At 38.8% G+C, this 126,535-nt stretch overlaps 1 protein-coding gene and 1 long non-coding RNA gene across 2 annotated transcripts; one reads left to right on the forward strand and one right to left on the reverse strand.

The window, feature by feature from the left end:
* Positions 1-58,116: 58,116 nt before the first annotated feature.
* LOC149921090 (zinc finger BED domain-containing protein 4-like) lies at positions 58,117-59,810 on the reverse strand. The gene is made up of 2 exons (XM_090163885.1): positions 58,905-59,810; positions 58,117-58,800 (listed from the first exon to the last, which is right to left on the reverse strand). The coding sequence occupies exons 1-2, from the start codon at positions 59,808-59,810 to the stop codon at positions 58,117-58,119; spliced, it is 1,590 nt and encodes a 529-aa protein (XP_090020011.1).
* Positions 59,811-104,730: 44,920 nt separating this feature from the next.
* LOC149921091 (uncharacterized) lies at positions 104,731-108,864 on the forward strand. The gene is made up of 3 exons (XR_016477422.1): positions 104,731-104,867; positions 106,513-106,755; positions 108,759-108,864. It is a non-coding gene; the product is annotated as an uncharacterized LOC149921091 (long non-coding RNA).
* Positions 108,865-126,535: the final 17,671 nt, after the last annotated feature.

The raw sequence follows: 126,535 nt of genomic DNA on the forward strand, positions 1-126,535 counted from the left end.
AGTACAGTAGAAACGAGTACGGTAAAACAAAAGTACGTGGTACGTGCGAGTCATAACACAAAATTTAAATTAAGAAAAGGGGCGATGTTCCATTTTAGGAACATCCCAACGCGACAAGAAATTCACACCGTCGTTGGCCAGAGCGGCCGACGCTTTAGCCGAACGGTACCTAGCGAGTACCCGGGACTTAATCCTGTTTAAGAACCAGGCACGGAAAAAATTTAAATTTTGAGCGTTGAAATTGATCGATGATAGATTAAAATAGCGATCCTGAAGGGCGCACTTAAAAAGCATAAAGACAAGGTTACAGAAACAGTGGTTGCCAGGGGTACCCGCTAGGTAAAAGCAGTCTAGTGGGCTATGAGAATGGCCAGTATGATAACGGATCCAGACCAAAATGCCCTCGATAAACAGAGACACAACTGGACAGTCGTAATAGATGTGGGAGAAACTGCCGATAGCAGGACAAAAGGGACAGTGGGCTGTAGAGACGTCCGCGACAAAGTGCACCAGGCGCTGAGGACTGGCTAGGGCACCGTGCAGAGCCCGCCACTGAACCCCATTTTCAAGCCGTGTTGTAAACGGGGACAGCCGAGAAATGCGCCAGGAAGCAGTCGCTTCCGCGACAGAGATCGGAGCAACCTTGAAAGGTTGAACGGCGGGTTGTTCTCTGCGTACGAGGGCATGGTAGACTGAACGCGTTGACTGGTCGTCGCTTAAACAGAGACGCGTAATAGCGGTACCGGTGCGGGACTCAATCACGAAAGCGTGAGAGGTCAAAGTTCCAAAATTAAAAGTTCGAGAGATTCCGGTAGAGTTAAACACCCCTGGAAAGGACCGGATGATAGCCGCGCGTAGTTCGCGAAGGGCAATTATTTGAGTACGTGATGGTCGCGAGTCTCCGAACATATCGCGATCGGAAATCCAGGAATGGCTGGGTCCGTGAAGAAAGTCACCGATACAAACGTGGCCCGAAAGTACGAAAGCGCCGTGCGCAGCGTTGGCGAGTGGAGTACCATCGACCGTCTTTATAAATGGAGAGTCGAAGAGTGGCAAGGTTCGTATTGTCGCGAGCGTAACTTCGGAGGTCGAGTAGATGACTCCCGAGGAAAACCCGCTGGCTAGAAGAGAGGCGTAGTAAGAGTCGGCGATTTGTAGTGGCGGATTATGAAGGAGAGAGTCTTCGAGCGACGTGAAAGTAGGGTTGCACGCACGAAGAACGGCGGAGGCGGTGAGCACCCGCGGCATCGTCGCGCCGAGTCCGGTTGAGAGGGATAGCGCTTCGACGACGCGAAAAGCCTTGATCTTCGAAAGTACGTTGACGAGGCCGACGCCACCGGAACGTTTGTCGAGATATAACGAGGAGGATGGCACCCAGTGAATACCATCCCACATAAAGTCGTTGAGAGCTTTCTGAGCGGACGTCACGAACGTGGCAGGAGGATGGAGTACCTTGAGTCGGTGCCACAAAACACTAGCGGCGAGCGCGTTCGCGATTAAAGCTCTCCCTTCGAGAGAACTTAAGTGACGGTATTTCGACCAACGTCCTAAGACGTTACGAAGGCGTGTAAGAAGCTCAGGCCAATTCTGAGCTTCGTAAAGCTTGGAGTTACCGAGATAGGTGCCGAGGAAAAGCCCGCCGTCGGAGCGCGAGGGAATACCGAGAGGTGAGTCACCGCGACCTTTCCAGGAGCCACACCACAGCGTGAAAGACTTGCGATAGTTGACGATCGCGCCGGAGGCGTCGCAATATTTGTCCAAAGAGTCTTTGAGAATGTCGAATTCTTGATCTTCTCGGAGGAAGGAATTTGAGTCATCAGCGAAAGGGCCTGTGACGATCGAGTGATGAATAGGCCCAAGTCGAGCCGAGATACGATATCGGAGTAGGCACAGGAGAGGTTCCAGCGCCAGGGAGAAAAGCATCCCTGATAATGGGCACCCCTGACGAATGCCTCGCCGGAAGGGAATGAGGTCCGTGACGATGTTGTTATACCGGACGCGGAAAGTCGAATTCGTATAGATAACCCGTAAAGATGCGACGAAAGGTTCGGGAAAACCGAAACGGTGAAGCAGGCGAAAGAGATAGTCATGGCTTACGCGATCGAAAGCCTTTTCAAAGTCAATGTTCACGACGGCAAGGGGTTCATTAAGTCGGTTCGCGAGAGAGACGAGGTCCCTGATGACGGATAGCGTGTCGTAAATAGTACGACCAGGAATCGCGTACGGTTGAGAGGCGTGGACGACCGAGCAAATTACCGGCTTCAAACGGTTGACGAGAACCTTGCCGTAGAGCTTATAATCGGCGTTGGAGACCGAAATTGGCCGCCAGTTGGAGAGAGAGTGTAAATCACCCTTCTTTGGGATAAGAGAAATGACCGATTCGGCGAAGGTTGAAGCGAAACGCGGGTTTATTTGGAGGTCGCGATAGACTTGTAACAGGAGCGGCACTAGGAGATCTTGGTACAAAAAGTAAAATTCTACCGGTAAACCGTCGATGCCGGACGCCTTACCGCGAGGTAGAGTCGAAAGGGCCTCGATGATATCGGTGGCGGTGATAGTCTGAGTGAGCCTATTGGCGGCGTCATCGGTCAAAGTGGGAAGTTGGGCGAATAAGTCCACCTCCGAGGTCTCCGCGGAAGGGGAGGGGTAGGGAGGGGAATAAAGGGACGAATAGAAATTGACGACACAGTCGCGTAGGGACTCGGCGTCACGAACTAGGACGCCTGAGGTATCGTACAATGCGTGGACCACCGACGAAGCGCGGACCTTTTTGTCAAGCCCGTAAAACTGCTTGGACGGAGTATCAACCGCGCGCGAGAAATCGGTTCGAGAACGGACAAGACTTGCCCTCGCCTGACTGAGTTGGAAAGAGTGAAGCTCTTCGCGACACTGGATATACTCTGGGGAGTCGGGAGAAAACGAGCCCAGGGCAATCTCGAGAGACCTGCAATGAACCGATTCGTTAACGCGCGACTCGTGAACGAGGCTTATCAGGAAAGACTTTATCGAGGGCTTAAACAACCTAAACCACCAAAAGCTCCAGGTGACACGCTCAGGACGAGCGCGGATGAGAGATACGACTTTCGCGCGTACCTTAGTGGCAAACGCGGTATTTAAAAGCAATTCCGGGGAGAGGCGCCAGAAGGGAGCCTTTCGAGAGATGGTCGCGTCCTCCGTGAAGGCGCAGAAGACTGCGTCGTGGTCGGAGAAGAACGTCGGTAAATGGGAAACCGAGGTGAGAGAGGCAGTAGTACAATAATACAATCGATCAAGGCGTGCTGACATGAGACCATGGGTGGTTCGAGTGCGCCAAGTAAAAGAGTGGCGATCAGGATAGAGACGTCGAAAGGCGTCGACGAGATCGAAATCCCCGACCAAGCTGGCTAAAGCTGTCACTACGCCCGTGCGTGACTCAACGCAACCGGCACGGTCAATCTCGGGATCTAGCGTGCAGTTGAAGTCGCCGAAAAAATAAACATTATCGGCGTCACCAACCGCCACCAGCCGCGATCGAACGTAAGCCAGCGTTTGAAGAGCGAGGGAGTGGGCAGAAGAAGGGACGTAGATCCCGAAGAGATGATCGAAAAAGGGAGCGTCCGGGGTACCGCGGGATAAACGAACATACACGCAGTGACCCGGAAACGAGTCATTGAATACTACCGACTGCGCGAGAGCGGGAGAGAGCCCTAAAGACACTCCGGCACCACGGGGAGAAGCCGCGTAACTGTGGAAAAAAACATAGGGCCAGGTGGTCCATAGGTACGATTGCGAGGAAGAAAGAGACAGATTAGTCTCTTGTAAGCAGCAAATAGCCGGCGTATGCCGCGCTATAAAATCCCGGGCACGGACATTCGTGACACCGGTCCCTACGCCCCGAACATTTAACGAAAGAAAAGAGAACATGACAAACAGAAGGAAATTAAGGAGGAGCGGGAGACGGGAAGGAGATGAGGACACTGTCATGAAGACAATTAGGAGGAGGGAGCCGCGTCCGGAGGCGTAAAGTCCGGAAAAGCGCGCATGAGTGATTTCGAAAGATTAAAATAACGGCGTTTCACGGCCTGCTTATCAGCGCTTGGTGTAATGGCGTTAATGGCAGGGTCGGTACCGGCGAAAATACGTATTTGGCGAGTAAAAATAAAAGCTAGGTCGGCAGTGGGTGCGTAGGTGAGGAGTAGCGCGCGCGCATCGTCCATCCCAAGACTATCCACTTTAGCGAGAAAATCTTTTATAGTGTCTAAATCGAAAGCAGGCGAAAAAGTGCCGAGACGATCACCCCATTCGTTGGTATCGGCGTTAAAGCTGTATTGAGAGGCCATCTTCAAACCACCACGCGGTGGTGGCATCAGCTGGTCAGAACTAACCCTCTTGCGGGAACGGCGCGGCCTCTGAATACGAAAACCATCAGCGGTGGAGTCAGTTTGCATGGCTTCATCGGCGTCGGTATCGAGATCGGACCCACTAAGTGGGTCTTGAGGGTCTGGGGTAGAAGGCGTCGCGGGCGGCCTCTGAGAGTGGAGAGGAGCCGGTGGCGTAGGCAGTACTGAAAGAGAAACCGCGCGAGTTAATGACGGCGCTGGCATAGAAGACTTGGCAGCGGTGGGAACTGGCTTCTTCATCTTCCGAGTCGGGTTCGGAGCGCGTTTGGTAGTGGGGCAGACCTGAACGCTGTGCCCAGCAGCACCACACTTGAAACACGAGAGCGGAGCATTTACATAGATGGGGTGCGAAGTTCCGTTCAATTGAATTTCAACTGTAGCCGGCAACTCGTCGTAATCAGTGGGAGTCGCGAACGAAACGTAAGCTACGCGACGGAAACTTCGAATGTTACCATACGGGGCGATGTTAGAAACGGTGGCCGGTAGAGATCGAATCTTTCCGTGGTTTGATGATCATGGTGCATAACCAGTAGCTCACTTTAGAGAGAGAGAGAGAGAGAGAGAGAGAGAGAGAGAGAGAGAGAGAGAGAGAGAGAGAGAGAGAGAGAGAGAGAGAGAGAGAGAGAGAGAGAGAGAGAGAGAGAGAGAGAGAGAGAGAGAGAGAGAGAGAGAGAGAGAGAGAGAGAGAGAGAGAGAGAGAGAGAGAAGAGAGAGAGAGAGAGAGAGAGAGAGAGAGAGAGAGAGAGAGAGAGAGAGAGAGAGAGAGAGAGAGAGAGAGAGAGAGAGAGAGAGAGAGAGAGAGAGAGAGAGAGAGAGAGAGAGAGAGAGAGAGAGAGAGAGAGAGAGAGAGAGAGAGAGAGAGAGAGAGAGAGAGAGAGAGAGAGAGAGAGAGAGAGAGAGAGAGAGAGAGAGAGAGAGAGAGAGAGAGAGAGAGAGAGAGAGAGAGAGAGAGAGAGAGAGAGAGAGAGAGAGAGAGTTGTTTCTAATATGGCCTTTATTGGCGTCAAAATACAATACAATACATGTCACAGGTCAGTTAAGCGGGAAAAACAAAGGGTACAACACTAATGATAAAAAGGGCGGCAATATAACATTTCATACGAAATAACATTGGTACAACAAAGAGGACGTGGTAACCTTGGGGACCGCCAAGGATAAATTAGAGAAAAAACATTAACATGTTTTCAACGAGTTATAACGAGTTATAGTCAATAAACAAAAAAAGGATTAGGTGAATGTTGGTATATTCCAAAGAGTGTTAAAATTAGCCAGATCATTTGTCTGGGTGGCGTAAGCCAGTGAAGAACGGTATCTGGCAAGCACCCGCGTTTTACACCGATTAAGCATCCAACGCGTAAAAAATTTATAATTGTCACCATTAAAGTTAATTTGAGAAATATTATAGAAACGATCCTGAAGAATGGATTTCAAAACAACGAAAACGAGGTTGCAAAAGCAGTGATTTCCAGGGGTGCTCACCAGGTAAAAAACTTCGGCAGGGTGATGCACGTGGCCGGTATGAAAGTGCACCCACTCCAAAATACCGGCGACGAGCATAGAGATAATTGGACAATTAAAATAGATGTGAATGAAATCGCCAAAGGCAGGGCAGAAGGGACAGTGAGGAGAACAAATCTCAGGAACGAAATGTACCAATCGCGAGGGGGTTGCGAGGGCACCATGGAGGGCCCGCCATTGAACACCGTTCTCAAGGCGGGTAGTAAAAGGAGATAGTTTCGAAATACGCCAAGTCGCAAGACCCTCGCGAGAGGTCAAAGGGGCGATCGGGATGGGTTGGCGAAACGGAAAAATTCTTGAAATGAGGGCGCGATAGATCGACCTCGTTGAAAAGTCTTCGTTAATGAGAGTTCGGGAAACACCAGTAGCGGACGGAGCTTCGAGGTAGTAGGCGTGAGAATTGGACTCACCGAATACAAAAGTACTGATGGATCCGGAGGAGTCAAAAACACCCGGGAAGGACCGGGACACGGCCGCGTGGATCCCTCGTAGGGCTAAAAGCAAGCCGCGAGAAGGGCGAGAGTCGCGGAAGATGTCGTGAGGCGTCATCCACGATCCGGTTCGAGGGTTGAGGTAATCGGCGATTCGTACGCGACCCGCGCGGACGAAGAAGCCGTGTGAGGCACTAGAGAGAGATACGTCGTGCACCGAAGTCACAAAAGGAGAGTCGAAAATCGGAAGCGTCGTGATAGTGTCGAACGATACGGATGAAGGCATGTAACGGATGCCGGAGGAGTGCCAGTTGACATACACCGAGAGGTAAAAGGAGTTAGCGATTGGACGTTCAGGACGCTGAAGAAGAAGGTCGCCGAGCGAAACAAAGGTCGGTTCACATTCACGCAAGATTGCGGCGGCTGTCACGGCTCGCGGCATCGCGGCGGCGGGGCCGGCGGAGAGTGAGAAGGCTTCCGCGACCCGAAAAGCCTTCACCTTAGTGGCGATATTTGTTAGAGCGAGACCACCAACGCGCTTGTTAGGGTAGAGCGAGGAGGCAGGCGTCCAGTGGATGCCGTCCCAAAGAAAATTAACCAGTAAATTCTGAGCAGCAGCCACGAATACGGTGGGCGGGGTGAGAATCTTGAGGCGGTGCCATAAGACGCTAGCGGCAAGCGAGTTGGCTATGAGGGTACGTCCTTCGAGCGAACATAAATGTCGATGCTTAATCCAGCGTCCGAGAATATTCTTAAGTCGCGTGAGTAGTTCCGGCCAGTTTTGAGCCTCGTAACTCTTAGCGTTGCCGATAAAAGCGACGAGGAAAAGACCTCCGTCCGAACGGGAAGGGATGCCGAGTGGCGTGTCGGCGCGGCCTTTCCACGAGCCAGACCAAAGAGTGAAAGACTTCGTGGGGTTAACGACGGCTCCCGAAGCGTCACTGTGTTGGTCAAGGCACTGTTGGAGAATGTCGAATTCGGAGTTATTTCGCAGAAAAGAGTTGAAATCGTCGGCGAAGGTACCGTTAACGATGCGAAAGTGCGCGGGTCCGATGCGTTGCCCGATTCGGTGACGAAGGAGGCACATGAGTGGTTCGAGTGCTAGAGCGAAAAGCACTCCCGAGAGCGGACAGCCCTGGCGAATGCCTCGACGAAAAGGGATTAAATCTGTGAGAGAGAGAGAGAGAGAGAGAGAGAGAGAGAGAGAGAGAGAGAGAGAGAGAGAGAGAGAGAGAGAGAGAGAGAGAGAGAGAGAGAGAGAGAGAGAGAGAGAGAGAGAGAGAGAGAGAGAGAGAGAGAGAGAGAGAGAGAGAGAGAGAGAGAGAGAGAGAGAGAGAGAGAGAGAGAGAGAGAGAGAGAGTTAGTGGTTCCCGGTGTGCACAGACACGCGCAGTTACAATTTGTTTCACTTGTTTAAAAATTTTGGCACTTTGGTCGTTAAGGTTAAAATTCATAAAATTTACATTTTCTTCTCTTAGCGAGTAGTAATATTCCAATAAGCTTCTTTTCATTACGGTAAAAATAAAATTACAAAAATCATGTTGCCGGTTTTGGACGAGGAACCAATAGTCGCATTTTGAATGCTTATGACTGCAAAGTTCCTCGATCCACGAAAGCGCTAGATCAATGACTCCCTCGACAAGGGGGCAGGTCAGGTACACGTGACTTAAGTCACCGACGGCCGGGCAGAAGTGACACGACGGGGTGTCGCTACTGTCCGGAAAGTGAAAAAGTCGAGAAGGCGAAGGCAGCGCCCGGTGAAGAAGACGCCATTGAACAGAGTTTTCCATACGCGTACTTAAGGTACAAATTCGAGAGGTCATCCACATGAGTGAGACTCTCCGTCCGTGGAAGCCATTTGAAATCGAGGTCGGTGCGAAGGGGGAGGGCGGGATGAAATCATGATGGGTCAAGAGTTGATAAATTGTTCTAGTTAAAGTGAAATCGGTTAATTTTAGTGACTTAATTCCGAAATATGTGGAGGCTCGTAAGTTAAAGGTAAGAGGCGAAGGAGGATGGTGTGGAACGCGAGTGCGACCGTTCTCATTGAAAAACTGCGGAAAGGCCTTAACGATCGAGTCGACGATGACCTTATACGCGCGGATAATGAAGCGGGATTTGTTGGGGGTCTTTATAAGCTCTTCCAAGGGAAGCCACTCGGTGGAACGGGGGCCAATGAAATCGCGTATACGACAGCGATTTGCGGAAACGAAACGACTATGAAGTACGCCGCAGAAGGGGTCACCGTCAGGGTCTAGAAAGAAGCGATTGTCGAAAACACGGAGATTTTCGACAGTGGCGCGGGAGAGGTCGTCGGAGTGCAGGACGATCGGAGCTTCGGCCCAAAACCGAAGAGCCGAGGCGTAGATCGTGTCCGAGCGACTGTTACCGCCCAGCGGAGTGGTGGAGAGGAAAGTCTCGGAGATATTGCCATGATTGGGGCTTAGACCCCTCAAGACGGTCTCGGCGGTAATGACGTGCGGGGGCTTGTCACCAGTGGCGTTGACTAGGTCAGCGGAGAGTGCTAAACGAAAGGCTTTGATCTTAGTCTCGACGTGAACGAGACCAAGACCGCCGCACCTTTTGTCGAAAAACAGCTTTCTCTCCGAGATCCAGTGATATCCGTCCCAAAAGAATCGGGACAGAGACTTCTGGCCGTCGGTGACGAAATCCCTTGGCGGATCAAGAACCTTGAGCCTATGCCAAAGGACAGAGGAAGCTAGTTGATTAATTAGAAGAACGCGGCCGTAAGCCGAGCAAAGGTGACGAAGCCTATACCACCGGCCTAAGACGCCATTTAGGCGAATCGCGAGATCCGGCCAATTCCGCTTTTCGAAGTCGGGAGTATTTCCCAAGAAAACACCGAGAAACTTTCCACCGACCGAGTTCCACGGCATACCGAGGGGCTGGTCAGTTCGGTGACGCCAGGCGCCACACCACAGACCGAAAGATTTGTCAAAGTTTACCAGCGCACCCGAGACCCGACAGTAGAGATCCAGGGTGGACTTAAGAATCGGGAAATCCGCTTCAGACCTCAAAAAAGCGTTAAGGTCATCCGCGAAAGACCCGTTTACCAAGCGGGTATGAGGCGAGCATCCACGAAAGTCGAGTCGCCTCCGCAAAAGGCAAAGTAGCGGTTCTAAGGCTAGGACGAAAAGGAGACCCGACAAAGGGCAACCTTGACGGATTCCGCGTCCAAAAGAGATAGGGGATGTTAAAGTATTATTAATTCGAACGTGGAAAAAAAAGTGGGTGTAGAGGGCCCTAATTTTTGAGACGAAGCCTTTGGGTAACCCGAAGCGATCAAGAACTCGAAAAAGGAAATCGTGATCGACTCGGTCAAAGGCCTTCTCCAAATCGATATTAGCAATGGCGAGGGTTTCCTTGTTTTTATTGCCGAGAAAAATTAAGTCTCTTAATACGGCGAGGGTTTGAAAAATAGACCTGCCCTTGAGGGAGTAGGTTTGACTAGGGTGTACGATTGACCCGGCTACGGCGCCTAAACGAACAGCCAGTAGCTTGGCAAATAATTTATAATCGCAGTTTGTAAGTGAGATAGGCCGCCAGTTTTTAATGTCGAGGCGGTCACCGGACTTGGGAATCAGGCTTATGATGGATTCGGAGAATCGGCTCATTAAGGATGACTCTCGTAGAATATCGCGAAAAACGCGTACAATAATCGGCAAAAATAAGTCCCAAAAAGTTAAATAAAATTCAATAGGGAGTCCGTCCCTTCCCGGCGACTTCCCCCGAGAAAGAGACTTGGCCGCGGAGGTGGTCTCCTCGTTGGTAAAGTCAGAATCAAGGTCTGCAGCTAAGGTGGGGTCAATGGTTGGCAGGTCGGCGAGCAGAGTAGTCTCGTCAGCCTCGGAAGGCGCGAGAGAGGCGTCTGGGGAGTAGAGTGAACTATAAAAATCCGAAGCGATTCCGCGGATTTCTGTAGGTTCGGTAAATAGTTGACAAGCCGGGCCGTATAGGCCGTGTATGACGTTGTCAGAGAAAGCTTTTTTCTCGAGATTGAAAAAGGATTTCGAGGGCGTATCAACCGCCGCAAAATGCCGAAGCGGAGTCACTGTCTGTAACAATGTTCTCGATTAGACGACGTTTGTCAGGTGCCGAACTCTTTAAAGCCGCCTCAGTAAAGGCCACAAGGGCTGCGTGGTCGATGGTGGGTGTAAAACAGCCATCAGCGTCTCCCCAAGTATTCGTCGCCGAGACGAAAGAGTACTTGTGGGCAGGAACTGGCGAGGCCCTAACGGTTATAGACTTCTTCGAAGGTTCGACAACGGTGCCATTCGAAGGTTGTTGGTAAGGGCGCTTCCTTCTGGTGCGGCTTTTCGGTTTCCTAAAACCAACGGTCGAGTCGTTGTCAATCGACGCGTCCATTGGTTCAACGGTGTTTATTGAGGTAGTATCTGAGGGCGCGTCGACTTGTTTCGGGGTGGTTTCGGAGTTCTCAGCTTGTACGAATGGGGTTGGCTCGTTAGTTGACTGCCGGGATGGCAAATTCGGGCAACTCTGCTGTTGGTGGCCCATTTCCTTACAGATATGACAGCGGAGAGGGTTATTGAGGTAGAAAGTGAGCCGTTTTGAGCCCAGGTAGCAGTCGACTGAAGAAGGTAGGCTAATAAAGTCATTTTCCGTTGCGAAACGAATGTGTACTACGCGGCGGAAACTGTTAACCGAGCCAAAAACTGACTGGTCAACTGATGCCGGCAGTTTTTCAATTCGTCCTTGCACTTCGCCGAAGTCAGACATCAGCGCGCGAAGGTCTGAATCAAGGAAATAGGGCGGAATGTTAGAAACAATGATGCGCTTGGGAGCAACGATCACTGGAAGAATGTCAATATGTTCATTGCGGAAATCAAGCCCAGTGGCAATAAGCTGCTGGGCCCAACTGGCGTTTTGGAAATATACTTGCACCGAACCAGAAATACGGGCAGAGTCCGTGATTTGGTCAGCCGGAATAACGTGGGAGATAGCTTGTAAATATTCGTTTAGCGAAGTGTTTGGATGTGGAGCTTTGAAAGTTACGGCTCGTGACATCCAGGATTTTAAGTGAGTGTTATTTGCTTGAAAGTGGCGTACCTTCGGTTTTGTGTTCGTCACATCACCGGTTGAAGAAGCGATGTTAGCGTACGAAGTGGAGGGAGTAGTGCCTGTGGCGAAAACAGCAGCGCTACCGGTAGAGAGCGTTGCGGCAGTGGCGGTGACGCTCGTTGTTGGAACGGCGGCGTGACCAGCTGATGAGAGAGACGAGGAGGTGGGAGGAGCGCCCGTTAGGTGAACGGCGGTGATGTGATTGACAGGTGAAGGGGTGACGCTCGTATGTGTAACGGCAGCGTTGCCCGAATTGGAGACGGAGATGAGAGATTTGTTTGGCCTTGAGCCCAGGGAAAAATGGCGCGTGCCGGTTCCGAGGACAGCATCATCCGCGGACTGGTACGCGTCACCGTCCGACTTTGCGTCAGCCATGGGCTAACCAAGGCTTAACGCAAAGGCGCGTTAACTAAAAAAAAACGCGTTTCGCGACTAATATATAATTGCAATTAAAGCGGATAGTCTTGAAAAAGACTGTGTCCGTGATAATAATGACGAAAATAAGCAATTATGAAAAGAAAGAGGCGAATTACCTGCGAGAAAAATAATAAAAAACGGAGCGTTGTGGAAGCGAGAAGACTTCGCGCCTCTCAGAGAGAGAGAGAGAGAGAGAGAGAGAGAGAGAGAGAGAGACCGAAAGATTTGTCAAAGTTTACCAGCGCACCCGAGACCCGACAGTAGAGATCCAGGGTGGACTTAAGAATCGGGAAATCCGCTTCAGACCTCAAAAAAGCGTTAAGGTCATCCGCGAAAGACCCGTTTACCAAGCGGGTATGAGGCGAGCATCCACGAAAGTCGAGTCGCCTCCGCAAAAGGCAAAGTAGCGGTTCTAAGGCTAGGACGAAAAGGAGACCCGACAAAGGGCAACCTTGACGGATTCCGCGTCCAAAAGAGATAGGGGATGTTAAAGTATTATTAATTCGAACGTGGAAAAAAGCGTGGGTGTAGAGGGCCCTAATTTTTGAGACGAAGCCTTTGGGTAACCCGAAGCGATCAAGAACTCGAAAAAGGAAATCGTGATCGACTCGGTCAAAGGCCTTCTCCAAATCGATATTAGCAATGGCGAGGGTTTCCTTGTTTTTATTGCCGAGAAAAATTAAGTCTCTTAATACGGCGAGGGTTTGAAAAATAGACCTGCCCTTGAGGGAGTAGGTTTGACTAGGGTGTACGATTGACCCGGCTACGGCGCCTAAACGAACAGCCAGTAGCTTGGCAAATAATTTATAATCGCAGTTTGTAAGTGAGATAGGCCGCCAGTTTTTAATGTCGAGGCGGTCACCGGACTTGGGAATCAGGCTTATGATGGATTCGGAGAATCGGCTCATTAAGGATGACTCTCGTAGAATATCGCGAAAAACGCGTACAATAATCGGCAAAAATAAGTCCCAAAAAGTTAAATAAAATTCAATAGGGAGTCCGTCCCTTCCCGGCGACTTCCCCCGAGAAAGAGACTTGGCCGCGGAGGTGGTCTCCTCGTTGGTAAAGTCAGAATCAAGGTCTGCAGCTAAGGTGGGGTCAATGGTTGGCAGGTCGGCGAGCAGAGTAGTCTCGTCAGCCTCGGAAGGCGCGAGAGAGGCGTCTGGGGAGTAGAGTGAACTATAAAAATCCGAAGCGATTCCGCGGATTTCTGTAGGTTCGGTAAATAGTTGACAAGCCGGGCCGTATAGGCCGTGTATGACGTTGTCAGAGAAAGCTTTTTTCTCGAGATTGAAAAAGGATTTCGAGGGCGTATCAACCGCCGCAAAATGCTCGGACCGAGCCCTCATAAGGGTGGCGCGCGCTTTGCTTAGCTGCAGATCTCTCAATTCGGTAAGGTACGTTTCACGTGACTGCGACGCAGCAGGAGCCGCGGCGATAAGGTTCTCGAGGAGCGCGATTCTCGAGTTATCTCTAGTAATTTTTGCGTGCCAGTAAGACACGCAAAAAGACTTAATCTGCGGTTTTAGAAAGTCAAACCACCAGATACCGAACGAGACGTCTTCGGGCTTTTCTTCCAGGAGAGTTGTTAGTTTATCCCGCATTTCCGCGACGAAGGTATCGTCGGTTAGGAGACTAGATTGGAAACGCCAATAGGGCGCGCGACGTGGCACGGGAGAAGACCCGAAAAAGTCGCAGAAAACTCCGTCGTGATCGGAAAAGTAGGTGGGAACGTGACGAGCACTTCGCAGATGAGTGTTGGACGAAACGTAAACGCGATCGAGACGCGCGCACATTTGATCGTTATCGCGAGTAGAAGAGCGCCAGGTGAAAGCCCGGAGCGTAGGGTTTATAGCTCTAAATGCATCGGAGAGGTCGAGACGCGTGATGAGATCGCGGAGCGCGGTCATGACACGCGGACGACGGTCAGCGCAATTTTCACGGTCGACGGGTGGATCAAGGGTACAATTAAAATCTCCGCAGATGAAAATTTCGTCCTCATCATTCGCCTGATGGCAATGGCGGGAGATGAAGTCGAAAAGAGCGAGCGCTTTAACGTCGTCTTTAGGAGGAACGTGAACGTTGAAAACGTGCTTGAAATGGTCGATGTTAGAAGTTGGTGTAGATTCGCGTAGACGAACGTATACCGCGTGGCTCTCGAAGGTCTCGCTGTGGTCCAGCTTTGACATAAGTCTGGGCGAGAGACCGATAGCTACGCCAGAGCCGTGAGATTGGTTCGGAAACGCGTGGAAAAGCCGGTAGGACCATTGGCTCCAAATAAATGTACGGGAGAACGCGAGGGACACATTTGTCTCTTGAAGACAAACAACTTCCGGGAGAAAACGATTGACGTAGTCAAAAGCGCGGACGCAATTGACGGCGGTCCCCATGCCACGTATATTAACTGTTAATACACTAAACATAATAGACATTACGATTAAAATTATGTAAAAATTTACAGTTGAGAAAATAGATAGATAAATATATAAATTATTGCTGCGAAAGGGAAGATGCATCGGAGTCATTATCTGTCGTTGTTGATGAAGAGTACAACCGGCGGATTTCCTTCGCGATGTACATGTATCGTCTACGCAAGCGATGACGGGCAGCAGAGTCGGTATCCGCAGCGATGGTGGGATCAGTGTATGCCAAAATGGTCACCTGACGGGCGAGAGCCGAAGCGGAGTCACTGTCTGTAACAATGTTCTCGATTAGACGACGTTTGTCAGGTGCCGAACTCTTTAAAGCCGCCTCAGTAAAGGCCACAAGGGCTGCGTGGTCGATGGTGGGTGTAAAACAGCCATCAGCGTCTCCCCAAGTATTCGTCGCCGAGACGAAAGAGTACTTGTGGGCAGGAACTGGCGAGGCCCTAACGGTTATAGACTTCTTCGAAGGTTCGACAACGGTGCCATTCGAAGGTTGTTGGTAAGGGCGCTTCCTTCTGGTGCGGCTTTTCGGTTTCCTAAAACCAACGGTCGAGTCGTTGTCAATCGACGCGTCCATTGGTTCAACGGTGTTTATTGAGGTAGTATCTGAGGGCGCGTCGACTTGTTTCGGGGTGGTTTCGGAGTTCTCAGCTTGTACGAATGGGGTTGGCTCGTTAGTTGACTGCCGGGATGGCAAATTCGGGCAACTCTGCTGTTGGTGGCCCATTTCCTTACAGATATGACAGCGGAGAGGGTTATTGAGGTAGAAAGTGAGCCGTTTTGAGCCCAGGTAGCAGTCGACTGAAGAAGGTAGGCTAATAAAGTCATTTTCCGTTGCGAAACGAATGTGTACTACGCGGCGGAAACTGTTAACCGAGCCAAAAACTGACTGGTCAACTGATGCCGGCAGTTTTTCAATTCGTCCTTGCACTTCGCCGAAGTCAGACATCAGCGCGCGAAGGTCTGAATCAAGGAAATAGGGCGGAATGTTAGAAACAATGATGCGCTTGGGAGCAACGATCACTGGAAGAATGTCAATATGTTCATTGCGGAAATCAAGCCCAGTGGCAATAAGCTGCTGGGCCCAACTGGCGTTTTGGAAATATACTTGCACCGAACCAGAAATACGGGCAGAGTCCGTGATTTGGTCAGCCGGAATAACGTGGGAGATAGCTTGTAAATATTCGTTTAGCGAAGTGTTTGGATGTGGAGCTTTGAAAGTTACGGCTCGTGACATCCAGGATTTTAAGTGAGTGTTATTTGCTTGAAAGTGGCGTACCTTCGGTTTTGTGTTCGTCACATCACCGGTTGAAGAAGCGATGTTAGCGTACGAAGTGGAGGGAGTAGTGCCTGTGGCGAAAACAGCAGCGCTACCGGTAGAGAGCGTTGCGGCAGTGGCGGTGACGCTCGTTGTTGGAACGGCGGCGTGACCAGCTGATGAGAGAGACGAGGAGGTGGGAGGAGCGCCCGTTAGGTGAACGGCGGTGATGTGATTGACAGGTGAAGGGGTGACGCTCGTATGTGTAACGGCAGCGTTGCCCGAATTGGAGACGGAGATGAGAGATTTGTTTGGCCTTGAGCCCGGGGAAAAATGGCGCGTGCCGGTTCCGAGGACAGCATCATCCGCGGACTGGTACGCGTCACCGTCCGACTTTGCGTCAGCCATGGGCTAACCAAGGCTTAACGCAAAGGCGCGTTAACTAAAAAAAACGCGTTTTGCGACTAATATATAATTGCAATTAAAGCGGATAGTCTTGAAAAAGACTGTGTCCGTGATAATAATGACGAAAATAAGCAATTATGAAAAGAAAGAGGCGAATTACCTGCGAGAAAAATAATAAAAAACGGAGCGTTGTGGAAGCGAGAAGACTTCGCGCCTCTCAGAGAGAGAGAGAGAGAGAGAGAGAGAGAGAGACCGAAAGATTTGTCAAAGTTTACCAGCGCACCCGAGACCCGACAGTAGAGATCCAGGGTGGACTTAAGAATCGGGAAATCCGCTTCAGACCTCAAAAAAGCGTTAAGGTCATCCGCGAAAGACCCGTTTACCAAGCGGGTATGAGGCGAGCATCCACGAAAGTCGAGTCGCCTCCGCAAAAGGCAAAGTAGCGGTTCTAAGGCTAGGACGAAAAGGAGACCCGACAAAGGGCAACCTTGACGGATTCCGCGTCCAAAAGAGATAGGGGATGTTAAAGTATTATTAATTCGAACGTGGAAAAAAGCGTGGGTGTAGAGGGCCCTAATTTTTGAGACGAAGCCTTTGGGTAACCCGAAGCGATCAAGAACTCGAAAAAGGAAATCGTGATCGACTCGGTCAAAGGCCTTCTCCAAATCGATATTAGCAATGGCGAGGGTTTCCTTGTTTTTATTGCCGAGAAAAATTAAGTCTCTTAATACGGCGAGGGTTTGAAAAATAGACCTGCCCTTGAGGGAGTAGGTTTGACTAGGGTGTACGATTGACCCGGCTACGGCGCCTAAACGAACAGCCAGTAGCTTGGCAAATAATTTATAATCGCAGTTTGTAAGTGAGATAGGCCGCCAGTTTTTAATGTCGAGGCGGTCACCGGACTTGGGAATCAGGCTTATGATGGATTCGGAGAATCGGCTCATTAAGGATGACTCTCGTAGAATATCGCGAAAAACGCGTACAATAATCGGCAAAAATAAGTCCCAAAAAGTTAAATAAAATTCAATAGGGAGTCCGTCCCTTCCCGGCGACTTCCCCCGAGAAAGAGACTTGGCCGCGGAGGTGGTCTCCTCGTTGGTAAAGTCAGAATCAAGGTCTGCAGCTAAGGTGGGGTCAATGGTTGGCAGGTCGGCGAGCAGAGTAGTCTCGTCAGCCTCGGAAGGCGCGAGAGAGGCGTCTGGGGAGTAGAGTGAACTATAAAAATCCGAAGCGATTCCGCGGATTTCTGTAGGTTCGGTAAATAGTTGACAAGCCGGGCCGTATAGGCCGTGTATGACGTTGTCAGAGAAAGCTTTTTTCTCGAGATTGAAAAAGGATTTCGAGGGCGTATCAACCGCCGCAAAATGCTCGGACCGAGCCCTCATAAGGGTGGCGCGCGCTTTGCTTAGCTGCAGATCTCTCAATTCGGTAAGGTACGTTTCACGTGACTGCGACGCAGCAGGAGCCGCGGCGATAAGGTTCTCGAGGAGCGCGATTCTCGAGTTATCTCTAGTAATTTTTGCGTGCCAGTAAGACACGCAAAAAGACTTAATCTGCGGTTTTAGAAAGTCAAACCACCAGATACCGAACGAGACGTCTTCGGGCTTTTCTTCCAGGAGAGTTGTTAGTTTATCCCGCATTTCCGCGACGAAGGTATCGTCGGTTAGGAGACTAGATTGGAAACGCCAATAGGGCGCGCGACGTGGCACGGGAGAAGACCCGAAAAAGTCGCAGAAAACTCCGTCGTGATCGGAAAAGTAGGTGGGAACGTGACGAGCACTTCGCAGATGAGTGTTGGACGAAACGTAAACGCGATCGAGACGCGCGCACATTTGATCGTTATCGCGAGTAGAAGAGCGCCAGGTGAAAGCCCGGAGCGTAGGGTTTATAGCTCTAAATGCATCGGAGAGGTCGAGACGCGTGATGAGATCGCGGAGCGCGGTCACGACACGCGGACGACGGTCAGCGCAATTTTCACGGTCGACGGGTGGATCAAGGGTACAATTAAAATCTCCGCAGATGAAAATTTCGTCCTCATCATTCGCCTGATGGCAATGGCGGGAGATGAAGTCGAAAAGAGCGAGCGCTTTAACGTCGTCTTTAGGAGGAACGTGAACGTTGAAAACGTGCTTGAAATGGTCGATGTTAGAAGTTGGTGTAGATTCGCGTAGACGAACGTATACCGCGTGGCTCTCGAAGGTCTCGCTGTGGTCCAGCTTTGACATAAGTCTGGGCGAGAGACCGATAGCTACGCCAGAGCCGTGAGATTGGTTCGGAAACGCGTGGAAAAGCCGGTAGGACCATTGGCTCCAAATAAATGTACGGGAGAACGCGAGGGACACATTTGTCTCTTGAAGACAAACAACTTCCGGGAGAAAACGATTGACGTAGTCAAAAGCGCGGACGCAATTGACGGCGGTCCCCATGCCACGTATATTAACTGTTAATACACTAAACATAATAGACATTACGATTAAAATTATGTAAAAATTTACAGTTGAGAAAATAGATAGATAAATATATAAATTATTGCTGCGAAAGGGAAGATGCATCGGAGTCATTATCTGTCGTTGTTGATGAAGAGTACAACCGGCGGATTTCCTTCGCGATGTACATGTATCGTCTACGCAAGCGATGACGGGCAGCAGAGTCGGTATCCGCAGCGATGGTGGGATCAGTGTATGCCAAAATGGTCACCTGACGGGCGAGAGCCGAAGCGGAGTCACTGTCTGTAACAATGTTCTCGATTAGACGACGTTTGTCAGGTGCCGAACTCTTTAAAGCCGCCTCAGTAAAGGCCACAAGGGCTGCGTGGTCGATGGTGGGTGTAAAACAGCCATCAGCGTCTCCCCAAGTATTCGTCGCCGAGACGAAAGAGTACTTGTGGGCAGGAACTGGCGAGGCCCTAACGGTTATAGACTTCTTCGAAGGTTCGACAACGGTGCCATTCGAAGGTTGTTGGTAAGGGCGCTTCCTTCTGGTGCGGCTTTTCGGTTTCCTAAAACCAACGGTCGAGTCGTTGTCAATCGACGCGTCCATTGGTTCAACGGTGTTTATTGAGGTAGTATCTGAGGGCGCGTCGACTTGTTTCGGGGTGGTTTCGGAGTTCTCAGCTTGTACGAATGGGGTTGGCTCGTTAGTTGACTGCCGGGATGGCAAATTCGGGCAACTCTGCTGTTGGTGGCCCATTTCCTTACAGATATGACAGCGGAGAGGGTTATTGAGGTAGAAAGTGAGCCGTTTTGAGCCCAGGTAGCAGTCGACTGAAGAAGGTAGGCTAATAAAGTCATTTTCCGTTGCGAAACGAATGTGTACTACGCGGCGGAAACTGTTAACCGAGCCAAAAACTGACTGGTCAACTGATGCCGGCAGTTTTTCAATTCGTCCTTGCACTTCGCCGAAGTCAGACATCAGCGCGCGAAGGTCTGAATCAAGGAAATAGGGCGGAATGTTAGAAACAATGATGCGCTTGGGAGCAACGATCACTGGAAGAATGTCAATATGTTCATTGCGGAAATCAAGCCCAGTGGCAATAAGCTGCTGGGCCCAACTGGCGTTTTGGAAATATACTTGCACCGAACCAGAAATACGGGCAGAGTCCGTGATTTGGTCAGCCGGAATAACGTGGGAGATAGCTTGTAAATATTCGTTTAGCGAAGTGTTTGGATGTGGAGCTTTGAAAGTTACGGCTCGTGACATCCAGGATTTTAAGTGAGTGTTATTTGCTTGAAAGTGGCGTACCTTCGGTTTTGTGTTCGTCACATCACCGGTTGAAGAAGCGATGTTAGCGTACGAAGTGGAGGGAGTAGTGCCTGTGGCGAAAACAGCAGCGCTACCGGTAGAGAGCGTTGCGGCAGTGGCGGTGACGCTCGTTGTTGGAACGGCGGCGTGACCAGCTGATGAGAGAGACGAGGAGGTGGGAGGAGCGCCCGTTAGGTGAACGGCGGTGATGTGATTGACAGGTGAAGGGGTGACGCTCGTATGTGTAACGGCAGCGTTGCCCGAATTGGAGACGGAGATGAGAGATTTGTTTGGCCTTGAGCCCGGGGAAAAATGGCGCGTGCCGGTTCCGAGGACAGCATCATCCGCGGACTGGTACGCGTCACCGTCCGACTTTGCGTCAGCCATGGGCTAACCAAGGCTTAACGCAAAGGCGCGTTAACTAAAAAAAAACGCGTTTCGCGACTAATATATAATTGCAATTAAAGCGGATAGTCTTGAAAAAGACTGTGACCGTGATAATAATAACGAAAATAAGGAATTATGAAAAGAAAGAGGCGAATTACCTGCAGTCATAATAGCAATGTTTCACTGTCCCCTTACCAGGACAAAACGGACAGAAACCATGATCCAGGCTCTCCACAATATGAGAGAGCCTCGCTGGAGCGGGGAGAGCAAGATGTAAAGCTCTCCAGTGAATACATAACTCTGACCGCGAGCTAATAGGGGACAGTTTTCGACCGAGCCACGAGGTGGTGGTAACGATGGTTGGGTCAACAATTGGAACTGCTGGTGGCTTCCCAGGGAAAGTGAGGTTGACGAAACACTGGTATATGTCTCGAGTAAGAGGGTTGTCGGTTAGTAGGAAACGACGGACGGTAGGGCCACTATGCGATTCCACCGAAATAGAAAGAATTTCAGCGTGATTGAAATTCGCAGTAGCTTTAATACCGGAAGCGTCAAAGGTTTCAGGATAGGTGCGGATGTAGGCTGCTACCAATCGTCGGTGCTGCTGGATGAACAGTCTAGTTGGAGATCTAGTAAAGCATAAACGTTGTTCCCCGAGCCATCGACCCCCCGGATCTAAGAGATCAGAGAGGCGATGAAGCCCTTGGTTTTTAAGAGTGCAGATGTCATCGCTGATTAAACTTGCACCATCAACGGACTTAAGAAATGGTGAAGATGTGAAAGGTATATTCAAAAATAATTCTCTAGATGTGAGCGAGGGCTGAATGCGCAGGGGTAGGCCGAACCAGGAGGAGAGCGCCGTAGAATAAAAAGGAATTTTTGCAAATTGGTTCGTACTATCCGATAAGATCTCTTCCGAAGACGGGAGATGAGGGAGAAAAGACTCTAAAATGGCGCTGGTACATTTGTAAGTAGGGAAATCTCGGTCTTGGGTAGTTAAAAAATACGAAAGCGTCTGAACCCTGAAAGCTCGAACTTTCAGTTCAACGTTAACGAGTCCCAAACCACCCGCTTGAGCCTGAGGGTATAAGTAATTCGACGGAACCCAATGGACTCCCGCCCAAAGGAAGTTGACTAACTTGGACTGCCATTCACGGATGAAGGAGATGGGAGGGGTAAGTATTTTTAGTCGGTGCCATAAGATGGAAGAAGCTAGTTGGTTAATAAGTAACACTCGTCCGGTAAGCGAACAAAGATGTCGGAAGTGTAGCCAGCGCCCAAGAACGCGACTAAGTCTCGTCGAGAGCTCTGGCCAATTTTGCAGCTCATAGGCCGGAGAGTTTCCCAGATAAACTCCGAGAAACTTGCCACCCTCAATACTAGACGGAAAAAGTACGTTGACGTTTGGCGGGTTAAAACGCCACTCGCCGCACCAAAGCACGAAAGACTTGTCGTAATTTACGACAGCGCCTGAAGCGGAGGAATACGCATCGAGACATTTGCCGATAGCGGCGAATTCTGAGGGATTTCGAATGAGACCATTTAGGTCGTCAGCGAAAGTTGCGTCAGTTATGTCGAAATGAGCGGGACCTAATGGTCGGTGCAAGGCTCGGCGCATCGAGCATAAAAGAGGCTCAAGGGCCAAGACAAAAAGCAGGCCCGAAAGCGGACAACCCTGGCGAATCCCGCTGGTAAAGGGGATCTCGCCAGTGACGGTGTTATTTACCCGTACGCGAAGAATCGGGTTCGAATAGATAATTTTGAGAAAGTCTAAGAAATCCCTCGGAATTCCGTAACGAGCGAGAGTCTTAAAAAGATAGACATGATCGACGCGGTCGAAAGCTTTCCGAAAGTCAATGTTTAGGATGGCAAGACTCTCTCGCCGGGAATTGGCGAGGTTGATGAGGTCCCGTAATATAGAGAGCGAGTGATAAATACACCTACCAGGGATAGAGTACGTTTGGGAAGGGTGAATAAGTTTCGCAACTACGGTGTTCAACCGGTTAGCCAAAACCCTAGCGTAAAGCTTGTAGTCAGAGTTCGTGAGCGAAATAGGGCGCCAATTGGCTAGATTTACGAGGTCTCCCGTCTTCGGAAGGAGGGAAATGATCGAACAGCAGAATTTTTTCCAGTACATGGGAGAGGTTAGTAGACCGTTAAAAGCGTCTACTAAGACGGGACCTAGAATGTTCCAAAACGCGAGGTAATATTCGACGGGAATGCCATCCAGGCCGCAGGCTTTGCCGCGCGATAGGCCTTTTAAAGCGTTGGTAGTTTCAGGGAGCGTGAAAGACCCGGATATACCAGCAGCATCTTCCGGGTCGAGGGCAGGAAGATTATCCGACAGATACTCGTCGATGGTACACTGGTCGATTTCGGGAGACTTCGAGTACAGGCCACGGTAGTAGTCAGCCACCACCTCGCGGATGGTATCGGGATCGGATACGGTAACGCCTTGGGAGTCATAGACCGCCGGGATGATATTGGAGGCCACTGCTTTTTTCTCCAGTTTGTAGAAATCGCGCGAAGGGGTGTCGATACACTGATAAAAAGATTCTCTCGCCCGAACGAGAGAGTCGGTAGAGCGCTCGAGTAAGAAACGCTTCAGATTCTCACTATGTTGTTGATGTTCGGGGGAGTCGGGCGGGAAAGCGGCTACCATAGCCTCGTGATGGGAGATGGCTGAGGCTTCACGAACCTGACGGCGCTGCCAAAAAATCATGGAAAACGATTTAATTTCGGGTTTCATGACGTCAAACCACCACGAAGTCCAAGACCTCATAGGTGGTTTAGCGTCAATGAGGGCTACTAGCGTATCGCGAGACTCGGATAAAAAACTTTGATCCTGGAGACAGCGTATATTCATCCGCCAAAAAGGAGGGGAGCGCGGAATCGAGAACGTGTCAAAGAATTGACATAAAACCGCATCGTGGTCGGAAAAACCCGACGGGATATGTCGAACGGATTTAAGTCGGAGATGAGAGCGGATATACAATCGATCTAATCGGGCGGATAATAGTTTGTTGTTATTCTTAGCTCGCCAAGTGAAACTTTGGGTGGTCGGGTTGAGAGACCTGTACGCGTCAGTGAGGTCAAAATCGGTGACGAGATCATTCAAGTTAGCGACTAAATCATTACGATATTCGGCGCAATTTTTTCGATCAAGAGGATTTAAACAACAGTTAAAATCGCCCATAATCATGACGGTGTCATTTGGGTCGACATTATTTAAGATATTCGCGATGTAATTTAGCGTGCCGATGGCAATAACGTCACTCGAAGCGGAAATATACGCGCAAAAGAGATGCGTAGGCGACTGCGAACGAGAGATACCGGCGTTAAAGCGAATATATACGCAACGATCTTGAAAAACGTCAACCGTGTGGACGTGTTCCCGTATAGAGGGACGTATCGCTATCGACACACCGGCACTGCGCGGTTTGAGCGAGGGCGCGTGATAAAAAATATATGGCCATTGCGACCATATATACGACTTGGCAAAAGCGTTATTTACGAAAGTCTCTTGAAAACAGACTATGTCTGGTTTAAGACGGGCGACGTAGTCGCGAGCGCGGATGGATGTGACACCCTGGCTCATACCTCGAACATTTAACGATAAGATACTAAAAACCATAAATATATATGTATAAATAATGATTAGCAAGAGATAAAAAGGAAAAACGATAAAAATATATATATATATAGAGTTATATATCTTGAGAGCTGTCGATGTCTGAAAATTCAGGAAACATGGCCCGTATTGCACTGGATAAACGATAAAATTTGTTTCGTTCATTACGACGCAAAGTGTCACTCGCGATAGCGATTATGGCGGGGTCAGTGTAACCGATGACCAGCACCTGTCGTGAGAGGGCGTACACTGGTGATCTCGCGACATAAAGTTCTAGCGGCTGCGGCCGGAGATCCGAGAGCGCGTTTGACAAAACTGGTGGTTTCGTCGTGGGAGAAAGCGGGCTTGAAGACGCCCTTTCGGTCAGCCCATTCGTCAGTCTGGGGGTTGTAGCGGTATTTGGTGTTGTTGGTGCGCTTCTTCTTGGGTTTACCTTCAGGTGGACCCAAGGTAGGTTTCCTTTTGACGCTGTTGTCGAGTGGGGATACAAGGCGACGAGAACGGCGCTTGTTTCGGACAACCTTTACGTTGGGGTCTTTGTCGAAATCCATGGTACAGTCTTCGAACTCAAGATCCGAGTCCGAGACGCGAGTGGTATTTGCGGAGCGTTCGAGGGAGGAGTTACGGGATTTAGAGCCTCCCGTGTTCACTGTAGCCGGGATATTTTCGGGAGTCGCTGGCGTTGTTACTACGACTGACGCCGAAGTAGTGGAGGTTGACGAGGATAAAGAGACTGTCTCCGAAGAAGTCGCCAGGGACTTGACAGAGGTGGTCTCGGATGGGGTAGGTGGTACGATGGTCGTCGCGGTCGTGGTTGTTGGTTTGGCTGGTCTAGTGGCAGAGCGTTTACAGTCGCGAATGATATGACCGATTTCTCCGCAAGAAATGCAACGAACGCTATAACTTCTCAACCGTTGGTTGTAGAGGGATAATTTTTCCACTTTCTAAATATGAATCGACCATTGTGAATTCAAAAACGCACGAGTCAGTGCCGTAGAACCAATATTTAAAAAGTTGTCAAAAATGAGTTTTGACGGTTCCCGCCAAACTATTAATTTTTGGCGGACGAAACCGATAAATAACGAAAGATATTGGAAAATAAATAAAAGTTGCAATTGGTTTCATCGAACTATCTATTATAGTTTTTTAGCAGAATTAAAAAGAGGGCAAAAATTTCAGCTGTCGAAGACTTTTCAAACAGAGTGTACAACAAAGAGGACGTGGTAACGAGTTATAGTCAATAAACAAAAAAAGGATTAGGTTAATGTTGGTATATTCCAAAGAGTGTTAAAATTAGCCAGATCATTTGTCTGGGTGGCGTAAGCCAGTGAAGAACGGTATCTGGCAAGCACCCGCGTTTTACACCGATTAAGCATCCAACGCGTAAAAAATTTATAATTGTCACCATTAAAGTTAATTTCAGAAATATTATAGAAACGATCCTGAAGAATGGATTTCAAAACAACGAAAACGAGGTTGCAAAAGCAGTGATTTCCAGGGGTGCTCACCAGGTAAAAAACTTCGGCAGGGTGATGCACGTGGCCGGTATGAAAGTGCACCCACTCCAAAATACCGGCGACGAGCATAGAGATAATTGGACAATTAAAATAGATGTGAATGAAATCGCCAAAGGCAGGGCAGAAGGGACAGTGAGGAGAACAAATCTCCGGAACGAAATGTACCAATCGCGAGGGGGTTGCGAGGGCACCATGGAGGGCCCGCCATTGAACACCGTTCTCAAGGCGGGTAGTAAAAGGAGATAGTTTCGAAATACGCCAAGTCGCAAGACCCTCGCGAGAGGTCAAAGGGGCGATCGGGATGGGTTGGCGAAACGGAAAAATTCTTGAAATGAGGGCGCGATAGATCGACCTCGTTGAAAAGTCTACGTTAATGGGAGTTCGGGAAACACCAGTAGCGGACGGAGCTTCGAGGTAGTAGGCGTGAGAATTGGACTCACCGAATACAAAAGTACTGATGGATCCGGAGGAGTCAAAAACACCCGGGAAGGACCGGGACACGGCCGCGTGGATCCCTCGTAGGGCTAAAAGCAAGCCGCGAGAAGGGCGAGAGTCGCGGAAGATGTCGTGAGGCGTCATCCACGATCCGGTTCGAGGGTTGAGGTAATCGGCGATTCGTACGCGACCCGCGCGGACGAAGAAGCCGTGTGAGGCACTAGAGAGAGATACGTCGTGCACCGAAGTCACAAAAGGAGAGTCGAAAATCGGAAGCGTCGTGATAGTGTCGAACGATACGGATGAAGGCATGTAACGGATGCCGGAGGAGTGCCAGTTGACATACACCGAGAGGTAAAAGGAGTTAGCGATTGGACGTTCAGGACGCTGAAGAAGAAGGTCGCCGAGCGAAACAAAGGTCGGTTCACATTCACGCAAGATTGCGGCGGCTGTCACGGCTCGCGGCATCGCGGCGGCGGGGCCGGCGGAGAGTGAGAAGGCTTCCGCGACCCGAAAAGCCTTCACCTTAGTGGCGATATTTGTTAGAGCGAGACCACCAACGCGCTTGTTAGGGTAGAGCGAGGAGGCAGGCGTCCAGTGGATGCCGTCCCAAAGAAAATTAACCAGTAATTTCTGAGCAGCAGCCACGAATACGGTGGGCGGGGTGAGAATCTTGAGGCGGTGCCATAAGACGCTAGCGGCAAGCGAGTTGGCTATAAGGGTACGTCCTTCGAGCGAACATAAATGTCGATGCTTAATCCAGCGTCCGAGAATATTCTTTAGTCGCGTGAGTAGTTCCGGCCAGTTTTGAGCCTCGTAACTCTTAGCGTTGCCGATAAAAGCGCCGAGGAAAAGACCTCCGTCCGAACGGGAAGGGATGCCGAGTGGCGTGTCGGCGCGGCCTTTCCACGAGCCAGACCAAAGAGTGAAAGACTTCGTGGGGTTAACGACGGCTCCCGAAGCGTCACTGTGTTGGTCAAGGCACTGTTGGAGAATGTCGAATTCGGAGTTATTTCGCAGAAAAGAGTTGAAATCGTCGGCGAAGGTACCGTTAACGATGCGAAAGTGCGCGGGTCCGATGCGTTGCCCGATTCGGTGACGAAGGAGGCACATGAGTGGTTCGAGTGCTAGACGTAGCGGCTGGCTTCAAACGAACAGTTAAAACTTTGGTATAAATCTTGTAGTCGGCGTTCGATATGGAGATGGGACGCCAGTTGAGGAGACTGTAAAGGTCGCCCTTTTTTGGGAGAAGCGACATAACAGATTCCGCGAAAGCGGGGCCAAAATGCGGATTGTCTTGTAAGTCACTGTAAACGTGCAGTAGTATCGGTGCAAGAATGTCTTGATAGAGATTGTAAAATTCGACAGGGAGGCCATCGATGCCAGCAGCTTTGCGTCGGCGATCTCAGAGGCCGTAGTTTGAAAGTTAAGACGGGCGATGTCAGTGGCGTCGAGAGTGGGAAGATCGCGGAAAAGATCAGTCTCCGAGCTCTCGGCAGTGGGTGAGGAATTGGGTGGGGTGTATAAAGTCGAGTAAACATCCACGACAATGTCGCGCATAGAACCGGCGTCACGAATAAGGACACCCGAGGGATCGTATAGTCCGTGAACCACGGAAGAAGCGCGTACCTTCTTTTCCAACCCGTAGAACTGCTTGGAAGGCGTATCAATCGCATGATAGAATTCTGCGCGGGAGCGAACTAAACTGTCTCGCGCATTCCTGAGAAGAAGAGATTTTAGCCTCTCTTCACATTGAACGTAAAGCAGCGAGTCTGGTGGGTGGGCGGATAACTCGGATGCGAGCGAAGTTCGGAGAACGTTCTCTCGGACCTTAGATTCGTGAGCGAGCGTGATGATGAAGGACTTAATGGAGGGCTTAAAAATGCGAAACCACCAGTAACTCCAGGTGACGCGCTTGGGACGCGTTCGAATGAGAGACAGAATTTCGGTTCGCACCGCAGACGCGAAAGAAGTAATGAGTAGCAGTTCCGGTGGTAAGCGCCAGAACGGGGGACGGCGAGGAACCGCGGCATTTTCCTTAAAAACGCAAAAAACCGCGTCATGGTCGGAGAAGATGGAAGGCACATGAGTGCAGGAGGTAAGGACCGCCGCGGAATTAAAATAGAGACGATCCAGTCGAGCGGAGCGGAGAACGCCAGCAGCCCGGGAACGCCACGTGTAGGAGCGTAGTGTGGGATGTAAATGCCTGAAAGCATCGGTTAGACCGAATTCAAGAACCAGGTCCCCCAGAGTCTGAGCGACGCGAGTTCGGCTTTCATTACAACGCGACCGGTCGATAGCCGGCTCAAGAGTGCAGTTGAAATCACCGACAAAGTAAACGTTGTCGGCGTCTTCAACCGCATCGAGGTGAGCGCGGACGAACGACAGAGTTTCGACAGCGAATGAGTCGTCGGACGATGGCACGTAAATGCCAAAGAGGTGATCGTGACGCGGGTTGTCAAGGGCACCCATAGACAGACGGACGTACACGCAATGGCCGGGTAAGATATCACTAAAAACTACATGTTGGGCTAGGGACGGAGATAGTCCCATAGAGACGTCAGCGCCGCGATGGGAATCCGCGCAACTGTGAAAGAATTTAAACGGCCAGGTAGTCCACAAAAAAGACTTCGCGAAAGAGTGCGAAAGATTCGATTCTTGCAGACATAGTAAGGCAGGATTAAAACGGGTGACAAAATCCCGAGCACGTGCGTTCGTGACGCCGGTACCAATTCCACGTACGTTAAGGGACAAAACAGAAAACATTATAAAAAAAAGTTAAATTAAAGGGAAAAAAAGTGACCATAAATACCTAAGATTGGGAGTTTGAGAGAAACGGAGACTGAAAATCCGGGTGGGCTCTCATTAAAGATTTAATTAAGTTAAAATAACGACGTCTGACAGCCTCTTTCGCGTCGCCAGAGGGCGTGTCTTCAAAAGAGGGATCCGTATAAACGAAAACCATGATCTGACGAGTCAGTGTAAAAGCGAGATCAGCGGTGGGCGCGTAGTCAGCGAGCACTAGACGAGCTTGTGCCGCGTCGACACAAGAGAGAGAGAGAGAGAGAGAGAGAAAGCTGTCAGTTGGCTCTTTTGGGTGGCAACATCTTCCAGCAAATTGAAACGAAAACTAACAACCATCTAGTGGTCGGCATTATCCATCCGTTAACCGCATTATCCACGGACAAGATGTCGCGATAAATCTGTATTCGTTAAACGTTTTGAACGTGTTTGGCGGCTGAAGGTCCTCTGTAAAATATTTTAGCAGTTCCGAACCGCGTGCTAATTGGGCCTCTCGCTTTGGAAAAAATGCGTATATTCCTCTAGCATTTTCAGGAGTGGTGGTTGAAGTAGAATTAACTGGACTATGTTCGTAAAAAGTGAAACACATTAAGAACCCGAGATTTAACTTTTTTGCTGTAGTTGGCTTGAATGAAATCCTATTCAACATTGGGTCCAAAACTACGGAAACATATTTGTGCGAATGACGTTAACCAAGGCCTTTATCATGACCACCATGGGCCAATTCTCAGCCAACTACGATGACATTTCACGCTAGTAAAAAATATAGAACTAGTCCTGCCTCTACGCCACCCAACATCACAGTATGGTAAAATGCGGACGTTCTATATTCATGGTAAAACTCGTCAAAAAATAAAGAACTCGGGGTAATATTTATTAACTCGAGTCAACTTCGAGTAATCTTTAAGCATTGGCAATGGACTCGGGTACTCGTACGCGAGGCCTGTGAGAGTACTCGGACTCACGAAGAGTATTTGCCCAGGCCTAATTTGAATCTACTGACTGTCACTGACAAGAACATTTCAGGTATTTAAAATTGTTCGTACCAACATCAATCCAAAATGCATCGATATTAGAAGCCTCCTGGTGTGACTTTAGCTTGGTTTTAGCAATAGCGCAAGCATCCGCAAAGTCTGCACCAACGGTAGCATTGCTCAGCTTATCAATTAGCCAATGATATTAGATAAGCCGGCATTACCATTGAGATTGTCGGATAAGAGGATGAAGACAATAAATTTGTAGCTTCGTCAAAAATCTGCAATCGTGTTTAAACAAAATTAACTCAGAGGAAGATGCAGAAGTTGTTTAATGATATTTCTTTCTTTAGGACCATCTTGGTCAAGTCAAATGAGGTAAAATACCTCGGTGTCATTCTCGACAGTAAGTTAACATGGAAGCCTCATCTTGAACTTAGTATCAGGAAGGCTAAAATGTTATTCTGGTGAGTAAGGGGTAATAGTGAGTGTAGGGAGCTGTTAGCTCGCGTGGCAACCACCCGCCAACGCATTGTGACCCGGCCCCCTGAATTAATTACTTTCAAAGTCGCCTAGCTGATTAGCCTAGCTGACCAAAAGCAAGTCTTGGAGTCTTAGCCCAACGGTCGTTTATTGAATCTATACTATGATAATCCGGCCTATGCTGATATTTGGTGGCCAAGGGTAGTGCTTAAGTCAGTTCAGGCTGAATAACGCACTGAGCAAAGGCTGGCCTGTGTCAGCATTAAAGAACAGCCCCATGCGCTTCTCTGGAGGTACTCGTGAATATTCTACCGCTCCAGCTTTATATAGAGGAGGTTGCCATTATGAGTGCCAATCGGTTTCTACATAATGGTTGGTGAAAGTCTGCTAATTGGGAAAGTAGCCACACCAAATTGTTTCGGCATTATTCTGATCATCAACCGATCTTATTGATGGGTGCTGACAACATGGCTGCAAAGTTACACTTTGAAAAGCCGTTCAGTGTTTACTTTCCCAGTCGCCTAGATTGCACTGGCAACACAGTTTTTGGAACCAAGGGTGAAATTGTTTGGTTCACAGATGGCTCGAAGACTCACCCAGGGGTGGAAGTTGGAGTTTACTGTCAGACTAAGAATTTTGACTTTTTGGAAGCCTCGGCGTTTTAGCCACGGTTTTTCATTTTTTGCCATTTGCTTTTGTGTAGACTACGGTCTTAAGAAGTATCGAGGCAAGACTGTTCAGATATTCTCGGACAGCCAGGCTGCCCATAAGGCTCTTAAAAAGTTTAGTATTACTTCACAGCTGGTTCTTAGCTGTTTGGATCTCCTTTCAGAACTGGGCACCCATAATAGGGTCATAGGGAGCCAGGGCCGGCTCAAGAAATTTTTTTCACCCGGGCAAGGGGGATTTTTGGCGCCCCTCTCATTTTGAGGCTAAATTAAACTACCCCCCCCGTAAAAACATTACCGTGTCCATGTTATAAATTTACCTTTTTCATAACAATAAATAATCTTTTTCTAAATACTTTGTGTAAACATATTTAATACCTTCTTTATGGTACATGGTCATTTTACATGGAGTTTGAAACACTAGGTAAGGTGGCAAGACTAGTATACCTTAAGTACTTTACTTATAATGTCCATGCTGAATAGGATTATCGTTAATATATAGGTGGTCCTAATTTGATCGGCCCAGGCGTTTATAAGAAAGGACCCTTTTCTTTTGGAATTTTCAGAAAAATCGTTAAATTTTTCACCGTTTTGAAATTTTTATTTTTTGAACGATAATTATAATTATTATTGAGAGGGGGCGGGGAGGCATGAATGCCCAACCATGCACTTCGACCCTAGGTCCATTGTTCTCCCCTGACCTATGACTTAGAAAAGTCCAATCTCCGACACAAACCTTAAGATACTTTTGGCTGGCATATTAAAGAAGTCGTTAGTTTCCAATTGATGCATCCCAAGATGCTCTAGCCTTTGAGCCGCATAAAAATCGCAGCTACAGAGAACGTGAGAAGCACTCTCCTCCTCGGCCTTGCAGGCCCTACATAGTGGGTCATCGCTGATACCAATAACATTTAAATGTCTGTTGAGCTGGCATTGACCTGTAAGCAGGCCAGTAACCCACCTTATACTAGATTTTGAGAGCGAAAGCAGTTCTTTTGCCCTTTGCCTAGAGGGGCCAGGAATAAACTCCTTAGCCTGTCTTTGGCCATCCATCTCGAGCCAGAGCTCAAGTTGATAGTTAGTCATGTACTTGGAAACCAGGCTGCGTATCAAGCCACGGGGGATAGGGACAGCAGGTTCTGGCCCACAGAACCCAGCCGTCGCACCCTCCCTGGCCAAGATGTCAGCCTTTTCATTCCCATGATACACCTTATGTCCTGGGACCCAATAAAGTGGAACCTTATTAAGCGTACCGAGATTGAAAAGGAGATCCAAGCAGCTAAGAACCAGTCTGGAAGAAACACTAGACTGGTTTAGAGCTTTTAAAGCAGCCTGGCTATCCGAACAAATTTGTATAACTTTCCCGCGATAGTTCTTCTTAAGACAGAAGTCAACACAGAAGCAGATAGCAGAAATCTCTGCCTTAAAGACACTTGCATAAATCCCAAGGCTCTCGTAGAAGCCGTATTTGGTCGTTAGGCAGTTCATCCCTGCGCCCGCACCTAAATGGGTTTTAGACCCATCGGTGAAATAGACAACTTCCCCTCTGGTACCGAGGGTAACATTTGACCATTCTGTGCGGCTAGGGAAGTTCACGCCGAAAGGCTTACTAAAACGAAGTTTAGCAGCCATGTTGTCAGAACCCATTGAAAGAACAGGTAACCGACTGGAAATATCCCTAAAAAGCGTAGTGTGGCTCTTTTCCCAACTATTGGCCATCCACCACCCGTTTTGGTTTAGCCTATAGGCACCAAAAGTAGCAGCTTCCTCTATAAACAAATGTAGAGGAAGAATATTCAGTAGAATTTCTAGAGAAGCAGTTGAGGCTGTTCTCATAGCTCCTGTTTTGCCAACGCAAGCTAGCCTTTGAAGAGTGCGCAGTTCTGACTGCACCGTTTTAAGAGTAACCCTTGGCCACCAGACTACAGCTGCATAGGACAGTATAGTATTGAACGATAGGTGGTAGACGAAAATTTTCAATCAACAAGTTGTAGAGCGTACTCGAACACCATTAATGAAATTGGTTTGGTCAAAAACGGACAATTTTTCATTGAAATAATACGTCATGAAAAAAACCAAGTTGGTACTACCCAAAAAGGTTTACGACTCATGAAAATGATAGAGAAACCTATCTAATTTGAAATGATCGTATGTTGGTAAAGATAAAAATAGGGACTGCTTTTTAAGCCAAATCATTTTAAATCTTTTTTTAGAGAAAATACAATTTACATAGTAGATCAATTCCAGAATTCACGCGTCTTATTTGGGGCAAGAATGTTGCAAGAAGTCCACGAAACCGTCTAATTTATGCCAACTGAATTTCCCACGTGTTTTTTATTTTAAAGAGACAGCTTCGTTTTAAAATTTTTCTCTGAACGTACTCCAGTAAAATAAAAAGATGCCTCGTTATACCTGTGAACAGCGGTCCAGGATGGTCGAATTATACTACGGAGATGGTCAACGAAATGTACTTGAATTGAGTCGATTATTTCAAATGTTGTATCCTGACAGTGTGTCAGAATTTATAGCCCGGTGTACCTACACCTCCGACTTCGGTCAGGTTTGGATTGGGTAGCCTGCTGTGGGGTGGCGGGCCTCCATATGAGGGCACGGTGGTCCTGTTTCCTGGCCTTTTGGAGCACACCGGGATCTACGGTGCCAGCTGTGCCGGGTTATGTGGACTGCTGTGTTCCCATCGTTCCCCTTTAGGAGCTCTCTCCAAAGGGTATGACCTACGTAGGTAGGTTGTCAGCTGGAGTTGTTGCTATAGCATCCACTCTTAATCCCACCACTGTGTGCGAAGTGAGAATTGGTCAACCCATTGCCGCACCTATAGCTGGGTTGAGTGGTTTGCATCAAAGGTGCGACCATCATTAGTAGGGTACTACTACCCATGCTGGATTTGTCACCTGTCCGGGCTTTGGGACGCTGGCGTAGGGCACTATGATGATAGGCCTCTGGAGGTATGGCCCCTGTTACTAGGTACACCGGGCTAAAAATTCTGGCACACTTCTATTCTTGTAGTATCGCCCAACCACTTTTTCTTCTTATTATTATTATATACCCTGGTTTATAATGTTAATACCAGAAAAATGCTTCATCCGTCAGAATTGCAAAATAAATTAGTAGCAAAAAAACGTTCATCGACGATGTTGGACATTTTGGTTGGGAAAACGATTTGTATTTCTAATTAGCTAAAGATTTTTCAAATTATGTTACGCTTTCATTAAAAAATTTATAAACAAATCCAATTCTTGGTAAACCAAAAAGGCGCACAACTCAATTTCGGCGCCCCTCTCGAACCGGCGCCCCGGGCAATTGCCCGGGTTGCCCGGCCCTTGAGCCGCCCCTGTAGGGAGCATCATCGTAATGAAAAGGCCAACCCTCTGGCTAAGGTGGGTGCGGAGGCTGGGTTCTTAGGTGCTGAACCAGCTTTTCCAATACCCAATAGCCTGGTTTGCAGTCATGTGCTTGGCGCTATGTCTGAGAGACAGGTCAAGGTTGGGCTTGAGACGGATGGTCAGAGGCAGGCCAAGGAGTTTATCCCTGGGCCTTCTAAGAAAAGAGCAACTGAGTGGCTCTCACTCTATAAGAGTAGTATCAAGATGGTAACGTTCCTACTTTTAGGTCAGTGCCAGCTTCATAGACATCTGCATCTGATTGGCATCAGTGAGAGTCCTATGCGCAGGGCATGCCTTCCAGAGGAAGAAACTTCCTCTTATGTTCTTTGTGTCTGTGAATTTATGCAGCTCAAAGGTTTTAACATCTTCGTATGCACAGGCTGGAAACGAGCGATATTTCCAATATCTCGGCGAAGCCAATATTGATCTTAGTTTCAGAGACTAGGCTTCTCCATGTCTAAAAGGCTGGGGCTGCACAATGGACCTCTGGGCGAAGTGCTAGGTTGGGCTTCACCCAACCACCCAACCCACTAATAATAATATAATAATAATTCCTTGATGGGAATGTTGAACCGTTATTGGTCTATTATTGTAATAGAATAGTTTTTGTGTAACCTCATCCTAAGCGTTCGGGCCACGTTTCCCTAGCGTCCGAATTAAGGTGAGTTACAGAGTAACAGATGCTTTACCTTCCCTGTTAGCATTATAATCCCTTTGAAAGCGGTAGAAGACATTTGAGCAAAGCCAATTAGGTGTGGCCTTAGGCGCCAAGACCTTTAGGCCCGGTATCTATAGGCACGATAATTTAGCAGCTGGGTTCTTTAGTTGCTGCGTTTAAGATAAGGAGGCTCCAGGGAAATCATAATAAATAAGGGAAAACTAAATTCCAAAATTTCAAGTTTTAAAATATTTGATCTTAATAAAACTATGAACGGGTGATTTTAAACATTACAATAATACACTCTTTGACCATAGATTCATTTAAATTATTTTTTAGCGATTTTCCATGAGATCAGTCCCAGTATTTGTAACTTCGGGCATCTTGGGCTCGGAGGAGCTATTGCAATACAATTGACTAAACATTAAATAAGAAACACAACAATTAAAGACACTACAATTAAATTGGCGACAATTAAGCCTGAACACGAAAAAGCACTCCTAAAGATAATGCGATGGTATATATGAACGGAAAAGATGACCCTTATAGCATAAACATACGAAGCCGAATGAACTCTCAACATCTGTTTTTCAATATTATCTTTTTTCTCTTTTATTCTTCTTTATTGGCCGTCAACGGTTTGGTCGTCGGATTGTTGGATTCTCCTTATAACTCTTTATTCTTTTATCTAACTATCGTCTTTCAAGCGGGCGAGGGGCGTATGTACCATAGGTTTTGGCCTTAATTTAGTAAGAAAAGTTATAAAAATCCCTAGTTCAGACTAGCAGGTGATACGGCAAGATCTACATTTTTAAATATCACCAATATCGTAGTTTAAATTACTGCGACAAAAGACAGGATATTTTTCCATTTAGAAATAACATCTAATTTAAAATTGAAATTTAAAATGTGACGTTACGATCTCGACCACTATAATTCTTAATAACATCCGCTTCTACGTAAAAAAGAACAGGGCAATCTTGTTTTAAAAGAATCGGCAAGCACAGACTAGAGCTCGTTATAGCTGTGGGCGCTCTTATTCCGAAATAAGCCACTGAAACCACCACAGACTACCAGCTCCATATATTAGTCAATTTATGAGATTTTAAAATATTTATTAATGCTAACATGGTTTTTGAGTTGTGTTATTTGTAATTGAACATTACGAAAAGGTGTTACACATTTTATGCAATATAGATACTTTCCCAAATGGGTTTATTATGAACTTCTGTTATATTAATTTAGGCTGAGTTATTTGTTTATGATGAAATTATGATAAAGATGAAATTATAATTATGATGAAATTATAATTATAATGCAATTAAAATTTAACAACTTTAAGGCGTATCCTTGAGCTTGGAAAAGGTTACTAACATTAGATTGCACCGAAAACCGTATTTTTCGATAAATACTTAATTTTTTTCGAAAGCTATTACAGTAAATAATAATATATTCATAAAAAATGTGTATTTGTATAAATACACCAAAAAGCAAATAAGAAAAACATTTATATTGCTTCGATGGATTTTAAGATTTTTTATGCTAAAAGTGTATTAATTTAGTCAACTACATGGTTTTTAGTAGTAGTTTTAAATAAATAATGCTGAGCTCGAAGCCAATGCTCAGAAATTGTAATTTCCTTTAAAATTAACCCAAAGTCGACGTATTACTTTCAAATCACAATTGTGTTTTTCGATATTCTATTGTAGAATGGCCGCCATATTGGATTTTAGAAATTTGGCGGGAAAAGTGTTTTGCTATTCGTTCGTGAAAGATCTATATTAATCACTATTAAGAGTACTTTACTGAATCATAAGGCTAATGCTTGGAAATTCAGCGATATAGAATACACTTTCATCGACCATCTTGGATTCAAGATGGCGGTGGAAATATTTTGAGTCATATATTATGCCGTATTAATTTAAAGAATATTGAAAAAATTTTCAGTAATTTATCTCAAAGTATAAGACCATGGCACAATTTTTAGATTGTCACCTCCAAAGTTTCCCTAATTAATTCAATTTGGACCAATTTTAAGCAACTTCCCACTAAAGTTAGGAATACATTGTCAAAAAGTAAAATTATATTATAATTCTAGGTACAACTTTAAACCGAATGCACTAAAAGTAATATTAGACTCTTAGAAACCTGCAGTGCATTAAACTTTCAACTATGAGGAACTTGGCCAACTATAGTAGATGACCAACAATATTTAACCGCTTATCACTCCCAAAACTACCAAACCAAAATCAACGAATTGTGTGTTTTCTTATCGTCTGAAACTTAACCAACGCTGTTTTTCTATAAAAGTAAAAGTTCATTTTAAAAAGAAGTGAATAACACCAAGAACATTGGCTTAATTTCGCCATTTTCAAACATGTTTGATGATATTTAATTTTTAGAAACAATATAGGAATTTAACCCTATTTTTGTGTGAATATTTCACAAGTTAAGGATTTTCAATTAGTTGAGTATTTATTTGAGGCTTCTTGTACAATTGAACCAATGACAATTTTACTTATATTAAACGTCAAATATCTATAAGTAGTTAACTAATAAGTTAAGTACATATCGACAAGAAGTTTTCTGTCCAACTACAAACAATGATGCATCACCGTGAGTTATGATTTTTTTAATTCTGTATTGTCCTCTCCAGAGTTAAATAAAATTATCATACATAAATGAAAATACAACATACGGATGTAATTTGTCTGTCAAAAGACTTCACAATATCAACAATTATACAGAACTTAAATTATAATGAACAAATTATCAACGAAATTGAAATAAAAAACTCTGCATAAAGAAATGCAAGAAACTGGTATCAAAGTTAAATAACCGGTAGATAGTTAGAGGTGGTTTCCAGATAAGCGTTGACGGTTTCCAGAAAATCATAAAAGGAATACGAATCCCATAAACAGACTTTTTGGAAACTGAGACGGGCTTTCTGTTAACATTGACGTCCATTACACCACCATCTAACCAACTTCCAATCCACAGTAACTCATTTTACGAAAGCCATTAACAAAACTGACACTGGCTTTCTGTTAACCTTCTCGTCCATTATACCACCATATAACCGTCTTCCAATCCACAGTAAATAATTGTTATCGAATTTAAAAGAACGTTCCAGGACACGTAAAGGGAATTTATCAATTTTATTTAACGTAATTTTGAAAAAATTAGCTTTAAAGCACACCACTTTATTGTTTTAACTTTTTATTACATTTCAAAATGTTAAGAATATCTTCTCATTTATCAAGGTTTTTGTAGGCCATATAAAATCATATCAATCTTGTAGTTTTAAGTGTTTTTTTTATTTTCATTGCGGGAGAAAATTTTAATTCACATAATTTGACAACGATGGATAAATGCAATTGCTAAAATATTTTAATTGGCAAAATCTAACCACTTTTAAGATATTTCGCTTCATTCAAGAAAAATATATAAAAAATGGCGGCCGGTAATAGACCAGTCATACATTTTGATATGTTGCGCCGGGCCCCAATGCGAGTGCCATTCTGTTGAGTTTCGCTTGGTGCGAATTTGTTCCATTTTTAAAAAACCAAATTTATACCTAATTCAGGGTAAACCCGTAAACGGGCAGAAATTACTAAAATATGTTTAAGGAAATGAAAATGAATCGTTTTAATCATTAATAAATTAATAATTAAAACGATTGGAAAATTTCAGAACTAAATTATAAGAGCGATAAATCTCAAATTGAAATTGGTCTCGGTCAATTTCCTTGTTTCTCGTCGATTTTAAATAAAAGTAAAAAAGGCTCAGATCAAAAGTGTTCTTGTTGTTGATTTAAAGTTCAAGAAGAATTTCTTGTTTCATTTTATGTTTTATTAATTTAATCTAATGGTAAAAACCTCATGGAACATTTCGTGATGGAACGTCTTCTTAGGGCAAGAATGTCTTTTCCATCGGCGTGTTACAATTTAATGAAGATGACGTCAATTCAACCAGTCTGAATCAGAATAACGGTGTACGTCAAAATTACTCCGGTTATCTAGGAAAATGAATAATGCAAAGATAAGAAATATACTATCCAAAAAAACCCGTTTCGGAGTTGTGAAACAATTCCGGTATGAATGGCCCCTATTTAAGCAACGCAATTGAAAAATAACTCCTCAATGAGATTTTATTTCATTCTGACGATAGGAACGCGGGAATAAACAAAAAACTCGACGTTATTTTACCATCTAATTTGTTTTGCGAAGAACTCTTCGCTCTGGTTAATCAGTAATGTTATTCTCTTGAAACATATGCACATTGGAAGGAAGCGCTTTTAAAAATCCCTTTTAACTTTTATTTTAAAAATAAATAGTGCAAGGAGAGGAAAATGTTAATTTGTAAAAATTTAGCAGTTGAATTATGGTTTATACCAATAGTACCATAATAGTAAAAGTTTTGGATTTTTCATCGGCAGGCGGATGAATACAAAAGTTGTATTTTCAGCCGTCATTCGCGGGAAATAACCATTCATTGGTACCTGCATAGTTCCTGCGAAGGCCCTTTTCCCACTTTTATGGGGCAGATGGAGAAAAATATTTTATACTTTTGATATAATTTACAGGAAAGAGATATAAAACTCATGTGAAAAAATGGGCCAACTTGTAATCTGTGCAAAATAACGCAACGTCACACTCTTACAGGTTGTTTTTGGTCGTTTTGAAGCGCTCGCTTAAATTCTTTATTTAATCCCTTCCAAAAACCTTGTAGAGATAACGCGCAATCTTAAAAACGTGGCCTTTTCACTGTGCACGTTCTCCTCAGACGTTTTTAGAAGAAAATTTAAATGCTTTATGTCCTCGATCTGTTCATACGGAACGAAAATGAAACTTACAGTTGGCAAAAGTGATTTCTTCAATTCGAAGAACCCGTCAGCGGTGAATAAGAACGAGCCTGATTTCTCCATCGCTAACAGCAGATTCATCTACAAAGAAACGTTAATTCAACTACAAAGAAAAATTAATTAATCTACATAGAAACGTTAATTCAACTACAAAGAAAAGTTAATTCATCTACAAAGAAGAGTAAAATTATTCACCAAGAAAAGTAAAATTATCTACAAAAAGTTAATATACCTACAAATAAAAAGTAAAATAATCAACAAAAAATTATATTATATACAAAATGTAAAATTATAAACGAAAAGTAAAATTAACTACAAAAGTAAAATAATCTACCAAAAGTAAACTTATATTAAACAGTAAAATTATCTACATAAATTAAAATTATCTACATAAAAAAAATAATCTACATAAAGTAAAAATATCTACCAAAAATAAAATTATCTACCAAAAGTAAAATTATCTACCAAAAGTAAAATTGTATTAAACAGTAAAATTATCTAACAAAAATAAAATTATCTACCAAAAATAAAATTATCTACCAAAAATAAAATTATCTACCAAAAGTAAAATTGTATTAAACAGTAAAATTATCTACCAAAAATAAAATTATCTACCAAAAGTAAAATTATCTACCAAAAGTAAAATTGTATTAAACAGTAAAATTATCTAACAAAAATGAAAATTATCTACCAAAAATAAAATTATCTACCAAAAATAAAATTATCTACCAAAAGTAAAATTGTATTAAACAGTAAAATTATCTACCAAAAATAAAATTATCTACCAAAAGTAAAATTATCTACCAAAAGTAAAATTGTATTAAACAGTAAAATTATCTAACAAAAATAAAATTATTTACCAAAAATAAAATTATCTACCAAAAATAAAATTATCTACCAAAAATAAAATTATCTACCAAAAGTAAAATTATATTAAACAGTAAAAATATCTACATAAAGTAAAATTATCTACATAAAGTAAAATTAACTACATAAAGTAAAATTATCTACATAAAGTAAAATTATCTACATAAAGTAAAATTCTCTACATAAAGTAAAATTTTCTACATAAAGTAAAATTATCTACCAAAAATAAAATTATCTACGAAAAGTAAAATTATATTAAACAGTAAAATTATCTACCAAAAGTAAAATTATATTAAACAGTAAAATTATCTAGCAAAAATAAAATTATCTACCAAAAGTAAAATTATATTAAACAGTAAAATTATCTACAAAAAGTAAAATCATCTACAAAAAGTAAAATTATCTACAAAAAGGGAAATTATCTACAAAAAGTAAAATCATCTACAAAAAGTAAATTTATCTACCAAACGTAAAATTATCTACATAAAGTAAAATTATCTACAAAAAGTAAAATCATCTACAAAAAGTAAATTTATCTACCAAACGTAAAATTATCTACATAAAGTAAAATTATCTACAAAAAGTAAAATCATCTACAAAAAGTAAATTTATCTACCAAACGTAAAATTATCTACAAAAAGGGAAATTATCTACAAAAAGTAAAATCATCTACAAAAAGTAAATTTATCTACCAAACGTAAAATTATCTACAAAAAGGGAAATTATCTAGTAAAAGTAAAATTACCTAGAAAAAGTAAAATTATCTAAAAAATTTTAAATTATCTACTTAACGTACAGTTATCTACTAAAAGAAAAATTATCTACTAAGCGTACAGTTATCTACAAAAAGTAAAATTTTATACAAACAGTAAAATTATCTACGAAAAGTAAAATTATATACAAACAGTAAAATCCTCTACAAAATGAAAAATTATCTACAAAAAGAAATTTCTACCCAAATTAAAGTATATTCCTCTACAAAAAAAGTAAAATCATCTACAAAGAAAGGTAAACTCATCTACAAAGAAAGGTAAACTCATCTACAAAGAAAGGTAAATTAATTTACAAAGAAAAGTAAATTCATTTACAAAGAAAAGTAAATTCATTTACAAAGAAAAGTAAATTCATTTACAAAGAAAAGTAAATTCATTTACAGAGAAAAGTAAATTCATTTACAAAGAAAAGTAAATTCATTTACAAAGAAAAGTAAATTCATTTACAGAGAAAAGTAAATTCATTTACAAAGAAAAGTAAATTCATTTACAGAGAAAAGTAAATTGTTCTATAAATTGAAAATCTTTCTACAAAATGAAAAGCTTTCTACAAAAAGGGTATTTTGCTACAAAGAAATGTAAAATTATCCACTAAGAAAAGTATGTAAAATTATCTACAAAAAGTAAAATTTCGTAGGAACGTTTTGAACTTTTTGAATATTGAATTTGGCACCTCCCTTCACGTTATAAAAATTAAGCTTTTTGCAACCTTTTCCATTTATAAAAGCCCGGGTATGTTGTACTGCGTCCACAATCCACATAAGGGGCCTGAAGTCCTTCTTTGTACTGAGATATAGTTGAACTAATTCCTACCTGATGTTGAACGTCGGGATTGCAGGGGATGTCATGTTTCAGCGAAGCTACTTCTTGGAAGCATTTTCGCACCTGAAAAAATACGAAGAAGCCAGTGATCATTGGAAGACACTTTCAAATATTTATTAAACAATTTTGTTAAAATACAAAAATTAAAATTTAACTCGGAAAATGTTTTAGTTAAATCTCAAAACCTCTCCCTAAGAATTTATATTAACAATCTGTCTTTCACGGTTTAGTTTTCAACAAAAACTTACCGTAAAATTACTTCTAAAGCTCTACCACTTATATTATGATGTATATTATTGTATCTACTACTCTAGAGTGTACCTGTTTATAGTACCCTTCAGCCGCAACGCAATATCCAATAGCTACCCATATTTCATGGACCATATTGCGGATTGCTTGAGTATAAGCGGAGATTTTTATTTCCAAGCTCAAAAGGTTTAAATTGTTGTTAAGCATCGTGAAAATGCTGAAGGAAATCATGGTAACGTTCAAAGTAAAGTCGAAAAGAACCATCTTCCCCAGAACTTTATTTGTTTCTTCTGTCTTTTTGTTCAAGTCCAAAAAAGCCATTCTCAAATTTTGCAGCTTCGTCGCTAGTTCGTAGCTATTGAGTTGGCTACTACTTTGGGTAATGAACTTTTTACAAAAGTGGCCCAGGCGCTTTGAAATCGAACCCAAGCAGAACGTGCAATAAAAGTAGAAACCTAAGGGTGCGATTTTCACCAATATCATCGAAACTGTCGTGTACAACGCCGAGATAATTTCGTACGTTTTAAAGGCCATCGTTGGTGATTTTAATAACAAACTGTCCGTAAGTACTAGAGATATTGAAGAGGGAACCGACCATACTAGAGCGACAACGCACAGTACAATACCATATTTTCGAACCAGTCCGTCAAAATCGAAATAATAAAAATCCTCTAATATCTTCAGAGTTTTCATATCTTCGACAACTTCTTTTAACTTGACGTGTCTTTTTCGATTGTACCACAGGTTGATCGTCAGAATTACAGGATGAAAGTAATTGAAGTAAGTGAAAAAGCCAAGTTGAACATGATACTAGACTTTTTTCGGTGTTCTACCTGTAAAACCTTTTGTTGATAGAAAATCTTGTAAACAAACTTGTATTTCGAGCAACTATAAATCGTGAATCCAATGGCAGAAGTGATGCAAAATAGAACAGATACGATACGTTTTGGTTTGATCACTTCTAGCGTCTTTCTATTACCGTAAGGTAAACCGATGAAGTAGTTGGACAGTAAATATAATTTAAAGCTGTTAAAGTAAGAGTCGTCGCGGCAAATTGCTACTCTATTCATGATGTTTGGTCTTCAATATCAAGTATTTATAAACTTCAAATTCTTGTAAAAGGCGGAAAGAACCGTTTTCAACTACGTCGTTTATTTAATTGAGTTTTTCTATAAATAAAACTTCACGCTATTTTAAATTAAACCGTTTGATGATTTTAGTAAGTAGTTATAAATATTTATCAAGACTAGTTTCTTGCAAAACCAAGTAGCGGTATATTTTAGATTTATCTTTTTAATAATCTATTAAATATAAAGTTATCGAAACTATTTATGGCTAGAAAATAGAGTCTAATTTATTTAGAAACGCAAAAGTCGAACTGATCCTCCAGTACTATAATTTGGGAGGGAAATGCTAATCCTCAAGCTTAAAATATATTAAAAGAATATATTAAAAGAATAATTTCTAGAGAACAATGAAAACCTTTGTCGCTAAAAATCCATTATATTGTTTCGTTTGAATTTCAGAAAACTAACATAACAAAGTTTTGCAAGGGGCTTTGTCAATCAAATAATGTAGATCAAAGAACACATTGTTTTGATGTTGACAAAATCGGATAATAAACCGTACTCAAACATTTACCCTAAAGTGATGAATGGAAACAATCATATCCGTTTTTACTAAATTTCTATTAAAACACATTTGGTGATAATTAAACCTCTACAGGGAGTTCGACGTTGATTCATTTTGGCATTTTTCGTAAAAACTTTATAGAATTCAGAGGCTTTCGGTGTGTAAAGAAATATTTTTGGCGGTTTAATTAAATGTATTTTCAATGGAGACGGATTATGTGGTCATGGAAAAAACCCGATTATATAAGCGAAATTTTCGGAATGATGACAGCAATCACAGTAAAACCATTTTTCATTCCATTCAAAGGCACACTTGACCTTAATCGAAGTAGGCGTACATTTTTCAGTCATTACTTAAAATAACACTTTGCTTATTTCAAATCATTCTCGTAAATAACTGGAGTCTAATCAAGATTTTAAAGTATGCTCTTCAATTATCGTGAAAAGCGCTTTAATGGTATAATTATTTTTAGCTGGATCATAACCTGTAAGTCGTATCAGAAGTACAACATACTCGGTCTGTAGGACTCTTCACAATCTCAACTTCCATCCCTTTCAAGTGACTCTAAACCAAGAAACTTCATCCAGTAGGTACGGAAGGGAGTTATGTTTTTGTACCTAACTTACCATACTACGAGTACTTATTATTAAGAGATGAATGTTTGGAACGCCAAAATAGCCATATGTGGCGTGATTTAAATCCTCACTGTGGATTGGCTTACCACCATCAAGTGGTGAAATCAAATAACTGCGAAATTGTCCGAACAAGCTGAACTATTTAGAGACTTTGCATTGATTATTTCTGAAAGTGTTGCTGCAGCTTTCAAATCACGGTGATATTGATAAGCGAAATCTGAACTATTTTTCTCTTAATCGGCTACTGTCCCGCTAGTGATAGTCTGTGCAGAAAGGAATTCAAAGTCAGCAAAGAGCTTTGATAGTTTTTGAAAATGCCAAAACAGTTGATTATATATAAGGTCAAGTCCTTCTTTGCAGTTAATTTTCTTTCTTCGAGGATGATTTATTTAAGCGCCTTTAGAACAAACAACAACTAGTAATATATAGTAAACTAAATAATAAAAATATTCACTATTTCCCACTCTCGCCTTTCGACACTAACCAAGTTCACTTTTGGCTAAAGAGTGATAGTGGAAATAAATAAAAATCTTGACTCTTTCCCACTCTCGATTTTCGTCAATCGCCGAGTTCACTCTTGGCGAAAGAGTGAGATTACTCAAGGCACAAATTTCTTTCTTATTCTTGGCGGGAATTTTGAATTTTGTCCAAAAATATACTTTAAAAGGGAAGAATACTCTTGTCTTTACTATCCTTCCTCTCTTGCTTCAAAATGTGCTGACGTAAGGTGCTTCGGACTTGCCAGTGCCACTTAATTTCAGCAAACACGCCATTAAGAATTAGGATATGGGATATATATATTATTTAGCTTCCAGTCATCAAGGTAGAGTTTAAGCTGCCCAATTATAATACTCCAGGATAGTTCTATAACGATGTTAGCATTGGGCAATTTTAATTTTTAGCTTCCTTAATAGATGACACCACGTATCCCAGTAAAGTCATTAAATTCAATTTAAATTCAAATTTCTTGGGGAAATTATAAAAGATGCTTGACTAAGAAATAATTAATTGTTTTAATTAAAAACTAGTTAAAAATATAAGTACATCATATACAAAGAACTAGCTTATGCTAGGCTAGACTTGCTAAACACTCCATGCGGAGAAGGGAACTAAACATGCTCATGCCTCAGTAGGTGCGCAGCTGTTCTCTACAATCTAGATTGGTATATTAGCATATACACATTACTCCAACAACATTACATGCCACCATACTCCGGCAACACCTAATATCTTATATCTTCTATAGAATAAATAACATCATATAAGTTTGTTAATCGTTATCATTAATTTGTCAAAGTTAATTAAACTTTATATCCTAGAAGAATAATTTTCATAAAACAGGGTAACCCCCTTCTTTCCACCCTCACTGCGGCCCTGGAAACTAACACATGTACGTTTTTCCTCAGGGCTACATAAATATCTCGGAATACCAAACGGTTGTGGCGAACCTGAAAGAGTTACGCCAGACAGTGATTGATGGTTCAAGCTTTCGCTCCAGACATGATACACAGCTTATTCAAGCCTCCTTTGTAAATTTTGGTTAAATAAAATCTCGATTAATAATAAAACTTTCGGTTAACTGTTTATTTATTGATATAATTCGCGGTTATAAAATGATCTAATATGCAAAAAAATTGTTTTATTCGTATAATTTTTGGTTATGGATATAAAACTGATGAAAGGTAAATTTCTCTATTTATAATTGAAAATGTTTTCTGGTATTGTTATCTTGACCTCATAATCTTGTGAAAAATACGCCTTTGCCGAGAAAACCAACTTTAATGTTTCATTTTAAAGTGTACCCTACAAAATTCTTATTGAAACGTTTTTTATGCCACCTACCAGTACAAAAATTAATTTTTTTATTATAAGTGGTTGGATTTTTCTGAAAATGTAACAAAGGTTACAGTCTTATAGTTTTAGATTTCTTTGCTAAATTTTTTTGAGAAAAATGTCTGTGAACAAATTTTCTTTGCATCTTGCAACAGCAATAAAAGTAACTAGCCGTTAAGCTATTGGGTATAATTTTAACTTTTTATTATTCATTCAAAGTACCTTGTTCCTCTTCGCAAGACGATGATTAGAAAAATGATAATTTTTCTCAACCAATTATTAGAAATTCAGTTAAAAAATTCGAACAATCTGCAGGTCAGTGGCGAGTTCGTTTTTACCCCCGGCTCATTCGGTAACTTCTAATTTTCCCAGTTGTTACGAAATAACGTAAAATCTTACTGCTCACTGCAAAACTGGTGAGGTTGTGATAAAATCAATAAAAATTAGCGAGTGAATTACGTATAAATGTATAAAAATAGGTGTGGAAAATTTGACAAATTAACAAGTTTATAATTTGCCAGAAAACTTGATTATCAAACTTTAAAATTGTCATGGAAAATGGTAAGATTTGTGAAAAGTTAATTGATACCAATGGTAGTTTCTTTCGCTAATATATTGATCGAAATACTATTGTCTTACCTCCTTGTAGAACCCTTCGATAGAAATGCAGTAGGCAATCAAGGTGGCGATTTCTTTAATGCAGCCATTAATGGATTGCAAGTACATAAAGATCTTGATTTCTCGCTCTACAAACGACGGGACGTCTTTGGTCAACGAGAAGATACTGCAACAAAAGATGGTCACGTTGACGGTGAAATCCAGCAAGACGAGTTTTCCCAGGTTCTTGTTCAACTTCGCAACGTTCCTCTGCAGTTTCGACAACTGGATTCTCCAATAAAGCAAATTTCTGGGCAATTGATAGTCCGACTCATCGCACGAAGATTGCGAGACCATCTCCCATATCTGGCGTTTTTGTGGTTGGAGCAAAGTCGACGTGATATTAGTCCTCATGACCTTCAGCAAATGTTGGTAGCAAATTACGAAGTACAAGTACAACAAGAGCGGGGCCGATCTAATCAAGTGCGAATACACTTCGAAGTAAATGGTGGAAGGCAATTGAAGAGTCATGAAAATGAGGTTAATTTCTTTAAAGGCTTTCACAAATTGTAGCGTTACCAAAGAACAAGTGGCATTATAAACGGACCAGGATACAACAACCACCAGCAGCGCGATTCCGATTCTCATTTTAACTGCCACGTCCATTTGTCGATTCAGTCTTCCTTCCATACGACGGTGTAGCAGGATAATGCGGCTCAAATCTAACTGGTATGTTTTTCGAGTCCACCAAATCCAAAAGGGAATGACGATCGGATAGACTCCTTTGACGAAAATGTACACGCATCCGCTGAAGATGTATAGAGTCGAAAATTTTCTGACTTCGGACGAGATTTCGGACACGCTAGTTACGGTGGTTTTCATGTTCTCAACAACAAACGTCGAAAACCCGTAAATCGCAGCCCCGTAGAGGATTAACGTGACGATCCGGATGAGCCTCGTGCTTTTGCTCTTTTGATTCCGAGCGTACGGTATTCCGATCAAATAGTGAAAGAAACTGAACACCTCGAAAAGTCGAAAGTACGAATTGCTCATTTTCTCCATACTCTTTCCTTGAGCTTATAATGATATCCTTGATTTTATGATCGTTCATTAATTTGGTTGCGCTTTAAGGATAGTACAAACTGTTAAGTTAATCGACTGTTAATAAAATAAAATGCAAATCTCAGTGACAGTTTTGAAATAACGCGTTATTAATGATTTTGTTAAACTTCAAATTTATTGTATTAACCCGAGTTCGTAAGATTGACGTGTTTTCGTTTCATGTCAGTAAATATTCTATAACCTGGGCGTTTTCAATAACAGTGTATTCATTATGTAACCCTTCATTGTGCATTGTGAAAAGTTAAAACTGACTTATTTGTTCAAAGTGTTTGTCCAAGATCGTTATATCCAGAACCAATTTCCGAAGCATCGAAGCGTCCTTAAGCTAAAAGTGAACAGTACCCGGGACAGGCGCAAAACTACGAAGGAGGAAGAATAGGCAAATATCAGTCGAATTGGTGAAAATGAAAATTCAACAAACATTTCTGGTTCTACCAGCACTCATCTTTTTCATTTTTAACGTTGAAAAGTAGACATTTTCAGACCCTTTTGGATACGAAATCTGAAATATTCTGCCAGCAACCCCTCTTTCGCTCAAATTATCGAAGACACTTCAAAACTCTTCTAGAAATATAAAGTCTGCGTGATATTACGTGTACGAAGAACTTGTAAAGTTGACTTTTTTAAATGCGTTATTTCCTTCATTAAATATTAATTGTGTCAGTTTTAATGGTAAATAATAAATAATATCAAGAATATATTTATTAAAATTTAGGACTAACGAGAATGTTGATATGCTCCACTGGATCCATGGTCTAGTGTTCCCTGTAACGAAAAGAGGAACTTGTAAATGTCGTCCTTGTGTGCTCAAATGGGTCCGAAGATAAACGTTTTATATAGGGAAAGGAGAGGTATACCGGCAGACCATGAGGTGGTTTGGGAGAAACGAAAAATAATATTTTACACAAATTCATCGTCCCTAAGGGTAATTAAAAACATTTTTGATAATAATAATAATAATAATAATAATATGGCTTTATTGTGGTTATCCAACTCAGTTGTAACAACTGTTTTCCAGTTGGGTCCAACAATAATAATACAGAAAAAAAAATTACATAATGTAAAAAATTAGGTTTTATATTAAAATTTTAAAACAAAATCTCGAATAAAAGATTTAAATACAGTGAGAGATGTATTTGATGATATGAAGTTTGCTGGAAGAGAATTCCACAACGAGATTCCCCTATATTTAGGGCTGACCTTTCGAAATAGGGGTGACAGGTTATCAGGATAGTACGCAACGGCACTGTTCATAGTGCCATATGGAGGAGATACGCGTAAACCGATCAGAGACATAATATTGTTTTGTACCGAAAATTAACTTCTTGACGAGCTCTTGTGTACTGGATTAACCAAAATTTTCACTAAAAAATAAAATCACAATGTCTTCGAGCCTCTGCGCTCAAAGCTTCGGCTGAGGTACAATAGTCGTGTTGGCGGAACCTATTTGTATCAAGTATTCTTTGGTAGAAAACACCGAGTTCAAAATGGCCTTGGAAATATCCGACAAAATAGCATAGCGAGGTGTCGGATATTTTCATTTTGGGCTACGGAAATTTGAATTTTTAACAAAAGCCTGGAATTTCTTCTACGGGGAGAAGGAAATTCTTAGATTTTGGATATGTGGATGTTTATTCAACTTTTCTAAAATATTTTAGACCATGTCCGACCCCTCGTGCATATTTATTGGATCAATTTGTGTTTCAAATTTCGCAAAGATAATCACCCTTTCTTGAAGATGTTTGTTAGTCTACGCTTCAGCGAATTATGTTCAATTCAATTCAATTCAATTATATTTTATGTATTTTTGGACATTGGTAGCGTCATCTGAGGGAGGTAAGGTGTTTTAGGGTCACACAACGGTTGATAGGTAATACTTTCTAATGAGCTATAGCCATAAAAAACACTCAGTACCTGCACTTTTTAAGGATTTCTCCATTGTAAATACAGGGTTAATAGTCTGTAAACTGAACTTAAAATGCTAGGTCTCCACCGTCATAGGAGGTTAAGATTTGGGAGAACCAAAGCGAAGGACCAATCAAGAAATGATCATTAGATGTGACGCTAATTCCCACCGTGTCCTGCCTGTTGCTTACACAGCCCCAGAATAACAAACTGGTCTGAGGAAACGAAAAAGTCAGCTTGCCATTTCAGAGTATTTGATCATATACAACATATCGTAACCGACTTTTATACATTAAATACACTATATCATCAATTGTCTTTGAAAAGTTGTACGATATATCATTTGTACACAAGTTCGTGGGCATCCACCGCGAATGGATAGTCAAAGTGCTTTAAACACTGGGTTTCAATTTCTTTCATTTTGGGACGCAAAAAAGTCTTTGCCCGTTGCAATATTTGCACTTTATTTTAAATATCTTAAAACATACTATAGGTAGAACTATGGAACCAATTTTTTTCTTATTATTGTTTTATTTAGATGCAACCATAAGTTTAAGTCTTAACCGGAAATGGCCAATTTCGTTTTTGACAACTTTTTAAATAATAGAGTTACGCCACTGAAAATGGCATTTTTAGATTCAGTATGGTCGATTCATATATATGAAGTGTTATTTTTGTTTCTTTTTGACCAATGGTTGACGCGTTAAAGCCTCTCAAACTTTAAGACCAAATTAAGGTTTTCGTAAAGCATAATTGACCATATTTTTAATTCAAAAATATTGGAAACATTTCGCTGCTGTCACGTTATAGCGCTTTTGTTCATAACTCTTGACAACCTAAACTGCGGTAACAGTTATATTGTAGAAGATCGAGAAAATGAATCTGAGACGTCCTGCACTGACCAAAAATGTGTGTGGTCTGAACCTAAATTAAAATCACAAAATGCAAATGCAACCCCGATAAGATTTTCCAACTTATTTTTCGACAAACACGATCCTAACAAAAATGAGAAAAACTACAGGCAGCCTCTCACTCGAAGAAAGGAAAACTCAGCTTTGAGTTTCGTTGAGGTGGACCAAGAGCATTTGAAACGCTTGGCAGATGACCCGAGCCTAACTCCAATGTTTTCTGATATTCCCAAGGCGCCCAACTTCAAACCTGATTTAACTAAAAATCCAGTAACTTGCCCAACACATTTAGCTCCGCAAAAAGAAAACGAAGAGAGTATTAGAATTCCTCTGTATGAAATTGTGATAAAAGGATTTACGCGTCCATCATTAAATGGACTAAAAATATCGATGTCCGATGCATGGGAATTGGAAGATCGAACTAGACTACAATCGGGTAGTAATTTATGGGAAAATGCCAGAATGGAACGATTCACTGTGTCTAATTTTGGACCAATATTTAGAAGAAAAAAATAAGTAAACGAAGCTTTTTTAAAGACTGTGAGAAATGAAAAAGGAAAATTTTCAAGCAGATATATGACAGAAGCTTTGAAGAGCCGTCTTCACAAATGTTCGCAGACATACATAATAATATCACAAGATAGTTTTTGTAGGATTTTGTGTAAATCCAGGTTTGCCAATTCTCGGTGCCTCACCGGATTGTTTGATATATGACCATAATATCAACGAATGGGGCCTCATGGAAATTAAAACCTTAGCCAAAGCTAAATAATTGGGTTTGATGATTAGGGAAGCAATAGGTTTCATTAAAAAAGCAATAGCATAGTTAAATTTTCACGAATTCATAAGTACTACTATTAAATTAGCAATTACGTGCATGAAATGGTGTGATCTTCTAGTATACTCAGGAAAGGATATATTTACTGAAAGAATTCATTTCAACCAACATTTGTGGGAAAATGAAATGTTCCCGAACATCTCCAGTTTCTAGTTTAATCACTTTCTGAAAAACAAAACTTGTTAATGTTTCATTTCAAATATAAAGTTCCTGTGATTGCGTAAAATTTTAATTTCGTCCTTTTTAAAGGTTTAGTACCCAGGTAGCAAAAACCCGTTATAAATTCGTGTTTTAGGAATGTCGAAATAATGTTTTCAAAAACGTTTTCATTCTGTTGAGTATGTTACCAAAAATAATGTTTTTTCGGACGTTTCTGGGACGTTAAAACTACGTTTAATTATTGTGTATTTTAAGTGACAGGAACACCTCACAAACGTCGAAATTGCATGGAAAACATGTTGAAATTCGGTTTTTATCATATTTAAATGTGGTTACCAATACGTTAAAGGTTTACTATTTAAATGTCAATATATAGATTTAAAACCGTTTTAGATTCGTTTCAAAACGTTGATATTTGGTGTTTTTCCTGGTCAGAAATCGTGAGAAAAACGAAAGGCAAATGCTATATCGACGTTTTCATGACGATGAAAAAACCCTAAATAATCGTTATTTTCTAAGCATATTAAACGTTTAAAAAAGACAAAAATGGTACGAAAATTATTTTAAAAAAACGTTTTTATTTCGTTAAAAACGTGCATTAAAAATAGCATTGTCAGGTACACAATTTGTCAGGTACAAAAAAAAGATCGATTCCATCACTAATTAAAGTTAAACTCAATCAGAAGTATTATTTGCGAGATCTGGTTCAGATTCTGATGGTTTTGTAGACAATGGAGAAATAATTGCCTTCTGTTTTTTGGAAATACGTGTGGAAGATTGTTTTAGCCAATCCTTTATAAAATCTTCAACAGCAGATTCCGGAACCTTTTTAAATTCAAAATTTGACCAAGAAAAAATGTTTGTCAATAATTTTTCACTAAGTATAAGAAAGGTTCGTATGCGTACTTAACACTAAGTCTTTCGATTTTAATTTTTGAATGCTAATTTCTTATGCCCAGCCCAATTGTAATGTTGCGCAACCTTATCACTTATTAAAGCTCTTAGAATACGTCATGTCGTATCTCCAACTGTTCTTCCTCCGAGACCACCAAGAAAAGAAACCTATCAGCAGAATGAAAAATTTAGGTTACTAAATACTGTTGCAGCAATATAATTTTGATAAATTTTAGTTCTAAGAGAAAATAATTTGAACAAGTTTACCAAAATCAGTTGGTTGGTTTTCTCATCAAGAAAATTTTCAACGCAATCCTCTTACTACAACAATGTGCATCCTTTTCAGAGGCCATGTTTGATGATTTTGTAGTAATGCTCTCTCGTCTCTCTATTACAAAAAATTGCTTCAATTATACAAGAAGTTAAATTTTAAATAAATATTTTCTCCAAAATGTAGCTTGCCTTTCATTGGAGATAATTCCTTTCGCATAGGGATAACTTTCGATGAACTTGTTTTGCCAGTCAATTTAGAAGGACCTAAAAACATATGCAATACAGTTACGAATATTATTTAAATAATGTGAATTAGTAGTTTACTTTTGGCAGGACATAGAGGCACTTTAGGTAAAATAAATTCTGCTATTTTCTTGGGTGTTGGGTCTGACTCTTCTATAACAAAAAACCAATATATTTACGAATATATATTTATACATAAACATACCTTCATCACTAGTGTCTGGAAGGATCTCCTCGCGGATCCACAGCTGAAGCGGGGAGACAACATTTCAACAAGATGGCCAAGGTTATTTTATAAAAAGAACTATTCGTGAGGTGACCGGCGAGCCGCAATCGGTGGAATTTCTCACGCAAAGAATTGCTATTCCGGTTCAAAGAGGGAACGGAGCATCAGTTCTTAACTCGTTCCCCCCGGGTGCTTCGCTTGCCGATTACCTGGAAACCTTGTGCTAATTTCTTTTCTTTTATTTTTGTTCACCATAACATTCTATGTAACTTTGTTTAAGTGCTTAAAGTGAATAAAATTAAAATTAAAATTAAATAAAAAATAAAATAAAATAAAAACTTCGAGCTCATTAAAAAAGCAGTCCGCTAAGTTCTAGCATATTTGATGTCGAGTGGCTTCTGTGCGGGCCAGACCCCATATAGAACCTGTCCATATTTCCGATTTGACAACGCAAACTGACGCGGAAATTAGGATCATTCCCATAACTTGATTTCACGGCGTTCATGGGCTGAAGCATTTAGACATAGTGATTGGGTGGACGACACAATTTTGTTTAACCGCGGAGGACTCTGCAAGTTTTAGTCTTATTAAAGTTTTTGGCCGGATGTGAATATCATAAGAAAGAAACAGTGATGTAAGAGCTACATTAAAACCATAAAACCACCTGTTTTCATAGAAACACTTCATGTATTTTTTTCTCAAAATATTAATTTAAAAAAAAAATCGATATAATCATGCGTAATTAAGTTCCTTAAAATAATTTAAAAAAATTTAAAATTAAATCATAAATTCGATGAAATCTCAATAATGTTGGTATTGTTAATAAATTTTTTATCGTAGATTAAAAATGAAACTAACATAAAAAGACTGAGCTTAAAAGTGTTTCAACTATTTATTAGAAGATACGAAGAACTAAAGTCTCATTTTATGTAGCTTGAACAGTTTAATCCAATGGTCAAAGCTTCATGGAATATTTTCTAGGGATATCGGTAAGGTTTAACAACAATGTAAAGTTAACATGACGGTATGTCGTCTTTGATCAATAATGGTTTGTTTCCATCAGTGTGTGACAATAGGATAGATATTACGACAATTTAACCAGTCAGAATCAGAATAACGGTGTACGTCAAAGTTACTCCGGTAATCTAGAAAAATGAGAAAAACAAAAAATTAGTATTAGACCATGCAAATTACCGTAAACATCCACCTCTTGTTGACTTTGTTTTTAAGAAAGCCAAAGAAATATGGTGCATTTAATTTGGCACGACAAAAGTGAAAAAAACGTCACAGGGGTGTGCGTCTAATTAAAATTAATAGAAACAAATATCGTCTCAACATTAACTCAAATACATGGTTTCCTGCACAAAAATTATCTACAGAAATTCTAAAGAATCATTTAGAAGTCTACAGTGTCTTTATGGGAGTCTATAGCCTATGAATATTTCTAAAGGAAATCTTTAGACACGTTACTCTAAAGGGTTTCTATAGATGTCGCATAAAAATGTCTTTTGATATTCTCAATATTCCTATAAAGTTCTATATAGACAATAGCCATTAGATAATTCAATAGTTTTTTAAAGAAAAACCTTAAACTAAGTTATTTTAAACGATTTCAATATATATCCGGTACAAAATTTTTTAAGAATCATTTAGACCTTGACAAAGAGTATGGGGTATTAAAATTAAAAACAATCTATAAATATTTCAAAAGAAAACCATTAGTTTAATTCTATAATCTTAATTTTTTAAATTTTACATAAATTTTAACCAATACAGTCCGTGGAGTAAACAGTTAACTTTCCAGATTTCACTCGACAAAAATTCGTTACAGAAGTAAACGTTTCACTCATTAACCACGTTAGCAGTCACCGCGAGAAAATCTTAACAACGATCTCCATTAACGAATTTCCACTTAAGGATCTCGTTTCTAGGTCTCCACTTAAAGATTTCGTCTCAGCTCTGCGGAAGATCTGATTTTAGGGTCTCTACTAAAAGCTCTGCTCTCCCGGACACCACTTAGAGATCTTCCATCCTGGTCTGCTCTTAAAGATATGGTGTCCAAACCTGTATTTCCCGATCTATTTTCCCGTTCTTTACTTAAAGATCTGTAGCTTTTCACTTCAAAATCTGGTATCCAGGTCTCCAATAAAACATCTTCTATCCAGTTTTCCATTTACAGATCTGGTCTTCAGGTCTTCACTTTAAGATTTTGTGTTAAGGTATCTATTGGGAGATTTTGTTTCAAGGTCTCTTCGGAGAGGTCCGCTCTCTAGGACTCAACTTGAAGATCTTCTCCCAAGGTTTTACCTTGGAGAACTGGCCTCCCCCTTTAAAGAACTGGTTTCCAGTTCTTCGCTAAATATGTGATCTCCATGTCCCCACCTAAAGTCCGGATCTGTGGGTCTTTATTCCAAAATCTGTACTCCTGATCTTCATTTAAAGATCCGGTAAGAGGGTCTCCACACGGAAGATTTGTACTCCGGATTTCAATTTAAAGATCTAGTCTGTGGGTCTCCCCTTCGATTTAGTCTCAAGGTCACTTTTGAGGGATCCGATCTCCAAGTCTCTTTTTGGGCATTTTCTTTGCACTCAGCTGTGACTCAATTGCTGAAAGCTTTGGCTTTCTATTGTTTTGATAGTCCTTTTCTATAAATGTTGGTGTCTTTTTTCAAAGGATCAGCCTCTCAGTCTTATGACTAACAAGGAGAGTACCCGAGGTGTTTATTGCCGATTTTGTTCAAAGTCGGCCGTAATGTGGACCTATACGAGATATGAAATTCCCAAAAGGAGACGTTGCACTACCCATTCGTTTTGCTATAGCAACCGAAAATGTTTTTGATCACCTAAAACAATAAAATCTCCATTTAAAAAAGCATGGGATTTTCTCGGTTTCACAGGGTCCTAGCTACGAAAATTTTGAAAAATTTTGAAAATCACGAATTGTGTAATTTGGACCACATTTAGGTTAATTTCATCAAGTTTGTGTAAATTGAAACATTTTAAGGGTAAATTTGTAACAAATTTTGGGTAAAATAAGGGAAAAATCTTATTTTGGTTGTAAGTGGTCAAAAACATTTTCGGTTGCCATGGCAAATCGAATGGGCAGTGCAACGTTTCCTTTTGGGAAATTTCATATCTCATATAGGTCCACATTACGGCCGACTTTGAACTAAATCGGCAATAAACACCTCGGGTACTCTCCTTGTAAGATTAAAGTGTGGTATCTGTTCGCAGATTAATCCAGGCCGTATGTGATAATTTACAAAAGCTATGTTAGTGGTAATGGCAACGTACCCAAGAGTTTTTGAAGTACGCAACCTTTCTAAAGATCTTTATAAAAGTGTCTAAAAAGAATCTGTATACCGCTTTAAAGTTACTAAGCAGTCTAAAGACATTCTAAAGAAATCCTATAAATGGATCTAAACGAATTTTAATGATGTTCTATGGATATTTATAAAGAAATGTATCTAAAGATATTCTAAAGGAAATACCTAAAGAAAAATTACCCTTTTTTCTAAAGGAATGAAATTCGAATCAAATATTAAACATATTCGAAAAATATGTTTACGAATCGAAAATTCGCAGAGTGAATAAATTCCCATCAAACCGAATATAGAGTCGAATCGAACTTCTACTAATATTGATTCTTTCATCGAATCAGATTCGATAAGGGCCCTACGAATATTCGATTTGAGATTTAAAGCCGAATATTTTCCAGCAAATGCAATTCGATTCGCAATTCAAAAAGTTGCAAAGAAGATTCGAAATAATATCGAATCGAATCCGCATGGTTATGGAATTAACTAAGGACCCGCAGACTCGGCGACGGCCCATGGCAACTAGGCTAGGGGGCCCTTTCGTTTTTAGTAATCCGAACAGGGTCGTGCAGAGGGGGGGGGCATGGAAGAATTTTAAAGGGGGTGGGTGCTAATCACAACGATTTGAAACGCTTTGAAGGCTTTGGAATAATTTTAAGGGCTCAAGGGGGGAGCAAATCATGAGAAGTTAAGAAAAATTTTCAGGGCTTGAGGGGGGGGGGTGCGCAAATGAGGGTACTACTACATAAGAAATTTATTTTTATAAAGGGCTCTTTTGATATCCTTAATATCCTGCGGTGAGGGGAGGGGAATTCTTCATTTCGCCACTGCTGCAGATCAACTTTTGGGGACATCATATTGTTTTTTTATTGAATACAAATTAAAAATAAAAACCTAGAATAGTGCAGGGTAAATATCATTAGTTTTGGGGGGGGGACCCTCTGGAGCCGCGCCTGCAAAGGTAAAGATTTTTTAATTATTCAAGATAAGCTGCGAATAAGAAAGCTACGAAAAATTTATTACCGTGCAATAATACATCGAAAATAGTCTTTTCAAATCAATTTGTTTAAGATTATATAAATATTGCAAAACTGTCTGTAACGGTTTTAATCAATTTAAACTTTAAATCGACCGATTTGAATGATTTTAAAGCCACGTGAACACGTCTTTATTGATATAGAAATTTAATTTTAAGATTCTAAAAGCAAGTCACGGTTCTTTCGAGCCCAAATAAGGGTTTCTATATTGTAGTTGGACAGCGAATGGCGATGATCAGTGACTACTTGAGATCCTACAGAGTTTACCCTTTCTGACGCGCAATTAGTGGCTTATATAGACAGTAAATCGCGAGCGACTTTCGCCAAAAGAGGGTAAACGGAACATTTGTTTCTCCAGTAATTGAGTGGATCGCCTCGTCTATCCAATACAACTTCTTTGGTGTAATTTTCAATTTCGTTGTGTATTTGTTTTGAACGAGGAATCTTCAGAGATGAACTTGCATGTTGATTTCTACGAATTTTATTGATTAGAACGTCTAGTATGTTTCGTTCTTGTTGTTCATATTCACCAGAATCACTATTTGACTTATCCTGGCCTGGCGTCTCAGTTGGTTGGCTAATATCATTGGAGTCGTTGTGGTTCCCTAATAGGTCGGTCAAATACCGTTCTATTTTTAAGGTTTGAGAGTCGGTTTGTAAACGGTTTTTGAATCGTGTCAGATCAAATCGGTCGTTCAATTGTTTTAATAGTTCGTCTCTGAAGGCTTTAACTCTATTCGCTGGCGTAGTACTGACCTCGTCTTTCAGAGTTGAAATATGTGGAACAATTAGGCTGGCCGTGACGGATGTGTCGGCACTGAAAATTGTAGTGGCTTCCTCTATTACTTTTAGAATTGGCAACGACGATTCCAAAGTTTCCTTCAGTTGCGTTGTTAATGCCGCCGGGGGGCTCTTGGCGCAACGTCTCTTCTCCACGCATTCGACAAGTGCCAGAGACAAGGCTACCTCGTTCGTCTTTAACCAAAGTAGCAGATAGTACGTACTATTGAATCTCGTGACGACGTCAAGAGGTGGTGACGATTCAGGTGACGATGTTTGCTTAATGACTTGGCTCCTACCGTGGACGCATGAAAGAAAGCGCCAATTGCGTGCGCGTGTTTTATCAAATTCTTCAACACTTTTTGAACCTCCAACGCGCCGTTTATAGCGAGCTGCAACTTGTGCGCGGCGCAACCTTGCCATTTCAATCCTAAAAGCCTGGCGGTGGCGGGCATCGTATTAGTAGTATCAGTGGTAGCGAAAAACACTTGAGATAAATTTATATTATAATAATCAAATTGGTTTCTAATAATATCTTCCGTAGCCGCCGAGGTATGGTTCGCGTCCCGTATTTCCAAATTCGTCACTGATATGCATTTGGAAGACAAGATCGAATCCTTACAGATGATGTAGTGCCCGGTGATAACTAAATAGTTACTTCCGTTGTTACTTTTCCAGTGATCGAATGTGATCGATAAGCGTGAGTTTTCAATAGCAGATTTCAGAGTTAACTGGAGGTTCTTCTCCAGGTCAATTCTAATGTCGCCTAGTCTTCGAGAAAGTGTGGTCGGATGTGGAGGACTGTATTTGCTTTTTGTAAGTTTTAAACATAATTGTTTAAATCCACTTCCAGCGACAGCTTCAAAAGGTCTACCGTCGGCTACTACGTAGTTTAGAACTGCTTTATCAAACTTTTCCTTGTCTTCAGCAGGCACTGATTTATTCTTTTTCAACGCTGGCTCTGACTCGTTAAAAGTAGAAGCCGAACAAAGCGAACGCTTTGAGGCCTGGTTGGCTAAAGACATTACCTTTTTATTAGCCGTTTCTACTTTAGCATTTTCATATTGGTCCGCGTGTTTTCGTTTCAAGTGACTCCACAAATGCGAAGTAGTTCCACTAGATTGCGCCGACAACGCCTGTTGGCAAGTTTTACAGAGATAGCCTTGATTAGAGCTTTTGTCGAAATAAGACTTTAAACACGACATAACGGAACGCCGTAAAATCAATCAAACTAATATAGATAATAATAATAATATAAATAAGGTTTCACGTGGTAATCGTAAGATATCAATACTCGTGACTGAAGTTAAAAATTCGGACTTGCCAAAGTGAAAACTAAACCACTAACTCGTAAGTGAAGATTCGGTTGAATTATACTATAGACCTAATTGCATCGTATACTATGACTAAGAAGCATAAAATATCTAAAACAGTTTGCGCAAAGATATTAAGACGCGTTTTCGGTATAGCATCGCCGAGATTATTGAATTTGGCCGGTTTACGGTTGAGATTGTAAGTGGGCGTACACCGTACGTGCATTATTTTAACTAAGACAATGAGCTAGTAAACGAGAGCAAGAGCGAGACTACGGGCCACTGCACGTGCGTGTTTTGCTTATGCTTTTTTCTACATTTAGGCTTTAAAAGATCTCAATGTAGGCGATTTATTTAAAATCATTAATAAACAAATGAAAACGTACGTTTACATTGTTTTTTAGTATTACGCCTATAAAAAATATAAAAATTGCAAGTTAACGTATATCAATGCTGAAAACTAAGGTCTACCCGTTGTACATCTACCCTGGACAATTGGCTGTCAAAACTGGTTCGGTGATTCGAATCTTAGGAAAAAATTCCATTCTATCCATATTTGTCTAGATTCTTTTAATTTTGGCTCATACTTCGAATATACGATTCGTATACACGTTTTTCGAATGTGTTGAATATTCGATTCGATATTCGACTTTCTCGAATACAGCTGATTCGCAGGAACAAGAATAAAAGAAAACGACAAAAGTGACGATTCGATTCGTAAAAATATTCGGTTTCGAATCGCAAATCGAAGATTCGCAGGGCCCCAGGAAATACCTTAAGAAAAATTACCCTTTTTTCTAAAGGAAATACCTTAAGAAAAATTACCCTTTTTTCTAAAGGAAATACCTAAAGAAAAATTACTCTTTTTTCTAAAGGAAATACCTAAAGAAAAATTACCCTTTTTTCTAAAGGAAATACCTAAAGAAAAATTACCCTTTTTTCTAAAGGAAATACCTAAAGAAAAATTACCTTTTTTCTAAAGGAAATACCTAAAGAAAAATTACCCTTTTTTCTAAAGGAAATACCTAAAGAAAAATTACCCTTTTTTCTAAAGGAAATACCTAAAGAAAAATTACCCTTTTTTCTAAAGGAAATACCTAAAGAAAAATTACCCTTTTTTCTAAAGGAAATACCTAAAGAAAAATTACCCTTTTTTCTAAAGGAAATACCTAAAGAAAAATTACCATTTTTTCTAAACGAAATACCTAAAGAAAAATTACCCTTTTTCTAAAGGAAATACCTAAAGAAAAATTACCTTTTTTCTAAAGGAAATACCTAAAGAAAAATTACCCTTTTTTCTAAAGGAAATACCTAAAGAAAAATTACCCTTTTTTCTAAAGGAAATACCTAAAGAAAAATTACCCTTTTTCTAAATGTATTCTTACTTGCTGCCGCAAGATGTCTTGCCTGATCTTCTGGACAATGTACAGTCGCCCACAAAGTAACGTTCTTTTTCTCTTTCAAATTATCGGCGGCGCGCCGCAACCCATCTAAAGCATTTTTATTCTTATTTCTCTGATAATGTTTTATCAAGATTCTAACCTATTTTCGTATCTAATTTTAGTAATTTAAGTTATTTTGTATAAAATGATGTGATTTCGAAATTAAAAATGTTATTATCTCACCATCTATAAAGGCAGCGTTGCTAAAGACTAGTCCGGTGAAGTTCACAATCCCGATGTAAAATATACATAAGGCAGTCGTTTAAAATCTGATGTTTTTGGTTAAGGCACTTTTTCAGATTAAAAAAAAAAAAAAACAAAGCGCTTCGCTGTCATCTAACGATTTATTTAGCAGATTAAATTTTATAACATATTAAAAAGGCATTATCTACCTTTGTATTGTATGTCGGAAAAGTGTAAGATATAAAATCAAAATTTGGTTTTAAGAAAGAGAACATGTTTGATGTCATTAATTTACAGCTTTTTCGTAAGGGGCGGTACAAAACCTTTAATATCTTGAAATTTTTGAGCTGAAAAGTGGGCTTTTTTGTATAGTGGTTGGCTTTAAATGGTGGGGTTTTCATATAAAATGGCCTGGGGTTATATTCCCTTTAGGTTTTCTCGGGGATTCAAAGTGGGCGGATACTGACTCAGAATAGGAAGTGAGTGTTAAACGCCATAAGCAATATAGACCCTAATTGAAGACTTATTTAAACAATAACTAGAAGTCAGTTTCGTGGGTTTATTATTGTTTACTGTCATCCGTTTGTTTATTATGTTATCTCTTATATTTAGAAATCCTGTGCCTGTCGGTTCATGGTAGAATAGTCCGTCGTAGGGACTTTGACCCTATTTGGAGAGAGATATATGGCAATAATGAAAACGTTTTGAAAAAATAGCGGTGGCCTGGCCAGAAACAGTGAGATTGAAAGAAAATTTGAATTTAAATCATGGGCCAGCGGATGGTTTCAGAAAGAGAACCATCTCCATGCTTACGCCACTGAAATTTTCATGGAATGTTTCACCATTAGGTAGGCTTAAAATTGAATCTATATTTATTTATGGAATTCATTTTAAAAGGTCGGTTTTTATTGAAATAATTTAAAAATTAGCAATTCACAATCTTCATATACATTTATTTTATTGAACCAGAAAATTTAATATTTACACCAACAACCATTGCTATGAAACACTTGTTGATTTCTCCTTGGTAAAGAGTCTTACAGCGAATTCACGAAATCACCATCTTGCTTCAATTCGTTCCACTCAGCCTCAACCGTTTCCCAAAGTGTATCGCAATCTTCGTAAGGACGACGTTTTTCCACTTGTTTCTTCACTCGCGCCCATACATTCTCTATAAGACTACCCAATCGATATCACGAACGTCGTTGTGATTTTCTCGCAGCCAGTTGCGTACAGCTCGCGAATAGTGAACGGTGCATTTATCATGTTGGAAACAGTTATTTCCGTTTGGAAAGTCTGTTTCCAAGGACGGGAAAGAATGATCACGGAGGACACCAATATATTTTTCGGAATTTAAAAAGCCGTTCATTCTCACTAGTTCTCCAAGTCCTCTGAATGACATATATCCCCAAACTGAAACTGAAAATCTACCACTTCTCTTCACGGCGTTGATATACTGCGGGTCAAATCTTGCTCCCATAGGTCGAATTACACGGTGCTGGTAATTTGGTTCAGACTGGAATGTAGATTCGTCCGTGAAAGGAACCCGTTTCCTATCGTCAACGGACCAGTCCAGATGTTGCCGAGCGAAATCTAGACGAAGTTGACGGCGTTTGGCGGCTAAGAATTCTTTTTTCGCGGCTATGCAACTGCGCAGTTCATTCTTACCATTTGTAAGGAACATTCTGCTCTTGTCACCGCTTTTAACTCCGCTGCTGTGGTTGTTGGCTCGTTCAAGGTTAATATTAATAACATTTTGTCCGTTTCTTGATTGGTAGCGCGTGGTGCTCCGGATCGATATAAATCTATGAGTCATCCATCTGTAACATGGTTAGTTATCCATATTCGGATTGTTGGCAAACTCCAATTGCATCGTTCAGCTAGATTAGCGACACTGTATCCCTCGTCGTGCAACGCGACAACTGGCGCTCTTTCAGCCACGCTTAATTTTGGCATAGAAATGCTAGCTACGTTACTCAATTTGAAACGGAAATTACAAATATATTTGATTTTAGTAAGTGGCCTCTTTAAATACATGCTTTTAATGTAATAAATTGCTTTTTGATAACGTATTTTTATTTAAAATATCGTTTAGGTGATAGATAAAAATTTTAAAGAAACAGAATTAAATTCAAAGTTCTCAAACCATTTTTTTTGCTCTTGACTGCCTAGTATAGTTTTACTTGTGTTTTAGAGTTTAGATTTATTTTGTGATTAATCAAGGTATCAACAAATTTCGTCCAGACAGATAATATTTCGAATTTCCACCGTCAAATAGTTTTAAAATGCTATCGATTTTTCTTTTAGTATTGAAGTTAACGTTCAAATGGATTAGAATATTCCTTCGCGCAAAAGTATCATAACGTTCAAAGCTATTAAAGAAATTGGATTAAATTAAATATCACATTGCGCATTATGAAACTGAAGGTTTTTTTAAAGTTTAAGATAGTTAATGTCGTTCTTCAGAGTCATTAATCCAGAAAGTATTTAACTACATGTTTCTTGAGTAACATCTTCTCCGTAGATGCGCACATTCCATGATAGATTATCTGCGTTTTTCCTCAGAACGTTTGGTTAACATTTAAATGAGACTAGTTAAAGGGAATAGAACCTCCAACGCGTTCTTTAAGGAAGACCCCATCAATTTCCTTTATTCCCTTCACAATCAGCGATTATCAGCGCCGCAAGTGTGAAAAGCCATGGGAGGCAGCGGAAAATATTGGAACCCTCGGAGGGCAACAGAAATACTAGAGGTTATATTCCCTTTAATTGCGATGTCCTTAGTAAATGCCGAGACGATATGTTACACTTTTCCGACAAATCCCTAATACAAATGTAGATAATGCCTTTGTAATATGTTATAAAATTTTATCTGCTAAATAAATCGTTAGATGACAGCAAAGGGCGTTTGTTTTTTTTTTAATTTTAGTCTAAGAAAGTGCCTTAACCAAAACATCAGATTTTATAATATCGACTATTAAAAGCGTGAAAAAACGACTGTCTTATGAATATTTTGCATCGAGATTGTAGACTTGACCGGACTAGTCTTTAGCAACGCAGCCTTTATAGATAGTGAGAAAATAACATTTATATTTTCGAAATCGCATCAGTTTATACCAAATAGCTTCAATTACTAAAATTAGATACGAAAATAGTTTAGAATCTTGATAAAACATTATCAGAGAAATAAGAATAAAAATGCTTTAGAAGGGTTGCGGCGCGCCGCCGATAATTTGAAAGAGAAGAAGAACGTTACTTTTGTGGGCGACTGTAGCACTGGCGACTCCGCGACGAATGTGGTTCCAACACGATGGGGCTCTGGCTCACTTTGCCTTGGCGGTCCGGGACGAATTGAACCGGCGATTTCCACGCAGGTGGATTGGGTGAGGAAGTCCAGTCTTACGACCTGCGAGATCACCGGACTTAAATCCGTTGGATTTTTTCTTGTGGGGATGGATGAAAGACCTGGTTTACGCTACGCCAGTAGACTCGGAGATGGATTTGGTGGCAAGGATCCAAGCCGCTACTGAACAAATTCGGAACCCATCCGGAGTGCGCTGTCGTCTTTGTATCAGATTAGAAGGAAGAAACTTCGAGCATTTTTTTAAAATCAAAAATAAACTTTGTTAGTAGAAATTATGTTTAATTCAGAGAAAACGGCATGGTATTAGAAGATAAAACTTATTTTATACAAGACGTTTCGAGCCGAGGCTCTTCTTCAGTCGTTCGTTAGTTTTAATTTGATTTAAAATTTTACCACGCGCCATATTCAAGTTCTAATATCACGCGAGCAGAAGGTCAGCGTGTTAAAAAATAAACAAAAGTTTTACTGATTTTAACAATTTACGTGTGTAATAGAATCAATGTAACCGATAAATCCAAAGTATATGTAAGACAGTGTGAATTATTAAAATATAAATATAAAATAAAATAAAATTTTAAATCACAATATTACCCCAATTAGTTACTTCTTGACATCCTTTATCTAAATTTAAATTACCTAGTTTACGAATATACAATCCTTCATAGAATTTTCTTTTGTACCAATTGGTTTCCCGTTTTAAAATTTTGTAATCATCCCATTTAATAGAGTGGTTTAACGTAGACCAAATATGTTTTGAAATTCCGTTATTCATATCGCCCTTAGCCACGCAGGATTTATGTTCACGTATCCTGTCTAAAATGGAACGTTTTGTTTCACCAATATACGTTTTTCCACATGAGCAAGGGATTTCATAAATAACGCCTCGAATGGCGGAATCTTCTATTTTAGGTTTTAAATGAGAAATTTGATTTTTTAGTATATTAGTGGTTTTTGATACTAAGTTTATTTTATAATTTTTCAAAATACGTTTAAGTTTCTCTGTGGTTTTAGGTATATAGGGTAAAACTAAAACCTCCTCTTTAGGTTTACTTTTCATATCAGAAGGCATGCTGATTAAGTTTCTGTCAAATATGGTTTCTATAAGTGTTTTTGGATAATCTGATTCAATTAACTGATTTTTAATTTTTAATTTATCCGCAATTGGGTTATCAGATATGGATTCAATATGGTGTTTTAAACCTTTTACGACTGATGTTTTTACATGGTTGGGGTGGTTTGAATTAAAGTTTAAAAAGGTTTTTGAATGAGTAGGCTTTTGGAATAATGAAAAGGTTAGTTTACCATTAACATTTTTAATAAATAGGTCTAAAAAAGGAATTTCGTGGTTAACTTCTAGTTCAAGAGTGAAGTGAATAGAGTTATGTAAATTATTTAAATCATTGTGAAAAGTCGTTAATGAATCCAAGTCTCCCTTCCATACAAAAAATATATCATCCATAAAACGAAGCCAGCAAGCCAAATGATTTTTGTCCATGTCCGACCCAAAAATGGTATCCTCTAGATTTTCCACGAAGAGATTTGCTATAACCGGTGATAATGGATTCCCCATTGCTAGGCCGTCTTTTTGTTTATAAATTTGGGAATTAAAGTCAAAATAAGTACTATTTAAACATAATTCCGAAAGCTTAAGAATTGTATTGATTTTAAGAGGAGATCTTTGTAATAAATTAGGGTCATTTCTCAATTTAGATTCCAATAATTTAAGGGCTTCATTTATAGGGATACTACCATAATGGGGAATCCATTATCACCGGTTATAGCAAATCTCTTCGTGGAAAATCTAGAGGATACCATTTTTGGGTCGGACATGGACAAAAATCATTTGGCTTGCTGGCTTCGTTTTATGGATGATATATTTTTTGTATGGAAGGGAGACTTGGATTCATTAACGACTTTTCACAATGATTTAAATAATTTACATAACTCTATTCACTTCACTCTTGAACTAGAAGTTAACCACGAAATTCCTTTTTTAGACCTATTTATTAAAAATGTTAATGGTAAACTAACCTTTTCATTATTCCAAAAGCCTACTCATTCAAAAACCTTTTTAAACTTTAATTCAAACCACCCCAACCATGTAAAAACATCAGTCGTAAAAGGTTTAAAACACCATATTGAATCCATATCTGATAACCCAATTGCGGATAAATTAAAAATTAAAAATCAGTTAATTGAATCAGATTATCCAAAAACACTTATAGAAACCATATTTGACAGAAACTTAATCAGCATGCCTTCTGATATGAAAAGTAAACCTAAAGAGGAGGTTTTAGTTTTACCCTATATACCTAAAACCACAGAGAAACTTAAACGTATTTTGAAAAATTATAAAATAAACTTAGTATCAAAAACCACTAATATACTAAAAAATCAAATTTCTCATTTAAAACCTAAAATAGAAGATTCCGCCATTCGAGGCGTTATTTATGAAATCAATTGCTCATGTGGAAAAACGTATATTGGTGAAACAAAACGTTCCATTTTAGACAGGATACGTGAACATAAATCCTGCGTGGCTAAGGGCGATATGAATAACGGAATTTCAAAACATATTTGGTCTACGTTAAACCACTCTATTAAATGGGATGATTACAAAATTTTAAAACGGGAAACCAATTGGTACAAAAGAAAATTCTATGAAGGATTGTATATTCGTAAACTAGGTAATTTAAATTTAGATAAAGGATGTCAAGAAGTAACTAATTGGGGTAATATTGTGATTTAAAATTTTATTTTATTTTATATTTATATTTTAATAATTCACACTGTCTTACATATACTTTGGATTTATCGGTTACATTGATTCTATTACACACGTAAATTGTTAAAATCAGTAAAACTTTTGTTTATTTTTTAACACGCTGACCTTCTGCTCGCGTGATATTAGAACTTGAATATGGCGCGTGGTAAAATTTTAAATCAAATTAAAACTAACGAACGACTGAAGAAGAGCCTCGGCTCGAAACGTCTTGTATAAAATAAGTTTTATCTTCTAATACCATGCCGTTTTCTCTGAATTAAACATAATTTCTACTAATATTCACCATGGTAAATAATAAGTTTAATATATAAACTTTGTTACTTTGGTCTTGAGTGTTTAATTTTAATAATTTTCCACTTTTTTATTCACTCATTTCTCACGAATTCGCAACTTTATCGTACAACGGAAATTGCATTTCTATGCTGGTTGGTATTGTTCTTATTCCAGCCTATACTTTCAGAGGCTAGTATGCCACACTTTAAAATCTCTGACGCTCTTTTAACTCATCGCCGAAAATACTTTTCTTCTCGTTCCCTACAACTCCCTACAATATTTGTACAGTTTTGAATCACTCTATATGTCTGTACTGTATTATTAGTTCAATGGAGTTCAAATCGAGTTAATCTTCTCGACAATTACGTTTTTTACCTTGAAGTGATTTTATTGACTTTCTACACGATATTCTTCCTCATGGTATAATTTAACATTCATATTTATTTGTCGAACCGTCTTTGAGAACTTCCGTAGAACAATTTTTTGCCAAACTATTTCAACCGCGGGAAGAATATTCTGGACTTGGTTTTCATAAATGACCTTCGATTCCTCACTAATATTTGGACAAAAGAAAATGTTCTTGGCTGTAATCATTGTGACAAATTATTGGAGTCAATAATTCCGGAAAAGCTTAACATCATGCTTTAAGATTTCGGAAGGGTCCATCCTGAACTCACTAGCTTTTGCATTCGTTCTTGATGAGCGTATACTGCCGGATGTACACGTGGTTTCTTTGACTCGTCAAAGATGTTTGATTCTGTCTGTCACAAGCGGCTGATGTTTAAACTTGAGTTAAGCACTGTTCATGATTTTCTTGCCAATCACATACAACTAGTTATATATGGCGTACCGTCCTGCGCGTTCAGGTATTACGCAGGGCTCAATTTTAGGACCATTACTTTTGAACATATTCGTGATAGCTCTCGCAATTTGGTTGGCAGCGGACCATTTTACCTTCCAAGATAATCTCTTATTTTGCAATGCGTGTAACATTTCTCTTAACATTAAGAAATGCAACTTTATGGCGATTTCTCGAAAGTGGCCTCGTGATGACGTCACTTAAAAGATAAAAAAAATGTATCTTACACGTGATTACACAATGAAGATTCTTGGTGTAGTCGTGTCAAGAGATCTTAAGTGGACATCCCACGTCAATTAGGCTATAGTATGTTTTATACAAAAGGCACTCTTGCCCTACGTTTTATCTAAAGATCGATAGATGCTTAGCTTTGGAATTTGTTTTAGAGGTACCCGAGCATCAAACAATTGCCGGCTGACATCTGGGAGAATAACACCCTTTTCTCATTTCTTCAATTTCATTCGTTAGTATCGGAATTTTTCTTTTCTAATTGGCTTCTTCCAAATTATTCATTCCAAGTTGTTATTGTTATTTCATTTTTCAAATTTCATTTAATAATAGCATGTTGTCAGAATTTATAGCCCGGTGTACCGGTAAAGAGAACCACACCACCGGAGGCCTATCATCAGAATGCCCTACGCCAGCGTCCACAAGCCCGGACAGGTGACAAAACCAGCATGGGTAGCAGAACCCCACTACTGATGGTCGCACCCTCGACGCAAGCCGCTCAACCCAGCAGAAGGTGCAACAATGGGACGACCAGCCCGCCACTTCGCACACAGCAGTGGGATAGAGAACGGATGCTCTAGCAACTCCGGCCGACACCCCAATTTAATAATAGCAGAAGTAAATGAACCGAAGTTATCGACATAGCGTTCGGAATCCTTATGAAAATGATGAGAAAATCCGAGTCAAATAAAAGCTAATTTCCATCCTCATCTTTTGACGCGATAAATTGCCCTTGGGAATTGTGGGAATAGCTATTTCCATGAATAAAAAATTGTTTCATAGAAACAAAATCGTTTTTTTCGGCCTAGGAGAGCGAAAAATTTAAAATTCGAAGTCAAAATATAACTTAATTAGGAAAACGCCTCCAACGTGGGGAGTATAGCAGTCTGATAACTTTGGTTCATTTACTTTTGATAAAAGGTGTTTTTATAAATTAACGTGGTCTTCTTGTTTGAATGTAGCTACTACGTCACTCATTTAACTTTGGTAATAATCCGAGCGCGTGCTTAGGGCACGAGAAACCACGGATTTTCACGTGACGTAAGAGCAACATAAAAACTAGTTCGGCAAGCGTAGCTGAATTTTTATAAATAATTATTGTATTATCCTGGTAACAGCCTGGTATCCTGCCAGTTTCACTTACAAGGTGACGACCCGAGATGTAACGCACCGATTTTGTTCAAACTCAGGGGTTTGGTAGACCATCATGCAACTTGAAAAACCCTGAGGGAAATGTCTCCATGGCAACCAAAAATGTTTTTGACAACGCATGGGAATCTAACTAATTTTAAAATTTTAATCAATTTCGAACTTTTTCATTATTTTTTAATTATATTTTCTATTTTTAGCATTTTCAAAAATTAAATTTTTTCAGGGGGTAGGTACTCTTAAAATTGGTTAGATTCCCATGTTATTTTCAATGGGAAAATTTCCATTTTGTGTTGTCAAAAACACTTTTGGTTGTCATGGCCAAATGGTTGCCTATGGAGACATTTCCCTTTAGGGTTTTCAAGTAACATGAAGGTGTACCAAACCCCCGAGTTTGAACAAAATCGGTGTGACACCTAGGGTCGTCTCCTTGTTAGTATTTGTTCTGATCAAACGATTTTCAACCTAGTGCAAGGGGTCAAGTACCCGAAATCTCGCAATTTTAACGTTTATAACAATTAAATTTTTTTTAAAACCATGAAGTATCAGTCGTGTTATTTTAATTTTATTATGAGTTCTATTATCTTTTTCCTCGATCTGCTCACGCGAGTCAACAATGAAACTTACAGTTGGCCAAAGAGATTTCTTTAACTCGAAGAAGCCGTCGGCTGTGAATAAGAACGAGTCCGATTTCTCCATCGCCAACAGCAGATTCAGCTAGAAAGAAAAATTAGTTCAATAAAAATATAAAAGAACATTAATCTAAAAAATGTATTTATTAACATTGAACTAAGGTGAGTGAGCTCAAATACAAAGAAAAATGAACTCATTAACAGAGAAAAGTGTATTTTTCTATAAATATATGTAAATTCAATATAAAGAAATATAAATTAATCTACAAAGAAAGGTTGATTCATTAACAAGGAAAAGTATATTCAATAACAAATAAAAGTAAATTCATTAACAAAGAAAAGTAAATTCAGTAACAAAGAAAAGTTAATTAATTAAGAAAGGAAATTGAATTCATCTACAAAGACAAGTGAATTCATCTACAAAGAAAAGTGAATTCATCTGCAAGGAAAAGTGAATTCATCTACAAAGAAAAGTGAATTCATTAACAAAGAAAAGTGAAATCATTAAAAAAATATTAATTCATTAAAAAAGAAGAGTGAATTCATTAACAAAGAAAAGTGAATTTATTAACAAAGAAAAGTGAATTCCGTAATGATGAAAAGTGAATTCCGTAATGATGAAAAGTGAATTCATTAACAAAGAAAAGTGAATTCACTAACGATGAAAAGTGAATTCATTAACAAAGAAAATTGAATTCAATAACAAAGAAAATTGAATTCAATAACAAAGAAAAATGAATTCACTAACGATGAAAAGTGAATTCGTTAACAAAGAAAGGTGAATTCATCTAGAAAAAAGTTAATTCGTCTAGAAAAAGTTAATTCGTCAAGAAAAAAATGAATACATCTACAAAGAAAATTAAATAATCTTGTTGTCTTCGAGAGGATATATGATGAAATGTATTGCTCATACCCCTCCCAGTTTTTAAAGGGAGTGTAAGATTAGACGTTCAATGTTGTTTCAACGTTAAAAACACTGTTGATTTACTTTCTACCACCTACTGCATGATTCAGACACGTCTGCCTTTCCGGGGGGCTATCCTTCTAAGCTTATTGGCCAAATGATTCACCCAAAAACCTAGATCTTAAATATACCAGAGTGATGATTTAGCTTAGTTTGAAAGGGAATTTGATATAAAACACTACCCCGCTAACTTCTATTTAATATCCACCTCTTTCACGTCAGATTTTACGTTTCACTATCTCATTGGTTAGAGACAATGATGTCCACTGTGATTGACGCCGATAAGTTTTTCCCACATTCCTCAATGATGAGAAGGCCGTATTAAGGACATAGAAAAGTAGAGATTTTACACCCACCTTCGCCTACTTTGTAGAAAAAGATACGATTTCGGTTTCATTCATGACACTCACACCATCTACATTTGTAGTGTGAGAAAAACAGAGAACTTCAAACCAAAGGCTTGCTATATTATTCAATAATCTTCGTTACGTAAATACCTTCTTGGTTCTGAGGTATAGTTGAACAAAATCCTACCTGATAGTGGACGTCGGAATTGCAGGGAATGTCATGTTTCAGCGAAGCTACTTCTTGGAAGCATTTTCGCACCTGAAATGAACAAATTAATGAGTCACTGATCCTGGGTTTATTCAAGGAGTATAATAATAATAAAAATAGGTGTTTATTGTAGAGGAAAGACAAAGTGTATACAGGGTGTATTTTTTGCTCTGACTGGGCATTTTTCTCAAAAACTACAAGAGTTAGAGTTACGAAATTTTAGGGTATTATGATATGATCGCCGGCTCGTTTCGATAGATTCTCCATCGTGCCGAAACATGCATCGTGGCTAACGGAGATATCATTGAACCTTACACGTAAATGTTCTCATGTTATTGTACGAATTAACTTTAAAATTAACCTATTTTAAGACATGTGTTAAATTTGCCCAAAAGAATTGGCTATTGCCCCATATGGACAACTTGTTTTATTCATCACCTCGTATCTTCGTGAAAAATTGGTGTTTTTCAATGAATTGTTTTCTTTATACAATATCGACTATGCTCTACAACTTTCTCACTGGAAATTTTTGTCAAGCACCTTCCCACCAAAAAAATTATTTTTCAAAAACGTGAAACATTTTCCAATTTTTCTGAAAAGTTTTATTTTAAGCGTTCCCATATTAGAAAGAATAGCCTAAAACTTCGTTACTCTAACTCTTTTAGGTTTTAAGAAAAATGCCCAGTCAGTGCAAAACAAAGACACCCTGTATACTTATTGGGCCCTGTGTCTTGTGCCATAATAAAATAAAATTAAAAAACGTTCATTTAATCAAATTTGAAAGTACTGAATTTTAAGTTCGGTGGCAAAATGTGTGTAAAGTCTGTAAAGTGCAAAATTTACGGTTGACTCAGCCCGCCTCTACCAAGGCCGAGTGAGGGGTTGGGGGGAATGAAAAGCATGCTCAATTTTCTTCTTTTCTTTTTTGCCACCGAACTTTGGAGCCCCTTTAAGGAATGTGTTTTAAATTTGAGATTAATAACATTTCAAGATCAACAGTTCTTATATTTATCGGCGCTTTATATTTGCTCATTTCCGAATTAGATCTTATATTTAAGGGTAAAGAATTCCACACATTAACAATCCTATTTGTGAAAAACTGTGGTCGATTTATAATGGAACGATGCTTCTCGTGCTAAATGGAGTAGAAATTGTAAATAAATTTGAAATATTCAATAAGATCGATGCCTAGGCGTTGTGTTGCTAATGGCAACATTTTAAGTCGTACATTCCATACAAAATTTGCGTACAAATCCCCAATTTTCCATCTTGTTAGAAAATCTTAAAATGAACGTAAAAATACAAAAGCCCAGATTTTCCATTCGATCAATTTAAAAATTAGTAATAAGTTACACCTATACTATGAAATTCCTATTGATTTAGCATTTTTGGCCGAAATTCTGTTATCTAAGTCTCTAAGAGCCCTCTGTATTTTTAATTATCTTGCTGATTGTTTGCGTATCTACTGTTAAAAGCTCACATGGTTTAAACACTTTTAATCATCGAAATAATGCTCAATATTATGTTCCATCTTAATCAAGTCTTTTCAATTATTCCTCTCTACCTTCCAACAATATTTTTGTCCGTTCTTTTGCCGTAAAATACATAAAACGGAAGTGCAACCCGGTACGCCAAGAATTGAAATATTTTGGCCAAGTTAAGCACGATTTCGGTATTGTTCACGTCCATCGAAAAATATGCACTTTACCTACAATAAACCAAATACAAATGAAATATTACATCTATTCATTCTTCTCCGTTGCATGTTTGTGTTATTAGTAAAATTGTGAGGCTTTATTATTTCTCATATTATCAGATTGCAAAATTTGTCAAAAAAAGTAGGCGGTTTCTTAAGAAATAGAATTTTAAATTTAAAAAAAACACATTATTATTAAATTTTGTTATCTCGTTTCGGTAACCGACGAGGCCACAGATATAGAAAGCAGTTATTTTATCTGATAAGCGCGTAGATATCTGTCTATATGATGTCTACTTTCCGACATCTAGTTGAATGTGTTTTATTCTTTTAAATTTTTGTATAGCAACAAAAAAAATGGCTTAGTTCCAAGAAGTCAATATAAAGATATACTAAAAAAATATATCCGCCGTTATCGCGGGTTAAAGATAAAATTTAAAAAACAGATCAACCCGTGAAAGTCATATAGGCTTGTCAGACAAGCGCAAAAGCGTATCCGCGTACTGCCGTTAGAGTAAAAAATCTTTTATTCGCTAAAGGTATCGGATTAAAAATAATCCAGTTCATCTGTGAAAGCATCAGACACCAGATCAGCGTTAGAAGCCCTAGTTACAACACCATTACATTTTATAAAATTAACACGATTGCTCAAATAGTACTTAATCCAATCTAATACGATACCATGAAGGTCATAACGGTCCAATTTTTTCAGTATAAAATGATGGGGCACTCTATCAAACGCTTTGGCGAGGTCTAGATAAATAACATCTACCTGTTGGGTATTTTCGATGGTTGTTCAAAAAGGAAACTAGGTTTGTTTCTACACTTTTTCCTTTTGTAAATCCGTGTTGACAAGGATTTGGAAAAGCATTGAACCATAAAGAGAGAAAATTGTGCATAATACTATCGAATAATTTGGCAAAAACACACAGTAACGAAATTGGGCGGAAAATTTTAGGGTCCCCAGAGAAACTACTTTTGTAAATGGGGGTTACAATTACTTTTTTCGACAAAGACGGAAATGTTTTACTTATCAAGGACAAATTGAAAATGTGTAATAATAATGGTACTAAAATGTCACCACATCCCTTAACAATAAAGGGAGGGATAATATCTATACCAGTTGAACATGTAAGCTTTAACTTTAAAATAGAATTTTTATAATAATAATAATAATAATAATAATAATCTTAATAATAATAATAATAATAATAATCGGCGTCTTGCTCTCGTCGAGTGTAGACGTCCGTTTTTCGCTCCGCGTTTCTATATAGTTTTCATCGGATAAGGCTTAGAGAGTGTAGTTTTCCGCCTTTCAGAGTTTTCGAAGCTGTATTAAGTTTGATGGCGTATCAAGCTGACCAGGAAATTGGCCAATCGAAAGATCCGCCTGATAAACCAGGCAACCAGCGACCGTGTCCTCCAGAGATGACAAGGGAACACGCGGTCATTTTTGACTCACAACCAGAAATTTCTTCCATCCAATACATCGTTGCTATAAACACCGTCATCGGTAAGTCCAATACCATTCATTGCGGACGTGTATCCAGAGGCAGAGTTTTAGCTTACGTAAGGACGCCGGAAATGGCCGAGGAGTTGGCCATAAATGGCATCGAGGTTAACAATGTCCTAATTAACGTGGAAAGGCTTACGAGAAGTGCCGAAAAAATAATTTTGTCGAATGTTATGCCCGAAGTAACAGCCGATTATCTTAAAACATTATTAAGCAGATTTGGAAAGGTGACATCCGAAATCACAAAATTTTACATAAATCCCGACCCAGAGTATGCAGAAATAGTAGGAGGTCCTTACTACAATTAAAAAAGACAAGTTTTTATTCTCCTCGAAAAAGACCTACCAGAAAGAATAACGTTCAAACACGGATACCAAAATTACGCCATTTTTCTAGAAAAGGCCACTGCGAAATATTGCAATTTTTGCGATCGTAAAGGACATAACATTGAAAATTGTTATAAGAAAAAAAATCAAGATAGGCTTAATCTAGATCTAATCAAGATGAAGAATTTGTAGAAAACGAAATTATATCGAAGGTAAACACAGCTGATAACGAACAAGAAATAGCGGCAAATGAGAATGAAGCAATAGAGTCAGATAAGGAAATTTTTTATGGCCCTGTTGGTAGGTCATCACAAACATCAAAAGCCAATAAAACAAGCTGGGCAGATATCATGTCATCTCCAAGCCTTAACTCCCAAGAAATAGTTTTTCCCCAACGTAACCAGGTAGATCTAATTTCACCCACAAAAAAATATACAGGTAACCTAATCGAGCTAGCTAAACAAATAGAGGAAGAAATACTGTCCAAAGAAAAAGACCAAGCAGAAAAAATTAGACTGGTAACGCTTATAAAAAATCTTCGTAAACCCGAAAAAACAAAAAAAAAACAAACAAACACAAACCTTTATACTACTAATGAGAATAATGTTTTTAACCCACAACACTAGAGGATTAACAACCCCTATTAAATTCCTTAAATAAATTAATAACATGGAGCAGAAGAAAGTAACCTTTGCTTGTTGGCAAGAGACCTTCATTAATAAACATCCTTCCAATATCAGAATCTTGTACCGCCTTGAAGGCATATTTTGCCGAAGTACTGCGATTTATTTTTATTAAATATACGGTCTTTTTTACCAGTTTTGTCGTTTAATTCTTATATATTGACCGTTGGTGGCCTCCTACTTCAGAATCTCAATCCCGTACATAACCTCCCTTACTGGTTGTACCAACCATAGGGGTGGGGTTGGCTTCGTTTACAATAAGAATTTTTATTTTAATAATGATATTAGTGTAAAAGTGTGTAACATCACAATTGGTTTTTGTCAAAGGATTTTATTACATTTTAGAATTTTAAACCTACAAATTGCTATTTACAATTGTTACGTCTCGCAAGTTAATTTGGAGGCAATTAAACTTATAGAAGATATAAGTAAAGACATTTCGAATATTAACCCCGACAACATTATGTTAATGGGGGATTTCAACTGCACGCTATCACCAGTTCTTGATCGCATAAATACGTTTGAAACCAGAAAAAATGTCTGCCAACGTCTGCAAACTCTAATAAATGCTCACAACTTGAAGGATGTGTACCGAACAAGAAATCCAAATGGTAACATGATGACTTGGGCGAACAGTGGTGACCCAAAACAAACAAGCTCGGCTAGACCGTTTTTACATTTCACCAGGACTTTATCCTTTCGTCAAAAATATTCAAACTAGACTCGGTGGCGCTAGATCTGACCATTTGGGTGTGTATATGGAAATAGATTTACCAGCAGTAAATGAGAGTAGAAGTACGTCGGAAAATTGGTGCTTTAATAATGCACTATTAAGAGATGAACACTTTATTAAAATAATTAAATATAATTGGAGTTACTGGATAAAAACTTTCCCCGATAGGGGAGCTGATAAACTAAAATGGTGGGAGTCGATAAAATATAAGATAAAATCACTAACAAAAGAATATACGTACAAATCGACAACTAAAAAGAATGACGAAATTGGCGACCTGTTAAAAAAACTCCAAAATGAAGATCTATCTGGTTTCGATAAGATCGTACTTGCGAAAAGACTCGAAGTTCTGCAAAACGAGAAAACTGAGGCCATGATGGTCCGAGCGAACATTAATTTTTCTGTAGCTGCACAGTATTCTTGTTTCCAGTTAGCGGAAATTGAAAAATCCAAAGGAATAAATCGGTTGATGTCTGTGAAAAAAAGTAATGGACTAGAAACTACCTCTGAACCCGAATTGTACCTGGAAATAAAAAAATACTATGCTCACCTTTATGATGTTGAACCTGTCACGGACTGTACTTCGTACATTGAAATTCTTCCTCAGCTTAGCGATGAACAAAAAACTGGGTGTGAAGGCGATATTACGAAAAAGGAACTGTTAGAGGTTATAAACGGTTTAAAATCTGGCAAATCTCCCGGTGCTGATGGTCTCACTTGTGAATTTTACAATTTTTTTTGGTTTTTAATTGGCGATATCTTATACAATGTTTTTAATCATATTTTAAATCTCTCAAAAATTCCTAGCTCTTTTGCGAGTGCGATAATAGTGTTAATTTTTAAGAAAGGTGATCCACTTGATTTGGGGAATTGGCGTCCAATTTCCCTGCTCAATGTGGACTACAAAATAATAGCCAAAATAATTGCTGATAGAATACGCGCTGCTATTGAATATGTTGTCCACGAAGACCAGACGTCCGGAGTACCAAATAGAACTATCTTTTCGAACTTAAATATTATGCGAGATATTATTCACTATTATAGTCAGAACTCGAGTGATAAACTTGCCATCGTTTCTTTAGACCAAACAAAAGCTTTTGACCGCGTCTCCCACAAGTACTTACTTTCTATTTTAAATCATATACACATTGGCGGCACTATCATTAATTTTATAAAAGTAATTTATCAAAGCGCCGAAGCACGCGTTAAAGTGAATAAAAATCTAACGTCTAAATTTCCAATAAAGAAAGGAATCCGCCAGGGAGATCCCCTTTCGGCTTATTTATTTGTTTTATCTATTGAGCCGTTTCTATGTCACTTGCGAGATAAACTATATGCTCATGGTGTTTGTTTGCCGTTTATTCCCCGACCTTTGGTAGTTAGTACTTTCGCCGATGATTTAAATAACTTTATTTCTACTGATTCCGGTTTGACAATTTTAAAAATTGAATGTGCAAAATATTGTAATGTAAGCAATGCTAAAATTAATTTGAGTAAAAGCAGTTGGCTCTGGCTCGGTGCCTGGCGGAATCGCTTTGATTCACCGTTAGGCATAAAGTGGAGCAATTCTAGTATTCGTGCACTGGGCGTCGATTTCACTGTCGATGGCTCATGGCAAGATACGTTTTTCAAGCAAAAAATTGTTCAATTGGATGAAAAGCTACTCATTGCTAGTGACATTAAGCCCTGGCTATCCTATAAAGCTAGAACTCAGCTATGTAATATCGAACTTACAAAATTTTATTACCAACTTCCAATTTTAAAACGCCCTACGGAATATTCAGATCCGGTAATGAAAAATTGTTTAAATTTAACCTGGGACTCTAATAAGCACTGGGTTTCTAGTGACGTAGTTGGCCAAGCCGTCGATAGTGGCGGTCTGGGCCTTAAATCGTTAGATACACAATGGAGAGCCTTTACCCTGGAGAGGTTCAAAAAAATCTTGTCCAATGACGCGCATAGCGTCGAAATTGCCTTTTTTGAGTTTTATATAACTAAAAGCAATGTATACAATATGAGTTTCCGCGTGTTTTCTTTAAAAAACATTGATTTTAAATTTGATTTTACCCCCCGTTTTTATTATGATTGTATACAATTTTTAAAATCCATGAACCTAAGTTCGGAAAAACCCAATTGTTTTCAACAATTTTTAAACTTTGTGACGATTTTATGGTTGGTTTCCAATAATTCCACCCCAGCCAACTCAGTCAATACCGTCAGCAAAATAATTAAAGAAATATTAAAAATGGCCTAACGAATTACACACTCTGATTAGCTATTTATGACGGTTAATTGTAGGCCTTAAATATTATTAAAGATTACAACGGATTCAGATAAATCAATGAACACTTTTATTAAAGGAATACGGTTATTATGAACTAATGATTACACACTAAAATTAATACTATTACTAATTATAATTAAACAATTCTAACTACGCTCTGGCTCGTTTATGGATTAAAAGGGGATTATCGCGAATGGTACCAATTAAACACTGCGCGACGCTCTATAGCACTTAGTTCACTATTTTAGCAACGAATGCTCTATTTTTGAACTCTATTGGCTTTAGCGTCGGCGTTAAGTTAATGCGTTAGCATAAGTTACTCACGAAGAGCGGTGGCTCCAGGGCGGCGGAGCTTGACGGGCGGACGTGCACTGTGGCGGTCCTCAATGCGTGGTGGCTGGCGATACGAGATGCGGCTCCCGCGATGAGCTTGACGAAGGCGCTCCGGTATTTCGGCTGGGCACTACGGTCATCGGACGTTCAAAGCTTCGAACTCATCATGACGGCTACTCCGCAACTCTTTTTGAAACTGTTTTCGGCTGCGACAATATTTTCGCTTTTCGATCGTGACCGATGGCTTTCGAGTCCGATTCTTACTAACTACTCTTTCGCTCGTGACCCCGGCTTACATGCCAAGGGGGAGCGGTCTCGTTTCCGGGCGTTTCACAATCGCGGTCAAGAGGTTCCAAAATATTGCACTTTGTAATACGCGCATCAATTTCCGGCTTCTACGGGACGGTTTCCTCCGGGGCAAAACTAAACATTCGAGCCAGTGACGTCAATGGGGAATACAATGCTATCGAGCCAGAGCTACAAATCTTAAATATTACTTAGCTAAACATAATCACTTTAATAACTAACACTTTATTTACATATATAAAATATATTTGGCAAAACTGAGTTGACCGGGCCGGGTATTGGGCCCCTTATCTACTTTTAAATACTAAACAAGTGGTCACGTTTCAACGCGCCCAATTTATTGGTCACAACTTAACCATACAAAATAGTCCATTTCTAGAAAATTTACAATTTAATTATAATTGGTTTAAATTTAGAATTCTTTTTATAGAACAGTTAATGAATTGTAACACTAGACAATTTTTAAATCCCTTTACAAACCCAAATTTCCAAATGTCGGTCCCAACTGTGCGAGCCCTTAATCGTGAATATGGCAATCTTGTCAAAGAAATTTTACTTATTTTTCCGCTAAACGAAATTTACTTGTGGGAAGAAGGCGAGCCAGATGAGAAAAATTATGTAAAAAATTTAACAATTAAAATTGGTGAAAAATCCAAATTAGTAACAGATTGTACAAAAAATTACTGGAGAAATGCTTTGAAAAAGGAAATTATAAATACGAGATCATTGGGAATCTTTAATATCAAGGAAACTGATGTAAAAATTAACTTTAAATGTATATGGCGTACCCATTATATGGGGAGAGAGTCGAATATTTTGTATCGCCTACTTAAAGCCAACGTTATCACTCCAGCGGTTGCTTTCCATGTTTTTAATTTATCCAATTTGTGTCCTCTATGTAAGAAGACCAAAGGAACCCTAGAACATTTATTCTTTACTTGCGAAATAACCGAATGGTTTTTAAATCGGGTATCTGCAATGATTGCCCTTTTATCCCCAATTTTATACTAAAATACAATTTATTTTTATATTGGGTTAACGATAGTAGCGATTTTGAATATGGTAATTGTATAATACTAATTTCAAACATTTGTAAATTAATAATTTATTTTACTTACCAAAACGCAATGAATACCAATGAACCGAACGTCAAATTAAAAATGAAGTTGGCCTTCTCAATTAAGTTATTGAGATGTTGCACTCACCATTATGAATTGAAAAAAAAGAAATGAAATAAATATGATAAATGACCTCATGAACGTAAAAATCTGTAAAGTAGACGACTCCGGGAAAGTCGTTCTAACTGTTAATATTTAATTTTTGTTATGTTGTTGGATGTTTTTTTTTGTTTTTTGTTCCGAATTTGAAAGTTTGTAACATAAGAAAAGAAATGTTCAATAAATGCTTACCTGCTTGACAGATAAAAAAAAATAATAATAATAAAATTTAAAAAAAATAATAATAATAATAATAATAATAATAATAATAATAATAACCACCCTTAGGCCTAAGTCATCAAGCGACTTTTGAAGACTAGCAGCTATCGAATAAAAATTTAAAAGTTAAGGCTTAGTAAGTTTAAAATGGTATTTTAAAATATCCTTAGCAAGAATTAAATAGCTCTACAGATTTAAAATACAATGTAGTACAGATAGAGATAATAATAACTCAAAACCAATTTGTAACAGAAGCTTAAAGGCCGTTTCACACGAGCCAACTTTTTGATCCAATTAGATGAGTCAACTTGAGTTGAGTCAACTAGTTGGTTCGATGAGTTGAGACACCGAAAATGTACGCGAGAAAAAATGGATCACTGATCCATTTTTGCTGACTCAGCATTTTGATTTAAAAAGTTGGCTCGTGTGAAAAGGTCTTTAGATTAACGAAAAAAATTCAAAATTGTCGACGATCTTCTGATTTTAATAGTGTGTGCCGAATTTAGAAAAACCAAAAAATAAATTGGTATAATTTAATGGTAGTTTGCCCTAAGATTTTGAAATTATTTTTAAACAATGTTTAATGGCAGTCAGCTTTCTAGCTCTGTTACGAAGAAATGAAAAAAATATTCATGTTAAATTATTTATACTTCCTGATTCATCTCGGCGATCTGTGTGAACATTATTTAATGTATGATAAATTAACGAAATTAATAACGACATGTAAGAAACGGTTTAAATACACAATGTACAGTTTAATTTATTAAAAATAAAATGTTTTGAAAGAAGTTTAAGTTAAGCAAGAAATGTTTTTTAAATAAAATAAAGAACATTTAAGATTAATTCATTAAATTTTTTAATTTTTTAAAGGGAAATTAAGTTTGCAAATAAGGTAGCCTGAACTAACACATTTCAATTATTATTCAATGGTATTTTAAAAATGGTTTTAAAAAACGTTTACCAACGTTTTGAAGATCTTACACTGACAACCTCAAATTTTATTTTTTTGCCAAATGTTATCAAATGTTAAGACTTTTTAAGAAACATTAGTTAAATAGTAATTTAGGTAGGAATTGTATTTATAATTAATCGCCTTAAAGCTCAGTTTTGGACTCGATATTTGATTTTGGGCTTTGTGGGTCAATCAAGCAATAAAGGTATTAAATTTAAATCGACGTTGAAAAATGGTTAGAACTAGCCAATAATAGCAATACTTATAATATTTTGGGTATTATAAGTTATCTGGACTAATCTTAATAATAACCACGAAGAACGTTATAATGTGAAACGTAAAATTTACGTGATTGCAAAAACTACGTACACGTATCAACAGTCCATTGACAGACAACAGGTAGATCGAGATGGTCATTGGACTGTCCATCCAAATTGGTGAAGCTTTGATCATCGAAGAAATTCAGCGGGAAATACTCACCAAGTTAACAGTCTAACCTAGGACGATAAATTTACTTTTAGGCCTAGGAGCAATCAACTATTATTAAGGGTCAAAATATTGCAAAAGGAATTCACCAATACAACTGGCCGGAAAATAACTTTAATTGTCAGTTCGTTAATCCGGCGTGTTTATGGTAACACCCAACAGATAAGACATTTTGTTCAGTTATCTTCTCATTTTATAATTTATTATGGTTTAGCACGATGAGAGATTTCTGTAATTTTGGCACGGACCAAGTTATTTAAAAAAAAGAGTTCTGTGTGAAAGCTTTCCATTTATAAGAAGGGGTTTGAAATCTGGCTGAACCGAAGTTAGGGTCCATAATCAAATGATATTTTCCCGGTTGATATACCCAGTTGGTGACGTGATTTGACCTAATCCGTAAACGTATCCAATTTTTATAAATTTATGAATTTTCTCCAAAATGTAGCGCCAGTTATAATCATTTTTCTTATTGCGTATTATTTTTCGGATAATAATTTTACGAGTGAAATATTTTATGGATGTATACAATAAAAAAAGAAAATTTGAAAGAATTATACCCACGTGTCATTCTTCTAAAGTGGCGGACACAGAAAAACTCAAGAGGGGGGGGGCGCCCTCGCCCTTGCCCCCATATGTATCCGCCACTGTTCTTCTAATTACATGTATCTTAAGCCGTAATTAGAAACACTTTAAAAAGTCGGCTACGGTTGTAGTTTGATAGTATTTTAATTTTACTCAAAAGCATGAATACATTTATAGAGCCCAAAATTTATAAAAAATAAATGAAGGAATTGGTAAGATTTTCTTTGTAATTGGTATTTGGAGATCACAACAGTAAACCTGAAAAACGCCCCCTCTATAAAATACGGGGCTCGCGAAAGTAATCAATCATTAATTGAATGGAGGTCAGCGATTAACTTTTAGACATTTCGATTTCCTTTTTTTCAAATGTAGCGCGTATTTTGTAATGTTCTAATTCCCTTAGAGAAAACTGATAATTTAAAAAAAAATCCATATTTCTCACCCTGTTTGGGAAACTGTTTTCTTGCGTCGTCTGCTTGTCTGTTACCTCCGCGGTATAGTGCAGTGTACCAAAGTAATATCGTTTGTTGAAGGAACGCTGGATTTTCGGAAATTACTTTTCCCTTCGAAAAAGGAAATGGAAATCGTACTTTTCAAGAAAAATGGACTGAACAGTTTGGTTAAAGTTTTTTGTTATTTTGTTTTAATTTATGTTATTTACTTTTGCTATTTATTCCCCTCCCGGCACTCTTGACCAATATTTAATAAGCCCTCGAGGAGTACAAATGAACTGGTCCTGACTATTTTGTTGTGTGTATATAAAGTACTAGTTTGGCTATTCATTAATAGTTATTCCTGAGCATTCCTAACATATAAAATGTCTTAGAATTCAAATATCTAGTAAATAAAACTAATCCCACATATTTAATAGTAATTAAAATTCATATTAACTTAAAACTTAAATAACTTTAAAATTCCATATACGAATTAAGTATAGCTCAAACAACTCATAGAAATTGTTCTACCCTCACTTTAAAATATAAAATTAAGTTTAAATAAATTATAAACTAAATCCCGGCCTTCAGCAAGGTTAAAATTAAATCCCTCGCTAATGAAAGTGTTTTTCTCTCTGTCACAAGACCCTGGTGCAATACATTCCCTTCCCGTCCCGAGCCCAGATATTTCCAAAAACTTCCCGAGGTATGCGCTGGACAAAGTACAAAACCAGCAACGTTCCCTCAGCCATGAAACCATTTTCATGTTCACGGGCCTCAAACCTACTTCCAAGTAATAAGACTCCAACAAAAGAGCGTTATTTCCAATCCTGCAAGCGTTCCCCCCACTTGTACTCGATGGCAGAGACTACGGTGCGCCACGACTTTCCGCTGGGAAACCAAACTAAAAACCCCGAGGGGCCGAGACCCCTTAACCCCCAACCCACCTACAACAACGAGCGAATTTTCCTAGATCAGACGACGTCATATCACACGACCCAGGTCTTAAATTAACCCATGACCCACGTAAAACATGGGGTCATAATTGTTTTTGTTTCAACTCAGCCCAATAATCCCCGGAACAAAACCAGAAGACAGATCCCCAAAGCGATAGAAATCTGATTCTCCGACTGCGGTGACAACCCATGTAGATAATTTCAATTTACTTGCCACGTCTGATTCCCCGAGAGCGAGAGAAGTAACGTCGAGACCAATACGACAGTAAAGAATGTACGGTGAAATCGCGCTCGGATATCTCTATTAACTTAACTAAAATAAATTAACCCTCACCGAACCTATATCGCGAGTCGCGAACTAAATTATCATCGCTAGCTTGTAAGAAGTCAGAATAAAAATAAGAAAAAAGAGTATAGGAAGAAACCCGCAATCCGGTCGTCAAACCGTAGACGGGAAATAAAGAGAAAAAAATATAGAATTGTGAAAATAGTGAATTAAATCGAGTAAACAAGCACCCCCAACCCCTTAAAAAAACGTCCCGCTCTGTGAAGCGCGTGTGTCGGGCATCTTGCGTGAACCGAACAACGTCAAATCCCGTAAGCGGAGAGACGACAACATAGCGGAGGACACCGAAACCAAGTGATAAGTAGAAATGTTTCACCCCCCCCCCCCATTGTAGGATTATTATTTTGTTCGAATTTACCCGTGTACTATCTTTTGGAGTGTTTTATCGTGTTCAGGTTTAATTGTCACTAGTTTAATTGTAGTATTTATTATTTAGTGTTAGGGTATAAATGGTTTTGCCCCTGCTTATTCGAATTTATCAATACCGCGACTGATCCTATGGAAAATCGTAAGAAATAGTTTAATGAATATATGGTCAAAGAGTGTAGTATTTTTATGTTTAAATTTCAATCGAAAATAATAATAGTAGTCGTGGTGGCCGAACCATCACTAGAGTCAAGTAGAAATATTCCCCTCGATTTAAAGTAATAATTCCCCCTTTTGGATTATTTTGTGTATAGTGTTTTATATTGTGTAACAAATAAAGATTTAGTGATTGATTAAACAAAGGGTTTACATTCTGAATTCGAATCTCTTCCCTTTAACTTTTATGTAACCCCCTCTCTCTGATTTGATTCACCCCACGAAAGGGGGAGACTTTCGTTTGGCCGACTTCTCATTTGGCCGACCACAAAATACACGTTACGCCGACTGTCCATTTGGCCGACTGAAAATTTGTCCAACTGTCCATTTGGCCGACTGAGAAGTCGGCCAAATGGACAGTGCATTAGACTGACTGCTCATTTTTCCTACTACTCATTTGACCGACTGTTCATTTGACCGAATGCTCGTTCGGCCGAATGCTCGTTTGGCCGACTACTCATTTCGCCGATTGCTCATTTGGCCGACTTCTCATTTGGCCAACTGCTCATTTGACCAACTGCTCATTTGACCAACTGCTCATTTGGCCGACTGCTCATTTGGCCAACTGCTCATTTGGCCGACTGCTCATTCGACCAACTGCTCATTTGGCATTTGGACGATACTAGGTGCGTTTGGCTAGGTACTGTCCTCTAGGTCACGTTTTAGAATGCCCAGCTTGGTTATAAAGAACGGGGCTGGGGGGCGCCGGTCCGGCCCCCCAGCGCTCAAACGAAGTGAGTGCGCGGTGCCGTCAGGCGCCAATACTTAGAATACATTGCCCGTTCTATAAGTCAACCTAACACTAAAGACATAGATAAGGACAGGCTATAGTATAAGAGTCGGTGAAATGAGCAGTCGTTCAAATGAGCAATCGTTGAAATGAGCAGTCGTTCAAATGAGCAGTCGGTCAAATGAGGAGTCGGCCAAATGCACCCCACCCGAACGAAGCACTTTAACGAAAACGCCGTGACATCCAATACACGCGCTAGACCCAAGGTTGCGCTTGACCTATGTTTCAATTTTAAACTTTGGTGAGAAACTGAAAACAAACTTTAAAGTAAAGACAAACACGTGACGAAATAATATCAAAGCGCATCTTCCAGTCTAGGAGCTTTCAGCCAAGCCAATCTAGAGACTGGTGACCTCTATTAGAGTTCAATAGTGGTCCCCAGCCACTTGAATACCTTCGTTGAAAGTTCATTTGGATTATTCTCGTTGTTGACTTTTCTTTAAAAATCAAAAGCCATTGTTTCAATAATTTCGGCGGGTAATTTCTAGAAAAATATGGCAGTACCACAGTGGATTAAAAGTTTGTTTTTGTCTGTGGCCTTCGGGTGTTCTTCTTTGCTGTATCTAATACTGAGTAGCCTCTCCCGTAGAAATTATAGACACCTTGACCGGCGAACATGAAATGCAGTAAAGACGGACCCCCGAAAAGTGTAGACAAGTACAAAGCCCACAGAAAATGTTTGACGGAAATCTGTACAGCTCGGCGCGAAATTGGAAATTTAAATTCCTATTTGTAAGTAAAAATTTATATTCAAGGGCGAACTGAGAGAGCGTCCGAGTGTCTATCAATTTGAGTATTAAATGGCGCCCATCCATTATAGCGCCTTTGGCGGGAGCCAACCCCACCACAGTTTTGCTACAGAGCTCTGTCTAAAAGTGGGTGTCCTTCGCAATAAGGTTAAGCTATTTGAACGCCAAACACCGCCCTTACCCTCGCGCGCCCTTCAGTTTGATTTGGGCTATAAATAAACTTAATTGGACTTATCATTAACAAATTAACATAAGAAGATCAGAAACAGACAAAAAAATTTTGATCTTCGATACTAATTATTAGATAATACAGAATAGAAATAAATGTTTCCTACTCACCACTCATCCTACTAGCTTTAATGACTAAAATAGGCGCTGCCCCACTACATTTTTGAGTTCCGGCTCTCTTAGATGGAGTAGACTGAATTATAACATTCATAATCTTAACATGACAAAAATGGATCCCACTGCTTACTAATTACTTTAATAACTAGAAAATATCTTTTGTTGTATATCACTTGATCATTAGCTTTTCGGACCATAAATGGCTTTAACCCAAGTTCTCATTAGACATTCCACACAACTACTAGCACTTCTAAAAGTACTCAGATCAGTAATTAACTTATATTTCTATATTCGGGTCACTTACAATATACTAACTATCTCCAATCAAAGCCCCTCTACGCGGTATAAACGACAAAATTGGCTTTGAGTCATATTTGTAGTGCTCGGGTCCCTTAGTTTTATTTAACTTAATTTTTACTTTTTAGTACTTTAAAAGAAAACAGTAAAATTAGACTCTATATTTTTGTTTAGGGTTATTGTTTTGTTCAAGTTATTAGATTTGATTAAATAAAGTTAAAATCTTTAATGGTTGATTTGGGGTTTTGATAAAATTTAGAGTATAAATATTACTTGTATTAGATTTAATTGAGCATTAGCCACTGCGGTTAGACGTTAGGTTTATATAAAGTTTGTTGGCAAAAATTTTAATTTTACCAGAAGTAAATGAAACTAAGTTATCGAAAGAGCGCTCAGAATCGGAGAGCGTTTTCCTTATGAAAATCGAGTCAAATAAAAGCTAATTTCCATCCCCGTCTTTTGACGTAACTAATTGCACTTGGGAATTGTGGGTATAGCTATTTCTATGTATAAAAAATGGTTTCATAAAAACAAAAACGTGTTTTTTTTTTCGGCCTAGGAGCGCACAAAATTTCAAATTCGAGGTAAAAATGTAACTTCATAAGGAAAACGCCTCCAACATTGGGAGAATAGCAGACTGATAACTTTGGTTCATTTACTTCTGCTTTTACTTAATGAAAAAAATTGGTTATTTAGTGGAATATTAGTCTGTTATAAATTTTATATATTGTTGAATTTAAGGTTACATTGTTTTAAAGAATATTAATAAAATTAAAGAATGTGGCGGTGTTTTATCCTCCTAAAGGAACTTGTCCTGTAATCGATAATCCTCAATAAAACTTACCTTGGTTTAAAGTTAATTTTAAGTTTATATACTGTTATTGTTAGACTACGTAGTTAAATAAATTATGATTTTTCCTTTTTTAGATAATAGTTCTAATACTTCAAATCAATTAATTAGTAGTTTATGTTTTTTTTTTAGATGAGTCTCTTAAAAATAGGCGTGAGTTGTAGTGGAATGTTTGCATGAAATAGGATTTATAAGTTAATTTTTATTAATAAAATTAGTTGAATGGGGCTTTAGAAAATGTAAATATCGCCCGTCACCCTGGTTTTAATATCAGATATGTCGTAACAAAGTATATGGGTAAGGGAACTTGTACCTCGAGGTTAGAGTAGAGCTTTAAAGCCATTTATTTCGATTTTATAGTTCTTTGTGTTCTAATAAATATTTGCCATGGGAATTATAAGTTGATTTCGGTTAAAATAATTATTTATTTTCGTTATTTATTAAAATCTTTTGAACTAGTTAGGTGTTAAGGGACTGTGAAGGTTTTTTTTAATTTAGTAAAAAGAAGAAATTTTTGTACTTTTTGTCTCAGGTTGGATTAAAATTTTTTAGTTATATACTTAGCTGTTAATTGTGACAAAATTAATTATTAAATAAATTAAAAAAATATAAGGTTATCTGGTCTCTTTAGAAATTAAAGAGGTAAGTATTATTCTATAATTAGAAAGGTTAAAAGTTTATTAGAGTTAAGATTAATATAATAGAAAACAAAATAGATGTATTTTATTGTTAATAAGAAATTGAGACATATCCTATTAAAGATACCAAACCTAATTAAAGCCGCTAACTTTAAATATGTTACCCAATTAACATAGTCTTTATTTTATGGTATTATAAACACAAGGGCTTTTCAGGCCAGAACTACCAGCAGGTTAAAACTCATGGTGCCTGAGTGCGAGCAGAATTAAAGGGTCTATTTAATAGAGGCTTCAATAATAAAATGTATTAATCGGGGGCTTAAGTTAACGTTTTTAATTATCCCTAACGAAACCCATGTTGCATTAAATAGCACGGGAGAAAGCCCAGGATTCTCAAATCTGGTTTGACGTTTGAAATAACGCAGGCTGTATTTGATTAAAAAGGGTATTGGGAGTTGGACCCTGCCCAACTAATAAGCTTGTTAGAAGTTTTCTGTTCGTCAGCCCATAGTAACACTGTCCGCTGTCTCTAGAGCCCGATAAAGAAGGATTTCATATCCACCTATCATGTGTTTTTCCCCCGTCACGAGATGAAATGCAGAAAACATTAACACAGATTATAACGTAATGTGTATTCCGGCACATAGGACCAACCAACACAGCACCCCACAAAAGGAGAACGCAGTCGGTCAAAAGTCGTGCATTTTCTTGCGTACAGTTTTCATTGGCTAGACGCTTTAGCACCTGCTGCCGTCGGAATGGGAAAATTCGGAAATTGTATTCCCCCTTTACGTAAAGCGCTCAGCGTAAAGGTTCGTCCTATGAAATTTGTAAACAACACTGCGTTAGCGTGTTTAAAGGCTAGTTGCGTTCTTCTTGTGTTTGTTTTGCCTAGCTGGCACTAACATACCGTGAGGTAGCCCTGTAAAAACCCGATAAAATGGCTCTACCGACGAGATGTGGTAAAGAAAAACGTTACCCAAGGCGTCCGAAGACATAACTTTCATAAAATTTACTGTCTGAATTATAAAAGGAAGTGCGTAGCTTTATGTGGTTTGGTAAAAGCTCAAAATCTTCTCCAGTAGTCATTATCACTAAACATAAATAATAAAAACAGAAATACATGAACCGAAATGATCAGCGTCCTATTCCTCTAACATGGCTGCAAGTTCTCCGTGTTCCCCCACCTTAGTGGCCGCGCGTCGTCTTCCACTCCTCGAAAAGAGAACCTCCCCACCTCCGCAGCGAAGGTTTGAACACGCTACCTGGCGACGGCCGAGCGAAACTTTCTCGAAAAACTGACTAAATACGATACTGGCTAAAGTGTCATTTTTAGTCAGTGTAAAATAGCAGCGGGAAAACTTGGTAGAAATCCGTGGATATTGGTTTTTATAATTTCCGATTTCAACCTTCAAAATGTCGTGTAATGAGGTTTCTAACCTACTAACCAATGAAATATGTTTTTATTGAATAAGCCAAAAGTCAAGCGCATAAATCAGTGGTTTGTAACATAATTAAAACACAGAAAAATCCCAAAAAATTGACAATTATAGAAGCTAAGCCTTTTGCCCAAAACTGTTAATGCTAACACTTACAAGGAGACCTCCCGAAGTGTAACCTACCGATTTTGTTCAAACTCCGGGGATTGGTAGACCTTCATCAATCATGAAAAATCCCAAAGGGAATTTATTCAATGGGCAACCGTTTTGCCATGGCAACGAAACATGTTTATCACAACACAAAATATTAAATTTTCCGATTAAAAAGTACATGGGATTTTGAACTCAAATTGATCAACAGTTGAACAATTTTGATGTTTTTTCTATTTTTGGAATCGGTCAGAATCCCATGTTATTTTCAATGGTAAAACTTCCATTTGTTGTTGTCAAAAACATTTTTCGTTTCCATAGCAAAACGGTTGCCCATTGAATAAATTATCTTTAGGATTTTTCAAGTTACATGTAGGTCTACCAATCCCCGAGTTTGAACAAAATCAGTGGGTTACACTTAGGGATGTCTCCTTGTAAGTGCTATTTGTGATCTAAAAATTAAAAATAAGGCAACTTTAGACCAATTCATAAATACTGATCAAAAACCTTACAAAATCTGTAACTGATTTCCGGACAATTAGAACGATGGGCGAAAAGTGGATGGTGTACCATACGCTGAAAATTATGCAACAATGATGAAAACCATTGCAAGTGGACAAGGTGTGACCTTTGAGTTTACACCTTATACTAATAGTTTCGTTGGTGATCTTAAAGTTGATTTGAGGAAATTTGGAAATCTTTTGCACGTTGGAAACGCCAAGTATGAATTCGATTACACTTACATGTTCTTCAATAAGAAAATGGGAAATGAACTCTTGGAACGGGTTGATTACTTGTAAGTTTATTAATTTTTGCCTTTGAATATACTGAAGAGAGCTTTGTTCCAAATAGGGCCGCTGAATCAGGTTGTTGAGGCTAGGTCGCCAAGGGTGACCGCCTTTTCGGCCAGTTCAGCTCGTATATCTTACGACGATGCTTCTACTTTAAATTGATTCATATTTTTATACTTGAGGTTTAATTTGTATGGAATTAGAATTTCTACAGGGGAATAAATAAATATTTCATTACAATCGAATCTATTTCAATCAATAAACTATTCGAAAATTTACTTCCAATTAATGCCATTTGCAAGCAGCAAATGATCCCTCGTTTTGTTTAAGTAGCTCATTGAAAACTTTACAATCCTGATCATCTCACTCATTCATAGAGGTGTGCAAAAACCATTTTTTTGAGGATCGAATCGAATATCAAGTATTTTTTCAAGGCACGACAAATACCAAAGAATTCGGTCGAATATTGTTAGGTCAAAAATCCAAGCTAGTTAACTTATCAAATAACAAACATAATTTAGTATATCAAATAATTCAATGTATTTCGTTTTCGAAAATAACCAAATAGTATATATTTGTAAAAAATTAAAAAAATAATTGAAATCACGGGAGTATTTGCATATTAATGCCAAAAAATTTGAAATAACGGTACGTTTTACTTGCTGATAGCAAAATCAGAAATTAATTTTATTTGGGCCTATGGCTAAAATTATAGGTTTCTTTACCGAAACATACAATAATATAGTACATTTTATTATCTTTTTCAAATGAGTTCAAAATGTTAGACAAATTTTTAATTATTAATCACAAAATTACTTAAACGTTTCTCTCAGTTTGGTTTAAGACCTCGTTTTAGTTTTACTTTTTTATTCTAGAAAAATCCAAAACAGAAAACCGTGCACGCCAATAATCTAGCCAATAGGCGCTAGAATAATCCATTAAAAATCTTTAATGGTCCTGGCCGCTGTGGCCTAAAGAGTTGTCAGAAGTAAGGACAACTTCGGAATTTCCATTGCGCTCTCCTTTGATGGCCTTAAACCTCAACAAATTAGAAATAGAGCCGTGGTTATTCGAATAGTTTGCTATTTCAAAATACCAAATACGTTTTCCCTCCCTTTTCGAATATTCGGCTATTTGAACAGGAAAAACGAAGGTTCGCAAATAGCTATTTCAAGTGTTTTTCGATTTGGTATTCGAACGGAATTATTTGGTTTCAAAAAGTATTTTGCACACCCTTCCTCATCAACAATTCAATTTGGTCAATTCAGCTCGTCTGAATAGCTTGAAAATTAGCTTGCAGTCTGAATGCTATCGCTCATGAGCAGAGCCTCCCCATTACTGATCATGGTGTAAAGATGGCTGTTTTAGTTCGGACTATATGGTTAGGGTGAGTGGGGTACGTCCATTAAGTAATCCTAATACCAATTAATTGCACGTAGCTAAGTTAGCAATAGTTCTTGCCTGTAATTCTTAAGGTATAATCCTCATACGTATACTAATAGATCTATATATAAATCGGAGTTAAATAATATCTGGTTTAAATCATGCTCATGTTAATCTATTACTACTACTCAAGACCAACGTACATCATTCCTGTTAGAAACAGTTATCATTGACTAAGCCATAGCCTTAGTATCCTGTTATCATAAAGGGGAACGGCCAAGCTTTTCCAAATACCGCCTTATTTGCATATCAAAAGATCAACAATACGTTCACTATACTTACACGTACCTTATTTTGTCTAGATAAAATAGTTTTTGGCCTAAAAATTAAAACGCAAAATAACGCCAAGTATTTGGGTTTGAATTTTCGCCGCCATCTTAAGGTGTATCGCCAGCGCCAGCAGCACCTTAGTGAGCGAATTACGAACTATCCCAACTTTCAAAATCGCGCAATTTAGGCTTAGGTCTCGTAAAACTGGAACGCGCATTTATTTTGTTTTTCTGTCTCACTGATTTCTCACAAGGTGTCGCAGCGGACGTGCGCTTTTCAATTTCCCGAAATTTCTTTATTTTATTATTAATTAACCACTTAATATATTTTACGCGGATTTCGCCATAAATTTTAGTTTTTAACGGGCTATAGGGCTATCTAACTGTTTATAAAATTGGGCTGAAAGATAAAGCTAGATGAAGTTGTGTGGAAAATTTCAATCAAATCCGGTAATGCTTATCGCATTTACGGCCATGTCGAGATGAACTGAATAACGTTAACCAGAAGCTTAAAATAATCCGAAAAAAAGTTTGACTTTCTCGCTAATGTTTTTGTGAAAACCAGTTGGAAATAACATCACTAGAAAGGGACTAGTGCTATAGCGATGCATTGTCTATGGCTAGAGTTAGATTAGAATAAATGACGAACACACTCAGCCAGGAAGTTTTTTCACGAGAGTAAATCTTCAAAGCTGTTATACAATGATGAAGTACTTGTGAAGTACAGGTCTAAGGACTCGTGCCTGTGCCTTTTCCCCGAAAACAATTACATGTTGAGTAGTGCGTTAGACGTGTGCCATATTGACGTAAATTAAATAAAAAAAATTTATTCCGATGATTTGCAACGTCCCAAACGACGTGGCACCGTATACTCGGCTCGCGATTTGAGCAGCACTTCAGTTTGATTTGCGTTTCAAGAACATTTGCTAATTTTCGTAAGATCAAAAATTCTTCATACAACAATTGACGTCAATTGCTATAAGTAAGTTGAAAAATAACTCTTATCCTAATTCTACCCGGATTATTAAAGATGGACAAACATATTTAAAAAAACTTGGATTTCGTTTTTACTGCAACTAAAAGATGAAAAATTTGCGAATATTTTCGGAAATTCAACGGTTTTCCGCAATTTACTCAATTTGGTATTGATGAACTTCGATATTTTTTCTTTTTTGAAATAAAATTAATATAATATTAAAATTTATGAAATATATTAGTATAATAAATCAATATAATAAATCAATTTATTAAGGAAATTATTTAATTTTATAAACCAATTTATGAATTAAACTAATATAATAAACCAATTAAGTAATTAATTAATTAAATTTAAATAACTAACTAATTAAATAATAAAATGTAAATAATTATCTAATTTATTAATTTAATTTAATTTAAAAAACTCATTAATTAATTCAATTAATATAACAAACCTATTACTTAATTCAATTAATATAATCAACCAATTAACTAATTCAATTAATATAATAAACCCACTAAATAATTCAATTAATATAATAAACCCATTAATTAATTCTAATAATAAATGAAACCCATTATTTAATCATATTAATTTAATTAACCAATTGATTAATTAAATTATTAAAATAAACCAATTAATTAATTAAATTATTATAATAAACCCATAAATTAAACAAATTATAATAATATAGTAAAACAATTAAGGAATCAAATTATAATAATATAATAAACAAATTAATGAATTAAACACAACGCAACGCAATTATACATAAAAAAACAAACAAATTAAATAATACATTATTATACTATATTAATAAATTTAATTATTAAACTAAATTGTTTAACTAAATTCTAAAACTTAATTATTAAATTAAGCAAATGAACTAAATTAATTAATAAGCAAATGAACTAAATTAATTAATAAGCAAATGAACTAAATTAATTAATAAGCAAATGAACTAAATTAATTAATAAGCAAATGAACTAAATTAATTAATAAGCAAATGAACTAAATTAATTAATAAGCAAATGAACTAAATTAATTAATAAGCAAATGAACTAAATTATTTAATCGTATTTACTAAATGATTAAACTAAATAGTCAAACTAAATTATATTATATTATAAATAAACAAATGAACTAAAATAATTAATTTTATTTACTAAATAATTAAACTATATTATATTAATAAATAAACAAATGAACTAAAATAATTAATTTTATTTACAAAATTAGCATTTAAAAAATCTGGTTCATTTAATTAATTAATTAAATTTATTAAGCCTAGCATCTTTTATAATACCTTGAAAATATGAACTCCAAATAAGACTCACGCAAGTATATTGGACACGGCTAGTATTAGTAAATCGAAAGTAAATTTAGTAAAAACCATCTTTGAATTGAAGTCAACTTCGTCGATGTCTCAAATTTAAGCAAATTTTTAATGTAGTTTTCTAATTGGGTTTTCATAGAAATGAAGTTATTCGTCCACATTGGTGTGATTCTGCCTTTGCTGGTTCATGGCCAATGGAACCGAAGTACGTTACTCTCCTGTAAAACCATTCTTTTTGTAATAGCGACTGTTTTTGTGAGAAATTGCAGTTATGCCTTTTAAAAGTGTAACATGAAAATACCAAAAAAATACAGGTTTACATTAATAGACAATATTTTTTTTTTTTTCAGAAACGTAGGAGCCAGGGTTAGAATTACCCCTTCTCAAAATGTTTTTGGCACCCTCCAACTTTTTGCGCGTTTCGTAACTTAAATTACCCAAAAAAATATTAACGCTCGTGTTTCGGATATTATTGAATAAGTTGCTAAAAAGGCGCTTCAATTAATGTTCATTCAATGCGTATTAATAAAAAGGTTTGATAATGATTTTAAAGTACTGGGAACAATACCATTATTAAACGCTTACCGAAATTGAATCTTAAGATATGAATATTTCCCGAGGGGATAGCATTCTTGACTATTCATCCCTAAGCAGGAATGTTTTATACCCAATCATGCTGAGGTAATGCCAGGATTTCGTAGCTAGGTATGTATTCGCTTTAAACGTACCCAAGTCCACCTATACTACATCATCAAAACTGTAGAACGAAAATTTGATTAGCAGTTCCCCTTACACCATGGATCTACATATCACGCAAAGATAAAACTATTTGTGCAAGAAAAACATATGGCCGCCAATTAAATTTGAAATGTTAAATGAAATAAAAAAATGACTGTACTCCAAACGATTAATCAGTTACTTTTTCATTTGCTTTGGTAAACGAACGTCATAGAAATAAGGAAGTTGGTTACAACCACAAGTTTCACCCACTTTCAAATCTCCGCCCAATTGAGAGATATGTCCCTAAAATGTGTATCTTCCTTTTTCATCTTTGTTTACGTTAGTCAAGAAGCGGACGCTGGAATCACCAAAGAAACCTAGCATTTTAAAGCCAATTTTTTTGAAAATACATAGATCTGCATAAGTTTTTGTACAGTAAATCGTCTCCAGATATAATTTTCCAAAGTGTTTGGGTAAAAATAATTCGTTAATACAGTGTATAGCATCAATGCTCAGTGTTTTAACGAAAACCATTTTTTATAAATATATTTTATATAATGTTAAAATCTTACATATGTGTAGTACCCGAGTATTTTTATTATAAATAATGGTACTAAATATAATATTTGTTCTGAGCAGATAATAAACTTAAGGGTAATGAGAACGGCTCAGGAAGCGACGTCAAAATCTTAAAAGGAGAATATTCTTATTCGTGTAAGTTGATAAAACCAAATATGCCATGACTAATGGAGTGCTTTTTAGTCAATTATGTATATAAAAAAATATGAACACTAATCGTTTTATTTGTTGATCATTTTAAAGTTTTGTGGTAAGATATTCATTTATTCTTAATTTATTCATCATGCATCGGATATGGTCAAATGAAGAACTAAAATATTTTATCATTTAAAATATAGCTACGATAAACTAAAATTAGAAAAAACCCTTGATATCACAACCAACAATTAAAAAATTTCAGTCTAAACCTTCTCCCACAAATTAGTATAAACAGAAATTTAGCCGATATGACTTCAAATTAAGTTAACAACGAAATCTTTTAATATTACAGATCGTTACTACTGGCCAAAGCTCTACCCAACGTGCAATGGTCGTCGTCAATCTCCGATTAACATAAACACACGCTTGGCTCGATTGTGGTGGTTCCCAACAAGTTTAAAGTTATCGGATTACGCTAAGACGCAAAATGGTGCCAAAATAACGAATGATGGTCATACAGGTTGTGCAATTGTTTATATATTTTCTTGTAAATGTTTTCTTATTTCGGGCTGGTAAAGCTGTTACCGCAAAAGGAGATTGCAAATTGCCATATATTGTTCGTAGGAAAAAGAATATTCATCAGCATCAGACTACTCAACTCCCCACGTATTATAATCAGCTAGACTAATACCCAAGGTACCACCTTAAGAGACGCGTATGCACCCACTCGACACGTCATCGCCCCTTTCGGTGACCTAAAAGGGTTTCGATTCTGTCACCTTGGGCTGTAGGTAAAGTTGAAAGGGCACTGACCAATTGATGAAAGATAAATCTGAAGTTTCACTGCCTGGCATAAGTTTTCCTCGCATCCATTTAGTTTATATTTCTCAGAATTGAAAGCGCCATGGCAAAAGTTGCCTTTTATTTAAATTTAAGCTTATCGGGAATTGCGACAGATGGTGCTTATTAAGCTTCAATTTAGAAATCATAGGGTGTCTGCTTGGGGTCGTCTACATCGAGACGGCAGTTGAAAACTCTTATCTTGATAAACTAACTCTCTTGATCAATACAGTATTTTGGATAATACAGGTATTTTGGTGTATAATAGTAAATAACGGCATTTCAGTAAATAATGCTTAGTAACAGTATTTTGTAAAATAATACTAAATAAAAAGGTTGGCAAAAAGCAAATATTATTTTAAACATTATTTAATGTGGCTAGGTTAATTTCCGTTTGGGCTGTTGGACGTCCCTTATACCTGGTAACTCTGACTCAGGCGTGTTACATGGTGACTAGATAGTCTGCCAATCTCGCGATGGGACTATATATTGTTATAAAAGTAATTTAATCAATCTTATATATAAAGTTAACCAATTTTGGGCAATCGTATTTAAAAGATACAGAAAAAACTAAACTTGCCACAGATATGGGACTGACTCATATATTGGTAAGCACATTTCCTCAAATTAGATCTACCATGTATTAGTTACCAAGATTAACTCTCGATACCAAGATAGGTATGGCTAGTTTTGTATATATTCTAGGATTTTATATTTGGTTTTCATACTTCAATAGTGGTTTTATTTCAAATTTCCACTGAGAATAATATTCATTGTCAAAACAACTCTTTTTCTTCCTCCCTTATTGGCAAACGCATCTCGCCAACCCCAAGGTGCCCAAGCGGTAATAGGCTGCTTCTAAATTGGGAACGGTAGGTTCTTTTTCTCTGTTCTGGTAGTTACTATTTCAAATCGTTTTGTTTAGACTATAAGGACTAAGTATTTCAAGTATTTAGCTATAAAGATTACTTGATTTAAATTTTTTTAATGCGTTTCGTGGAGGAAACAGTTTGGCTATCGGTGCCATATTGGTGCTTCCGGTAATTAGATTAGATTGAATTGTTATGCTTATAGTTATTATGTTTCTTATGCTTGTACTAATATGTTTGTGTCTTTGCCACTTTTTTGTTTTCGATTATACAAAGTGTGAAATAACACTTTGAATTGCGCAATGAAATGATATTATCGCCATGTTGGCGAACTTGTCTTATTCTTCAAGATAATGATAAAGGTGAGACGATACGAGAGTATTCCCCCTGTCGTGGTGGTACTCAGGGTTCAAAATATAAAGATCCGCATATTAAGGGTAGGGTTTTGACCCACTTAAAAAAACCACTATTTAACTAACTTTAAAAAAGGGGGTGGTTTTTTATATAAGAAAGTGTCAGTTCACACTTATTGTAGTTTTAACACATGTTTATTCGTATTTAGTTTAGTTTTAGACTTCAAAGGGTGAAAATTAAAAAAAAGAGTCAAAGGAAAAGCCCTAGTTTTACCAGTGCTTTGGTTCTGCTCGACAAAACCTATACATTTTCACTAATATCTGAGCTTTCTGAGCTCCTAATAGATTCCTTAACATAAACCAAACATGTCCAAATGAGGAAAAAACACGCCCAATTGAGGCAGAATTTCCAGGACAGCAATGCAACGCCAAAAAGAATGCACAAAAACCCTTTTCAAGTTTCTAATTTCTTCTGTCCACTGTTCTGTTTGTCTCTGTTGTTCGGAGTTTATTATCCGTCCTTTGTATTTTGGATCCATAATATTCGCCAAGAAACGTCAAGGGGTAACTGCTTGCTCAAATCTTCGTTCAAAACATTCTTTGCATGACTGCAGATCTTCGTTTCCTAAAACGTCGCACCAAATTTCAACGGCGTCTAAAAGAGTGGATTGATCACCTCAGTGGCGGATACAGAAAAACCTCAAGGGGGGGGGGCGTGTATGGATCACATAGGATTTGGTCTAGAGCTTTACGAATTTATTATTATTATTATTATATCACAGAACTTGATTTTCGGACCTAATTTCTAAATATCTGTTAATTGGCTATGTATGTTCGAATTCAACCTAATTGGGAGCTCCATCTTCTATCATTTGGGATTTGAGGCATGCAGCCCTTCCTTTCACATAGCCACCCATGAGCCATTTGGACATTTCGGCAATATTTCTGTATTTCTAGCACAAGTTTGAGAATGATTTTTGGTGTAACTTCATTTTCAACCAGGTTTATTAAATAATAAGTTATGGATTTGTTTCTTTTAAAATCTGTCGCATTTTCTTCATTGTCGTTTAATAAAGCAAATACCATTTTCCAAATTTTTCTTCGCGCAATTTCATACTTGCTTCGGCTTGGCTTGCGCAATAGTTTGTAGATTTATTCATTGTAGCAGCGTCATGTGTATCTAACGATTTAATACCTGTTTGAACACTTGAAGCAAGAATCGGGTCATCTCGAACATTTGACCAGCCATCTTGTACAAAAGTTAAAATGGCAGATTCAAGGTCATCTTTCATTTTATCTTCGATTATATTTACTGTAGCATCCATCAAACTTCCACCAATTGCGATGAATTCGGAATTCATCCTAGCTCTGTAGTCATTACTTTCTGTAACATTGAACGCAATGTTATTCGAATAAAAAACCAAGGCTACTGCTTTATCAATTTTATTTTTCTGATCCTCCGACGTTTGAGCTGTTTTCGGTCGCTTTATATCTGTCGAAATTAGATAAGAACACCCAATTGTCAGTAAGAGGTCGTAGCTCAGTGGTATAATCATTTAGTAAATCTGTGTTTTCAGTTTTCAGTACTAGTATTTGAAACACAACGTTTGCATTTCTTAAGATGTGTCTTGATTCTTTAAATTTTTGAACTTATCTGTTCATCGCAATGATTACATTTGACATTCTATGATCTGCAGTAAGGCTTAGAGACTGAGACAGAGGGTAAATAATAGTTGAGGTTAATTAAAAATTTAAACTATAACACAAACCTCAGTGAAAAAAGTAGATAATGTGTGCGCAATTTTAAGATAAAAGCTACTGCTGTCTGCTACTATGCTTCAAAGATTCATTAGAACTTAGTTCATAGAAAAGTGAAAACTCTATCGCCATTTAATGGTTAACTTTAAAAGCATTTTTATATATTTTGGTGTGATATTAAAAAATTTTAAATATATGGTTCATAGATTTTACTAGAAATGTCTTACATTTTATTACTATCACGAGTCGAAATACGTCGATTTTGGTATTGTTAACTTGTGAGCCTAAATTTTAATAAAACACAAAAAAAAAACAATAAAACCCGATGGGTCTGGGTTTAAAAATTAAAGAGTTTTGAAAACCCTGGTAGTATTCCCCTTGTCTCGGGAGGGAGGAGGAAAATGTCTCTGGAATGTGGTTCAAAAGAGAAAAGAGCTTCGTTCATTGCAGCCTCTGGGACTGCCGCGAAAATATTCCAGTCCATTATTTTTTAATTTAAAAGGAAAATTATAGAAAATGTTGGTAAAGGAAACACAAAATCCAAAAGAAAGAATAGATAAATTATGTATGTTACATTTATATATTTTTTGTTAAGTTCTAGTTACACAGTTTAAGTAATGTAACAAAGATTGAAACAATAGATAAAATCATTATATAAACCATATAAGATATTTTCATTTAAAATTATCATTGGAAATACAGAATAGCAGACCGACAGTGGTAAGTTTGGCTTCGTGTGGGGCACTACTACGCCACTGAGTAGTAATTATAAGTTTTAAATTTGGTTTAAAAATAACTAACTATTATGGAAATTTTAATTCTAGTGAAAATTGTGCTGGCAAAAGAGATTTCTCTAACTGGCGGTGTGGCTCTGAAAAATGTATTCAAAATGCATTCGTTCCACTTTCATTTCGGGAGAAAAAACGGCTCGGAACATCTCATTAACAACTGGTGGTTTCCGATGGAGGCAAGTATTACATTGAGAAAAATTGCTTGGGCCCAGTGAATGATGAAGAAGAATTTTAATTCCGTTGAAGTGTTCCCTTTGCAAGGTTTTTCAAGGAACCACTTCTTATTGTAAATTAAATATCAGTCTATAGTCTGTGCATCTCTCGGCTGGTCAGCTGATTTTGTCTATTTAGTTCAGTTAGGAATCCAGAAATAATTACCTGAAATATACGCCGTGCACGAGTGAAACAATTCCCACTTCACCCGTGCACCCCCCCCCATGGTACTACTATGGGTGTTTTAATTCTATAAAGGTATTGCCTTTCGTTACCCTTAAGATTAACCTTCGTTATGCTTAAAAATGTTCGACGTAAGGGTATTTAAGCTAAACCATAAGTGCCCTTTTAGCCTAAAGGATACCCTGGGAACCGAGCCTTCAACAATTAAATTTAACCTGTTGTAATAATTGTAATTGTTTGTTTTGTTTTACTTTCTCTACTTAAAAGTTAATTATGAATTTTGAATCTGAGCAATGGCAACCCTCAATTCGGACTAGTTGAAAGAAACGGGGGCAGAGAGGGAAAGGGGTTTATATCTCGGAGCGGATTGTTCAAAGAAGATGGGGGACTCACTAATCCCAAAAAAGAGAGAGAGAGAGAGAGAGAGAGAGAGAGAGAGAGAGAGAGAGAGAGAGAGAGAGAGAGATAATGAAATTACTTTTATTAAAAATTAAAAAGTATACTGCCTTTACAATAAAAGGTTGCGAAACACACAGGGTACCAACTCAATCAAAAATGACATCGTTAACAGAAAGTTTTTTGTTTTTTTTTGTTTAAGAATTAATAATTAATATATTTAGAGAGAGAGAGAGTTTTTTTGTTTCAAAACATGGCCTTTATTGGCGTCGAAAGATGGAAAGTAACAACGTATGGTTATTTACCTTTACAAAATAAATTAAATTAGTTAATTAATACAATAGATAATGGCTGCAGGTGGCGAGCCGGAGCGAATACAAAACTTGAAATTAAAATAATACATTACTAACTAAATGGTAAAGGGAATGGCTGCAGGTGGCGAGCCGGAGCGCATACAAAAATGAAGATTAAACTATAGTTACAAAATGAGAAATATAATGGTTGCAGGTGGCGAGCCGGAGCAAACGCAAAAAACTTATACGATGAAAATTGAAAGTTAATTTTGAGAGACCCAACCGGAAGTGGAGGGGGCTTACGAGAGCAGCGAGGCGGCAGACTTGAAGGTGACCGGAGACTGGAAGAACCAGCAAAACACAGGTCGAGGCTGCTGCAACCAGGTACGGACCGCGCTGCTGCCTGCCCAAAACAGCAGCTGTACAGGAAGAGGCAAGGCTACTAACGCACAAACAGACCGTGCTGCCATCCAATCTCAGGGCAGCGTCAAGTCTACCAAACCTAACTACATCCCGATGAGTTGAAATATTACGAAAAGTCCCGTAAGAAGGCTGGGGATGAGAGCAGCGAGGCGAAAGTCTTGAAGGTGACTTGAGTCGGGAAAAAGCAGCAGAACACAGGTCGAGGATGCTGCAACCAGGTACGGACCGCGCTGCTGGCTCCCCAAAACAACAGCTGTACGGGATGAGGCAAGGCTACAACCGTACAAAAGGACCGTGCCGCTGACCAAACCCAAGACAGCGCCAAGACAACGAAACCGAACTACATCTCAATAAGTGACCAGAGTTTCAAAATGGCACGGAGTCATTGCGGCGGTGGACGAGAGAGGCGAGGAGATAGGCTTGAAGGTGACTTGTGACGGGAAGACGCAGCAAATCACAGGTCGAGGTTGCTGCAACCGCGTACGGACCACGCCACTGTCTGCCCAAAACAGCGGCTGTACAGGGAGAGGCAAGGCTACAACCGCACAAACGGACCGTGCTGCTGACCAATCGCAAGACAGCGTCAAGCGAACCAAATCCAACAAACTCTTTAAAAATTAGTTTAGTCTAAAAATGTCAGATATTAGAGACCATCGCGAGTGCAGCGGCAATGAAAAATAGCACGGCTGCTGCAAAGAGTCTGTGTATAGTAGCTAAAAGAGGTGGTGATAATTTTAAGGTTAATAGTTATTTATGTTATAAGGAACCACCTACACGTATGGACTGTATTGCAAAGGATGATCCAAATATCGAATAAGTCAATTATGAAAAAGGATAAAAAAGGTAAACCCTAAACCAATTTTAAGAAATTTAAAAACTTTACAATGTAGTCCTTAGCTGGTTCCTTTGAACTTAACATATCGTATAGAACATTCTCCACCACTCTCCCCCTATTTGAAGTGAGTCTTTACATGATAAGGAAACGATGATGGAAGTCACTGACTTAAGGAATTGACCCCTTCGCCGAATATAGGCCAGGAGCCGAATGTCCTAGCTCATCACGAAAAATAATTAAACGATACTGTATGAATAATTCAGATGAGTCGCCCAAATAATGAAATAAAACTGTTTTTCCAGATTCATTTCGTTCATTTCAACTCTAAATATCAAAGTATTAAAGAAGCATCGAAACACGCTGATGGACTCCTTGTAATAGGTGTCTTTGTTGTCGTAAGGTATGTTCTATCTAAATTCGGGATTTGGGGCAGATGATCGAACACCATTTGACCGACACCTTTTTTTGGTGTTTTAAAAAATGGATGTAAAGACCAATTGATCGACACATTTGCTGTGTGTTAAGTGTTTTCCGTTTGTCGGGCTCCAGCCAAATTGTGCTCTTTTTAGGGATTTTATCGTTAAAACTTTCAAACAACTTTGGTATTCAGTTAGTGTCTTTTTAAGGAAAAAATATTGGAAATTTTAGCAATACTAAATGATCAGGTGACGTCGAAATTTCATCTACCGGTCTGAAGATAATAGTGCTTTATCGTTCTATAGCATGATTTGTTATGCATATAAGAATCTGTTCCATGATGATTTATAGCTTCTATCGGCTTTTCGCCTAAAATTCCTAGTCATATCTACAATCTACAATGTTGCAGAACATGATTTAAGCCTAACCTAACCTAACCTTAACCTAACCTCAGCTTAACCCTGATCTAACCCGAAACTAACCTAACCAACCTAACCCTAATTTAACATAACCTACACCCAACCTTAACTTAACCTTCACCTAAACTAACCTAACCTAATACTAACCTTAACCTAACATTGATCTAACCTAACCTTCCCATAACCTAACCTAAACCTAATCTAAACCTAACCTTAACATAACCTTACATTAACCTAACCTAGACTTACCTAACCCCTAGGAACACCTTATTATTTGTTCAGAAACAGTATACCAAAATTTCACCGGGAATCGTACCTGGCGACATCGTATTCCACTGATTAGTACAGTCAACTAGTACAGCCAATTGGGCTTTTAATTAAATTGATTTTAAGCCAACTCTTAAGCTTGCAGTTCTAATACGGCAATATAAAAACTGAAAAAGTGTCGATCAACTGACGTTCGATCATTTGGGCTTTTACCAAATTCAGATTTCGTCCCAGAAAGGAATGAAGAAAATATAGCCTTTCGCTTTAAGTGTATTTTTATACTTGTAAAAATTCCAATTGTCTAAAATTATGTTAAAATTTAACATAATTTTCAATATTGCTTTTGAGTATTGCGAAAAATTTGGTTTTGACGTTTCAAGTAACTACCTAAATGGTTGTACAACGATTCTTGGGTTAAAATCTATAACCTTCAGATTCACTTCCCGTCCTCGGTGTACACACTAAAATGATAACGGTTAGTGTATTCAATTATAATCAACATTATCCTTTTGTTATCACTGTTATCAAACTGTGATCACCGAAATTAGATATTTCGTAATCATTTTATAAGAGGTCTGTTATCAGTGTACTCGCTTTTGTTGCTCTATACTCGCTGTACTCGCTTTGTAATCTAACATTTAAAAAAGCTCTGTATTTGCTGATGTACTCACTCGGTAAAAGTAAACGATGTAGCTGTTCGTTTTCGCTAGTATCGGCCTTTAATCGCTGTGAACGTTCTGTAATCGATTCATAATCTCCGCACTCACTGCGTTATCTCCATAATCATAACTGGACTCGCATACTTCGATGTGACGTAATCAGTGTAACTTATCTTTTTCCTTCTTCCCACTACTTTTTGACTTAGACCAGACCCATAGCCAGTTGGTTGATTCACAAATGCGATGGCTAATCATGTATTTAATGGTTTCTTCCTGGTATTAGGTTCGAGGATATAACGATTTGCAAGGTCTGAAATTTCTAACGGATAATCTTCATCGAATAGCGGATCCCAATGTTAAAGATTCCATTAAAGTTCAGGGCCCAATAAATCTTTCGCAGTTGCTTCCGGGGAAAGGCGGGCGTGAGGCGTACTACACCTATGCCGGATCTCTCACGACCCCGCTGTGCCAGGAAGTAGTCACTTGGGTGGTTTTAGAGAGGCCAATTTCAATCAGCAAAAAACAGGTTAAAAACTTTTTAATTGAAGCTTATGTGTATACAGGGTGTTTTGGATATGTCTGCCCAAAATTAAAGGTACTGTTCTTTGAGTTAAACTGATACTAAAATGGCCAAAAAACTATGGTCCTAAGGTTTATATGGAGACATCTTAGTCGTCACCACTTTCATACTTTCCAAGGGAAAATCTATTAAACACTTCATGATGAGGATATGGCGCAAAGAGATGACTTTCGTAGTTATGTCTCATTGACTTGTCTCACGAATATCTCCTAGTGTCTGATGAAGGTTTTGTTGTGAGAGATGACCAATTGAACCATCAAAGCTAACACACGTGGATTTAAGTTAATCTTAAATGGGAATTTCTTCATTACCACCAAGATAATTAAACATCTTGGCAGATTTTCTCCGAGATGGTGTTTTTGTCCCATTGTTTTTTCCAATCCGTCTTAATAGGCAGAGCTACTTCGTCGTCCTAAAAAACGAGTTTGCCGTGCTCAAGTACCTAAACAACGTGGTTTTGTCGAACATGTAAACGCAGAGTTCCGTCGGCGATGAATTGGCCGAAACGACCCATTTCATTATTGGCCGGCAAGATCTCTTTTAACTCTAGGTATCACTTCGGACGCTGGTGACCATTCTTTATGACTAAAATAATAAGAATAATAATAAGAATAATTGTAGCATTCCTTCACGTATCCCTTGATATGATCCAGTGGTCATTTAACATTATGGTTTCTTTTTTGTTTTCGAGACCCGCATCGTAGCAGCAGAAAAAATTACTGTGTTTTATTCTCAATTAAGGTGTTGGTTGCACGAAAATTCGATAGTTATAAAATGGGGGTTGTTTTAAAGCCCTGGAAGTTCTCTATCCAATAATGTCATTGTCGAAACCAATTTTTAAGCCTTAGTGTGGAATTTTGTGTCCGAAACTGACCTTTTTGGCTCCCCAAAATACTGAAATTTGCCGCGAATTTTTCTCCTCCGTAGCATGAGCAAAAACTCAGCAAATCAAAGCTGTAGTTTTATTCCTCAAGTACAAGGATCTGAATTGTAGAGATTCTGTTTACTTGTCGAAGTTTTGAAACCAGATATTTTTAATCATAATATTAGGCTTATTATCGAAATAAAAAATATTTTTTAAGGGCTTCGCGACGCGTACGATACGACGTTTTTATGCGCGAAAAACCTTCGTAGCCTTGTGTATGCCTAATTCAATTACTACCTCGTAGGATTTTTTCCTGGGTGTTACATCCACCTGCTTTTAATCCTAGATGTAAAGAAATGTATTACAGACAAGCAGCCAATGATACGCTTCGTATTTTCTGACGTCAATGGTGTCGAAAATAATTTTAGAAATTTGGAAATTCCCAGAAAAACTCGATTTCCACCATTTGACTAATAATCCAAAGACTGCTTAACCGATTTTGATGTCGTTTTCTGTACTTGATAAAAAATGTTTGCTCTTTCTTACGAATCATTAATTATCCATAGCAAAAATTTCGTGCCACGATCACTTCTATAAATCTTTTGAACCATATTTTAAATTTTTGTAATGAAGATAACACATTTTCAAATTGCTTTTTTCGAAGCTCAGTGAACGCTGATTTTAGGTAGTCCCGACTGGTTTTTCATAGCATAAAATTTTTCTTTTTACGGCAGAAAAAAGTTTATTTGTAGATTTTAGTGTATGACTAAAACTTTTGTCCTTGAAACTTTTTTTATACCACCTACTGGTCAAAAACAATGTTCAATATAGTAAAAATTCCTATTTTTCTCAAATTTATTAAATATTACCTGAAGATTTCAGAAGTATAAGACTAATAGTTTTGAAACACCCTGTACATGTATGAGTGGTTTTATAAATATATATTCAATATATAATATATATATATATATATATATATATATATATATATATATATATATATATATATATATATATATATATATATATATATCTTAATGAATATTTAATTTACATTTATATGAATATATACTTTGTATTTTAGTACAACACGTTCTTTAATCTTTTGAACAAGTGCAAACAGCCAATTTCCGGAAATGTTCGGCCAGTTCAACCACTCAACGGCAGAACTGTAGCATTTGTCCAGTAAATAAAATTAACTTATAGAATTATTAAAAAGTATTGATGATTTGGTTTTCTTTCACTCCAGTTTTGTGCTCTTTTGAAGGTTAGACAATTGCTCTCCCGCAAATATATTTGATAATATAGAAAATGATTTATGGCCGTTACATTTCTGGGATATCCCCGAAATTAAAAACCTCACAATAGTACTATTGAATGAAATGGTAATCTGGATATCTTCTCTGCTTCTGATGCGAAAAAAGCGGTACTATAGAATGATGCTTATTTAACTTTGGTCTCGTTGCTTCATGTAACGGATGCTAGTGTTCTTACTTAATTGTATTTTTAGCGCGTTAATTATAGCGGACAGAATAAAGGATGTAAACTTGGTTTGGGTCCACTTGCGCAGTTTTATTTGTGCGGTTTCCATTTGCGCACTTCCCACTTCCGCAGTTTTCGTTTGCGCACGTTCCCAATTGCGCGTTTCCCATTTGCGGAATTGCTATTTGCGCCGCTCCCCATTTGCGCAGTTTGTCATTTGCGCAATTTACCATTTGCGCGCTTTTTCCCGATTGCGCAGTTTCCCGTTTGTGTGGTTTCCCCGTTTGCGCAGTTTCCCGTTTGCGCGGTTTTCTCGTTTGCGCAGTTTCCCGTTTGCGCGATTTTCCTGTTGCGCAGATTTGTTATTTGAACGGTTTTCCCATTTGCGGGGATTTTTATGACTTAAATATTCACTATTAATCCTTTTTCCGAGAAAAAAGGTTATTTCTGGCAGGTAAATTTTAACATTACCTTGTTTACCATCCAGCTGCGCTGCTAGTGTTTGTTTAATGTCCGGTTGGGCTGTAAATACCAAAAAAAAATTAGGTTTTTCTTAGTTAAAATAGCATTCGTTGAATTAGTCTCTTGGGAAAATATATATAGTCCAACAGCGACTCGAAGCTTCTCGGCCTTTAGGCTAAGATCATAGTGTAGTAACTGTTTACTGACAGTTCCAGCTTTAAGGACGATTTTAATGATGGCCATACCTCTTAAACAATTGTAGGCGGCACAATAAAAAATTATAAAAAATAAAAACGATGTTTAAAATCTAAAATAAATAAGAATTAAAAAATGTTTCAATTTCAGATAAAAATGCTGCTAATACCTTAGCGCCACTTTTAAAATGGCTTCTGTCGTAGGACAATATGCGTCCTCTGTAGTAGAACACCTATTTGAAAACGGTACCTACGCGCCTGAGGCGCGCCCTGCTAACCTAACCATTGCGCGCTAGCCTTGATATAACTACCTTTATATATAAAATATTTCGTTGAAATGACCTCCAATATAGGACAATAAGCGTCCTGTAATTCGTAGGAATGGCGTCTGTCATAGGACAGTTACGTCCTATGTGAGAGGCCAATACCAAGATATTTCGTTAGAATGGCCTCTGTCGTAGAACACCTCCTATATGGAAACGGTGCCTAAGCGCCTACGGCGCGCCCGGCTAACCTAACCGTTAAAAAATATTGTTTCTGACCCCTAGGAAACATGCAGTGCAATTAAAAAGGTGCATTTTTGGTGGAAGGCACTAAATTTAAATAGCAGCCAATATACTGTCCTCAGGGTTACAGATACTACATTTTCTTTTCGCTTGTCGACCGAAGATTTATTCCCAACAAAATAATTCAACAACCGATATGTCAACTTCAAACAACTTTAAATTATTGGTATGGACAGCGCGACCGGTAATTAAAAATACACCAGCAGCACAGTTGGATGGTAAACCAGGTTACGTTAAAAATAAACTACCTGAAAAAATCTTATTTCAAGGAAAATTGCTTAATTTAGAATATTCAGGTCGTGAGAAGCCGCGGAATAGAAAAACCTGCGCAAATGGAAAACAGCCCCATTGGGAAACCGCGCAAATGGAAAATCTGCGCAAGTGGAAACCACGCAAATGACAAACCTGCGCAAAGGATAAACCGCGCAAATGGAAAATATCTGCGCAAGTGGAAAACTGCGCTTACGGAAAAAGCGCAAATGAAAAACGCGCTAATGGAAAACAGTGAATTTGCATTTGCGGAAATGGGAACTGCGCTAATGGGAACTGCGCCATGGGCCCATTACCGTAAACTTACACCGATTTTGTTCGAAGTCGGGCGTTATGTAGACCTATATGAGGTATGGAATTTCCCCAAAGGAGACAACCGAAAAGGTTTTTGACCACTTAAAATTATTTGAAAATCACATTATCGGTAATTTGGTCCACATTTAGGTAAATTTCATCAAGTTTCTGTAAATTGGAACATTTTTGGGTAAATAAGGAAATAATCTTATTTTTGTTTTAAGTGGTCAAAAACATTTTCGGTTGCCATGGCAAATCGAATGGTTAGTTCAACAGCTCCTTTTGGGAAATTTCGTATAACATATAGGTTTACAATATGCCCAACTTTCAACAAAATCGGCAATAAACACCTTGGGTACTCTCCTTGTGAGTATTAACATTTTACTATAACATATTATTAATGGTTTAAAATAAAAAAATAAGTATTAAGACTAATTAGGAAGGACAAATAAATATTTGCCACAATAAAATAATTAGCTTTATGTAACATCTTAAAGTTTGTTTCGTATATTAGTATGGTAGGGTTCAAAACAGCAAAGCTAGGTAATTATTGCGGCCTTATACTGATAAACGAGTTAAAAAATAAACCAGGAATGCCCTAACCTCTCAACAAAAAATTACGATTTAACACCTGATCCTATATTTGTGTAAATCTTTTAATAAACTATTTTAAATTATTCAAACTTTTCAAAAACGTTGATCCAAAAACTAATAGAAATAAAGACCTCGATCGTTGATAGATTCTCCGCGATATTTACGAAGGTGCCGTTTGTTCTTTCAAAAGTGTCAACCCCTTCCCTTATTTTTAATTTTGAAAGCACGTTTGTTCAATAGGCCTACATTAATTATCGTACACGAAGGAAATTTCGATAATATGGTCTAAAATATGTGCGGGAGTTACGATAATGCCTTAATTCCAATATGGCGGAAAACTGATTAAAACATTTTCTTAGTGACGATATTTTGATTTATGCTTTATTTCTTATAAATACACTTCGACGAGATTTAATGCCAAGATTCCAACAGATATAAACGTCACCGCCAATTTTTAAGCGCATTGGTCCGATTTGAAAGATGAGAAACAAAGAACTGCTGTCGAAGGAGCTGGTGGTTTTACAAGGAGATAATCAGAAAAAGACCAGCCTATCGAGTCTTTTGGGAAATGTAAAAGGTGAAGAAATTGAATGACTCCTCTATTACTACATCCTGTACAATCTCATTAAGGACATTGACGTTCATTAGGAGAAAAGTTACCAGAGTTGGGAGAAACCGAGGAATATTTCATACGACGCACCTTTATGAGTCTTCAAACTTAAGAAAACACTGAAAAGAGTCTCGACCAACTAATTGAAGGGATGATAAATGGCGAGAACAGGAATTCTAGCGCGGGAGATAAGAAATAAGTTTCCCAATCGCTGGGTCATCTTCGTCAATTTCAAAAGTTACTCCGCAGTCCTAAAAAAGCACTTCAACTGGAATTCAAACATTCCTCCGATGTTATAGCTTTCTTCGTCTCCAAAATGTCAAGTTTAAATTGTAATGGAAATTTGGAAAACAAACTGTTTAAGTGGTGCTTGGAGAAAAGCGGATGTGTTGTCCTACTCTTCGACGGCTTCGACGAAATCACTACGAAGTCAAAGGACTTTTAAAGGGTTTAAAGAACATCCGCGTTGAGAATTTGATCTTAACAACGAGACCATATGCGACCGGAGATATAGTTCAAACATTTGAGGCATCGCGCTATCAAATGAGAAAGTTCAATGACGAATAAAAACTAAAATTTATCGTTGAATGTTGGGCGTCATTACGGACACTGGGTAAAATCCTGTATTTGAATCACACGTTCGCCGAGTTTTTGGGTCAGGGAGTTCTTCACCGAAAGCATAGAATACATTGAAGGAGACAATTTTTTAGAAATACTGAGGATTTTTTTAAATGAAAATTTTCAGAACATCCATCGTTATTATACCATGGGTCAAATATTTACGAAAGTGGTTTGGAGACTCAAAAGGTTGAACAGGCGAAATTTCGTCTTATTCGAAGCTCAATTCTGAAAGCCTGGAGCCTTGATCCACGAGACGTTTTTAATAGTTTCGAAAAATCTCGGAATGATGACTACCGTAAAAGAGTTGGCCCCGCATTTTATCGGTTCCTTCTTAATTGTTTGATAATTGACGGAAACATGAAGATCGACCTTTTTACCTGACGTTACAGCTCGCACATCAATCTATTTTTTATCATTCAACGAAATATTTTTTTTTCATTTTCTTTCTTCTAGCCCCAAAACCATTCAACATATTAATATTTCCGAAATAAAACCCTTTGGAAAGATTTCTTTTATTTAGTTAGCGTTGGCATTTCCATGTTTGTCAGTGTCTAACGAATCGTTGAGCGTAAAAAAACCGTTTGCCAATGAATTCTTTGAGACCTCCGCCGATGGAGACGTCGAACGCTTGGAAACATTGCTACAACTAGCCGGTGACGACTAAACCGAAATTTGGCTTCTTAACAATGTGGACCCTAAAACGGACTATTATACCGCTCTAGATTTAACGATAAATAATAATAGAGAAGCCGTGTGGAAATTTCATTTAGACAGAGGATCACCGGTTAATCAACAAGTCGAACCCATTCACTGCCCTCCATTATTTACGGCCAAACGAGCAGGCAATTTCGGGTGCTTTAAATTTCTTCAGAATTGAAATGCCGACATAAATTACAAGACAAATTATCAAACACCGTTGTCGTTCGCGTGTCAATATAACCAAATCTAAATGGCAAGTTATCTCTTAGATCTCAGTGGGGTGGCGGAGTGGTTAGCACTTTCACCTCGCAGCAAGAGGAGCCGGGTTCAATCCCAGCTTGTGGCACTAGGTGAAAACTCGGAACTACTCCTTCTGCGTAGAGTTTGCAAAGTTCTCTCCCCACTGGTTTAAGGGGTTTTCCCCCGAGCTCTTCGGTTTCCCCTTCCCTCAAAAACTTGATGAGGTTAATGGTAATAGTTAGTGTAGGGAGCTGTTGGCTCGAACGCGTGGCATGCAGTGCTTGCCACCACCCTCCTACGCATTGTAACCCGGCCACCTGAATTATGATGACTTAGGCCTAAGGTGGTGCCTTGGGTATTAACCTAGCCTAGCTGATTATTAAATCCGGAAATACTGAGATGGTACGTCATTTATAAAAACGAGAATTCAATGTCAAGCAACGAGATAGAGACGTTTAAACTCCACTACACTATGCAGCTGCGATTCAGGAACCTTATCACATTATTCAAAATATAATTGGGATCATTTTGTCCCATGGCGCTGACATTGACAGCGTGGTTGACAATGGAAATACAGCCCTACAGATTGCAACAATCTAAGGAACACCACACGCAATCCAGACATTTCTTGACTACGGAGCTAATTTCAAGGTTGTAGATAATCGTGGTCAGTGGGCCGTGGATTATGGATAAGCTGAATCACTTTCCATTTTTTTGGAAAAAGGTGCAAATATGGAATCAGTTAATGGACTTGGAGAAACGCCTTGGCCATGCTTAGAGGTCAAATTAAATCAGTCTCTATTATGTTGTAAAAGGGTTCGAATTTCGGGGCGAAAGATAAGGAACATCAAACAGTATGACACAAAGCGATTACTAGTTCACCTTGCGATAAGGAAATGATCCGTCTTTTGTGGGAGCACGGGGCGGATGTAGGTGCCATGGATAAGGAGGGGGACACTCCTTTGCAGCTTGCAGTCATTGAAAGGGACCATAAAATAGGTCTTCTGAACTTAACTTCAAACGAAAATGGTGCTGTCACTAAACGACCGCCACCAGATTTCTTTCCCCGCTATGACACTGTATTTGGGTACCGATCAAAAGAACTATTCACTGTGGTTTCAAAAAATCTTAAAAGATATAATGACGAATGTAATAGAAGGAGAATGACCGACTTAGCAGATATACCCCTGTAGCACATGAAGTCGTTTTAGGGTCGGGGTACGGTCGAAAAGTCGCTTTATAGTCGACGACCAAATGCCGACCTAAAAACGTTCGAACATTTTTCAACACTAAAACCGTAAATCCTTTTTTGGGACTATTTATGGTCGGTATGCCGACCCTTATCCGACTTAAAATAGACCTTACATTTAATTATTACCCCTGTAGCACAAAGAGTCGATTTAAGGTCACGCTTTGCCAATTACTCGCTCAAAACTGTGAAACTTTGGCGATTTAATAAAAAAAATTGAAATATTTTTAAAATAACTTCCTTTCTGCATTATATTTTTTCGAAAAAGATTATATATTCAATCTGAGAATGTTTCCTTATTAAAAATCTCTCAGCTCAAGTAGGTTACATTCGTATAGCTAAATATGTTAGGCTAATATATTATGAATGAAGATTTAATCATTACTTTTAGTAAGCCCCAACAAAACTCTAGAACTCTGTACTCTAGATTCAAGAGCTTTCCGATTGACGGAAATAAACTTCCGTTCATAGGACTTGACCAGCTACATACTGTTTTATTTGGTCAGTGTCAGTCACTTAAAATATCAAAAAAGAAGTCGATTCGACGTAATTATACAGTACATTCTAAGTCGGGATGAAGTCGTTTCGGAGTCGGTTCTTAGGTCTATTAAAAGAGTCGACGTTTTTTAGTCGGCCGACCCATTTAGCCCTAGGACATTTCAACCTTAAATCCAAAGGTCGGCCGACTTTAGTGTTTAGTACCTTTTGCCGACGTCGGCCCGACTCTAATTTGCTGCAGGGGTAGTCTCCCTCCTTTTGGAGAAAGAAGCACGGATCCGAGCAGAATGCAATCGTGAGAAGCTCTTTTCTTCCCTGCCATAATCAATGTATAAAAAGTAAGTGTCTCAGTGTATTTTGTATCGTTATGTCTTTCCGTATTTAAATTTTATAACAATTTGCATATCTTTTAAGGTAGAACTTGAATTTCTAATTTCGTTTTTTATTTCGAATGCTGATTTAATACCTGCCTCAGAAACAACGACAATCCTCTTTCGAATAATTCGTAACGAAACTAGCACCATCTTTGACGACCGCTGAACTTTCACATTTTAGCCATTTATTTAGTTTTGTAGAATGCAGCGTAAATACAGAACTTAGTTTATTAATATGAAACTATTTTTTTGAATAGTCAAATCAAACGGATATAGTTTCAATGAAGGTCAATGAAAATCATTTATTTTCAATATTTCTTTAGATTAAAACATTATTGAGTTCCTCCCAAAATATCAAAGCTGGTAAATAAAATCAATAAATAATACTTTGCAGTTAGTCCAATGGCCATTAAACCATCCAAAACTACCTGGACCAGGTCTTTAGCAGACTCGTAGTTTTTAGCCAGCGTCGCAGTGTCATCCACAAAGCCAAGATCCTAAAACCATGCTCTTTCGCAATCGTGTCTTCCGTACTTATATACTTCAGATAAAGTCTATCGCAATGGTGAATAGGATAGGCGATAGTGGTGCCACTTGTGGGACTACTCTCGCAATTTTGAGTTTCTTTGACTTTTTGCCACCAACTTCAAACTGGACGTCCGATACCAGTTTCATTATTAGTCCAATTGTCTCTTTGACAAGGGAGGAGTGGTCAAAGTCTTTCTTAGATGTTGATGTCCACGTTGTAAAATGCTTTGGTGACATCGATAAAAACAATTGCAGCGTCCAACGGTTTCGCTTTCGCAGCTTAGAGGACACCATTTACCAAAGAGGATTTGATATGGCTACCCGGCGTCGCATCGAAGACCCTCTGTGCCGCGCAAGGTTGGAACTGCGTTATTCTTTTGTCAATTATACGTTCTTCGAACAATAGAAAAGATCATTATCGTACGAAAATTATTTAAATTGTCGAAATCCCCCTCTTTCTGGATAAGGATTGCTCTAGCCATCTTGAGAGTTAACGGAACATATGACCACTTGTCATTACAGTGGCCAACAACGCAATTATTTTCTGAGACTGCGTTTCTTTCACGGTGCGCATGAGAACCCGATCTGGAGCTGAAGCAGAATTGACGTCTTCCTGAACTTCGGTAGCAGTTTCATATTGCATTCTTATCGAGTCATTAGGTTCCGATAGAAGCTTTTCGAATTGTTCATGAATTTCGTTTAGATTAGCTTGACAAGAAACATTAGTGTCCTTCTTCTTCGCACCATACTTTCCTCTGACGGTTATAGTAGTCAAACTGGGATTTTTCGTACATATATTCTTTACGATTCTTATCGGCTCTTTCTGTCTCGTTGAGGGATCGAGGAATTCTTATATCCTTTGTCTCTTTCTTTACCTTCATTGTGCTTTAATGCCTTGTAATAATTTTAAGCGGGGTGTTTGGGACCTGGTAGTTTCTCGATTGCCGATACGAGAAAGTCTTGAATCCACAGACATAGACTGTCGAAGAGCCCAGTGTTAACCTCTTCACTCAGAAGACTTCGGGAAACAATACTTTAATAAAATTGTGTTTAATGATTACGGGAGTAAATATAGAAGAACTGTCGTTGATTTCTATAAAAGATTTTCTAATTAGTAGTTGTGGTCCATCAGCAGTTGGGACCTTGCTGACCGCTTAGTCCGGCGGTTTCTTCTTTCTATTTTGGTAGTTAGCCGTTACCATTGCTCTTGAAATTTGCTTATGTGAATTGGAAATGTGAACACGGATACCTTGGTCACCTTTCAATACTTTACCGCAATGTGGCCTAGGTTTCATTATTGGCTGAGACTTGACCATTGCAGGCAGTAAAGACTGAGACAATCCCGAAGCCATTGAAGTAGCCACCATACTAAGACTGAGAGAGAAAAAGCGACCGCCTCTACTGAAAGTAAGTGAGAAAGAGAGAATAATATATATTGGCATCAGATTAACATTTTTAAGTAAGTTGATACCATATAAGTCCCAATTTATAAAAATTGAAAGCCGAGCCCAGATAAGAGAAGCAAAGAGGCGAAAGTCCAAAGTCAAGTAAAATAAAATAGAATTAGTAACCAAGTCAAATTGAATTGCATTAAAACCATGTCAGGTATTTGGAATTAGGCGTGTTTAGTTGGAAATCAGGCCCGGAACATTGAGTTAAAATTTCAAAGCTTTAGAGCTAACAATTCTCGAGTTTTAATTTCCACATGACTTGTGTTGAGTCCGTTGAAGTGCCCCCAAATTCGACCCCTTCTACCGGTCCTTCAATGTAGAGCCTAGGGAGCGTCCATTAATTACGTAATGCGATTTTGGCGATTTTTCGACCCCGCTCCCCCCTTAGTGAGATGTCGTGAGATTTGGCTCGTCCCCCTCCCTCCCCTGTAGAGTCTTCAACTGGGCTAGTAGATGTCGGAATTGTATTAGACACTACGTTAATTCGGAGAGCTATTCTGACTTTAAATTCAAATGAGCGACTGAACAATCATTTGAATTCCTTTTACTAATTTTAACTATTTTAAGTAATTATCTTCTGTTGATAACCAAACAGGACTTTAATAACGATATTTGTTAAATCAAACGGAGCTCCACTTTTCGGGGGCTTACAAATTCAAATCTAATTTCCAACTGAAAATCGTTGGAATTTTATTAACGTCGAAAGAGCCCGTGATCTTAAATAGCGAATTTAAAATCACGCATCTAACGCCGTTTTTCCTTCGATACATTATTATAACGCCTTTATTCTTGTTCTATGCACAAATAATATTTCATTAATAACCATGTCAGATATTTGGAATTAGGCGCGTTTAGTTGGAAATCAGGCCGTGAAAATGGAGTTAAAATTTTAAAGCTCTAGATCTGGCCGTTCTCGAGTTTTTTGGAACATGACATACAAATAAATAAATGAAAGGACAAACTTTAAGACTTAAGCAGCGTTCAGACTATGTGAAAATATAACGTTTGCGTCGATCGTGTCGGTTCTTTCGATTTCTTACACCGTTCAGAGTTCTCAACAGAGACTTTAAATTTTCGCGCGTGTCGTTTACATTTTTTCATTTCGTTGCGGACTGCCTAAAGTTCAAAAAGTTCATAGCAGACAATTATCCTTATGCATCATCAGCGCTGACTCTAGGTAGTGGCGACCTTTAGAACCATCGAAATACTATAACCAATCAGAGGTGGATAAGAAAATATTTAAATTTTTCCGCCGTTATTACTGAGCTCTGATTGGATGAACAATCACTTTTTATGTTAATCTCCGTGCAAGGTTGGTTCCTTTCTGAACAGTGAAATGAACGAACCGACGCGACCAACATAGCCGAAACGACACGACCGATGCTAACGTATTATTTTCACATAGTCTGAACGTGTATTTCGCCCCCACCAGAGAGAATTATATGGTGCTATACGAAGTATCAGCCCAAACTGTTTAATTCGGTATTAGATGATACACACCCACAGTTGAATTTCACGAAGGATTATTAGACGTTAAAATTTTAGACCCAAATGTCAAGAATTTTGTTACTCTTGATGATTTACTTTGTCAAATATCAAATAACAAGGATGTCACGAATTGGTTTATAAGAAGTTCTCATCATAAAAACACGTCGGTTTTTGTACTTATGCAAAATTTGTATTATCCTGGCAAGGAAATTAGAACGTTAAATTTAAACGCGCACTATCTGATAATTTTCAAGACACCACTTGACAAATCGGCGATATTTCATTTGGCTAGAGAGTAAATACGTCATCAAGCAATTGCTAGAGATTTTTGGTATTTATTACAACGTAACAAAAGAACTAAGAAAATAGTTATCGCGATACCAGATTCACATCTTAAGCCCGTCATTGCTTTGTACAAGTGGATTGAACGAAACGGTAAAATTAAATGTTCTACCAGTGGTGAACTTATTTATAAAGGACGCCCTATAGTTAAATCTAATGTCATGGACATTTTACACGAATCAGTTAAAGGATACGAAACCAAACCAAAACATGAAATTGTTGGATTAGAAAACTTTTATAAATTGCTGTCAAAGGAAAATGTACCAAAATCACTTGTAAAAAATAAATTCCCTTTGACCCTTATTGATGATGTACCTATTATTTCTAACGATTTACCAGAGAAGGTGTACGATGAGTCTGATTATTTACCCCCAAGTCCCGAATCTATGTATGGCAATGGATTATTGATTTGGATACATTTGAAATAAAGAATATAATCATATATCAGGCCTCAGTTCTTTCATTCACGAAATACACCTCAACATGGAAGGAGGCGACGATCCTACTCCATCTGAGTTGAAAACCTCTTCATCGATATCATACTTAAAATCACCCAAAGTTATTACGGCGTTTTTGTTATTATTTATTATTATCGATCATTTTTAACAATTTGAGTTCGCGTACTGGTATCACGAACGTAAAATGAACTGTACGATGAATGGATAAGTTAGAAGAAATATACTTCAACGTAAAGGACGCCGGTAGTTACGGAGGCATTCGTGGTCTTTATCGGGCTGCCCAGGCGAAGGGAATTCAAGTTAACATAAACGACGTGAGAGAATTATTAAAACGGTAAGATACGTACACGTTACACAGACCAGTGAGACACAATTTCCGAAGAAACAAGACGATAGTGTATGGGATAAACGAACAATGGCAACTTTATCTGGCAGACATGCAAGGTATCAAAAACACAATAGTGGATACCGATATATCATATGTTGTATCGATGTATTTTGCAAATACGCATTCGCTGTGGCTACCAAGGATAAGAAAGGATCTACTGTGGTAAAGTCATTCAAATCTATTTTAGAATCAGGTCGACAGTCGAAGGTTTTACAGACTGATCACGGTAACGAGTTTCTATGCAAAGAAGTTCAAGGTGAATTAAAACGTAGATGAATCAAATTTTTCGCAACGCACTCCGAAGTAAAATCTAGTATTATAGAACGATTCAATCGAACATTAAAGTCTCGTGTGTATCGATATTTTACGGAGAAAGACACGCACAAATATATCGACGGTTAACCAGATTTATTGGAAGCTTATAATAACAACTACCACAAATCTATTAAATGCAAACCCGTTGAAGTGAAGAATGAAAATTCGAAACAAGTATGGGATAACTTATACGGTAAAGTCAATTTTTCACCCCCAGTCTCGTTCCCAGTTGAAGTAGGTGACTTGTTTCGTATGAGTAAGAATAAAACCACGTTCGAAAAGGGTTACAAAGCCAATTATAACGAGGAAATATTCAAAGTAGTCGAGAGACCCTCCGGTATATAAGCTGGAGGATCTAAAGACTGAAGTCATTTCAGCTGTGTTCTACAAGGAGGAAATACAGAAAATCGGAAAAGACCTCGACAACTGTTTGTTTTAAATACATAAAGTTTTGAGAAAAAGAACTAAACCCGACGGAACGAAAGAGCTTTTAGTACGTTGGCGTGGTTACAGTTCAGATTTTGACTCTTGGGTGCAAGAAATTGTAGTACTATGACTTTTTATATAACGTTACCCTCGGATTCGTCAATACGTTATTTCAAAAACAACACTATAAGAAAGTTCAAGACGAATTTACCGGAACCCATTAAACTTGATTTAAGTTATCGTAGAACGTGGAAAAACGTTAATGAAGAATGTTTAGTTCGAATTTGGAACACTGTAGAAGATACTACATTTGTAGACGATACTTTTCAGATGTCCTTGGAAGAACCATTATCCAAGACTTTTAAAAAAGTACCCAACCAGTCAATTAACTCAAACGCGAAACGGGAAAAGAACCCCGAACATTTTGTGAAGAGAGGTCTCGAAGATGAAATGCGTGATATAAGCATACTTATACCTCCCGGATATTACGGCTCTACCGAAGAAATACTAGAGATGATGTTACTCGATGATGACGGACAAAAAATTAATTCGAGGGTCAAGTTTTATTACAACTAACCTAATCGGTGGGTGGTTGTCGAATTTAAAGGAATGAATCAAGTTTACATACCGCATGAAATCGCCATTATATTAGGATTTACGAGAATTCCAGGCAAAGATGTAACTATAGCTACTTCCATGACGGACGCTGGGTTACATTATCTGTTCATATACTCTGATATAATACAAAGTCGACCGATTGGAGATTCAGAAGTTTCATTATTACGTTTTATAAGTATTCAAGGAAAAGACGGAGACACTGTTGAGAAGGAGGTTTCTAGACCTCATTATATGCCTATTGCGAATAACAATTTTCAAACCATTGAAATTAATATTATGAGTGAAATGGCTCATCCTGTACATTTCGAACGAGGAAAAGTTCACGTCCCTGTTCATTTTAGACCCCGAAGAACATGGACTTATCTATAAAATCAGGTGTAAAATCTTTCTTCTGTTCATTTGTGGTTAGCGGGTCAAAGGAGAAACATGTCTCCACGTAATCTGGATCACGTTTCTGTAAACGATTATAATAACTATTACTTAAATCAAATTGGACACGGATCAATTCCGTTATACCGTGGAGTAGTTAAGTTAGAAGAAACCACAGTCCATAGGTGGTTTCTTCTAACTTAACTTATCGTATATACTATTATCCACCACACTCCCCCCTTTTCGGCTTTACGTTGCTATATGCAACGCGTTTTGAAATTTTTAATGTTTAGGCTTAGTTTCTCCTTTCGATTTGACCGTCGCCAGCCAGATTTCCCACACGGTACTGATGAGTTCCAAATAGAACGAAACCGGTCTACCGTTGGAATTTCTGACTATTTTTATTACTCGAAGATCTATTTGATCCGAGTTTCGCGTTTTTTGCTCGAAGATCTATTTGATCCGAGTTATTAGTAAGTTTTTTAATTTCTTCAAATTTGTTTAGGATTTAGCTGTATTATCCCTTTTAATTATGGACAAATCTACCTTTTCGCGTATTTTATCATACCGTGGAGTAGCCGTGCAAAGAGGATATGGTCTTGGAAACTATATTAGCCTCGGCAGTTCGGTCTGCCACAGGGTTGGAAAAAAGCCGGCTTTTTTTGAAAAAATCCAGACCAGTGGTTTTAATTGGCTATAACCGGTTTCTATCGGTTATAACCGGCTAAAATATAACCAGTACCTTTTACTTATTTAAGTAGAAATTGTCTGCAGTTATTGTCGTAAATAAGAAACTAAACAAATAAAGCGAAATAACTATATAAAATAACTGAATTCTTTTGATTTCCTAGGGAAATTCCCCCCAGTTTTTGTGTATGACGCACCGACAGAAGCGAGGCAGCGAACTTTCGAACTTTAAACCGACCGAAAAACTGGCCAAAGTAAACTGGTTTCTAAATATGAAACAAAAAATAAACTACAATTCTAAATAAAAACTATTAATTTACTAAAATATTTATATTGTAATTTGTTTTTAAAAAGCCAAAAAAATCCGGATTTTTTCAAGTGGCTATAACCGGTTTTAACCAGGTGGCTATAACCGGTATGGCTGGTTATATGCCAACCCTGGTCTGCCATGCCTTTACTCAAAAAGGGAGATACATTCCTTGGTCGAAAATTTTTAAATACCGGAGCTAAAATTGCATCTGACGTTTCAAGTGGTGTGTCCATTAAAGACGCGTTAAAATCTCGGGGGAAACAAGCGGGGGAAGAAACCTTAAAAAGAGCCGCCAAAGCAGTGACTAAGCTGACTGGAAATGGTTGTCGTTAAACGTCTCCCATCATCAGTTCAGGTCGAGCCAGGAAGAAGAAAAGACATTATCTGCTAGAATCTGATATATTCTCGTAATCATCATCATTGAACAATGTCGCTAGCCCACGGTGCCCACCCCAGTTCGCAGAACAGCGTTAGCTCGGAGCTTGATTTATTTCACGTACCTTTTACTCAAACTAGCATAATAGGAAGTCAATGGATTGAATATAATCCAACATCGAACGTAAATGAAAACCAAGCCATTATCTTTAATATCGCCGGAAACTCAGAGACGTCACCCTCTGCTAATTCCCCTGAGTGTATGTATTATTTAAGCACGTGTTGTTGACGGAAAATAGTTACCAATATATTCTTCCTAATTACAGAAGGAACTTCGAAAACGGCTATCTTGCACCAAGCGGACCGAAAAGATACAGTCCGAGTAGCGGAAAATGTCATCTCTACAATTGTTCTTAATAATAATAATAATCAGCTAGGCTAATACCCAAGGCACCACCTTAGGCCTAAGTCATCAAGCGACTTTTGAAGCCTTTAATTCAGGTGGCCGGGTTACAATGCGTAGGAGGGTGGTGGCAAGCCCTGCATGCCACACGATCGAGCCAACAGCTCCCTACACTAACTATTACCGTTAACCTTGACAAGTTTTTATGGAAGGGGAAACCGAAGAGCTCGGGGGAAAACCCCTTAAACCAGTGAGGATAGAACTTGCAAACTCAACGCAGAAGGAGTTGTTCCGAGTTTTCACCCAGTGCCACAAGCTGGGATCGAACCCGGCTCCTCTTGCTGCGAGGCGAAAGTGCTAACCACTCCGCCACCTCACCTATAAAGAAACATGGCCTTCTGGTTTTAATGTAACTCTTACGTCACCGTATTTACCTTCTCCAACACTAGGAGCGCGCGTGCGAATCACGGGGAGCTTCCTATTATAATAATAATCTTTATTAATAAAAATATATTTATAATAACCAAAGTTTACAAGGCATGGCAGTTAAGTAAATTTCTCTAGAAGAGAGAATAGAAAAGATTCGACTGGTTAGGTCGCACTCCGGAACCAAGAGGATGAGTCCAGTGTCCCGAAGTCCCTTTTATAGCGGGCCCCTCGGATGACGCTACCGGTCTCCAACCTAATTGGCGGGAGAACAAAAACACGCCACGAAATCTTTGCGGACTCACTGTGGTGCAATAGCAAGCGTCACCGGTAACTTTACCCCGCTCTCAACCCTTCGCGTCAGAGGTCACCACTTAAACGGAGTTAAAAAACCTGTGTTTTTAAAGTAAACGGATAAACGTGTAGTTTGATACGTTTTCACGGACCAAATCGACACGCTTATCTAAAACGAAAATCCGTGTTCCTGCTGTGTAGCAACGGTTGGGTATAAAAAATTAGATGTTACTAGAAGTATAGATCTACCTCAATTTTTTATTGAAATCCACGTGTTCGTGAGTTATTACTCATTGAAAACGGTGTACGATCTAAAATAGGACTACGGTATAAGCTTTTGTTCCAAACACATAGTTTGTTGAAATTTATTAATTACTAACCCTGGCACTGTAACGGTCGATGTTATGGGCAAGACAAAAAGTTGGGTTTGGCAATTAGCTGTAGGGAAGGGTGACACGGAATTTTGCCTTGTTTGTGATGACTACACCAACAAAGAGCTCACATGTAAGGGAGGTTCGACAGGGGCCATCGGAAACCATTTAAAGAAGGTTCACGGCCAATCTCCAAGTGAATTAAACCAGAAGTAAATGTAACTTTTGTTCTGAGCTCTTGGTAAACGATGTTGAAAGTATAATCTTTGTTTGGAATACTCCACGTAATGTTTTTAATTTACAGCGAGGAGGACGACGTTACTAGAAAGGAAGATACCGAGAGCAGAGATATTGCTCAAATCGATTATCTACCCAGTACACCGTCGACTAGTGCTTCCAGATCATTTACAGCTGAGCCATTCGTGGACGTATTTATTCTAAAGACCGTACCAAAAGTATTCATCAAGCCCTTGTAAAGATGATTGGTATGTTACAGCTCCCACTTTCGTTTGCATCGTGTCCCGGTTTTATTCAGTTCATACAAACAGTGGAGCCCGGTTACAACATTTGTAGGGGGTCTGCTCTAAAAAAAGACTGGACATGTTGTACGACTAGGTGAAATCTCAAGTAAAAGAAGAGTTGGACGTTGTTGCAAATGTTGCATGCACATCCGATTGCTGGACCTCACGAGCCCAACAATCATATCTTACGGTGACAGTTCATATAATTGACAACCAGTGGACACCAAAGTCATTTACAATGACCACTCAGCGTCACATTTCGGCCAATCTCTACAACGCTATGGAAGACGTTTTGAAAGAGTGGAACATATTAGACAAGACCGTAACTGTTGTGACTGATATTGCTGTAAATGTTGTCAACGCCGTTCGTGACAAGAGTAGCCTTGGCATAAAAGAAAAAGGTGGGCTCACTTGTGCGGCACATTCAATCCAACTTGCCGCTAATAAGGCTCTTGAGCACAAGACCACCGTTGATGTCCGCCAAAAATCCGCTAAAATAGTTGGACACTTTCGACACTCAAATGTGGCAACATTAGCTTTGGAGTCAAAACAGGTGCAGCTGGGATTTCAAAAACAGAAACTCAAACAAAGCGTAAAGACTAGATGGAACTCGTCCTTTGAAATGTTACAACGGCTGTTGGAGAATCGACTGACAATTACCAGTGTTCTAACCGACAGAACACTCACAACCAGAGCCGTTGCTGAAAAGCTTGACATGACAGAGAGAGAGTGGACACAAATTGCCGAATTAATAGACCTATTAAAACGTCTGTAAATGGTAACTACTGAATTTTGTGGTGATAAGAGTTCACCAGCGTCCATGGTTCGACCACTAATTACATGGAAACAGATATCGAGTTGCCAAAAGCCCCACACACACTCCGCCCTAGAGTACCTTTACAACGACTCCGGACCATGGCAGTCCGATGAAGATAGTC

The sequence above is a fragment of the Leiobunum rupestre genome, chromosome 11 (genome assembly GCF_980474605.1).
Source record: "Leiobunum rupestre chromosome 11, qqLeiRupe1.1.hap1, whole genome shotgun sequence".
NCBI classification, from domain to species: domain Eukaryota; kingdom Metazoa; phylum Arthropoda; class Arachnida; order Opiliones; family Sclerosomatidae; genus Leiobunum; species Leiobunum rupestre.

Coding starts and splice junctions, on each gene's coding strand:
- LOC149921090 (XM_090163885.1), bottom strand. CDS start 59,810: ATGTCGTGTTTAAAGTCTTATTTCGACAAAAGCTCTAATCAAGGCTAT. Junction 58,801..58,904: donor CTTTCTTTCATGCGTCCACG/GTAGGAGCCAAG, acceptor CTTTGGTTAAAG/ACGAACGAGGTAGCCTTGTC.